This window comes from Cornus florida, unplaced genomic scaffold, assembly GCF_030987335.1.
Source record: "Cornus florida cultivar Cherokee Brave unplaced genomic scaffold, ASM3098733v1 CherokeeBrave_3.0.0_Hap2_Chr05, whole genome shotgun sequence".
In the NCBI taxonomy this organism is placed as follows: domain Eukaryota; kingdom Viridiplantae; phylum Streptophyta; class Magnoliopsida; order Cornales; family Cornaceae; genus Cornus; species Cornus florida.
The window spans coordinates 14681243-14825421 of NW_026775575.1; the positions used below are offsets into that span (position 1 = coordinate 14681243).

Below are 144179 nucleotides of genomic sequence, written 5' to 3' on the forward strand. Positions count from 1 at the left end.
ATTATAAAAAGGTGACCTTCTAGGAAGAAAATGGAAGTACTTTCTGTTTTCAAGGAGACGTGCACATCGTTTCACCATTGTCTTCTTCCAAAATGTTTATGCTAAAGGGAAGGAGCCGAAATTTCCTTGGCCTTCTAGCTTCCATTTGTGAGAAGCTAAGTTCTTTGGCATAATCTATTCCAATGCTTATGGTAAGTGAATTTGAAGATGTTTTTCCATCCGGGTTGCCTGAATTACCACCCAAGCGGGAAGTAGACTTCTTCATTAAGTTATACCCCAGAACTGCTCCAATTTTTGTTTCTCCTTACCAAATGGCACCAACTGAGCTTTAAGAACTCAAGAAGCAAATACAAGAACTCAATTTGGAGTACTCCAGTTCTTTTTGCCAAAAAATATGACGGTTTTTTGTGGCTTTGCATTGATTACCAAACGCTCAATCGGTTAACAATAAAGAACAAGTACCCGTTGGCACGAATATACGAATTATTTTACCAACTTAAGGGCTCTAGTTTCTTCTCAAAAAATGATCTATGATCTGGGTACCACCAGCTACGAGTAAGAGAAGACGATATACAAAAAATAGCATTCCAAACTCGATATGGCCACTTTGAGTTCCTTATCATGCCCTTTGGATTGACCAATGCCCTAGATAACATTCATGGGTTTAATGAACCGTATCTTCCAACCATATTTAGATAGATTCGTCATTGTTTTTATAGATGACATATTGATCTATTCCAAAAACCAAGAAGAGCACAAAAAGAACTTGAGAGTGGTCTTGCAACTTCTTCAAGAATATCAGTTGTATGTTAAGCCAGAAAAGTGTGAATTCTAGATAACAAAAGTAAAATTTTTGGGGTATGTAGTGTCCAAAATGGCATCTCCGTAGATCCATCCAAAGTTGAGGCTGTTCTAAGTTGGGGAAGGCCAAAGAATGTCACAGAAATTCGAAGCTTCCTCGGACTAGCAAGGTACTACCATCGTTTTGTAGAAAATTTCTCCCAAATTGCAATGCCATTAACACAACTGATAAGAAAATAGGTCAAGTATGAGTGGATTGAGAAATGTGAAGCAACATTCCGAGATTTGCAACTCAGGTTGACAATGGAACCCATTCTCATCATCCCCAACGGTGAAGATAAGTATGTTATCTACAATTACACTTCCTCAATCGGCCTTGGGTGTGTTCTTATGCAACAAGGCAGAGTTGTGGCTTATGGTTCACACCAACTAAAGCCACATGAACGACGTTATTCGACCACGACTTAGAATTTGCTTAGGTCATTTTCGCACTCAAGTTGTGGTGATGCTATCTCCACAGCCCAAATTTGAGGTGTATTCTATTCACAAGAGCTTAAAGTATTGTTTATGTGATACCCCCTGATTTCGAAACACAAGTTGATCAAGTCCACGAACAAAACCAGGGGATATCAAAATAATTAAAGTATTTAAACAAGCAATGATTACAACAAGAACTAAAAAGAATATATAACTTGCTGAAGGAAAATCTATTAAATAAATAATCCATTAATAATTCTCCAAAAGTTACAACTCGGGAATCCTGTAAATCAAGGACCCCTAAAAACATAATTCAATAATCCAGTCAACTCTAAATAAAGTCTATCATCTAACAATGAATTAATATCCTACTTTGAAATAAGAAGAAAGAATAGATAAGTTCCCTAAGCTGAGGATCCTCAACCTTAAGACTTGAACCTCTATAACCTGAAAGATAAAAAAATAAATGGGCCAAACCCATGAGCAAATTCTTTCTACCAAGCCTCTGAAAACCAATAATTAGATCATCTCTGATCAAAACAAAACCTAATAAAGTTTTAACTTTAATATACCATGATATACAATATAACAGTCACACATCTATTACTAGATTCATAAATTCCAAAACCATTAACAATGATTAAATAATAATCATTCCTAGACCAATCCATCATTTCTTTTAAAGAAAAGTCTCTTAAACCTTAATTCCAACTTAAACAATTATTTAATCATTTAGATAATAACTTATAATTAAAGGAATAATATAATTAATCTAAAACCCAATAATGATTTAATTATTTAAATCACATATCCAATAACTATGCTTTGACAAATTTTCCAAGTTTCCATCAATATTATTTTATTAATATTATAAAATAAATAACTAACCTGTAAGTACCAGATTATTCTAATTTAAGAATATCTAATCTTAATCAAACCTATACATACAATAACCATAGATAAAATTTTAATTATCTAACAAATAGCAATTTAATTATGCATTGGCAATTCAACCATGCCATTATAAATATATTTATTTATATATTGGCGACTCAACCATGCCTCCCATGTATATATTTTATTCATATAAATAGTTAAGCAATATATTTATGCCTATGGCAACTTATCCATGCCTATAAGTCAACCATGTACCAACTTTAGACTCAACGATAGCAAATTCATACACAGATATCTCATGCAGATTATATGCATAAGATTAATTTAACAACCAGTCTATTATGATTTAATCAACCATATTATATACCAAATACGACTAATAATAATAATAATCTTAAATGATATATACATATACACCTATATTATTTAATATATCTATATATATATGTATAACACCTTCCTTAATAATCCTTGATTATTTAAATCATATATATATATATATATCAATATATATATATACACACACACACACACAACCTTCCATACTTATCCTAAATTAATTAAACCATATACACATAAATAAATAATTTTATATATGTGTATATATACTTCCTTCCATAATAAATTATTAATTAATTATTTTTACGCAAATTAAATTATACTAAATATGTCAGAATTAGTTTCCTATAAATACTCCATCTCGGTTTAAATAGTTCTCCGACACCGTCTCACTAAAACATAAATATCTCCCAGTGGAATGAAAATCTAAGAATGAAATTGGTACCATTGGAAAGAGAACGAAAAATTCTTAAATTTGAGCTCAAGAATGACCCATTTTCAATTTAAGATGACTGAGTTATGACCGTTTAAATTTCAAGTAACAAAACAGGCAGAATAATAGGTTGAGCTAAATCGCTACTGTGAGCGCGACCGCACAGAATCATTTCTATGTTGACCAGAACAAGTCAACGGTCTAGATCTGAGTATGCACCACTCTCCATGGTCTGCGCTACACCAGATCAATTCCTTGCTGACCAGATCACTTCTGTGGTCCAAATGACCATGCACACCACCACCCCCCCATGCGCCACACCACACTGAATCATTCATCCTTCATCAGCACTATCCAAGGGCCAAGATCCACGTGCACAGTATATATACATTATGCTACATCAGATTACTTCCCTATTGATGCGCCGATTGTACAGAAGCCTTCTATACACACACATACACACACATATATATATAAATAGTGTGTATATATATATATATATATATATATATATATATATATATATATTTCCAAACAAATAATAGGAAAATAAATATAATAAATTCCAGAAAAATATCAAAAAATTTCAAAAAATACCAGAAATTCCAGAACTAATTAACCTTCTTGGGTCATAGATCAACCTATAAATTGATTTTAAAACATATATACAGCATCTATATATACAATTAAAATCCAACAATCCAAAACTAAAAATATATAATAATTCATACTTTTAAATAATCTGATCTAAATATGATTTAATCAAATAAATTTAACCTAAAGCTTTTGATACTCAAGGTGAAATCCTTTTGAGTTCTAAGAGGAAAGTTAGAAAAGAACTCGCCTGAAGGTTTCGAAACGAAATCGACGTTTCAAGCTTTGATTGACTCTTCCAATTCCAACGTCGTCTTTCTCAGATCTAGCCTCCTCCTTGTCAGCCTTCTCCTCTTCTCTCTGTCTGCCTCTCATATTTTTCTAACGTGTAAACTTTTAACAATAAAACCTTTATGATCATTTAAATAATCTCATAACCATGGGCCTTTATTAATTAACCCAACAAGGCTTCGTCTAAGCGTCATACCATATCATTTGGTCCAACTTCCCTTAAGCCCAATCCAATTAATTTAAATAAATAAAATAATTAAATAAACACTTAAATTAAAAATAACTAATTACATGAATCAAATAAACAAAACAAGAATTTACACCAACTCAAACCATACCAATAAAATCAACACGCCAACAATTTAATCAATCATCAAGCACGCATACAAACAATCATCATATATAATCACGAAATAAATTTAATTAAAATAAGATAATTAACATAAGCACTCAATTAAATAAAAACAAATCATTTTAAAATAAAATAAAAGCAATTAAGTCCAATTAAATCAAACAAAACATTTTAATTAAAAATAAAATTAATTAAATCCCAATTATTAATTCCTTTAAAATATAGGGGTATTACAATTTATGCAAAAAGAATTAAACCAACGACAAAGAGGGTGGCTGGAGTATCTTGAAGAATACGACTTCACGCTTCATTACCATCTTGGAAAGGCCAATGTGGTTGCCGACGCTCTAAGCCAAAAAAGCCAAACTACAACAAACAATTGTGCCATCCAAGCATGGAGGACATGCAACATTTTAAAAGAGTACATTATGCAATTAGGCAAAAGGAATGAGAAAACTTATGTATTTGCTTTGGTAGCTCAACCCACACTCCTTCAATGTGTCGTTGAGGCACAATGACAAGACGTGGAGTTAGAGGCTATTCGAAAACAGATTTCCAGCAATAATGACATGCTGGAATGGTCTTTTTTCCCAGATGGAGGCCTACATTTCAATCAACGTCTTGTGGTACCAAATGAGTCTAACATTAGAAAAGAAGTCCTAGATGAAGTCCATCCCTCGAAATTCACGATTCACCCAGGAAGCACAAAAATGTATTGAGATTTACGTCAACATTTTTGGTGGAAGGGCATAAAGAATAATATGGCAGAACATGTGGCCAAGTGCCTAACTTGTCAATAAATCAATGTGGAGCATCAACGACCTACTGGTCTACTTTAGCCTCTTTACATTATTAGGTGAAAGTAGGACTGTATCACCATGGATTTGTGATCGGGCTGCCAAAGACTCGAGGTGGCTATGACTCGATATGGGTCATTGTGGACAGACTCGCCAAATCAGCCCATTTCATTCCGGTCCGTGCCACGGATTCATTTAAGCTTTAAGTGAGCTTTATGTCCAGAAGATCGTGTGTCTATATGGAATTCACTTTTCCATTGTATTCGACCGTGATCCCTATTTCACCTCCAAATTTTCGAAGGGATTGCAGCATGCTATGGGCACAAAATTAGACTTTCGCACCGTATTTCATCCTCAAATCGACGGGCAATCGGAAAGAGTTATTCAAATCCTTGAGGATATGTTAAGAGCATGTTCTTTGGACTTCAAAGGTAGCTGGAGTGAGCACTTACCCTTAGTGGAATTCACCTACAATAATAGCTACCAGTCGAGTATCGGTATGGCTCTGTACGAGGCTCTTTATGGTAGGCCTTGCCGATCTCCACTATGTTGGGCTAAAAAGGAAGAAGTTGTCCTTGTGGGCCCAGAGTTAGTGTAATAAACCAATGAAAAGATTAAAGTAATTTGGGAAAAGGCAACATGTAGCCCAAAGCTGGCAGAAAAGCTATGCCAATAAAATGAGGAGGGCACTAGAATTTGGAGTCGAGGACTTTGTTTTTCTAAAGGTCGATCCATATAAAGGAATTTTCAGACTTGGAAAGAAAGGCAAACTCGCTCTAAGATTCATAGGACCATTCAAGATTGTTCAAAGGGTAGGAGTGTAAGCATATCGATTGGCTCTACCACCTAAGTTCGCTAACGTTCACAACGGGGAACTTAGGAAGTACCATCCAGATCCCTCACATGTTGTCGAGTGGCATGATTTGCCTTTGCAAGGAGACGCTTCTTACCTTGAGTAACCTGTTCAAGTATTGGATTGGAAATCAAAGGTTTTCCATAACAAGACTATTCCATTTGTGAAAGTTTTGTGGTGACACCACGGAGTAGAAGAGGCAATGTGGGAGTTAAAGTCTGATATGTAAGATAAATTTCCTCATCTCTTTCACGAATCAGGTTTGCATTATGAAATTTCGAGGACGAATTTTTTTTAAGGGAATGAAAACGTGACATCTTGGGTTTTTATTAGGTTTTTAAAATTCTTAAGTAAATTATTTTTCTTTGCAATTATTATTTCTCTTGCTGTTACATGAATTTATTTTGCCTTATCTTTAATATTTAAAATGCATCAAGATTTATTTTCCTATTATATATGAGTTTAAGTTGTTTTATTTCTATTTTGCTGAATTTTTCTCTATAGTGGTATTATGCTATTATGCAATTAGCTCGCTAAGTTGTGCAACATTAGAGGATTTTGGAGAAATAATTGATGTTCTTGTGTAAATTAAATTAGTTGGTAGGAGAAAATTATATTTTTGTATAAGATGTATATTAGTGGTAAACACTTGTCTACATTTCGAGCATCCTAAGGACACGTTTGTGTTCTAAGGTTGACACCAAGACACCAAGTTTAGGTCATTCCATATATTTCTCTGCATATAAAACTATCTAAAAGAAACTACCAGAAAGGGGAAAGAGGGAGATCGAGCAAGAAAGAGAGGAAGAGTAAAGGAGGCCGAGAAAGGCTGGGGATTTACTCATCACTATTTCTTCATCTATGTAATTGGTAGGGATTCTCTAATTTTGTTTCTTTGAGAGACTATTCTCTGACTTTGCTAGTTTTCGTGTTGCTTGATAAAACTAATACCTTGAGCTATCTGTTCTAAATTTAAAGGTTGTTATTAGTTTTTTTTAATGGGTTAATTTCATTGACACCCCCTCAGGTTTGACCAAATATCACCCTCAAATATCTTTCGAAAATAACTATCACTTAGGTCAATTTCTAACTTTCCATTAAATATTCTGTTAAATGCATGGGAAAAAACAACTTTACCCCTTATTTTTTAATCTCTTTTATTCCAAAATATCAAATTAACTAAATGACCATTATACCCCACTCCCCCTACCAACCCACTTCCGGTTCTTAGATAGTTACTCGTGTCAATCCGAATGGAAACTGTCCCACTACACACTACGTAAGAAGGTAGAGCGCCCCTTACTCGGCCTATCACCCATGCACACTGTCTGTTTTCTCATCCTTGTCCCAATTCCAAAACGAATTGTACGGAAATTCTATGGGCTACAAATCTTTAGTTTTAAGGTAACTAGCTTCAGACATTGTAACAGATGGGTAAGATGGTGTTTTACGGTGATCAATGAATATGATGGAGTATAGTCTCTCAGCAAAGTTCAGTCTGATAAAGCAGAGAGAATTAAGTAGCTTTTTCATTGAATTTTCAATTCTTCTTCTTATCTTCTGTCACCAAATGATGACTAATGACTACAGCTTCTCTCCCATTTTTTAGGGTTGGCTTGGAGCTGTGATTTTAGAATTTTATATATATATATATATATATATATATTCGTAATTGTAAAACTTACCCCAATTAATGAATTTTTATGACTATATCCCAAGCACCCAAACAAGGCCAAAACGAGCTACCGAACGAATTTTTCTGGAAAAACACGAAAAAGAAACCCCTCCTAAAATCGAGTTTTCTACCCAAATTTGTGAAAGAAAATGAAAAAAAAAACTCATTGTAAGATGCCCAAAATGCCCCTCTAAGAAATCTGATCATGAGGGTCCAAAAAGCTACTAAATGAAAAACAGAAAGCTGAACTTTGCGATGGATTTCCGGCACCAAGACGACATTTTCTGAAAAAACACAAAAAAGAAATCCCCCCTAAAATCACGCTTTCTAAGTGACCATATGAAGACCGGAATTTATTTCCCAAAAGAAAACCCCAAAGTGCCCCTAAACCAGATTATGCAAAAAAATGTCAAAATGAATTCCTAGGAGGCTCAATTCACAAAGGAAAGGGTTTTTCTTGAAAACGATCATGCACGCAAACGTAACTTACCTATTTAGACATGCTACAATAGTCCACAGCTTAAAAATACCACCGATGCAAAATCCGAGCCCCCAACGGCCAAAAAGGCGAAAATGAACTTGAAATGGAAAATATGGAAACCAAAATTAGGAAATGGTTTCAAATGACCGTTTGGCCCTTGGTCACACTTCATACAAGATAAATGAGACCTAATAGAGGTGCCGGAACACACTTTGCACCACCCGATTTGAAAATGAACCCTTAAAGGCTCGGATTCTACTATTTTAGCCCAAAATGCAATATGTGAATTGAAACGCAAAAATGAAAACTAAATGGTGTTTGGCCCTTGGCCACACCTCACATATGGCAAATGAATGCTAAAGGATGAATCTCACACAAAATGCACACACCGGTGCGAGAATGACATATCAAAACCCTAGTTTTCATACTTTTCTTATTAAAGGCAAATTTCATCATTTTTCAATATACAAGGATTACAAATGAAGTTTGGCCCTTGGCCGCATATTATATTCATAGAATGAATACCAAAAAGTGTGCTTAAGCACATAATACAAGTTTTATACAAAAGGCTATAAAATGATATTCCATGCTAACATTTGCATGAAATAGAAACTGAAAAGCTATAAACCATCCCAACGGCCCAACGAATAGCAAGCATCACGAACCATGTCTTCATACCTGATCAAATCCCCCAGTAACTTCGGGGTGAGTAAACAAGTTTACTCGTAGAGAATGAGCATGCATTAACTCGATTTCTTTAGAGATTTTTAGGACTAACATGATATAATTCAAAAGGGATCATACTACCTAACGTCTATGTGAAAGATTAGACTCAAGAATCATCCTAAGCTATCATGGAGTATAAGCAACAAGAATATAAGCAAGTCAAAGTTGGGATCATCCAAGGAATACGACAAGTTTATAGTTAATATGAATCACATTATCAATGCAATTTAACCACATAAAAGCATGTTATACAAGGCAACAAAATACAAATTCTCAAGGCCATCAGCTTTAAATCTAAAGCACGAAATTAACAGAAGTGGGTCATGCCACCTAACGTCTATGTTCAAAATGTATCCATAAGATCATTCCTAAGCTATATTAGAACATCAAAACACAATTTACAATACTTATACAATTTAACCAACATTGGAACTTCTAATGCAACGCATGAAGCACAACTTCGCAAAGTTAACATCATATAACTTAAAATGGAAAGACAAATAAGGAATAACAAGTTACAACATCATCTAGTTATCAACTTGAAAATGAAATGCGAAATCAAACAAAGTGGATACTCGGATATCAGTCAGATCAGGCCGACACCTTGGTTACTTTAGGGTTACTAGCTCATGGTAAACCTCCCTATGTGCGCATTAGACTACATAGAGAGACTATCCCACGTACTAGAACCACGTCCTAGCCTTAGCTAAACAACAACATCCCCAAGTTTTCAAAATCAACAAGTTGTGCAACAACGTATATATCAGCATATATATACAAGATAATCAACTATCTACCATGCACAACCAAATTTGGAAACCTATACAATACATGCTCTATTTCCACAACTAATATAATATGATGAATGTCGAATCTCCAGTATGCGATTCGTTACACACTATGCATGAAAGATGTTAAATACGAAGTATGCAAATCAGTACATAAGGCAACAATATATTCAATAAGGAAAACATATTCTCATGAGTATAAACATAGCAACTATGTTATCCAATGCTCAAAACATAACCAAATGAATATACAACAAGTCCATGTCCAGGATTTTGATATAAAAACGACTTTCAAACACAATTAAATCCATGGCTCAATTAGATAGAATTTAATTAAATAAAAATAATTAAATTCCCTAAATTCTAATTCAATTCCAAATAACCTCAAATTAATATATATTAAAGAACATGGCATGGTCATCACCTATATCCATTCTAAAACTCAATTAGGTTATTGGAACAACAAAGTAAAACTCTAATTAAATCATGCTAATTTGATTACCAAGGTTTTAAAGTAACTTCAAATGGTCCACAAAAATATATATTAGTAAACAAGTCATGGCCAATACAAATATCAAGTTAAAATCTTAATTAAGCTAATGGGACCACAAAATAGATTTTAATTAGTTCTTTTAATTAAAATATCTAGATTTTCAAACTTAACCAAATGCTCTTAATTTAACATATCTTAAAGAATATGCCAAGGCCTATTGTAATATCACATTATAAGCTTATTTCATGCAAGTTACATCTGTTTAAATTAAACTTTCACTAAAGATAAATATTAAATAAAAGTTGTGATTCTCATGCAATTAGTCCCAATTTAATATATGTAAGCTACCATACCAAAACTTAATTTATCATCATGCCACAATCAAATTCCAAGTTGTATATCATCATGGGGATTAAATCTTAAACAAGAAATTAATCAAATGAAAGGTTCTAAAAACTTAACCAAATATTCTAAATCAAATATATGTAAAACTATATGGCATGTAAATCAAGAATATCAAGTCAGAATTCAAATAGAGTGAATAGTACACTCGGAGTAATTTAATTAAGCTAATTAATTAAATATTACTAGGTTTCAAAACTTCTCCGATTACTCTCAAATTAATCTATGTTGAAGAGCATGCTAGGGCCTAATATAGTATGCTATCACATGTTGATTTAAAGCTAGATAAGGCCACATGATTTAATATTTTATTCAAGATAAATATTAAATAAAATCTTCAATACTTGTCCAAATAATCTAAATTTAATATATGTCAATCTACATATCAAGGGGTAATATTCTATCATGCCACATGATTAAACAAAGTTATGGATAATCGAGAAAATTAAATCCTTCACAAGAAAAATAAATAATAAAATCTCTAAATTTTACATCCAAACATGTAATCAAGTTATATAAGCATCACAAGCATGTAATATAGCAAGAATTTAAATTATAGCACCCCTACCTCAATTTGAGATGAAAATCCCAAATCCCCACCGAATTGAAACGGCTCTAAACCCGACGAAACTCCTATGTTTTGTCGGGGACAACACAATCTATATGAATCCGAAGGAAGCCCCATGAAAATCCAAACTTGACTCTTAACCCAAAATCAAGAAATGGTCAAAAATGAATTCTAATAAGGGGGAATGGTAGAACACGTCGAGGGAAACAAAAACCGTGAAGGCCGAAGACTATTCACTTAGGAAAAGTAAATCAAAGGAGGAGAGAGAAGGTGGCAGCTCCATGGGCATCCATGGCTGCTTCAGGTCGTGCAAGGAGAGTGGTGAAAATAAAAAATAAAATATTTCACCCCCCCTTTTAAAGAAATCTCAAAAAGTGCCCCGAACAGGCCTCACCGGGTCCGGAAAAGTGAAATTTGAGCAAACGCGCTCAAATGGTAAAACTTCATGAACAAAAAAGATTTAAAATGGGAAAATATGAATAACGGAAGAAACTACGTCGAAAACCGAGTCCTGAGCAAAAAGTTTGCCTCGAACAAGTTCGGCGGCAACTAGGTCCAAAAACTTTGAAACTGGAGAAATATGACCAGAAGGAAATTTCAAGAGTCAACGATTCAACGAAATGTGAAAATGAATCCCGTACGAGGATTCAGGCTCCAGACGAGACATTTTGTAATAACTTTCGTTAATTGCACAATGGCCCTACAAAAAGGGTTAACTGCGAAACTGCCCTATAATGAAAATATCTTCTAAAAGATATTTTCTTAGATACCCCTAAAATAAAATATTTTCAAAAGATATTTATGAAAAACACCCCAAGAAATGAAAAAGATTCTGAAGAATTGTGCATCCATACCCCTATGGGCACCAGGAGCAAACAAAGTATTTTCTTGCAAAAGTAAAGATACATATTTCGAGGAAACCACTCAAGATGAAGGCACGTGAAGTCAAAAACTAACTCTGAGCACGAAAAGTGAGGTTGTGCCAAAAACTGACAAACGGAGAAAAGACAGAATAGGGAAAAAGACGAAATAGGGAAAAGGACGAAAGATGCATAGTGTTGAAAAACGAAAAATGTGAAAATAACTCGGTCCTTAAAGGAAGTTGTCAATCCACAGAAAAGAGTCTCAGGAACCAATTCCAAGCATTCGAGATGACACTAAGTGACAAGAAACAGAGCTTAGAAAGGAAAATTAAACGGAAAAAATTTATCCGTAAAATTTCAGGAAAAAGGAAAGGAAGGCAAATGACCGGGTTGTTACATATAAATGCATTAAATAAATCAAGGAATTAATAAAGATGAAAATTAAAAAAATTTTGAAGCACAGGAAACTCGGCCTGGGCCCGCATTGGACCTCCCGGACCTGAAAATCCCAAAATAACTAAATAGTCAAAAATACATTTATAAGAGTTCTAAAGTCGAAGAAATGTCCCAAACAAACTCCAGGATACACATAACACAAAAAACCGAGGTGCGAAAATAATAATTATAAAAATAAAGAAAAGAGGTCAAAAAATCCGAAACATTACAGGACTTTTCACGTCGAACGGTATCTCAATTAATTTGGACAGTATACAATTTACTGTTGGGGAGCCAAATCGGTCGACGTATTATTCCACGCGTCGACCGATTTACCAGAACCAGTCGACGTGTATGTCCCATATCGACCGATTCCTGAAGGCTGGGTCAATTTGTTTTAAAAAAAAAAGATTTTGTTGTTTTTTTTTACTCTTTCACGACCCCATTGAGTCTTGTGGACCTTGATACATTAGTGTAATGATGCCTCGCCAAAGGAAATGATTGTATTGTCCACGGGTTTAGGTAACGACCTTGCTAGCTATTTGAACTCTCGGATTTGGGTCGTTATAATCAACGTGTATTAAAGGCCCGAAGCGAGCAATCAAAATGTCAAGGAAGGATGCCCATGTAATTGTTGTATGCTTGGATTCCATCTAGTCCATCCAATGAGTTGCATCTCCCTCCAAATGGAAGGATGAAACCTCCACACGCTGATCTTCTGGAACATTGTGATTGTAAAAGTATCGTTCAGCTTGCAAAATCCAATCCAGGGGTTGTTTTCCGTCGAATGTCGAAAAATTCAACTTTAGAGGTCAAATTGTCATGGCACGGTTGGTGTCTTGAGGACGGGTTGCAAAATGAGAGGAAGATTCACCCACGATCGAGGGTTCCAACATGACTTTCTGGAACTCTACTTGCTCCTTGGTTAATTATTGGAGGGAATTCTAGTGCCTTGCTTGGATTGCATTTTAAAGAATAGTTCTAAAGAACAATTCTCAAAAACAGTTTTCAGAAAACAATTTTCAATTTTTTCAGATTTCAAACCTACTTGGTTAAAAGAATTTACAAAACAATTTTTAGAAAACAAAAACTCATAAAACTACTTGGTTGTATGGAGTTTTTAAAAATAGTTTTCTGAACTAAGAAAATATATAAAAATATTATTGTACTTCACTCTTTTATATTTTTAATTTATGATATTAACTATTAATGTATATCTATATATATATATATATATATATATTTTAAATAAGTGATGGAGGTGAATTCATTTTAGCTAGTATTCTTAACTTAATAAATGTTGCACAAATACAATTTATCAAGTTTAATTAAAATTTGACTAAACTAAAATACAATAAAAGAGTTACATGAATTACTTTAAGTGTCATATGCACTTTTAGTTGTACAAACATTAATTTTAGTGATACAAAACGAAAACCTAATATTAAGAATTAGACAAATAACTAATCAAAGGAAAGCATTGGAGAATTATAAAAGTAACTTCATCTAGCATTGCCTCTGAATGATCTAGCATTGCCTCAGTCCAAGCTCTTCAAACCAACTAGAAAGGAAAAGAAGTTACAGACAAAGTAATGGTACAAAGCTAATATTGTAACACAAACCAAGTAGTAAGGAAACAAAAGCTACTAAAATGAAAGAAAAAGCTCATTCCATATTATTGATTTTAATAAAGATGTTACAATGATTTTACAAGAAAAATTAAAGAGAAAATATCCGACGACTGTTGGTGACATTTTGATTTATCTGCCAAAGAAAATCCTCTCTTTAGAACATCAGCAGGCATATGCTTGATTTATAGCTTTCAAACCTGGATATTCAAGAAGTGAAAAGACCTGCATGTAAACCAAACAAGAATTCTAGAGTAAAACTTTAATTTGATTTAGCAGTAGAAAATTATATGGAAAACACAAGACAAAAGAGAAAGGGAGTTTGTAAAGAAGGTTGTCTGCTATGAAACAACGAACCCATCCCATGTGAGGAGGAGGTTCTAGATTGCACCATCAAGTTTGTCGCAAACTAGAAAAATAGCACTTGAAAAGAAAAAAAACACTAGTAAGAGGAAGGAGGAGAAGAGGAAAAAAGAAAACCCAATCAATCGCACTAAGCATTATAAAAGATCAAAAAAGATAAACTTAAACCTTAAAGGGGAATGTACTTGTTAATATCTAGATTCCTAAAATAAAACTTTAAATTAACAACAAAAAGGGCAATTTACCCAATATTTTTTCCAATTTTAGGTGTTTGTACAAACTTAAAAGCGACAAGCATTATGTGCTATAAGTGACCGACTTCAATCCCAAAACCATGTTCTTCTGCTTGAGAAAATGTATAGCACATTAAAACCATGAAGTGTTTCACAAAGTTGTTTTCTCACCTTATTTTAAATCCAACCCTTGGTTTTTCTTATCATTTTAGATTCCAGTACTTCAATAATATAAGTTAGGTCAGTGTATAAAACTAGGGGAAAATGTACATTGTAGAGGCCTTTAGATCCTGCCACATCTTAGGAAAATACTTTAAAACATTTTTCCTATCTAACTAGGAACTTACATGATCACTGATGAGCAGATGATCAAAGTGGCAAGCAATTTGCCACCACTTTTCACCAACTTCTGTACCAATCATTCTATTCAGGTCCAACTTTAAGTGGTTCTTTAAGACTTTAGATTCACAATATTGCTTCTTTTACTTGCTCATACTTTGATACTTCTATCTTACCAGAGTATTAATCAGAAGCAAATTTTGATTGTATTTATAGAACAGAACATCTAGATAACAGAATAGATAATACATAAAGAATTAAAGAACAGAATAGAATATTGAAACCCTAATTACATCAAAATCCATAATACTCAAACCTAGAAATTCCATTCCCTTCCTCCTGCACCAAAATAGAAAAATAAAAATAAAATAGACCCTTCAAAGAGAAAAACAAAAAAGCGTATAAAATTTTTCTAATAAAATTTTTACTCAAAACAAAGAAAAAATTAAAAGAAAATTTGGGAAAACCATAAAAAAAAAAAGAACATCCAAAGACATATATCAAATACATCTATACATATAATTATGTACAGACATATATCAAGTAAATTTATAGATATGATTATATACAAATTCATATAAAATACATTTATATAAAAACGTTCCTCTCTAAACCCTAAACCAGAACCACAATCAAATCCATCCAACCAACCAAATCCACAACCAACAATGAATCCACATAGGCTGGTGACAATACAGAATAAGGCCACATTTTTTAAGTAAAACCTGTTCTCCGTGTTTTCAAATAAGGCCACATTTTTTTACCAAATAGAAAACAAAAAGTTATGATCACAATTTTTTTGATATATGTATATATGTATATCTACATATATAAAATTACATCCGGAAGAAAAGCCCTAATAATGAAGAAATCGGGCAAAATGAATCTTAAAGAGTTTATTCTATTTTGAAGAAAAGCCCTAAAATTGAAGAAATCGGGCAAAGTAAATCTTAGAGAGTTTCTTCTATTTTGAAGAAAAGCCCTAAAAATCCTGGAGAGAGCAAGATGAGGGGAAGGATCGATGATTACCTGAAGAGTTCAACTCGATTCTCAATTGGACTAGAGTGGTGAGAGAAATTGTACTGAGAGATCAGAGAAGTCATAGAGATAGAGAGAGCAGAGGTTTTGTGAAATCTTGCTGGATTTCCCATAGGCTGGTGACGATACAGAATTTGATCAGCCAACAAAATTCGCCATAGCTTCTTGAGGAGATCTGCATAACGAGCTTCAAGAGAGAGAGACAGAGACAAAGGATGATAGCGTAAGAGGAGATTGATACAGCGTGAGGATGTACGGTAGAAGGAAGATGAGATAGAAAGAGCGTTGGATGTTGTAAACGAAAGAAATCAACATCACTTAAGTGACTGAAGCTGTTCTCCGTGTTTTCTCCCAAATGAAAACGATTCTCAGAAAACCCTCAAAACATTTTTTAGCCATTCTCTAAAAACGTGACCTCTCAGGGTCCGTTTGGATGGCGATAACGTTATATGTTATGGTTTGGTACGATATGAAAACAACTGTTTTGGTATTGGTATGTTTTTAGTAGAAATCGGATCCATGTTTGGTAACGATTGTTTTGTTTTTAATAATTGTATATCAGAAACATGATAACGCGTTTGGTATTGTCATGCGTTTTAAGAAATTCAAAAACAAAACACGTTTGAGAATAGTGTTTTGTTATTAAAAATTCTGAATCAATAACAGAATACCTGTTTGGTAAAGACTGTTTTGTTTTGTTTTGAAAAATTATATATATGAATACAATTATAAGTTTATATGTAAAATAGTCCATTTTTCTTTATGATTTGAAAAAAAAAAAAAAAATCTGCATTAGAGTTGGGAAATTTTTTTTTTGTTAAATTTACAAGTATAATGGCAACCAAACTACTTTGTAATAATGAATAAATCTGCATAAACATGATTAATGGCAACCAAATTACAAATCTAACTTTGTAATAATCTTTTAATGAGAGTAGATCTTTGCACTCCATTTATCTTTTTCTTTTGGCTTGCATTCCATTTAACTTTGTTTTGTTTCATATATATATATATATATATATATATATATATATATATATATATATATTCATGAAGAATGTGAGAGAGAGAGAGATCCTTGTAGTTAAAACTAACAAGAAACAAAGCCAAAACGTTAATCGTCTTGAATTGGTCAGAGTTGAAATTTGGTGAACATTGAAGCTTGTAAATAGTTTTACTTCACTTAGATTAGTTTGAAATTTTGCAGTGGAGGTCCTTCAAATTGGTAATATTTTTTTTTGTTTAGTCATAAGACCATTTCCCCTTTTGTTGAGTATTTATTTTGATAACGGACTTGTGAATATTTCATACAATATCCAACCATAAGCAGAATTGATAAATATGAATAAAGATTAAAAGTAAGCAATCAAGGAAGATCCCTCTTACAAGACTGAACGACATTCACATATATACTTCCACGTATAGTTTTGCTTTATACATCACAATCTTAAGAACTTGAGTGTTGCATCATTCACATATATACTTCCACATATAAGAAGCTAGACATTCCTTTAAAATATTTGAAAGTACACACACACTTCATTACACTTACAAAAAATATACACATAATTGGAGATCACTAATATTCATTCCATAAAATGTACACCCACTTTTTTATACTTGCATAGGCCTCCATTTGATTAACTTAGAGATCACTAGCTTTCTGGAGTTGCAGCAACTAGAGAATGCTTCCTATCAATCCCGCTGGTGCCACTGCCTACAACTTACTGCCATGTCCTTCAATGTAGTAGCAAAAAATGAATTTGAATGTAAAACAAGACATTACCTATAGTAGCAAAATATAAAGCAGAGTTAAATTAAATTTTTATTATTTTTTAAAAAAAAAATCCGGCATGACTTCCCCTTAAAAATGGACATTTCCAAAATTTCAAAACACAATAAACCCAAGGGACACCGCCCACAAAATTAATTCAATAAGGGACACCGCCCACAAAATTCATTTAACAAGGGACACCGCCCACAAAATTATTTCAATAAGGGACACCGCCCACAAAATTCATTTAATAAGGGACACCGCCCATAAAATTATTTCAATAAGGGACACCGCCCACAAAATTCAACTAACAAGGGACACCGTCCACAAATTTAATTCAAGCAAGATATATCTAACCTTCTTTCAGGCTAAGCTGCAAATTTGGAGTGTAAATGACCTCATGCAAAACAAAACACATGAAGAACATTAGAGAAAAACAAAATAACACACGGTAGGAATGAAATAATTAGAAGTAGTAAATAAGATATATCTAACCTTTTTTCAGGCTAAACTGCAAATTTGGAGTGTAAATGACCTCATGCAAAACAAACCACATGAACAACATTAGATAAAAACAAAATAACACACGGTAGGAATGAAATAATCAGAAGTAGTAAACAAATATATCTAACCTTTTTTCAGGCTTAGTTGTAAATTTAAAGTGTAAATGACATCATGCAAAACCAAACACATGAATAACATTAGAGAAAAACAAAATAACACACGGTAGGAATGAAATAATTAGAAGTAGTAAATAAGATATATCTAACCTTTTTTCAGGCTTAGTTGTAAATTTAAAGTGTAAATGACCTCATGCAAAACAAAAGACATGAACAACATTAGAGAAAAACAAAATAACACCCGGTAGGAATGAAATAATTAGAAGTAGTAAATAAGATATATCTAACCTTTTTTCAGGCTTAGTTGTAAATTTGAAGTGTAAATGACCTCATGCAAAACAAAAGACATGAACAACATTAGAGAAAAACAAAATAACACCCGGTAGGAATGAAATAATTAGAAGTAGTAAATAAGATATATCTAACCTTTTTTCAGGCTTAGTTGTAAATTTAAAGTGTAAATGACCTCATGCAAAACAAAAGACATGAACAACATTAGAGAAAAACAAAATAACACCCGGTAGGAATGAAATAATCAGAAGTAGTAAACAAATATATCTAACCTTTTTTCAGGCTTAGTTGTAAATTTAAAGTGTAAATGACATCATGCAAAACCAAACACATGAATAACATTAGAGAAAAACAAAATAACACACGGTAGGAATGAAATAATTAGAAGTAGTAAATAAGATATATCTAACCTTTTTTTTTCTCTAATGTCGCAAATAGAGTGTAAATAACCTCAGTAGCAAATTTTACAAATACCCTAAAGCTCACTCCCAAAATGACAGAGAAGATAACACAACAACAACTAATACGTAGTTCAAAATATACCATTTAAGTATATATTACATACCAAATGAAACACAGGAAATTAACTAAATACATATTACATGTCATATATTACAAAAGATGGAAGTTTATCTAACTTCATCTTTCAATAACAACGATAATGAGCAACAAGAGGACAATCACAATAAATATGATTGTGATAGCAAGACATCCACAACCTAGGAAGAGCATGTACTTCTGTCTACATTGTTCATTTTGAATCATTGCAATGACTCTGTCCAAGTCAGATTGAACCTGTTCTTCAACTTGTGCACCTTGGTGCAACTCATCCACCCACATAAATGCATTCATATGTGACTACAAGAAATATAAATTATACAATTAGGAAACAGTAACAGAAATAGCACCTAAAAGTAATTGACCATACCTCCCGAGCCGGACACCTATAGAATTGTCGACCATCATTTTTTGGAGTTCGAGCCCTATACAGATGCATAGGACCTCTACCACATGCACATTGTGGTCGCTCACCTTCAAGCCTATACATAAGTGCGCCTACAAGTACTAAAGCATTTAATATTTGATATCCTAATATAATTAGTTATTACAGTTATCCATAAATAAGGAGCATCTGAGTTTAATTTACGTAATATAATTAGTTATTACAGGCATCCATATTTTAATTCTACACACTATTAGACAGTTTTATAATTAGTGATTACAGTGCTCCCAAATTAGGTTGGCAATACCATCACGATAAATATCCATCTGTCGTATCTGTGTATTAGTAGCACTGACCACCTGAACATCGTCATCCACATCAAGTTCATTTTGTGAAGATTGAGGGGTTTCAGAATCAAAAATTTCATCAGATTCACCTTGGGATCTTACGAAATTATGCAATGTACAACAGGCAATGACAATAAGAACTTGAGTGTCAAAGTGATAAGGGGGCATTTGCTTCAATATAGCGAATCTCATCTTTACCAACCCAAAACATCGCTCTATGATATTCCTCAATGACGAGTGCCTAAAATTGTACACCTCTTCTCTACCATGTGGTCCTCTAGTATGTCTACGATATTCCTGCATATGGTAACGTTGACCTCGGTAAGGGGCCAAAAACCCCGGTTGATTGGCGTACCCAGAGTCGACTAAATAAAACTTACCTGTCATATTAAGTATGTTAAGTATTAAAGTTAACGTATTTGTAATGTAAAATGCACAAATATGAAAACTTAATATTTTTACCTTCGGGTGGTGATGGAAAATTGAAATCCTCATTCTGAATGCACTCATTTAAAATCTTTGAATCATTAGCAGACCCTTCCCACCCTGCTAGAATGTATGTGAATTTCATATCAAATGAACACACGGCCATGACATTTTGAGTCGTATCACCCTTTCGACCACGAAAGGGTATTTGTTGGTCAACTGGCACTACAGCATGGATATGAGTACCATCTATGGCTCCTACACAATTCTTAAAGTATGGGTAAAACTTTGGATTGTTCTTTATCTCTTTAGGAATTTCATTCAAATCCGGGGGAACAATAATCTTAGTCCCTAACTCACAAATTAACTTTAATACAGTATGAAAGTGATATGAAATTGTGGATGTAGAGTGTTGGAATCTTTCAGCAACGACACGATTCCTTTCATTGTGAGACACGGTAAGTAGGAAAATTGCAACTTGTTCTTCCACCGTTAGAAATGTTGAATCTTTCAATCCTAACAATTTCAACTCACGACACAATGCCCTAAAGGTGTTGGGGTACATCCGAAAATTTTCATAACACCTATCTTCATGTCCATTTAAGACCTCGAATATGTAATCTTCCCCTTGTAACATGGAATCCCTACAACGTTGTTTATCAAAATGTTTATAATAGTACTCATATACGGCTGCGATCAATACAAGAATTTCCTCCTCATCATCATCATCATAAATGGTTAATATTGTCCTTATATCCATAGCTACTATCCTATTTAAGAATAAACAGAAGCAGTTATTGTAACAAAAATGAAGCAAAATGGAAAAGACATACCAAATTATACAATTATCCAGCAACAATGTAAAAGCAATAGATGTAGAACATAAATAGTTTTCCAGCATTAATTTAAAAGCAGTAGATAGAGGAATTAAATATAGTCTTCCAACAATAATGTAAAAGCAGTAGATAAGAAAAATTCATTACAGTCATCCAACAGTAATGTAAAAGCAGTTATAAAACAGTCATCCAAAAGCACATAAAAGTAAGATACCGAAGAAATCATAGAGGCTGATTCATCACCCACCCAACCTTCCTTTCATCAGGAATGCGAAGAAATATATCCCTCCACACCTTGTCCTCACCAAACATCCTTATGATCTTAGCATAATGGGTATCATCAATCCCCACTAATGTGTTGACGATCTTGACGCACTCTTCAAGCTGGGGATCCATTTCTTTTTCTTTTTTACTGGGAGATGTCACTTCAGGCATTTCGGTAAATCGAGATGGTTGACAACTAGAAGATGATTCTGCTATGGCTTTTGCAATTTTTTCAGCTTTTGCGTTCCCAATATTAGTCAAACATTCCATCACTAAAGACATTGTTTCTGAAAAAGTTTCTTTCTTCTGTTTCTTAGCTATAGGTTTGGGAGTAGGACTGAGGTCAATAGGTCCTTCTACATTAGGTCGTTCTACATCAGTCATGCCCACATTGCCCTCAATGTTATGAATTTGAGCTTCATGTGTTGCCACTTGAGGCATTGTTAGCACTTGGTGAGGTCTGGGTGGCTTTGTAGAAGGATGAACATGCTTGCCAGTAGCATGTGTATTCCCAAAAATCCTTACCATCTGCTCATAATTCTTACACCCCTGTTTTTTTATTTTTTTTCCATGCTTGAGAACCTACACGTTATCAACTTACAATTATTGTTCATCAAACCATTTTAATACTAAATCACTAATTACTTACTGTATGTATGGTAAATAGACACGTATTGAAATACTAACCTTGCACAATCGAACCCATCTTTCAGCTTCCAAGTTAATCATTCCAGTTTCACTGTTGTACCCTACACCAGTCTCAGATAATATTTGTTTGCAATCTTTGTACAATGCTCTTATATTATTGAATTTTTGTCTACATTGGTCCTTCGTGTACTTCTTTCCAGTTTCTAATAACATTGCGTCCACAATATGTGTCCACCCATTTGGATTAAAAGTCGTGCCTGTACGATTTCCTTTTCCAACCTCTTCCTCCATCAAGAGCATGAATTTCTCTTGATGGGCATTACACCAAACAGCGGCATCGGCCTGTTCAACAACTACAACATCCTCACCATTGTCACCATCAAGAGAATGAATGTCTCTTGATGGGTATTGCTCAACATTGTCATTGTTCATGTCCATCTGATTATTATTAAGTAATTGAACATTTTAGTATATTGAATTGTGTTTTGACTCATAATTCAACACGTCAATGATAAGTAAAAAATGTACTGTCTATAAAACACTTCATCTCACGAAGAGCAAGGTGAAGGAAAGTGGTATATAGCAGTACAACACACAAGGTACTGTCTTTATCTCTTTACGAAATTTCAGGGAAATATTATTGCAAGTACATTTCACAGAAGTAATACCTCTGGATGGCAACAATCATATTTTTGTTTCAGATGTGTGCATAATATACTGAGAGAATATTCTAATCATTTAGTGCATGGTGAGTGTTCCAGTAAATAAATGTATAATAGTATTCTTTAGGCCATTCTTTAGAAACTTAATTGCAACCCTATGAATTTTTGTATAATATCAACAAATATGCGAATGTGAATTGACAAGATTTGACAAATTATCAGTGCATTTTTTTCAAAGAGATGTAAATGTTTATTCTTTTTCTTATATTACCAATGAATATTCAAATATTCAACAAGCGATTCGTTCTCTATTTAGTTATGTGAACAAAAGTTCGTGTTCCTCTTCTGTTGATTTAATTTCTTTTTTGGATTCTTTGGGGCCTTAGACCCCGGTTTATTTTATGTCTACGGGACGAGTTCCCCTATTGAACGCCTTTTTAAATATTATTACTTATAAAAAATATAAAATAATAAGGCTATTCTTTTTAATAAATTAAATTCAGTTTTAATGCATTTCTTGTGGAAGGGTAGTTCTTTAATGAATGCTGGTTCAAAAGTAGCTTCGGAGGATGTTTGTTACCCTAAAAAGGAAGGTGGTTTGAGTCTTTGGAGTTGAATGCTTGGAACAGGGCCGCTATGGCTAAGAACTTATGGGAAGTTATTCAACTGATGCCTCAATCTCTATGGACTGAATGGGTTAAAGTTCATCTCCTTAGAAATAGAGACTTTTGGTCTATTAAAATTCCTCAAAGTAGTTCTTGGAGCTGGAGGAAAATCTTACAAATTAGAACTAACTTTAGAATGTTTATTATGCATCAAGTGGGTAAAAGGACACACACTTGGTTATGGAATGACTATTGGCTCCCTATGAGCCCTATTGTGATGAGAATAGGTAATAGAGTCATCTTTGACTCAGGTTTACAATGAACAAACAACTGTGGCTGATATTATAGTTAATAACCACTGGCAGTGGCCTCAAACCAACACCCTTGAGCTTATTGAGCTAAGGAATGCCATACCTTCAGATTTCCAGCCTTTCTAAATAATGATCAAGTTATTTTGTTACCTAGTAAGGGGTAGTTTACCATTAAAACTGCTTGGGAAAATATTAGACCTAAGAAAAATGTTGTTGCTTGGAATGAGACTGTTTGGTTTAAAGGAGCTATTCACAAGCATTCTTTTATCTGTTCGAAAATATATATTGGCTGTAGATTTCATCATCCTAAGTTTGAGAATTTAAAAGTTGATGAATGTTTAAATTTTATCCTTTTGTCGAATCTTTTGTCCTCCCATTTGTCCTTAAATAATATAATACAACAAATTGATCATTCAAACAATTTAATAATTTACAAATATCAATTTTAATTTTGCTTTTTAATGTACGATCAAGCCTGATATGATATAAGAGCCTGTTAGGTTGATTTATACATAATACAGATCCTTTGCAAAATTGTAATTTGGACCAAGAACAGATCTTGAAAATATCGCTAAAATCGATAGTTATAATTAACTCAGTCAACATTCTAATTGCTTCCACATTGCAACACACACAATCGATGGATGACATATAAACCCTTATATCAGAACAATGGTTGATAGAAGAAACAACCCAGAAACAGGGCTAAAATCAAACCCTCTCATGAAACTTGTGATCTGGACACAAATGCCCTAAATTACAACACTCACAACATGATTCGAATAAAGATCAGAACTTGGAAACGCAATAAAGATTCTGATTGTCACAATATTAGAGAGAGAAAGTGAACACGAGGACCTCCCAAATGTAAATCTCAAAAGCGAAGATATATGTGATCTATAGATACAAACAGAGACACAAAATGACGTACCTGGTGGAGGAGCTCTGCCAGATCGGTGGTGGAGAAACTTGAGATCTGGACACAAATGCCCTAAATTACAACACTCACAACATGATTCGAATAAAGATCAGAACTTGGAAACGCAATATAGACTCTGATTGTCACAATATTAGAGAGAGAAAGTGAACACGAGGACCTCCCAAATGTAAATCTCGAAAGCGAAGATATATGTGATCTATAGATACAAACAGAGACACAAAATGACGTACCTGGTGGAGGAGCTCTGCCAGATCGGTGGTGGAAAAGGTTGGATCGCCACTGAAGTCGCCTTTCAGGGAGCTACGCGAAGAGAGAGAAACGATGCTGAAAAATGACCTAAAATCTGATATGCGACCTTATATACATGATATCACCGCTACAGTATAAACGAGGATTGGTTTGGTTTTGGTTTCAGAACAATTCACCGACAGTGCCATATATCACCAAAATGTTGATATGGGTTTTGGCCCAAAAATGATAATGTTTTGGCACTGTTAAATACCATATCAGCCCACTCCAAACATGATATTGGCCCAAAACTAAAATCAAAACACCAAAACAATATCAGATATGGGCCTCCGAACAGGCCCTCAGTTTTCAGTTTTTAAAAAACACTTCTCCAAAAACAAGTGCCAAGCAGACAAATGAATTGTTTTCTAAATTTTTGACACTCAAAACTGTTTTGAGAGTGTCATTCCGAGCAGGCCTATCTTTCCCAATTTTTTTCAATCCTTTAGTTTTTCCTCCAGTTTTTCCTCCACTAAAAACTACCGGAACACAGTTGACACCATCCTTTATTTTCTTTTTTTTTCAAATCCCTCCGTAAAAAAGGAAGCTATGTTGAGTAGAAGTATTGAGGACAAGTATTGTTTTGTTTAATTATGTTGCTCAAGTGTTGAAAAGAATTATAATATTATTTTGTTAGGTCTGATGAGGAATTAACGAATTGGTTTAGCCATGCTCATTGGTTATTATTATTATTATTATTATTTTAAATTTGGAGAGAGAAGCATAACTCATTTAGGGCCTTTGGGTCTTTGGGCCCTTGAATGATCAAAAAAAAAAAAAAAAAAAAAAAACGAAAGAAGAAGAAGAAGAAGATTAATACTACTATATAGTTTTTCTTTCCCTACTGTCATTTTAAGGTACTGCGTTCCATTGATAAAAAAGGAGAGGAAAAATGCGATTCCTCCTCACCAAACGCCTCTCTCCTTACCTTCACCATGCTACGGCTTCAGCATCACCGTCACCATCGTCTTTACCTCCTAGTCGTAGATATGCTTCTCTGATATCGGTGGCCCTCACTGATGATAGACGATCACAGCCGTCGGTTCACCACGCATTCCGACGCGTCCTCGCGGCTCCATGGTCCGCCATACAGTACCGTGGTCTCAAACTTCGCGGCTCCGATGTGAGCTCCCTTTCTTTATTAGTGATCCGTACATGTTTGTATTTATATATTTATGTGAATTTTCACTTACTCTTGCGTTGGGGTTTATGAAATGTTGAGGTTTCTCATTATCCAACCAAATTGGTCATAATTCAAATAGATCTACTCGCGCGCGCGCACACACACAAATATATATATCTGTGTGTGATGTTTAGGTGTGATGTATATAACCAAATGTCTAAGCGTGTTTGTTAGATTGTTAACATTTTCAATTTGTTGCAGGTGAAACCAGGACAGATCATCGAAAAACGAGGTTTGGGTTTTAATCTTGATTTTAAAATCAAAACTCACATTTGTAGTTTGTGCATAACTACTAACAACAGTTGATTATGATTTTTTTAATTGGGGATGAGGGGTTTCTCATACATCAGGCAAAGTTTACGAGGTAATTTGTCAGCCATTTTCACATTTGTACATTTGTTTGTGTTTTTTGTGTGATGAAAGGTTGTTGCAAGTTATGGTCTGATTGCATTCATGGATATAAACTTGTTTTAGGTTTTAAAAGCGCAGCATTCCTGCCAAGGAAGAGGAGGAGCTGTTATACAGGTCTAATTTTGATCCCACTATTTCACAATTTCTTTTTGGTTTTTAAATATTGATTCATCTCAAATGTGAATCTTAGAAGTAAAAATATGATTGCAAAAAAAATTTGATTGGTGATTACAGAACAGGGAGAAATTGTTTGTCAAGTTTCCAGTATGGTATGTATTTTAGAATTCCATTGCACAATGCATTGCCATGCTTTTTATAAGTACGTGCGATCATTTGTATGTGCTTAATATGTAAAATAAGCTAATATGCTATTTGAAATGGTAGACAGTTTGATATAGTAATACAAAAAAGGTTATTTTGTATAGTTATACACATAAGTGGCTGCAAAGTTTTGTGGTCTTTGAATGGTATGGATTTTGATAATATTAAGTTGCATATTCCATTTATGGGAATCAATTAAGTTTAATGTTTCGATTTCGAGTTAGTTCATCCATAAGTATTTCAGAGAACAGTAGATTATGTTTGAAAACTATATAAGTTTCTAGCTTAAGACCAAAAAAATTCTCAATTGTAGAACCAAGGGCGATGGTGTTGTCAGGCCTCTTGGAGAATCCCATTGTTCACCACTTGGCACATGTAGTTCCCCTATCTCACTTGCACCTGACAATTAATCTGAGGAAGGTTCCAAGGGGATTCAAATCCCTAACCTCCAAATACCTGAGGTGAGTGCATTGTCATGTTAGGCCCTCCCCGTGGGGTCGAGGAATCTTTTTTGTTGAAGACAACAATAGTACTTGTTAGAACTTCTGTAAGAAGCCCTATATAATCTTAAAAGCTCAGCTAACCTCAAATGGGTAACCTTCTTAAAGCTTATAATTAATAATTAACCATGTTCATACTTTAAAAGTAACTAGCATGACTAGATATTATCTTCACCTACTTGGAGCGACTAGAAACAAGAAATCTAAAAATTAAGTAACAAAGTTGTACTAAACCTGTTTGTTCCTTATGGTTATCTAATATGGATTATAGAGATAACTTGTTCTTGATCTGCCCATTTGCTAGACAGATCTGGTCTTGGTTCGATGACATCCTAAATTGGTTTATGCCTTTATTTTATAGGTTTGAATAAATAATAGAATGGTTTATTCTTTTTACAAAGGGTAATTCAATGAGATCAAAGTTGAACAAGATGGTTTTGCTGTTGTTTTATGGGCTATATGGGGTGAGAGGAATACTAGATATCATCAAGGAAATTGTCAATCTGCAGTTGGGTTGCTAAAAGGACATGGTTCCAAATCACTGCTGCTGTTATTGATTGGCAGGATGTTGTGTCCAATGTGTAAGATCTACATTGTGTTCTATTTTGTTTTCTTTTATACTGGAAGTGGTATTTTTCTATTTTTCCACTTTTGCTTGGAGCCCTCATTGTGATAATCTTGTACTGAACCATACTACCTCTGTCTCATATTAATAGCCCACCTTTCTTTTTAGGGATGTCCCAAATTAGTTGTCCCATTCCCTTTTCAAAACAAATGAAAGGCTATCTTTCCATAATTACCCTTTAACTTTTACAAAAATCTCTTAACTTAATAATACAAATATTTAAAGTGAAAAGGACTACTTGGTAATTTTAAAAGGGGACAATGCAATAATTGCATGTCCCCTTAGAAAGTTATATTCCCCAAAATGGACGACTATGGGATGGAGGGAGTTTATCTTTTGGTGATCCTCAATACATTGCCTGCTTATGAAAAAAAATAATTTTTTTATACAATTTTAGGATGAGAGATGTGAAAGATGTGAAATAGGATTGTAGATTGCGAGACGTGGAAGCAGTTTACAGAAGGGTAATATTGGTAAGTTAAGTATTTAATTACCAAATCCTCCCTCCTTCAATTTTCCTTGTATTTCTTATCTTCACAATTTTCCCTTTGAATCCCTTCAAATCCCATTTCTTTTAAAATTCCAGGTCCAAACAAGTGAAATTCCTTTTGAAATCCAATTACTATGAAATCCTGAGGTTCCAAGCACAGTGTAAGTTCCCCAACCTTACACACAATGACCCTCCTTCATGGTCTGTCCTCCACTCTGAACAAAGCATTGTTGAACAAAGCGCTCCTAACACCCAAACCACTTACCTGATAGGGCTACAAACTTTATCCCAATTCACTACCAGAGTAGGAATCTAAAACAGAGCAAGTAATATGTTGGAAGACTCAAAAGGGTGCTCTTCATCACACATGGATCGAAAGAAGCCACTCTCCCCGAAGAGGCCCCTAAGGGAAGGCCCAAATAAGTCACTTATCAAAAAAGAAGAAGGGAAGGCCCAAATAAGTCACCGGGAAAGTCCAAACACACATCCCAAAATATCCATCGAGGAAGAAATACCAATCACCTACTCGCACAATCCCACTCTTCCCAAGAATCTGTTTCAGTTCTCATTTCTTAATTGAATTACAAACATCTCTCAATTCTGTTTTTCACTCCAGAATCTCACCCTGTTATTCACTTCAGTTCTCACTCCAGAATCTGATTTTATATTTTATATGCTGATTTTCGGTTTTATATGCTCTCGAAATTGGCATGCTATGTAGTGCTTTGAAATTGACATACTATTCATTTGCATCTTTATGTTAGTATGTTGACTATTGAACTTGAGTATTTGGTTTATTTGACTTTTGCATCTATATATTAACTATTGCATCTTTATTGGGTGCCATTTTTTTTTTTTTTTCTTGCCTTGCACCTCTGGCTCAAGGAGGTCTTGGCGCCTTAGTGTGGCTTGAGCCTTTAACTATAGGTATTTGGTGCTTTTCAATAAGGCCCTTTTGGGAAAGTGTTTATAGATATTTGAGACGAAGAGCCATAGACTCTCGAGGAGGGTGATTGCGAGCAGATTTGGGGAGGCGAGAGGAGGATGGTGCTCGTTTGAGGTGTGAGAATTCTAGGTGGAGTTGAGGTTTGGAAATTCATTTGGTGGGATAAATTTCCAAACACATCAGATTTCGAGTTTGGGACGGGCAGGGGAATCTATTTTTGGGAAGACATTTGGTGGGGTGATCTTTCTCTTTCTCTCACTTTTCCGAGACTCTTTAGGATTGCCACAGATAGACATGCCTTGGTTTCTATCGGCTCGATGGCGGGGCAACGTCCTGGGATGTGGCTTTTTTTTTTTTTTTTTGAGGCATTTTTAGGATTGGGAGATTGAGGATGCCATTGGTTTTTGGAGCAGCTCTATTAGCATTTCACAAAAGCCGGTTTAACATGATAGAACAAAGCATATTTAGATTGACAGGTATCTCATCAAGGAGAAGTTGAACGATGGAGTGATCAGTATGCTCTTTGTGAAGTCAAAAGAACAACTAGTTGATGTATTCACTAAGGATTTGAATTGTAATTCCTTTCATTGTATTGTAGGTAAGTTGGGCATGAGAAATATCTATGCACCAACTTGAGGGGGAGTGTTGGAATATGTGGGAATATTCTTGTGGTAAGCATAATTAATGGGCTTAATCATTGGGATTTGACCAGAATAAGTAGTGGGCATAATCAGTGGTGTTTGACCACAATTATTGTAACTATATTTCTGACTAATAAAAATACATGGGTGTAGAGATGTCTACTCTTTACAACCCTTCCTTACATTCTCTTTTCTACTCCGTCTTCTTTTCTATTTCTTTCATCTTTCAATTAGTTTTAACCTGATCGCATTTTTGGGTCATAGCACATTTCAATTAGTTTTAACCTGATCGCATTTTTGGGTCATAGCACATTTAATGGTTGGTTCAAGATGAGCAGTAGGGAGCTGAGGTACCCTTGTTTCTCACCCTCAATGTTTCATTAAACGAAAACAAAAAGCGAAAGAGGCGAAAAAAAGAAACAAGAACAGTCTTCGGAGAAGGTCGCCCGAGTGGAAAACTCCGGTGCCAGAGGGAGAAGGAAGAAAGAAGCTAGTGAGAGAAAACATCATTGCCCATTGCTTGGACAGGAGTATAAAATGCGCCTATCTCTTTGACTGAGTTGGAGCTGAAACTTCATTTAAATGGAAATACAATGGAGGAAGATGACTCCTTTAATAGGCAAGAATAATAACTGAAAAATAGTATAGTAACAGCCAGAGCTAACGATTTCCAATTCTTCCCTAACTAGCTGCTTGTCTTTGCCAGTTGAAGTACTTCCTTTGCCTCCCCTTTCTATAGCATACCCCAGTGCCGTCCTTTCGACCAGCAAGCTTCATCTGGGAGTTAAAGAGTAGCAACTGGAAGCTGGATTTTGCTTTATCTATTCATGTTACCCCAATATCCTTACCAATTCCATTGGTTACTCAAAAATATCTAAGATGGTGTTCCCATGTTGGGTTTTATCCTGATCGCATTTTTGGGTCATAGCACAGTTGATGGATGGTTCATGATGAGCCCATGCCCGATTTTACATTTTATTCTTTTGTCTCTTAATGTTTTTGGGTATGCATAAAAATGCAGGCAAAATTTTATTTCTCTTGTTGCACTAGATGAAGGAGCGCTTTTGATTCTTATTGATGGATATTGGATGGCTGGTCTAAAGTGCCTTGAAAATTGTTGGAGCAATTTATTTTTGCAATGGACGATCATTCTTGACTGCATTCTTGACTGGACTTCTAAACTTTCTTGAGCCTTCTATTGTTGCACGATCCTTATTTTCTTCACAATATGGTGGCATCTTCATTTTCTTGTTTCATTTGTTTGAAAACTTTTGTTTTTATTTCAGGTGGAACTTCGTGATGTTGACAGTGGAAATAAAACAAATGAAAGGCTTCGTACAGATGAGGCTATTGAAAGTATGCATCTTGACTTGTTATCTTTTTGAAAATTATTTGTTCAAGGGGTCTGTATTGGTATTGCAACCCCATTTCTTAATGTTTTGTTGCAATTACTCTCACAGGCTGTATTTGATGTTGCTTAGGAGATATCCATCAGTTGCTTCACATTTCTATACTTCCCCTAGGTGTGACGAGTTAAAGCTGAAATCTACTCGAAAGGGGGTGTGAAGTCTTTAGATGTGTGGTGCTGAACCTAAGTTGAAGCATCATCTCCATTTTGGCTATATACTGACTATCTAGAGAAAGGAACTATTATCTTTTACAGATAACTCCCTTGAACTACCAATTGTGCAATAAACCCCTCAAACTTCTTAGAAGTCCATCGGATACGCCCTTTTCATCCATCTGTTGTGAAAAAAGGAACGGCAACTCAATCACATGCAACCTGTCTTTAATTTTTTGTTAATGACTATGATGCCTTTTATATTGACCATAGTGTCCTCGGATAGAATTTGATCTGATTAAGCCCTTATATTTTTCGATAGACAACTTCACCTGATCTGACACAGCAAAAAATTAGATTTTTAAATCTCTAGCTTTGCCTTTGAAACAACAAAAAATTAGATTTTTAAATCTCTAACTTTGCCTTTGAAACATCATCCTCTCACACTGATTTCTATTTTTTCTCTCAATTTCCCGGTGGCATCAATATCCGATCGAGTTTCCATCCTTTGTCATCTTTGTGCTTCTGCAAGATCAAAGAACCTTTTTTCGTAAGTCGCTTTGGTCCTATTAGTTATACAAGACCATTGTGACCATTACATTCTTCTTTGGCCCATGTTTGGTTTAACTTGAACAAATCGCAAATATAGCCTTATTGTTTGAAGATGGAGAACTACACAGGTCGGAGAGGTAATATATGCAGAATTAACACTGGGAAACTTTTGGGTTTTAAAATCGCCATATGGCAGTGACAGTAAATGCGAGAAAATTGCTGAGGTAAAAAGGGCTAGGAGAAGGAGGTGAAATTTGTAGAGTTCTTTTGGAAATTGTGTAATTCAATATTAAATTTTCTGGTTGAAGATTGGATGAGGACAATGCTTTCCATATCTACACTTGAAATGCAGAGATGGGCTTTCTAAGCCCTGTTTCTCAAACTCGTCAACTTAATAAGAACACAATAATCTCTAAACTTACGGTGAGAACATGAGTCATGTATTGGCAAATTCCTACTCAACTCTTTGGTTGTGGTGCGTCAAAGTGTTAGTTGCCTACAACCAAGAACCACAGGAACCGATGAGGTGGGTGCCTGTGCCAAGAAGGATCAACAACCTTAAAAAGCACATTGAAGACATCAGCAATAAAGTTTCGCGTAGAAAATGACGCAGAAATTGCAAGGTTCAATAACGTATCCAGGACATAGGTAATTGAAGTTGACCTAGATTGGATCTTCGTTTGGTTAGCTCAATGTTTTCTAAAAAGTTTTAAAGAAAATCAGAATTTGTGGATAGATGGGTCGATTGATCGATGGCTCTTCAGTAAGCCTTCGTTGATAGGTGGATCAAACAAAGTTTCTCCAGAAAAAATGTTTAAAATCCAATAAGCCTTGTTTAATGGAGAAATTCTCAATAGGTGTCGATCAATAGCTCAATTTATCAAAACCTGTTGACTTTTATTTTTGGTAACTCTATTAAATCAGACTTTCAGTTGGACTCTGCATTAATGTATCATGGGACTCCTATATTGGCTATATATAAGGTTATAGTCAGTCCAAGAGATAATTGAGTCTCTAAAGATTATAGAGAAACAATCCTTATTTAGAGAAAGAAACAATCCTTGTTCTATATTTGGATTTCCAATTGATTGTCAAATTTATGTGATTGAATATCCTACAACCAGGAGATCGGCATAATCAATCCTAAAAGTACAGAAGGATTTAACAAGCGATGGAGAAGTAGATTGCGTGAGGAGCGAATTTGTTGATGGAGTGGACAACCTAGAGACTTAAGTGGATACTTTGGTGTGTCCGTGTCAAGATGTAATTAGGGAATTCTAGGGTGCGGACCTGGTAACCTAGTTGTACTATTTCTTTCGTGTAGTACAATGTTCATGGCTATTGTGGTTTACCCTAATTAGAGAATTCTAGGGTGCGGATCGGGTAACCTAGTTGTACTATTTCTTTCTTGTAGTGCAGTGTTCATGACTATTGGGGTTTTCCATGCTATTTTTTGTTTGTCTTTGCTCTCCCTATTTATGATTGTGTGGAGGTCATTGTGTAACAATCCACTCCACCACATGATATGATATTGTCCGCTTTGGGCTCGAGCTCGCACGATTTTGCTCTTAGGTTTTACCCCAAAAGGCCTCATACCAATTGGAGTGACACACCTACATATATAGCACTTCCCCTTTCCACACCCAGGCGATGCGGGATTGTGCACCAGTTGTGGTAGCCTGCCAGTGCCTCTTGTACCTGCTCACGGCACACTCGCCCACAAGGTCGTCACAATCACCCCTCTTTGGGGCCAACGTCCTCGTTGGCCACACATTCGGCTGGTTAGGCTTTGACACCATTTGTAACGACCCACTCTACTACATGGTATGATATTGTTCGTTTCGGGCCCGAGCCCGCACGGTTTTGCTCTTGGGTTTTACCCAAAAGGCCTTATACCAGTTGGGGTGACACACCTACATGTATAGCATTTATCCTTTCCACACCCAGGAGATGTAGGACTGTGCACCTGTAGCTCGCTAGTGTGGTAGCCTGCCAGTGCCTCTTGCACCTGTCCACGACACACCTGCCCACAAGGTTACCACACATTGATTTCAGTTAATTAGTTTCAAACTAATTAACAAAATTTCAATTTATAATCAGAAGTATTTTAAAAGTTGGTTGAAAGTTTAAATTAATATTCATAAGACGCATTTACCGTCCTCTAGGTCTAATACACCGTGTGTACCTTGACTTATTAAAGCCTTCAGTTGTGGAAGAAAATCTTCTCTGCGCTTTTAATATTTGTCGTCAACCAGTTTTATCCTGTCACATAAGTAAAAGTGCTTTATTTTATTGGGTCCTATCACTACGTGGGAGTATCTAATTAGTTGGTGATGCCATGTCACTAATACAACCGGTGCAATTAGGTTTTTCTCTCGTTTCGGTCCTTATACTTTCCATTCTCTTTAATCCACTAAACTATGAACAGTAAAACCAGAACATGAAATTGCAAGGTTAAAATTGAGATTAATTTGGTTTGTTTGATAGATGTTGAGGAGAGATAAGAGAGACTTTGTTTATGTGGTGGTATTGGAGGAAGTTATATTGCACCAAGGGTAAATTGGTGCGCCTCCACTAGCTGGAAGTAGATGAAGGAGAGAAACTGCTATATTGTAGTGGTGGTTACTTGTGGTGTATGATATGGATTTGTAGATTTGTTGTTTTTAATTGCTTTTTTAAAAGATAAACAAATCAGAGGTAGGGTCTATGATACCGATGTTAACTTTTTTAGTTGTGATTTCCTATAAATTATATTGATGATCTTTTTACTTATTTGACTAATTAATAATTAAGTCGGTTCTTAGATTGAATTGTGTAGGTGTTATATTTCACTGCTCCACGTGACCCTTTTGAAAGTTAAACAAGTGTGGACTGTTGCGCCCACGTGGCACGTTGAAAAGTCAAATAAAGTTTGGACTGCTATAATTGTGTGACACATAACTGAGTACAAACAAAACCTTGATATTTCACCAGGTCACATACCTCGAGAGGGCAACCCTTAAGTCATAGGCACACAAAACCCTGGCATCTCACCGGGTCATCAAACTTGAAGAGAGAAACCCTAAAGTCATAACCAAAACCATGGCATCTCACCAGGACATCAAACCTCAATAGGGCAACCCTTGTGTCACAAGCAAAACCTTGGCATCTCACCAGGTCATCAAATCTCGAGAGGGCAACCTTCGAGTCACAAGCAAAACCATGGCATCTCACCACGTCATCAAATCTCGAGAGGGCAACCCTCAAGTCACAAAACCCTGTCATCTCCCCAGGTCGTCAAACCTCGAGACAGCAACCCCTAAGTCACAAGCAAAACCCTGGCATCTAACCAGGTCATCAAACCTTGAGAGGTCAACCTTCAGGTCATCACACTTGTTTGACTTTTCAAAGGGCCACGTGGAGTAGTGTAATATGATACCTACAAATTGTAGATTTGAGATTGAACAATTTATTAAATACAACAAAGAGATGATTCTTACAATTATTAGATGAAGTGATTTAAGATGCATGATTGATAATTACAAAGTAAAATTGAGTTTATATGTTGTTTAGTCTATTTGGTCAAGCATGCTATATAATAACTTAACCTGTTGAAAGAGAGAGAGAGAATATATGAAAACATATATTATTGAGTGAGTAATAGACTGATACAATGGTGTTTATATCGGAGAAGCTACGGGAGTAGGTGAGTGGAGAACAAGTAAACCTTATACATGGTAATTCTATATATGGTAATGAGGGTAGCTGAAGGCGGCTACAAAATACAGAAATCCCTAATATACAATGTAATCTAACTGTATACGTGTGACAACTCATATAATACTGTACAACACTCCTCCTCAAGCAGGAGAGTAAATGTCAATAACTCCTAGCTTGCTACATATGGAATCAAATAGAGTTCTTGGGAAGCGCCTTAGTGAAGATGTATGCCAGCTGTCTACCAGAAGGAACAAAAGGTGTAACAATGTCATTCAAGTCAACTTTAGATCGAATGAAATGGCAATAAACTTCAATGTGTTTAGTCCTCTCATGGTAGTCGGGATTGCTAGCAATATGAATAGCTGCTTGATTGTCACAATGGAGAGGAATTAGGTACTGGATTGAAATCCCAAGTTCCTATAAAAGAGTTTTCAACCAAGTAAGTTTACAGACAGTGTGCGTCATGGCACGATACTCTGCTTCAACACTGGAACGAGCCACAACTGTCTATTTCTTACTCCTCTAAGTTACTAGATTTTTTCCTATGAAGGCGCAGTAACCCGTGGTGGACCGTTTATCCAAAGGAGAACCGGCCTAATCTGCATTTGTGTATCCCATAATCCAAAGATGTCCAGAAGATCGATAAACCACGTCCCAGAGCACCCTTGAGATACTTTATGATGCATACAACTACCTTCATGTGAGGTTCCCGAAGACTGGTCATGAACTGGATCATAACACTGACTACATAGGAGATGTCTGGACGAGTGATTGTAAGGCAAATAAGTTTACTTACAAGTCTCCGATACATCTTTAGATCAGCGAGTGGGTCACCATCATCCACCTTAACTTTTACATTAGTCTCCATGGGTGTAGTTTCGAACCAAGATATCCAGTATCCTATAACAGATCAAGAGTATACTTCTGCTGAGAAAGACTAATGCCTTGCTTCGATGGAGCCACCTCAATTCCTAAAAAATAATGAAGTTTGCCCAAATCCTTAGGAAGGAAGCTAGAACTCAAGTGATGGATTAGAACTTGTATCCCATCTCTGTTACTGCGAGTGATAATGATATCATCTACATACTCCACACGAATCACAATACCACATTTCGTTTTCTTAAAAAAGGAGAGAGTGATCAGCTTGGCTTTTGGTCATACCATGAGCTACCACTGTTTTACTGAACTTATCAGACCATGCACGAGGGGACTAGATGACACACACACTCCCCCTTAGACTCAAACCCAAGTGGTTGAGCCATATAGACTGTCTGAGTAAGGTCATTGTGTATAAAGGCATTTTAAACATCAAGTTGATGAAGTGGCTAGTCTAGATTAGTTGTAAGAGAGATTATCACACGAACATAATTCAGTTTGGCCACTGGAGAGAACGTCTCAGTATAATCACGACCATAAGTCTAAGTGTAGCCGTTATCAACAAGTCGAGCTTTGAGATAGTCAACAATACCATCAGGCTTCCCAACGACAACCAACAACCTGAGTATCAGCAGGCTTAGGAACAAGGTCCCAAGTATGATTCAATTTTAAAGCCTTTATTTCTTCTTCCATAGCTTCCTCCACCCTGGATGAGAAAGTGCCTCCTTGTAGGACTTAGGAAGAGTAATAGAGGATAATGAAAAAGAAAAAGCTTGAAAGGAGGAGGACAATTTATTATGTGATACAAAATTAGAGATAGGGTGATTAATACAAGACTGTTTACCTTTCCGAACAACAATAGGTTAATCAAGATCAGAGTTCGGAGAGATGGAAGAATCTCCAAGTGTTGAAGCGACTGGTGGAAGTGGCAAGGCTGGGTTTACTACTTCAGTCATTGGAATATGATTAACTACTCTTTTTCGGCGACGAGCATAGACACGAAGAACTGGTGGGATGTCAGAATAAAAAACTGGAGTTGGAAGAACAGACTCTTAAAGAACGTAGTCCTCCAAACAAATGGGAATAATAAGGAAATCCTCAAAGAAAGTTACATCTGCTCACAAATTGTTTACGAAGAATTGGATTGTAACATTTATATCCCTTTTGAGTTTGAGAATAACCTAAGAAAATACATTTGTATGCATGAGGATCAAGTTTGTCTCGTCCCGGGCTTAGATTATGAACAAAACACACACACCCAAACATCTTTGGAGGAATGGAAAAAGGGTTTTTGTCAAAAAACATCATTTGGAAGGGTGATTTTCCTTGAAGGACCCTAGAAGGTATGCAGTTTATAAGATAAGTAGCAACCAGAATTGCATATGCCCAAAAATGTTTTGGAACATGCATTTAAATTATTAAGGCACGAGCGATGGCCTCTGGTACATGGACTCTTCAAAAGTAATGAAATACCTGTGTCGGACACGTATCCCTCAGACATGGGTATGGGATATGTGTCCGGCATTTTTGGTTGGACATGTACTTAAAAAACATATCCAATCATTCAATTACATTATGTTATTACTTTAAAATGAGTTAAATGCCCGGTTTAGGATTGTGCTTTTTCAGCGATCTTTTCCGGATTGGGAGATGGATGATGTTCTTGGTTTTTTAGAGGTGCTGTATAGCTAGGTGATCCAGGGAGGAGGTAGGAATTCTCTTGTTTGGACTTCTTATGCTGGAGGATTGTTTAGTGTGAGATATTTCTTCGGATGCCTTCTGGACTTGGACGGGGTGATCTTCCCTTGGAAGGCAGTGTGGCGTACTAAGGCACTATTGAAAGTGGCTTTTTTCACTTGGACGATTGTGTGGGGTAAAATTTTGACGCTGGATAATTTGAGAAGGAGAAAGCTTATTAAGGTGAATTGGTGTTGCATGTGCAAGTGCAATGACGAGTCCGTTGATCATCTTCTTTTGCATTGTCTAGTGGCGGTGGATTGTTGGAACCTTTTGCTAGGTTTATTTGGAGTTTGTTGGGTCATGCCTTGATCTACTAGAGGCTTGATTTACACATGGAGAGGGGGTTGGGTGGGAGCACAGGCTTGAGGGTTCTGGAGGATGGAGCCTTTGTGTCTTTGGTGGTGCTTGTGGAGGGAGCGGAATAGAAGATCATTTGAAGGAGAGGAATCTTCCATTAGTGTTCTGAAATCTTTTGTTATTAGCTTTCTTTGTTTTTGTGGTTCGGATAGATTCTGCTCTTCTGCTGAGGAGATTGTTGAGTTTTTGGCTTCCCTGGGCCTTAGGGGTTCTAGGTTTTTGTGTTTTTGTTTGGGACGCGTTCTCCTTCTGAACGCTTTTTATTGAATTGTTTACTTATAAAAAAAAAAAAAAAAAAAAAAGAATTAAATGCCTATATTGAACATTATATTTGATAAAAACATTACTTTACTCTAGAAAATAAAATAAAATAATTAATAAAATGAATATTTAGCCGTGTCAGTGTGTCCTTCTGTTTGGAGATTTGATATGTCTGACGCATAGATATATACTCGTGTCCGACACCCGTACCCGATTCCATGTAACATAGGCGATAGCTAGGAGTGGGCTAGTCTTCCGTTCAACAATTCCATTTTGTTAAGGGGTATCAAGACAAGATGTTTGATGGATAATGCTCCTTGACTCGAGAAACTTTTGAAAAATATTAAGTTTATATTCAAGGGCATTGTCAGTTCTAAGAACAAGTAATTTTGCATCAAACTGATTTTGAATTTCAAACATCCAAATGTACTAACTCAGAAGGTTTCAAACTTTTATTATCAAAACGACACTTAAAAGTAGTTCGACGATGTTTACTAAGTTCGCAAGTAGTACAATTAAACTTAGAAAAAATCAACTAAAGAAGGGACCAAGGCTTGAAGACTATTTGAAGAGCGATATCCAAGGCGGCAATGCCACTGGTAAGTTGAAGAGTAGGTGGAATGTAGAGCTGTTAGAGCAGTAATTGGATGGAAGTAGTAAAGACTATCCTTCTCAAACCCCCCACCAATCGTCTTCTTTGTCTTGAGATCCTAAAAGACACAACGGGTAGGAGAAAAAGTAACTGAGTAATTTAAATCTGATATGATTTTGCGAGCTGACAATAAATTGAATGAAAATTGAGGGATATATAAAACTGATGAAAAAAGTGAGGCTCGAAGTGCGGAAGGTAGCAATTCCAATAACAAGTGATTTGGCACCATTCGCTATAGTAACAACCGATGGTGAGAAAATATGAGAAATATCAAAAAGAAGAGATGGGTTACCTGTCATGTGATCGGATGCCCCTGAATCAATTATGTAGAAGATAAAGCATGGAGACATGTATTATCTGAAGTAACGATATTAGCGCTGGAGGATGGCTGATTTGCACGCTCATGCTTTACCAGAGAATCATACTCGGCTTTGGAGAGAACGACTTGTTCATTCGCAAGAATGGGAGTAGTCTCCTCCAAAACCGAAGCTTGATTAGCCCAAGTTGGCTTGCTCCAGCAGAAATCAACTAGAAGTCAACCGAGTGATTGTTTCGGCCACATTGAGTACACTTCTTGCTGCTGCCGCTACTCCCTCTGCTGCCACGAGTACCACGGCTTGGGTTGGAAGGACCTCTGCCCCCTCGTCCTCCACGGAAAGTATCATGTCGCTCAGTAGGAACAACAAGAGCAGAGTGGTTGTCCTTTTCAATCACAGGGGCATGAATAGATGCTCTTCGAACTCGAGCAAAAGTCTCACTTGCTGTGGGTATCTCCTGCCAGACAAAATCTGCGAACTGATCGGAGCGAGTTCGGGTTTAAGTCCAGATAAAAATTTTGCCACCCGAAACTCCTCCTTGTGTTGTTTTTGTTGTTCTATGTCTATAATCGATGGTTGGTAGACATTCAATTCTTCCCACATACCCTTTAATTCTGAGTAATAATCTTCAACGGAGATAGATCTCCCTGGAGATTAAAAATATCCTGGTACAACTAACAAATATGAGAAATATTCTTTTATGAAGAATACATGTCTTGAGATTTTACCATATCTTAGGCTCCAAGTTGTTCCATAACCAAGTCATACTCTGAGCATCTTCTTTCTCCCAAGTCTCAATAATCTTTTCATCACTGGTGGGTTTGGTTGATGATAGGACAGTTTTCCTCGAGTCTATAAGAACACCTCTACGGCTCGAGACCATTGAAGGTAGCTTGAGCCTTTCAGTTTGGTGCTGGTGATCGACCCAAGAAGATGAGATTTCCTAGTATCCATAAGAAGAGCTGCGGATCAAATGAGATATAGTAGAGAGAGGGAGCCGAGATAAGAGAACCAAGATCAAGCCGAGATGAACTCGAGAGAAATTACCGAGGTGGGATCCGAGAGAGATTGCCGAGACGAGAACTGAGATCACCAAGGAGAGAACGCTGAGATGGAATCAAGATTGGAGTACGAGCAAGACTGAAAAAAAAATTAAAGAGGGATCGATTTCCTCTTTGATACCATGTTGAGAGAGAGAGAGAGAGAGAGAGAGAGTGAGTATATGAAAACGTATAATATAGAGTAAGTAATATAAGAATACAATGGTGTTTATATAGGAGAAGCTACGGGAGTAGGTGAGTGGAGAACAAGTTAACCCTATACATGGTAATTCTATATATTGTAACGAGGGTAGGTGAAGGTTCTGATCTCCCGGTGACTGATTTTCAATGGGTTTAAATCTGATACCAAGTTAGAGTATAAAATCAGAGGAGAGAAGAAGAAGAGAAACTGATCAGAGATGAGGTTTAGGGTACGCTGCAAAATCACTCTATCCCTTCACCTTGCCTTATATTTATATTAGAATGGAGACAAATACAATAATACCCCTGGGGTAATATAACCAAAGAAAATAACAATTAACTCTAAAATAAAATAATTCTAACAAAATAATTATGAAACAAGTAAGGGAAAATAAGTAATTTACTTATCCAACTAATGAAGAGCTAATATCTTGTCCTTATTTGCTATTATAGCTCAGGGGTTTTCTTACACTGACAGGGTGGTATTTGTAAAATAATGATAGTCCGAGGTGATTTATTTTGTTATTATTAATAATATTATTTTTCAATTTACCCTAAAGTTCTGGAATGACACAAGTTTAAACTAAGTTGACTTCTAAAATTTCAAATTTACCTATGTGTGCATTTTTCTTTTCAGAATCCAATTCTTGAACTCATACATGTCTTCTTGTTGCAAGTAGAAATCCTGATCTATATAATGGCTAGATTTACTAAATTGTTACCTGGAACTTAAGTACACAAGAAAATTAATGGGTTTAATTTTATCCATTGACCTTAAATTGGACTATTTTAGTCAATCCATGTTCACCCACTAGATTTATTTTGATATTAATTTTTATTTTTATTTTTAATTTGTACCAATAGTAAGTTACGTAATTATTATTATTCGAAGTTAGAATAATCAGGTTATGGAGTCATGTACTTGATATTGCATTAGATTCTTCTTATTTATTTTTATCTAATTTGATTTGGTGTAGGGGTATTTGTTGTACAAAAGCCCTATAATTACCTGTATACTGAGGATGACATTATCGTGCTAATGGAGTAAGTTATACTTTTTCTTTCTTTTTTCTTCCATCACTTTTTTGCAAATTTAAATTTATTTTCAGGTTTAAGGAAAGATATATATATATAAATAAAAAAATATATGTATGTATATATATATATAGAGAGAGAGAGAGAGAGAGAGAGCAAATTTACTTCCTGTGTTTTCTCTTGGTAAATTTTTTCAGGCCTAATACATTTGAGCAAGTGGATTTGCCAAAGGACATGCTTGGTGAAGCAGTTGCATATTTAAAAGGTCAATTTCATTTTAAACACTATGTAGTGAGGCATTTGATTTTTGAATTTTGGAATTATTATTAATTTTTTGATAAATAAGATTGTATTAGAAAGCGTTCAAACCGGGAATGCATCTCGCAAAGCTACACAAGGCCAAATAGGGCCCCTAAACTCTCAAAGAGTCAAAAAAAATTCAACTTTAATTAATAATCATAAAGTTGTCTTCACAATGTATCAACCGACACATATAGGCATCAAGGAAAAACCCCAATAAAATCCTACTACCAAAAATAAAACCCTAAAATTTTAAATTACTAAAATACCCTAAAATTAAAACATTAGTAAAATACTAATAATAAATAAATAAAAATCCCTAATTCTATCTGTCTTTTCAATGTTTCCAACAGTAATGGCGAAACATGTGCAATTCAAACTCTCGGACCATATCTGGTTCTCCATCACCACCCCTCCTCATAACTCCTAACTTGCTCCCCAAATTAGGCTAGAGTGGGATCTAGATGGGCCTATCCATGTCTTGGCTCCAATATACCCAATTAAATGGCTTGTCAAAACTGTTGACCCATTAAATATGCCTATGAATTATTTTCAATCCCACTAAATGAAAATAGTTGCACTCCAAGTGACGAATAAAGAAGCCACTCATGTACTAAATATTGCAAATTAACCACTCCATTTTAATCAGTGTTTAGATACCATAAAGGTAATACCATAATCCAGCTACTAATTAATCCATATTTTGGCCACTTGATTTACGTTTGATCACATAAGATTTTATTTTCTATACCATTGGGTTCCATCTTGAGAAGTATGTTCTAGAGATCAATTTTTTTTTTGTTTGATAAATAAGAATGTATTAGAAAGTGATCAAAAGGGGATTGCATCCCAAGAGAACTACACAAGGCCAAATGGGGCCTCTAAACTCTCAAAGAGCCCATAATCAATAATTATCCAAAAATACTGGGCATATTGAACTTAAAAAGATCTCACACATTGGTAAATCAAAGCAACCACGACAAAAGACCAAGGTCCATACATCCCTCAAGATTAAGATTTTATTCGCCTTAGTATAAGGAAAATTACTTATGATGGCTATCGTAATTTTAATTTATCAGCGATCCAGTTCAACATGTCATACACACTAATGTGTGGTTTTGATTCTTCCACTCAGACGCCCGAGATAAGCCACCCTATTCTATAAAAACCAATGTGTTACATTTTATTTCGATAGAATGTCTAATTTTATCACTGAATGTGAATAATTTCTAATCATGAATACTGATGATTTATATATCTCCTATACACGAGACTCTCCTATGCGCCTAAATTATCCAATTATAATTAGTGGACGTGTAATTCAATCTTTGAATTAACCAACACAAGCATTCACCATATATATATATGTAAGACTACAAATAATAAAACCCAGATAAATGTCGATTACAATCCAAAGTTGGCTTTGTAGGGCATACAATCCCGAGACTTGAACATCATCTTCATTGCCAATCCCTTGCTTTCCCATTAAAGAAAAAGGGCAAAGAGCCAACAATTTGTGAGTTTGCGATGTCTTGATTTTGAATATTTACGACATACAAATTACTATTATTGACGTTTTTGGTAACTTTATGTTGGTCATATTTTCCTGTAAAGTACACTAGTTCTAAATCCTTAAAATGCAAATGGTTCATATATGCATCATGGATCATTCTGAAAATGCTTCCTGCTAGACCTCTGCTTCCTCTCTTGTAGTGTTCTTGACGCGTCTCGTCACAACCATCAAATTGGGAGTGTGGTTTAAGAAGCCTTTTCGGTCAAATTTAAATTTATAAAACCACCACCACTACTGCTACTAATGTAGCATAGCGAGTAGGGATCGTCCCAAGAGACCGCAAGCGTATTCGGAATTAAATTCGGATTAGTAGGTCGAATGATTAAGAGAGGGGTTTGGTTGGTTTAATTAAACTACTATTGAATTGAAAGCATGCAATGTAAAAACAAGCTAAAATTGATTAAGGTGAGAGAAGAGGAGAGAGGTCTTAGGGCATTGGAATCACCGCTAAGCTCTTCTTCTAAACCATTAGTCTTCACAGATTTGGGGAAATTCAATGTTGTAAACCAAGTGAGTGCCAACAATTGAAACAATGAGCATGGATGACTCAACAAGTGTGAATTGTCTACTTAGGCTAGTGTGTAGCACAACCCATCAAGTGAAGACATTGACCATTCAATAAACCCACAATTGTAGCACATACCAATCTAGAGAAATGTACATCTTGTAACAATAAGCATGGATCATCAAATACAAGCATGGATTCTATACCTATCTAGGAATTTAAATGCAATTACACTACAATTACACTAATGATAAGGAAATTAAACTAATTAACTAAGGTTGTAGAACAATCCATCAAGCACAAGCATAACCCATCAAATCAACCACAAGTGTATCTAATAAGCACTATGCATGACCATCACTAGATTCACAATTCAAACACACATAGACATGCATCAAATTTGTAGAATCTAGTGTAGAGACATAATCATCCATTTCATCACACAGACGTGTAAACAAATTGGAAGAATTGAATCATGTAAATCACAACATTTATTAAATCACAAGGTCAATACATTATTTACAACAAAAATCCCCAAAAATATCAAAGAGCTAGAGTTTTAGAAGGCAAGCCTAGGGGCTCTTCCAAGCCCCAAGAGGAGGATCTAGCCACTCATGGATGTTATCTTGCAACCCTCAAGGGCTATTTTCATGGTTGATTTCATCTTCTTCCTCCTTTTTTGCCTCGTCTCTTGCTTAAAAACCCTAATATCTAGAGAGAGAAACTATGTCTAGCTATGTAAAATGTAACAAAAATTGGAACAGAACTTGGAACAAAAAGAGTGGAACCCTATACAATTGGTTCAATTTGATTTAAATACAAGCTCCTTTGTGTAGGCAACAAGTCAGAAAATAGCTTTCTAATTGGTTCAATCCCGTAGCCAAAAGTTAGGTGGAGTTCGGGCGCGCTTGGGAATAAACAGCTCACTGCCAGCAAGGGGTGGCGATCGATCGCGGACTTCGGCGATCGATCGTCAACCTCGGCGATCAATCATTGATGACCTGGCAATCCTATCTTCACAACTGGAAACCTTTTCTGCTTAGTAGGTGTTGACGTGGCATTGCGAATGATCGCAGTTTGCTGCGATCGATCGCCACTTTGAACGAACGATGACGTGGCGCCTTATCCGCTGCTGACATGGCTGCAAAGGATCACAGCCTTGGCGATCGATTGCCACTGCTCCAGGGCACTTTTTTGAACTTTTTCCAGATTTTCTTCTTGATTCCAAAAAGGGCTTAATAGGCTGTCTTTAGCCTGTTTGAACCTTATTGACCTGAATAGATAAAGACAAGAATTAGAACTAAAACGAGAAAGTAAGATAGATGAATGGACTAAAATACCCTAGCTTAGGTGCTAAAATGTGCAACATTTGAGCACTTATAAGTTCTCAGAATGAAGCTTTTTGTTTATGGCTGTGTGTTTTGTTTTCCTTAACCTGTTTTCTTCTTGAATTTATGGCGCTATTACTTGCTATGCTTCCTTGTTTTTTTGTCATCATCTTATAAATCTGACTAGTCGTAATTAGTTTCCATGATTAACCTGTAATCACCAATCTAAGATGTCATATTTAATGGTAAACAGATGACATGAAAGTCAATGTGCAGCTGTATGATGGAAAACCGGTGTCTGCATCCATTCCTCAACGGGTGACATGCAAAGTTGTGGAAGCACAAGCTCCAATAAAGGGGATTGGAGCCACTCCTCAGTAAGTTTTATTGACCTGAAAATCTTCAGTTATGCATTTAAAACACAGACATGCACGCGCGCACACAGACATGCACGCGCGCACACAGACATGCAGCAGACACCTCATATATCGTTTTCTTCAAGACATTATATTTTATGATATGGAATTTAGTGAATTGTTAATGCACTTTGATAAATGTTAGTATAAAAGCTCATAATGATTATTGTTAGCATATATGATAGCCACGATTTATGGAATAACTTATCATAATAGCAAAGATTTGATTATGCATATGTTAGCATATATGATAGCCACAATTTATGGAATGACTTACTATATTAGCAGAGATTTGATTATGCTATAGAATATGCTTTAGAATATGTTGTGATTTGATTTAGATTTGATTTAGTTTCATTTCTTGTAATATGAGCATGTGCTTTTTTATCTATAAATACTAGAGTTGTGAATGGGTGATTAATCTCATTCAAACCTTTACACAATTCTCTCATTTTTTTTTTATATTTCTACTTGGTATCAGAGCCAACACCTTTCCACACCTTTCAACAGCCTTGCTACGTGTGTGACAGCCACCTTAGGCTGTTTGTAACATCGTGTGACGTTGCCTACACATGTTTTTTTGTACTGTTGTTTTGTTCTTGAAAACATGTATTTTTAAGTTTTACAATTTCTTTTTTACTCTTCTAGGGTTGGGTAAATTGGGATAGTTTGTCTCCAACACCTAGAAGGGCTTGGGTAAAAAAAAAAAAAAAAAATTTAGACTGCAAAGAGGTTCCGGATATTAAGGAGGAGGTTGTTTGGCTATATGTAAGCGGGCAGCGCTCCTTAAAAAAAATATGTGTTTGGATTTTTCGGGAATGATTTGAGGAGACATTGTTATTTTTTATGGTCTGAGGAGACCTTTTGATTTATTAACAAAATTTGTGCTGTGTATGGAGTTTTTTATTGTTGTGTGACAGATGGTCCTCGACTGTAAATTTTCTTGGCTCAAGTTCTGTGGGTTGTGGGACCCTTTTTTCCACCAACTCATTAGAAAATCTAGGACGTCAAATCACCACAGTGAAGTTGGATGGTTCCAACTATTTGATTTGGGCACAGTCTGTCAAGATGTTCATTGGTGGCAAATGCAAGATTGGTTATATTACTGGTTCTGAGAAAGAGCCAGCTGAGTCAGAGAAGGCATATCCACAATGGTTTGTAGATAATGCTATGGTTATGTCTTGGCTAGTCAATTCGATGCGACCAAACATAACTGTTGGTTATATGTTTATGAAGACTGCTAAGCAGATTTTGGATTCAGTTCAACGCACTTATTCTCAGAGGCAGAATAATGCACAGATTTTCCAGCTAGGGCGAGATATCACTAGGATTTCTCAGGGTGATTTGACAGTTTCAGGTTACATCGCCAAGCTTCGTGCTATTCGGGAGGAGATGTCATATTATGATTCCTTCCTCTCTTGGATGGATCCAAATGATGCGGTTTTATATGTAGGGATTGTGGAGAAGAATCGAGGGTTTCAGTTTCTTGTCGGGTTGAATGACGAGTTTGAGTATGCTCGTGTTATCTTCATTTCCTACTCTTGAGGATGCACACTCTTATGTGTTGTCAGATGAGAGCCGTCGGACTCATCCATTAGGTGTTGCTTCTGTTGATCATTCTGTTATGGTAGTTTGGGTTCCCAACCTTTCAGGAACTGTACCATCCCAGTCAATTCAGAGCTATACCACCAGTCCTCCTCCGGGACGACAACGTGGACAGTGTGACCATTGCGGAAAAATTGGTCACATCAGATCTCGTTGTGATGCTCTACATGGACGTCCACCGTAACAGAAACAATAGCTTGATCCTCTGCACATTCAGTTACATAACCAGTCTCGTTGTCAAATCCTGACAACTCTGCCTCTACATCTTCTGCCACTCAAGCTGATTTGGACAAGTTCAAACAATTCTTCAACCAAATGGTTGCATCATCTCATTTAACCTCTACTTATGCCCACTCGGGTATTATTACGTCTGCACATAGCGTATCTACATCTTCGACACCATGGATCATTGATTCTGGTGCTTCAGACAATACGACTAGTATGCCCTCATTCTTCTAATCTTATAGCATATGCTCTAACCATCGCAAGGTACGCCTTGCGGATGGTTCTCCATCTTCCATTACTTGGAAGGGTCACGTATCAGTTACTCCTTCATTAACTTTGTCAGATACACTTCATGTTCCACAGTTGACTACAAATCTTATTTCTGTTAGTAGCGTTACCAAACAATTAAATTGTAGTGTAACGTTTTTTCCCTCTCATTGTATTTTTCAGGATCTGGTGTCGAAACGGATGATTGGTAGTGGGCGTGAAGTGGACAATCTATACCTGCTAGATGTTCTTTTGTCACCTTAAGCACATTCAACTTCATTTTCTAATTTTGTTTCATATAATAAAGCCCAGCTTATGTGTTGGCACATGCGTTTAGGACATATTTCTTTCGGTTATTTAAAACATTTTCCTTCCTTATTTTGTAACGTGGCAGTGTCAGATTTATCCTGTGAGACATGTTATGTGGCTAAACATGTTCGTTCCAATTATCCTGCTAGTAGTAATAAATCTGCTTTAAGACTTTTTGATCTTGTTCATAAAGATGTGTGGGGTCTTTTGCCTAATTACTTCTAGTCCTGGATTTCGATATTTCGTGTTGTTTATTGATGATCATAGTCGTGTTACATGGGTTTATCTTATGAAAACAAAAAATGAGGTTGACACCATTTTTAAAAATTTCATGACAATGGTTCAGACTGAATATGGTCGTACCATTAAAAAAATTTAGATTTGACCAGGGTACGGAGTACATTTATGGGGAGGTACAACGGTTATGTACAGAATTTGGGATTGAGCATCAGATGGCTAATGTTAAAACTCCTCGATAGAATGGCCGTTCTGAGAGAAAGAATTGCCACATCCTTGACTTAGCCAGAGCAATCTGCATTGGCATGAATGTTCCTCAGTCATTTTAGGGAGATGCAGTTCTTACAGCTATTTACATCATTAATATGACTCCTAGGTTTGCAGCCCCACTCTCAATCTTACATCCTAATTCATCTCTTTTTTTGATTCCTTTGCAAGTCTTCAGGTGATTGTGCTTTGTTCAGCAGTTGGGGCAGACTCGTACAAAGCTTGACCCCAAGGCTTTGAAGTGTATGTTTTTGGGCTATTCTCACTCTCAAAAAGGTTATAGGTGTTGCCATCGTCCCAGTTGTCCGCGGTTTATATCCATGGATGTTTCTTTGAGCATACACCACACTATAGTGTTTCAGTTGGTTCTCAAGGTGAATGGTTCCCATTGAATATAATGGATGATCACCTTCTTCCGTCTTCAACTCCTCTACCGTTACCTGTTTCGTCTTCTATGATTCCTCCTTGTGATACCCCTCCAGCAGGGGAATTGTTTATTTTCCACAGGTTTATAGTTGGAGACAACAGTTCTACTCCCACAATCGACTGCCCTGTTCCTTCGGCACCAGCTCCACCTTCTCAAGCTATTGTTTTGCTTGATGATCGCCCCATTGCTCTTCGAAAGGGTAAACGTTCTTGTACATACCCTATTTCTAAGTTTGTTTCTGATTGTGCTCTCTCACCCTCCTATCGGAGTTTACTTGTTTCTGTTGCCTCGATTCCTCTTCCTTCTAGTGTTTTAGATGCACTAGCACAACCTTAATGGTGTGATGCTTTGACAGAAGAACTATAAGCACTTGAGAAAAATCAGACTTGGGACATTTTTCCGCTTTCTATTGGATGAAAGGCTGTGGGTTGTCGTTGGATGTTTACAGTTAAGCGTAATCCAGATGGGTCAGTTGCTCATTACAAGGCTGGTTGGTTGCCAAGGGTTATGCTCAGAGTTATGGCATAGATTAACAGGAGACTTTTGCCCCTGTTGCCAAGATGAATACCATTCGTATATCATTTTCCGTTGCTACGATTCGATCTTGGTCTCTATTTCAGTTAGATGTCAAGAATGCCTTTCTCAATGGTGATTTGCAGGAGGAGGTGTACATGATTCCTCTTCTGGGATTTTGTTCTCCTTCTCATTCTAGTATGGTCTGTCGTCTTCGTCATTCTCTGTATGGCCTCAAGCAGTCTCCTTGAGGTTGGTCTGATCTCTTTGGCACTGCCATGCTCAAGTTTGGTTTCCATCAAAGTGCAGCTAATCAAACCTTGTTTTTACGTCATTCAGGCGGTAAGACAGTTGCTCTCATTGTGTATGTTGATGATATTGTTCTTACTGGAGATGATATTACTGGAATTGCTGAGGTTAAGAGCTATCTTGGCCGTCAGTTTGAGATTAAGGATCTTAGTCCCCTACGGTACTTCTTGGGAATTGAGGTGGCTCGCTCCAAGGCCGACATTTTCATCTCTCAACGCAAGTATGTTCTTGACTTGCTTTCTGCTTTTTGTCAGCTTGGCACTCGTCTGCTGGTACTCTGATTGAGCAGAATCATCGGTTGGCTGATTCTGAGGGGGAGTTGTTGTGAGATGTTGGTTAGTATCAACGACATGTGGGGAAACTCATCTATTTATCCATGACTCGACCAGACATTGCTTATGCCGTGAGTGTCGTGAGTCAATTCATGCAGTCTCCTCGTACCCCATACCTTGATGCAGCTATTTGGATCCTTCGCTACTTAAAAGGGTGTCCGGGCCGTGGTATTTTGTTTGCCAATCATGGTTACTTAAGTAATGAGGCTTGTACATATGCTGATTATGCAGGATCAGTTTCAGATAGGAGGTCAACTTTGGGTTATTGTACCACTATTGATGGTAACTTGGTTACGCAGTAAGAAGCAGGATGTTGTCTCTCGATCTAGTGTAGAGGCAAAGTATGGGGCTATGGCTCTTGGGGTATGTGAGTTGCTATGGCTGAAAACTTTGGTGACAGACTTGTGCCTTCCAGTGTCGCTTCCATTCTCACTCTACTGCGACAAGAAGTCTGCCATTAGCATAGCAGCAACTTCCGTTCAGCATGATAGTACTAAGCATATAGAGGTGGACCGTCACTTCATTTGAAAGAAGATCATCATTAGTCAAATTTGCACTCCATTTGTCACTAGCTCTCAGCAGCTTGCAGACATTCTTACAAAGGGCGTCAACAAGATTGTGTTTGAGAATGCATTGTCTAAGTTGGGTGTTTTAGATATCCACGCACCAACTTAAGGGGAGTGTTAGCATATATGATAGCCACGATTTATGGAATGACTTACCATAATAGTAGAGATTTGATTATGCATATGTTAGCATATATGATAGCCACGATTTATGGAATGACTTATCATATTAGCAGAGATTTGATTATACTATAGAATATGCTTTAAAATATGCTGTGATTTGATTTATATTTGATTTAGTTTCCTTTCTTGTAATATGAGCATGTGCTCTTTTTATCTATAAATACTAGAGCTATGAATGAGTGATTAATCTCATTTAAGCCTTTTCACAATTATCTCCTTTTTATATTTCTACAATTATATATGCACAATGACTTTATTGCTATTGTCAATGTTACTTGAGTTATTTCATTGTGCTTTGCATGCGCAGTACCAAAAAGGTTTTGTTGGACAACGGTCTCACTGTTCAAGTAAGTTATTGTTGGAATATTCTTATTAATATATTCCTTGTTGGAATATTCTTATTAATATATTCCTTTTTTGCTACTATAATTGTTAATTCTTTCACTTTCATAACTATTTATTTTTCTTAGAGCCTTATATTTATATTATTGATGTAGGCATTTCAAATTTTGTTGTCATATTACCTATCAAATTTTGGCAGCCAAATTCGAAACTGAAAATTATTTTGTATACCAACATTGTGACAAAATAAAAAATGGCATTAGCATAATATTTGATACAAATGATTTGCATGAATTAAAAAGGTTTGAAGCACCATTTTCTGGACTATGGTATACCTTTTGTTAATATTTGCAGGTGCCCATGAAATTTGACCATTACAAGACTGTATTAGTCAGACCCCATTTTACATTTTGTATACAGTTACAATTAGATTCCCTTCAAGAAGAAAATGTTGAAAATTCAACATAAAACTGAAAAAATGGCAATAATACTTGCTCGGCAATATGAAGGTATAATACAAATTTGGTTAAAATTACAACGAAATTTGGTGAAATTTGATTTTGTTTCTTGAAAAGATGACAAAAACGAACAACTTCTACACTGGAACAATTTAGAGAAAAATAAATTGTTTAGCACAAAAGAGAAATTGTCAAAAATCGAAATTCTTGGAGTAGAACTGAAAATTTTCATTTACCTAAAATAAAAAATACTTTTCCAGTATAAGATCATAAATTAATGAGGACTAGGAAAGAAAACATTCAGCTTGGTAGTTGTGGCATAACAGTATAACAACAATGGTATTTTTGTAGATCTTCCATGATACTTACGATGTGGGGCATTTGGTTATTGGGATTGATTTCCATGAAAGTTTCAGAGGTCTGTTGCTGGCAGTGTGGTGGGTGGAATAAGAATTGTGGCTGACTTGAGTCGGAAAATGGTGACAGAAATGGGGTTGAGCGAAAATTGTAATTGCGGTCATGGGGTTTGGTAGATTCTGATGACTGTTGGGATTGTGGTCATAACCAGAGGAGATAAAAATAGATTAGACAAGTAGGAATATGTAGAAGAGAAAGGAGAAGAAAAGAGAGTTGGGATACACGATGTTTGCTGTAGTCAATGGTGGTCCTGATGGATGATTGAGGTATAGATAGAGGGTCAGCTAGAACAGAGGTGGATATGGGAGACTTTGAAGAGGATAGAATGTGGGTTATTTATATTTTAAGCCCTTATTTTTTTCAAATGATAGGTTAACCTACGTCACTGATAAAAAGTATTGTTAACCTAAAAAATATGTATTCTCCACGTTTCAGATCTAAAACTTTTTAAAGCTATGCTGGTGGAAGTAATTTTCTTTAATACATATATTTAGGTGTAAGTTTCTTGGGGTTGCCCCTGGGTGTCCCTTCGAGGTGTGTGGGAAGTTGGGATCCAGTTGTGGATTGATTCGAGAAGAGATTGGCGGGATGGAAGAAGCAATACCTCTCCAAGGGGGGTAGGGTCACTCTGATCAAGAGTACCCTTTCATGCCTTCCCACGTATTTCATCTCTATTTTCCAGATTCCTTCTTCTGTGGCTGAGAGAATCGAAAGATTGTAGCGTAATTTTCTTGTTGGGGGGGGGGGGGGGGGGGGGAGAGAGTTCAAGTATCATTTGGTTTGTTGGGAGCAAGTGTGTTGTCCAATTCGGAGTGGTGGTTTAGGGATTAAGAAGTTGTTGCCTTTCAGCAAGGCTCTCCTTGGGAAATGGCTTTGGAGGTTTGGGGTCAGAGGCGTTGGCTTTGGAGGAGGGTTATTGCAACCAAATTTGGGGAGAGCAGTGGAGGGTGGAGTTCTCTTGAGGTGCGTGGTCTTAGAGGGGTGGGGGTTTGGACTCTCATTCGGAAGGGGTGGGATGATTTCAGCAAACATGTTCGTTTTCGGATTCGTGATGGTAAGAGGATTGATTTTGGGAGTTCAAGTATCATTTTGGGGGGGGGGGGGGGGGAGTTCAAGTATCATTTGGTTTGTTGGGAGCAAGTGTGTTGTCCAATTCGGAGTGGTGGTTTAGGGATTAAGAAGTTGTTGCCTTTCAGCAAGGCTCTCCTTGGGAAATGGCTTTGGAGGTTTAGGGTCAGAGGCGTTGGCTTTGGAGGAGGGTTATTGCAACCAAATTTGGGGAGAACAGTGGAGGGTGGAGTTCTCTTGAGGTGCGTGGTCCTAGAGGGGTGGGGGTTTGGACTCTCATTCGGAAGGGGTGGGATGATTTCAGCAAACATGTTCGTTTTCGGATTCGTGATGGTAGGAGGATTGATTTTGGGAGGATGCTTGGTGTGGAGAGTGTCCTCTTGCTCTTGCTTTCCCTCGGCTCTACAGGATTGTTTCTCATAGGCAGGCCAAGGTGGTTGACTGTTATCATCTTGATAACGGGAGACTGACTTGGGATGTTTAGTTTAGGAGGACTGGGAAATTGAGGACGTCACTCGCTTTTTGGAGTTATTGTATCGACAGGCGATTACTGCTAGGGATTCGAATTGTTGGCATTGGAATCCTAACTCTCAGGGTCGTTTCGAGGTTCGGTCCTTTTTCAAATGTCTTTCAGTTAGCTCTGTAGGTCCTTTCCCTTGGAAGTGTATTTGGCGTTCTAAGGCCCCTCTCAAGGTTTCCTTTTTTGCTTGGACCTTTGTCGTGGGTAGGATTCTAACCCAAGATAATTGAGGAGACGGAATTAGGTGGTTGTGAATCGTCGTTATTTGTGTAGGAGCGATGAAGAGACTGTCGATCATTTTCTGTTGCATTGCAGCATGGCTAGGAACTGTTGGGATTTAATGCTTGGGTTGTTTGGGATCCCTTGGGTCTTGCCTTGTTCCTCTAGAGGGTTGATTGAGGCTTGGAGAGGTTTTTCAGTAGGGGCTCTCATTCAAGACGCTTGGAGGGCTATGCCTCTTTGTATTTGGTGGTGCATTCGGCTCGAGAGAAATCGGCGTTATTTCGACGGGATGGAGAAGCCTATTTCTATGCTTAAGTTCTCTATTATTTTCACTCTTTTTTGTTGGGTTTTAGGGAGAGATTATAGATCTGTAGAGGAGATTATTATTTTTTTTGGCCTCTTTGAAGGCTTAAGGCACTGGTCTTTTGTTTTGTTCTTGGGTTTCGCTCCCCTTCTGAGCGCTTTCTTTATAAATTTTTACTTATCAAAAAAAAAAAAAAAGAAAAAAAGAAGAAGAAGAGAGTGTAATGAAAACCAATTATTTAGTACACATACGAACCAAGGTTTTCATTGGAGGATATCTGAGCAGAAAATTTATGGGCCATCATTTAGGGCAATTTTGAAATTAATGGCTGTCGGGTGTGAGAATGCAAGTTTGAATATGAGGTGTTACACCTAGATCCCGAGTTCTGAAAATCCAATGCCCATCTGGGCATTTAGGTTGTGATCCATAAATAACTTAAAAACCTTTAATTAGTCAATCACAGTGGCTATCTGGGCATTTAGGTTGTGATCCATAAATAACTTAAAAACCTTTAATTAGTCAATCACACTGGCTAGCATTCTTGGGGAAAAAAAAACACCAATTACGAGTTCTTTTATGAAGTTATTTTTTTAATCATCATTTTATCAAAGTTTCAAGTGGTATTTACGAAATTACGATTGTATATCTATATCTATACTACTATTAAAAGTCTATAGATTTTCTATTTTTTATGTACACTTTAGTACCTTTTCAAATTAAAATAAATATTAATAATTTTTTCTTTTTAAATTACATAACGGTTCCCTCACAGTTACCTATTTAAAATAAATCATCTCTCAAAGACATTGCTTATCCCAAAAGTCATGTGGACAAAAACAGAAAAAAGTCTATTCTTGACTAATGACAAATGTCATTGAGTTTCCAAGAGTCACATTCTTTCGCTGCATACCAAGTCCGTCCAAGAAACAGCTAATAATGTCCATCGATTAGTTGCCAAAGAACACTCATTCCAAAAGTCATCGACTTTCCAATAGCCGCATTCTTTCTGTGTAACCATATTTACCCAATTCATTAGGAATTTAAAAACAATTAAAAAAAAAGAAAATAAAATAAAAGTTATTGGTTTTCAAAGTCTCTTTAAAACTACTATGGCCATTCTTAATCATTAGGTATATATATATATTTTTTTCTGCTTTCTCTTTCTAATATAGATAGATCTATTCTACTTTGGAATTGTTTTCTTATTTACTTCATAGATAAATTATTGTGAACTTCTAAGGGTTGTTTTTCTCTTTATGCAACTGATTATGCATTGCACGTGAATTTTACTAGTAAATCTATATCTTCTTAATCAAAATTTCTATTACATCAAATTGCTCACTAGTCAATATTCACAAGGTATTCTCCAAACGTTTAAAATTATTTCACTGAATTTAAGCATGATTTCAACAAAGTGTCTTTAGTGTGCATAAACTTGAAATGTGTGACATGTTAACTTCTTGTTCATAATAAAGCAAGTCTAGCCAATTCGATAATCTTTTGTTGAAGCAACTTTTATTTATTTATTTATGATAAGTAAATAATATGTATTAGAAAGCGTTTAAAAGGGGAACACATCCCCAGGAACTACACAACGGTTGAAGCCAAGAAAGGCCCTAAGAACCCAAGGAGCCCAAGTTTGCTTTCAATACTGTTGGGATTTGCGTCTCAAATTCCTATTCTAATTATGTTTTTATTTTAGAGTTGTCTATTTGGTAATTTCTTGTTCGGTATGGCCTCTAAGAAATTCTAATCCTTGTCCAACAAGGAATTGAGTTTCGTTAACTCTATAACTATACATAGGTTTTGTGTTGAGATTTGTGAGATTGAGATAGATGTAGTCTCACGAGGGAGTTGATGGGAGAGGTAGTATGCGGGTTGGTTGAGTAGGAAAAACACCGAGGGTCATTGGAGTTGAGACAGGCTCGTGGAGTGGTACGTGGTGAAAATACATTTTCTTGGTGTTGGTGCTATATTGTTGCAATATCGTTACGAATCATAGTGGAATTTCTTCTCATCTATGGACGTAGGCCGGTTTTGGCTGAACCATGCATATCTTGTGTTTGTATGTGATTGCTTTGTTGGCTGTCTTTGAATCTTTCTTATTCACGGGCTTCCGCTGCTCCCAACAAATTGGTATCAGAGCCAAAGGTGAAGGTGATCCAGAAACACAAGAAGTCTCAACATGTGCTGCAACGGGCTTCGGTTGCAGGTGGAGTCAATTAGTTTGGTTACATGGCATAGAGCTCGAATAGTCAAGGTGGAGCCTTGGAGGTTTGGCTGATCGAGCAACGTATAATGTGGACAATCAGAGACTTGTAGGAGCATCGTCAAGATTGAAGCTGCAAAAGAATTCTTGATCAACGCCATGGGAAGCGATGATTGTATGGATGGAATTTGCGCCAAGGTGGAGATTGTTGGAAATTGTGTCTCAAATTTCTATTCTAATTTGGATTCTATTTTAAAGTTATATTCTATTAGGTAATTTCTTATTTGGCAAGTCTTAGCCTCTAAGGAATTGTAATATTTGTCCAACAAGGAATTATGTTTGTAACTCTATAAATAGGTACATATGTTGTGGGTTAAGACTTATGAGATTGAGAGAGATGTAGTCTCGTGAGGGATTTGATGGGTAGAGGTAGTATACGGGTTGGTAGAGTACAAAAAACACCAGTGACGCTGTTAGCAAGGAAATAGGTTCGTGGAATGGTGGTAGTGGTACTCTATTGTTGTAATACCTTTACGAATCACAGTGGAATCTTTTCTCATCTATGGACGTAGGCCGGTTTTGGCCGAACCATGTATATCTTGTGTTTGTGTGATTGCTTTGTTGGCTTTTATTGGATCCTCATTGTTTGCGTGCTTCCACTGCCCAACAAATACCAATCCTTTATGTTCGTCAGTTATACAAATCAATCAATAACATTTCATTTGTCATTCATAAATGTTTGTGAGATGGTGCATTACAATACTTTAAAGTGCACTTTAAGTGTTTCAATCTTAAATTTTTTGTCACCCCATGTGCCTCACGGTGACATTACAGTTGCACTTTAGAGGCGTTGTTGAACTTTCACTTAATCGACATTCCGTAGCACGTGGCATTCCACCAATATGTCTTGTTTTATGAAAATTTCATTTTCAATTCGCATAAAAAGAGTGTAGTTTTCAAATATTTCTTCAAGATTCAATTTCAAATTTAATGTTTATAATTGACTCTTTTTTTTTTATGAGTAAAAATTTCGATACCTTTTTAAATGTTTATAATTGACTTAACTTTTCATATTATTCAACAAAGTGGCTGCTCTCGAGATTTGTCACTTGACAACCCAAACATTTTACCACTTGACCAGGTTATGGCCTTGCATCTCATATAGTACATTAATTACAATTTGCAAATCTAACATAGAAGTGATATATTTAATATAAAGCATTATGAATATAGTGCATATGTAAGGTGTGTTCAGATGATAAACAAGTTAAGTATAGCATGTGAATCACAATACAACATCAATTAGGCCTTATCAGCAGCTTTACAATGAAGAACTAGGGTGTTGGTAGGTCAAAACCAAAGTTGACCAAAGTTCTGTCCAAAAACCAACTTCAACAGCCTTGATTCATCAAAATAAACTTGCTAGCATGTAGATGAAACATTGTATAGCAAGATATTATCAATCTATATATGAATCACAAGACTAAACCAGAAAACAACTTGGATCACATGTTTGTGATACAAAAATCATTTGCAGCATAGTAAACCTGAAGAACAAGTGCTCTGCAAATGTAAATAGCCAAATTATACATGTGTCAACCTCGACTTAGCACCACAACAACCTCAGGCTCAAATTGAATCTTCAAACTAGCCCTTGCACTTGCAAAACTTGACAGCAAATGACCTCCATGATGAAACACAGCAACAAGGATCAATTTAGTGACATTTTTATGAAAATTTGAGGTTCAGATCATCATTTAGCACCTTAGAAATGTTAGTTCATATGAAGCTCTCGAGAAAGGTTAAATATAGGTTACTATTAGGGTTTTACAAGAGGCTCAATTCTGCAGTAATGCTATATCAGCATATATATACTCAAGCTCACTATATAAGTCCTACTATAAGAAGGATATACACATGACACCTGTAACCAATCATTGGTTAGAGAATATTATGACATTCTCCATGTGAATAGACCATAATGCCCTTGCCAACTCAGTTGTTTTGTCCTCTAGTATACCAGAAATTACAGCTTACAGTATCAAGGCTGTAATAACATTCTTATCCAAGACTTGGTGATTAAGAAATGCAATGTACTGTATACGCTCTCACTCTAGGACCACAGCACCGTGTCACACACCTGAGCTTCAAGTAGAAAGACCAAAATGCCCTTGTAACAGCCACTTGTCATTCTCAGCATCAAACTGTTGCTGAGACCGTGTAATTCACAATGCAGGATAGTTCACAGCTATTCAATGCAATGCAACTATCTGAATAAACGTATAAATATATAATACAACTGTGAAATGACCATAGTACCCTTGAAAATCCTTGTAGCTAATTTTCATATGCTGAACCTTAATAAACACACAGAATAGGCCTTAACAAGCTGAATAGCTGCAATGTATTATCTTAAACCATTGTGAAATTTTTTCACAAGATGGTAAAAGACTATACTATCCCTGAGAGATGATATAAGCCACTGTGCACAACAATGGTGATGATACAAGCCCTTGACAACTATGAAAAACCAAGTTTTAACATTAAAGAGGCAAACCCAAATTGGTACTAGGACTAACATTAACCCAAAACTTGGAGCTTGCTTGAGATACTGAATAATTCGAAGAAAAACATTCCAATGTGGTACTCTAGGAGCTCCCATGAACTAACTTACGAAACTAACTGCATATGAAATGTCAAGTTGGGTGATAGTGAGATACATTAATTTCCCAACTAGATGTTTATATCTTCCATGGTCGTTAAATAGATCCCCCTCAGCAGACAAGAGTTTTATATTTGGATCCATAGGAGCATCAAAAGGACGACCACCTAACATACTTGTTTCTTCTAATAAGTCCAACACATATATCCCTAGAGATAAACTTATACCTTCCTTGGATCTAGCAACCTCAATACCCAAGAAATATTTTAGTTTATCCAAGTCTTTGGTGTGGAACCAATTTTGCATAAACAACTTTAACTTAGCAATGCCGTTAGAATCAGCACCTGTGATAACAATATCATCTACATACACGACAAGAAATATAAAACCATCTCTAGTGTGCTGGTGAAATACAGAATGATCTGTCTGACATCTGTTAAGACCAAAGACAAGTGCTGCCTCGGAGAATTTCCTAAACCAAGCTCTTGGAGATTGTTTCAATCCATACAGAGCCTTCTTAAGACGACATAAAGCATGATGAGACTCCCCTGAGCAACAAAACCAAGTGGTTGCTCTATATAAACTTCTTCAAGTAAGTCACCATGCAAGAAGGAATTTTTCACATCTAATTGAAACAACGGCCAGTTACAATTGGCGGCAATGGAAATAAGGACTCAGATAGAAGAAATCTTTGCAACAGGGAAAAGATCTCATCATAATCAATACTATAAAGTCTGGGTGTACCCCTTTGCAACACGACGAGCCTTCAAACGCTATATAGACCTATCATGAAGGTATTTGATAGTGTAGACCCACTTACAACCAATCAGTTTGGAATCAGGAGGTAAGAGAACAAGGTCCCATGTCCCATTATGATGAAGAGCATCCATGTCATCTACCATGGCTTTGCGCCAATCTGGATTAGAAAGAGCGCATCTTGCACAGTCTTGGGAACAATAGTGGAAAACAATTTGGATAAAAAACAGGAAAAGGTGGGCAAAACATAATTATATGAGACAAAGTTAGAGATGGGATGTGCAGTGACACAAGAACGAGTACCTTTACGCAAGGCAATAGGAAGATCATTAGTAGGAGGAGGAGCCTCAATAGAAGTAGACAATTGGGGGGATGCTTCTTGTGGTCGTCTACTATACACTTGAAGTGTCAGTGGTGGGACAGACTCAGGTGAAGTAGACACAATAGGCAACAGAAGCAACAAATTAGAATTTAAAGATGAACCATGTGAAGAGAAGTACGGGGTGTCCTAAAAAAAGGTGACGTTCACACACAAAAACACTACAAGTGCTAGGATCCCAACATTTATAACCCTTTTGAATTTGAGAGTAACCAATAAAGACACATTTAATGGCGCGAGGAGACAATTTATCAGTGGCAAGATGTAATATATGAGCGAAGCGCACACAACGAAAAACACGAGGAGTTAATGCAAATAACGTACGAGTATGAAAAACAATAGAATAAGGGCATTTCCAGTTAAGAATGGAGATGGCATAAGATTAATTAAGTAGCAAGCAGTTAGAACAACACTCCCCAAAATGCTTTTGGAAGATGCATATAGATCATTAAAGTCCGAGTGATTTCAATTAAATGTCTATTTTTCCTTTCGGCGACTCCATTTTGTTGAGGAGTATACAAGAAGTTTGATGCAAAATACCACGAGAGTCACAAAATGTAGAAATAGCACATTTGACATGTTCCATAGCATTATCAGATTGTAAAGTTTGTATAACATAGCCAAATTGGACCTCAATATCTTTAAAAAATAATTGAAATCTGGAAAAAGTTCATATCGGTTTTTCATTAAAAACATCCATGTCATTCTCGAATGGTCATCGACAAAGGTAACAAAATATGAAAAACCAGAATTATTGACACGACAAGCAGTCTAAAGTTGACACCGACTCCAGAAAAGGTAAAGCAGACTTCAAGTACCTCAATGAGGGATGACCTAACCTATAATGCCACTAGTGTACAAAAACATGTGAATGGAGAGCCACAACACTAGTAGACGATTGGTAATCCACGTAATAGAGGCCATTATGTAATGACCCAAACCCGAGGATCCGGATCGCTACTCGGGTCCTTTCCCGAACCCGAGGTCACATAAGGGTACTATGGTCATATCTCATTAATATAGTGATTCTAGAGTCCTTAAGGGTAAAATAGTCATTTGGCATGGTCATATATGGCTTGGGGCTCAAAAAGGGTAAAATTGTCATTTACTAGGGTAATTCAATGATTAGGAACATGTCCAGTGGTAAATATGTAATTAAACTGAAGTTTGAGGTCAAAATGCAATTACAGGACCCATCTGTGCGCACGCTTTAGTCATCCTATTGTTTAGATCAACATTCCAGTGAAGACAACAAGCTGCAGGGGGCCATCTTGTGCGCACACACGAGGGAATTGTGCACATAATTGCCCATTTGTGCGCACACATAAGATGATCTGTGTGCACACTTCAAAGGATCTGTGTGCACAGTTGGGAGCTCTGGCCAAAAACGCCCACTGCCAGTCCATCTAACCGTCTAGATGGGGGCATCTAACCAGTTAGATGGTCCCCAGATCTGATCTAACGGTTTAGATCGTGCCCAAAGTCCATGTGATCGTTTAGATCACTTCTTGAGCCTATTCCAATGCAATCTCATGGCAACCGACATGAAAAGAAACCCCATAGACATCATTTAACATACAACGATTGCATTGAATCATCAAAATAACATCATTCATTCATCATTGATCATTAAATCCTTATTTAAATATTCATACATCCTTGAAATGATAGATGCATATCCAAAAGAATAAGATTACCATTCAAGGCCTCCGTGGCCACAAATACAACGACTTCTCTTAAAGCTGACAAAAGAATTAAGGTCATTACATGTTATCAATATCCAAAAGAATGCCTTTACAAAAGATACAAAAAGATAGCAAAATAAACGTCAAGTTACGTCTAAGCATGTGGGGGCTCATCATCTACCACATCCTTGCCATTTCCTAAAAATATTAAATATAGGGTGAGCACAACGGCTCAATAGAGTTGGCCTAAAATACACGTCTTGTAATTATGTGAATCACACCCAAAACATAGAATAACAAGAGAGAGGGATCATATAATGGGGGAAATCAATCATTCATCATAATCCAAATTCCATGCCTTTCAAACATGGAAATGGAATGCCATGAAATGCACTCTCTCCATTTCTGAAACCCTTTCCGTCACAACACAACCCACACCGAAAATGTTAACACAACCCAACTAGGCGTCATGAAGGGAATTGACCAGCTATCCCTGACCCAGGGCGTCTCCCTAGCATCTTTTGGGGCGTAGGTAGTTCAACTACACATGTCCAAATTGTCTCATGCCCCCTTTCAGATTGGCTAACCCCGGCGGCGTCTCCACGGTGTCTGTTTTCACAAAACCATTTTTCAAAACCTTTCGGCCCTGCTTGGATTGAAGTTCAAAGAATAGTTTTGAAAAACAGTTTTTAGAGAATGAAAACTGAAAATAGTTTTCAGATTTTCGAGTTTGAAATTCTACTTGGTTAGAAAAAGTCCAAAACAGTTTTCGGAAACCAAAAACTAAAAAAATTGTTTAATTGTCTAAAAATAATTTTTCGAACTTAAGAAGGTAAATTGATTCGGACTAATGCCTTCTCTCTGCATCTTAGTAAAGACATCCAATGCCATTTTAGATAACCCAATTCGAGTAAAACCAGAAATAAGAATCGTCTAAGACCGAACATCTCTACTAGGAATTTCATCAAACACCTTTTGTGCATGACCCAAGTTCTGGGATTTTACATACAGACTCAAAACATAGTTCCCCACTTGCAACTGTTGGATTAAACCGTTTTTTATAACTTTGGCATGAATGGTCTATACTGTCAATTCACTAGTCGAAGAAGTTAACAAATTGGGTTTTGGGTATTCAATTCGATAGGATGCTGAAGAGTAATTCAAGTGAGATTGGAATTGTTGAATTTCAAGTAAAGAGGTACCTACGATGTTTCTAGTGAGAGAAACTAGTGAGAGAAAGTGTGGACATCTCAAATTTACATTATTGGAAAAGCAAGTGGTGCCCAGATAGCTCCATCCCATAGATAAATTGAACACTGATCTCTATTGTCAATTCATTAGCTCTGTTATCACAACCATTTTTTTTCCATAGATAAATTGAACAACAAAGGAATCACAAGCTCCAAACAATCAATAATGTCCTCCAACTAGACCTGCAATGGGCAAAGCCTCTTACGATTCACAATTTGAGCCAGATTTAGCATTCATTTATACCTAAACCCAATTGATATTCCAACTCCATTTCTATCTGAACCCAAGTGGAATTCGAGCTTTGAAGAATCAGTAATGTCTTTCTGGAGCTTGATGATCAAGTAAATTGGAAGAGAAAAAGGTAGGTGTAGCAATCGTTGTTCTGCAATATAACAATTTTAATTGCAAACTTGGCCTAAATTGGAATCGGACAATTTCTAAAATTTCCTAAATTACTGTCGCACAATTCCTGCAATTTTACTTCTAATTCATCACATCGGTACTTCGAATTCATACCAATGACTCTGAATTTTCCCTGACCTCGTGTCAATCATCTTGGTAGTGTCGCAACCCTTCGCATCGCAACCTCAGACATCAGCTCCCAACTTCAGAAGGAACTGAAAAAAGAAAGGACTTGCGAAGTTCAGCCCGTATCCAACCACCCTCGTCTACTGCGTCACATCTGCCTTGAGTCAATCGTTCTACCCGATCTGCATAAAAGAGAAGAATCCGGCCACAACCAATGAAAAACCCATGAATTCGAAGAATCCATGATCCTTAAACCCAAATCGGGAGAACTTGATGATCTAAAGATTGGGCTCCATTCCCTGAAGGCGAATCCGAAGCCTGAGAGAAAAACTCACCAACATGGGACGAAAGACGGCAAAGCGCTAGAGTTTTACAGTAGAGATAGAAAGAACGAAGAAGGTATGGTTTAGGTTTAGAGAGAGAACGTACAGTTTGGGCTTAGTGAGAGAAGCTTTTAAACGACAACCCTTTAGCGTCTTTTTTTTTTAAGCGACCTTCCCATCTCCGTGTTTTCATTCTTTCTGATAACTCCCAAAACAACTTTGAGTTGTTTTCAAAAAACCCATACTCCCTTATCTCAGTTTTCTAAAAACAGGCACAAAGCAGTGCAAAAATGGGTTTTCTGAATTTTTGACACTCTAAAAACAGAAAACTGTTTTGAGAGTGTCAATCCAAGCAGGGCCTCAAAATCAACTTTTATAAATCGTTGGAAACCATTTAAAACATACTTTCCTACCCATGAACCCAACCAATATCCATGATATGCATGCTATGTATCAAGTAATCAACATTTCTCAAGAACCTGACCTCTAACAACATTCCAATCCTGAATAGAGATCGAAAGGCCATTCACACAATAAACCTGAGAAAATAAAGTCTCCCACAGAAACCTGCTATTTATAGTCAATATAGGTAACCCATACATTTTAGTGAGTTGAATCCTTGTAAAAGTATGTTTTAAGGGAGTTCCAAAAAACACAGGTTCAATTGAGTTTTCGGTCAAAGCTCTTAGGAGTTACTTTGATCAATTGGTCAATTCTTTAAACTTCGAAAAGTCATTTCGCAAAATTGCATTTAAAATAAAACTGGGACCAAAGATCAATCTAGGTCAATTAATGTCCAAGGTAGTTTTGCTTGTGCTCTAGATATGTGATTGAGGGTGCAGAGTTTTCACTGTGTTTTTTGCAATTCTATATCTGCCTTGTCTTCAACGATTGTAGTCAAATGACTCAAGACACATTGACACATTACAACCAAAGTTTTGATTTGGAAATTGCCAACACGACTCATATACCTAACATTATCAAAAGAAGCATAGCTTGGCAAATGTTTTTAATGTTGCTGAAACTACTGTTATCACTTACTCTTTCATTGTTGCCTTGCCTCTGTTGTTGTTGCTCCTGTTGATGCTTAAGCTCCACCTGATTTCCATCTCCAGAAAATCATCCTCTAAGTTCTGTTCGGTAAGGAAAGCTGGATGCAGATTTGTTGATCTTGTCTGAAGTCGTATCTTTTTCCTGTAATCTAGATTGAAAAACAGGGTTTTGTGAGAGGAGGCTCTCAGAAACGTATAGCAGAATTTTCATGTATGCTATAGAGCTATGTAAATGCCAGATTGTAAAGCTCTTAAGGTTTTCATTTATGTAGGAATCTTCATTTAGTTACAACCAGGAAAAAGAGTCCAGATCTTTTTTGGTATTACCTAAAATTGTGCCTAGTTGCTGGTCTGCATGATTCAGTTCTTACTACAATACAGAACACTGTCTATTTCACCTGCCATATTTTGTCGTGTTGCCTTATGTTTCAGTTCCATTCCTGCTACAAATGTATGAAATTGTAATAATTTCTTATCTACAAAATTTTCCCAGGTACCACCTTTCATATTAGCCGGTGAAGAAATAGTTATTAATACTTTGGACAACACTTACATGACCAGGTGATTTTTTTATGTGTCTATAGTCTTTTAGCATTGGTATTTTTGATTTTACATCATTTCTATTAATTCTTCCATGGTCATTTTATTTATAGCCTTCATATTATGTAAATATTCCTGAATGCATTTAATTTCATGAGAAGTTTCTTGTTTTCAAAACTAGTATGTTACGTTTGGTGTGCATGAATGAAATGGAATGCAAGTGGGAATGGAATGAGAATGAGAATGGAATGGAATGGTCATTCTCATTCTATTGTTTGATTGTAAATATGAAATGTATAGGAATGAAATGATAATAACCATTCTAGTGTTTGGTTGGACCAATTTAAAATTTAGAATGGAATAAATTTCTAATTGAATTCTCCAAAATATCCCTCTTACTAACAAATAAATTAAATTAAATTAACAAAATGATATTCTCTAATAATTTTTTAAAAATAAATGATGGTAGTGGCGGTGGTGGATGGTGGAAAGCGGGTAGTAGTGTAAGTGGTGGTGTTGGAAGGCGGCGGTGGTGGCAATGGTGGAAATTGGTGACAACAGTGGTGGTGGAAGGTGGCAGTGGTGTTGGTGGAAGGCGGTGGCAGTAGTGTAGTGGTTGTGGTGGAAGGCGGTGGCAGTAGTTTAGTGGTTGTGGTGGAAGGAGATAGTGGTATGACTATGGTGGTGGTGGAAGGTAGTGGAAGTGGCGGCGGTGGTAGTGGTGGTGGAAGGTGGTGACGATGGTGGTGGTGGTGGAAGGAGGCGGCGGTGTGGTAGTGGTGGCAGTGCTGGTGAAAGTGGTGGCGGTGGCGGTGGTGGAAGGTGGTGATGGAAGGTGATAGAAGGCGGCGACGGTGGTGGAAGGTGATGGCGGCGACGTTGGTGGTTGTGGAAGGCGGTGGCTCTGGCGGTGGTGGTGAAAGGTGGCGGTGGCGGTAGTGGTGTAGGGCTGTGCAGTGGCGGTGGTGGCAGCGGTGAAAGGCGATGGCAGCGGTGGTGGTGGAAGGTGGTGAAAGGCAATGGCAGTGGTGGTTGAAGGTGGTGGCGATAGCGGGGGTGAAAGGAAGCGGCGGTGGTTGCGGTAAATGGTGGCGGTACCGGTGGTAAAAGGCGGTGAGGGTGGTGGAGAGTGGTGGGCGATGGTGAAAGTCAGTGGTGGTGGAAGGCAGTGGTAGTGGTGGTGGTGGTGAAAGACAAAGATGATTGTGGTGGAAGGTAATGGTGGTTTTTGGACTTGGAATATGAGGGTGTTTTGGGAATTTGATTTTTTAAAATAAATTACTTGGGAATGGAATGACCATTCCATAGGTTTAGTTGTGGAATGGATTTTCATTCCAATGGAATGATCATTCGCACTTTAAGTTGCATACCAAACAAAGAAATGGTTGGAATGGACATTCCATTCCATTCCATTCCTGCACACTAAACGTAGCAGTAGCGGTTGGGGAATATATGTACCTGTCCATATTTGCATCCCTGCTTACGTTTCTGCCTTTCAGTCTTCAAATATTTTTTTTTTCCTATCATCGTTTATAGGAGGGGCTGGTTACTGAATATGTGGTTGGCTTGGATTCACCACATATTAAATTACATTTTTGAGGATTTGGTACATAATTTAATTTAATTAATTAATTTATAAAAATTAATATTCCGGACAAAAAATTGAAAGAGATGTAGAATATGAAACAAATCTCAATCAATTTATAACTCGTATGAGTGTTGTGTGCAACACCAATAATTTGTCACTTATATAGATGTGCCATTCATACGATAATTGACTTTATTAGTGATATAAAATATTTTTGTGGAAGTCAAAAGATGTGCTTGAAGCAAGATTTGTCTGTTTTCACCTGTAACAGATAATTGAGGTGCCATAGTATGGTTAATTTTTTTATTTTTATTTTTTGTATAGTATACATATTGTTTTAACTAGAGAGAGAAGTCATTATTGCGGTGGCATTGTCATAATATTGGCTTTTAAATTATATAAAGTGTAGAATTGAGATAAATGAATAATATATATTTGTCATATCCTTTTTTGTGGCCACATTCTTCGTTTTCATTTTTCTGTTTAATTTTGTCATAGGCCTGGAACTGTTGTTGCTCACTGTTGCTAATAATATTCACATTCCTTTTCTCAGGGCATAGGAGTAATTTTATACCCTGCCCCAGATTGAGACAGTTACGCGCCGTACTTGACCAGAGTTTTGCAGTTCTCTCTAATGGAATCACTACCTATACCCACTATTGTTTGTTTGTGCAAATGATTTGGAAGCTTACTATTATACATTTATAGGTTGAGATATATGAGTAATTTTTATACACTATCGTAATAGAATAATGAGGAGAGAAAAATCTCATTTTAGCAAGAAATTGCTGTTTCACTAGAAGTGATTAGCTCAAGTTGGTGGAAAAGCGTGGAAGATAGGCATGACAATTGTCTTTTCTAGTCATGTTTCTACATTTGTGGATGCCATACTGAATGAAATGACCGTTTTTTGGACTGGGTTTTATTGAGCATTGCATATTGTGTGCGCGCGCTATTGTTAACCATCAAGTGGATGACCTCACTGACACAGGGAGAAATTGGCAGCTTAAGGTAAAATGGAGGTCTATGTTGACCCTTAAAAATCATCGTTAACCTTTATAGGTCTGGTTTACATCTGTAATAGGGACATGATTGATTTGTAACTATAGAAACAGTTTTTTGATTACTGTTATCAGAAAGCTGAAAATAGAAAACAGTTAAAAAAGTCTGGTTAGTTCAGTTTTTTGAAAATTCAATTATAAAAATGTGTGTTTTCAGAGAATTATAAAAGATTGTTCTTGAGAACAGTTTTCTGAGTTCTTGAGAACTGTTTTCTAAGTTATAAACTAAACAAGCTTAAGTTCTTTAAGTCCATAATTTTTAAAGTTTCTGCTGTAATAGAATATAATGAGGAGAGAAAATTTTTATTTTACCAAGAAGTGTTTAGCTTAAGTTGGAGGAAAAACGTGAAAGAGAGGCGTCACAATGGTCCTTTTCTAGTCATGTTTCTATATTTGTGGATGCCATTCTGAATGGGGCTGAATCACTTGTAGTGAGGCTCCCTTGCAATTTCTTGCTGTAACTTTTAAGTGGTTCATATTTGGCCACGTCATTCTTCAGCTAACGGACACTAAGGCCGTGTTTGGCTAATTACACTGCTATTTATAAGTAATATTTTACTACCATTTACAAGTAAAATCACATAGTTTAAAAAGTAATGTCAAATATAAACATAATTCAATTCAACATACTATTTATGTTATTATTTGAAATTAAAAGTGGTGATATTTTTTTTTACAAATGGTGATGTTACTTTTTAGACTCTGTGATGTTATTTATAAATAGTGTTGAAATGTAAAAATAGTTTAAAAAGTAATATCACCACCATTTATAAGTAACATCACAGAAGTCTAAAAGTAATATCACATAGTCTAAAAAGTAACATCACCACGTTTTGAGGGTGAAAGATACTTATAAATGGTGGTGATGTTACTTTTTAAACTATGTGATATTACTTTTAAATTTCTGTGACGTTACTTAAAAATGGTGGTGAAATGTTACTTATAAATAGTGGTGCAATTGCCAAACACAGTGTTAGTGTCTATTAAGTGGAGTGAAATGTGGCTAAACTAAGGCCACTTACTGCTCACTGTAGGAAACAGCATGGGAATTGCACAGCAGGTGATTTGCGCCCGAATGAATGAAGCAACCCTTTTTTGGACTGGGTTTTATTTAGTCTTGCATATTGTGTGCGCGGGCTATTGTTAATCATCAAATCATCGATAACCATTACAATTAGACAAGGATTCTCTCTAGCGCTGGACCTTTCTTGCACAGAATTCAGTAGTTGAGATTGCATCATCACTAGTGAGTCTCCTTTATCAATTCGTTCTCACCTATTGGATTCTGTGCCGGAGTGGTCCAATGTGGGAGTGGTGTCAAACCGTACATGAGAAGAGCAAATTCCACAAAAACCTATTTGAACTATTATTATTATTATTTTTTCCCCTTAAAAATTTCTCACCTCTTTAGATAAACCTAACCCATTGAACCGATCTTTTGAATTAAAAAAAAAAAAAAAAAAAAAATCACCTTTACTATTGGATCATCATTAGGAAACTAACTGTAGTATGCTATGTGAATAGTATGCCATATGTAAAATGTATGGCCTAAAAGATCTTTCGGTTTACACCATTTTTTTTTTTCTCAAGCAATGTTTCAATCCTTCGGTTTACACCATTTTTCTTTTTTATCATGTTGGGTCTGTTGGGAAACGTGCTAGTTTTAAAAACTTTTCGAGGGATTTAAATTCATAGATCTTGATTCATCACATAGAGACAAGTTTTATGCAAAATAAAATAAAATATGATGTATTATTCAACTAAAAGATTGAATACTTACATCAAGGTTTGAGTAAACCTCAGATCTCTCCTCTAAAGTGAATGTTCTCACTTATTGTAGATCCCTTTTGCTAGATGCATTCTCCTTGGATCTCCATCTTCTTGGTAATTGTTTTGCCTTTAGGAATCACTCATATGCCTCCATGAATGACCTTGGAAAACTAGGCTTGTGGGAGCCTCTATTAGATGAGACCATAAACCCTAATTTTCTAGAGAGAGAAAATTTATTCCTTTTTCCTTCTCATAAAAATCACCCCCTAAAATATACATAAACCATGTATATTTATAGGCAACATAAAAATAAAGAAAAGGAAACAACAAATCCTTCTCCATCTCTAATTCATATGTCTCAAATCTAATATGATTCCAATATCAAGTTGGGTTATGAGTGAGAATCCATTGGGCCTATTATTTTATTGGCTACAATGAATTAATAATTGGCCCGGTCCATGGACCCAATTCAATTAATTCATAAATTAATTTCTACTCCACTAAAAGAAATTAATTGAACTCCAATTAAATAATAAATAACCTCTAAGTCAATATTGCACTTTGACCCCTCTATGCATAATTAGTTATCGGATAAATATAGCCATCAATCCGACTACTTAATTAATATATTTATTTTGGTACCTTTGATTATTTCTGGCTCGATCACAATAAAACATTTGTTTGACAAAAATAATAATTTAAATAAATAAATATATAATAAATCATTTTGTCTAAAAACACACGAAGGCCTTCGAATTTACTTTGTGATCAACCATAATCAATACAAAATAAATACAAGTAGCAATGATGCAAATATTGAAAATATAACCCTCTAACTATTAATTACATAACTACCCAAAGTGTCGGTCTAAGGATCCCGAAAAATCCGCCGAACAAATCAAAGTAATTATTAATTAATAAAAGAGTCTATAATTTTCTCATGCTTAAGAGTCAAATGCCATGACGGTGATAGGGAGTAATTGCATACGACGGCTCTCGCAATATATCTCAACCTAACGCGGATCCAGTTCAAGTCTTAATTAATTATGAGTCCATCCATAATTACCGACTATGAACAATTTATAATTACTATTTATATATCATGCATTGATTGCCATCACATACATATATATAAATATTTCTTGTAATTACATGGACACTATCAATTTCATAGTGAATCGAAACATAATACATTGAATTCACCAATTATATAAATCATAAATATTTCAGATATGTCAGGAACATATGTCACTATAATCCAGATAGGAATTTGCTATGCCAGGGCATATAAATCCCAACAGCTCCCACTTGCCCTCATAGCCAATTCAAATTACACCTAACTCCAATGTTATCCAGATGATGATCAAAATTATTGATCAATGACACCTTCGATAATGGATCAACAAAGTTGTGTTCCAATGCAATGTTCTAACTACAAGTGCATTTTCTTGTCGGACAATATCATGTAGAACATGATACTTCCTCTCAGTGTATCTTGTTCCTCTATGGAACTTTGGGTCATTGGTTTGGACTACTTCTGCACTATTGTCACAACATAGCTCAATAGGCAGGCTAGTATACTCCACAACCTCTAAATCAGTGAGATCAAACTAATAGGCTTCCTTTGCCGCCTTTAAGGCTGCAATATATTCCACCTACAGGTTTGAGTCAGCAATTGAAATCTGCTTAACAATCTACCAACTGATCTCCCTTCCATTAAGTGAACTTACACTGAGTCATGAACCTCATAGTATCTACTTCTGATTGAAAATCAGAACTAACATACCTGACTAGGACCATATCATCACATCCATAAATGAATATGATATCATTGGTTCTCCTTAGGTACTTAATGATATTTTTCACAATAGACAAGTTGTCAAGTCCAGTATTGGACTGATCTCTACTGACTATCCCTACTATGTAGCGGATGTCCTGTTTGGTATGGACCATGGCATATATGAGACTCTCATATGCCGAAACATATTGTTCCAGTCTCATTTGCTCAATCTCCTTTGATAGTCTTGAAAAACTACTTACTAGAGAGAGCCATCCATATAAATAAAGCAAGAACTTATTCTTTGAGTTATGCATACCAAACCTGGTCAAAACTTTATCAATGTAGGATTATTAAGATAAGCCTATTTTCCTTTTAACCTGATCTTGCAAAAGCTTGATCCTAGGAATATAGCTTACATCTTGAAATTCCTTCATTTAAAAGTAATTGAACAACTACCTTTTAATTGATGACAAAACTTCCACGTCATTATAAATGAGTAGGATGTCATCAATATATAGAATTAAGAAAAATAATGACATTCCCTTGTACACTCATGATTTATTCACTAAGAAATCTTCTGGTATCTTTTTGTAGATTAACTTGCCTTCCATAGGAATCACCCTACTAGAAAGTTCTACAAGATCCCAGAATTTATTAGAATACATAGATTCCAACTCTGATTTCATAGTAACTCACCAAAACGATCTGTATCCACATCGGTTCACGCTTCCGTGTAGCTTACTGGGTCCAACTCATGTTTAACAGGGATGTCCATAATGGTCTCACCTAAAAACATGATTCTGTCGAATTGGATGATAATCCTCCCACTACATCAATGTACCGATGCAAGAATCTGTGTAGTAGATGATGCTAACGCATCAATCGGGAATTCATATATTATTCTCAATCTCTATAATAAGTGTGTTCACATGTGGTACATCTGGTACTCATACCAAATTCTCTAACATTATGCTACTAGGTATGTGATTCATAATTTGATTTTCCTATAGATAAACAGTGAGTGAAAACAATCAACTTTTATCTTTGAGATCATAAAATAATCCATCCTAGTGACATTTAGAGTAGCTATCAAATCTAGCGTGCCTATGATCTGATTCCAACTTACTTGTCCATATCAAACGCACGTGTGCAAGACTACCCCATATGTGCATATGATTCAAACTAATATTTAGTCAAAAACACAGCTCAACGGTATCCTTGAGACAGACTAAGATGGAATGCAGTTCATAATGCGCATCGATGTCATTAACGCTAAACTCTTAAATGAAAGAGATAATGTGGCATTACTGATCATAGATCTAACCATGTTAAGTGGAATTCTGTCATTCCTATTTGACACCTAAATTAATTTAGCGTCAATTGCGGAAAACTGGTACACATCACCCTCATTGACCATATAGTCTTTGCACTATCCCAAGAAATACTCAAATACTCGATCAGATCGAAGTGTCTTGATAAGTTTACCTAATCTGAGCTCCACATCAGTCTTGACCCTCTCGGAATATACCAAAAGTATAAGACTTGTGTCGCAACAGGTAAATTTATCCAAAACGTGAGTAATCTTGATTGGATGTTCATAAGACTACACGTGTACGTGTGTACCGACTCCAATTGTTCTTTATGTCTATTTCATTTGGCTGATTAAGCCCTTAGAGTTATCTATCCTTCAAAACAAGATTCACAAGTTTGGTTTAGGCTCCTCTGCCTCACTAGGTAATAAACCTTCTTTAACCAATCTTAAATCTCATTTTGATTGATTACAACCCAAAAATAGACACCAAAAATACAATGAGTCAGGAATAACAAATTTTCTCTTAACATTCAATCTAGAAGATGCAACATTAGTTTCTACATCCTGCAAATCTTAAGAGCTTGTGATTATAGTATATTAACCATCTTTCAATACACCAGAAGCAATCACATATCTATTCAATTTTATAAAACCAGTTTTACAAAATAACGATCTAGTTTTTTTATAAGCCAAAAGTGAAATAAGAATGAGATTGCGTTTCACTTCTGTGCATAAAGATAGTTCTCTAATACTAATATCCTCATACTCTCTAATTTCAGATGTAATACTCCCACTGACTTAACTACAACCTTGGCATCAGGTCAAAAGATAAATATATATACCCATATCATCAAGGCTTCTGGATTCCTGAAATCCTTACAATAAATTGCAAACATGTTTAGTGGCTCCAGAATCTATCCATCAGGAATCAATAGATACAACCACATAACATGGCTCAATGATTAAATATATATTTTCCTATGCCACGTCATTGCTTAGACAGTTTGTCCTTCAGTGTCTTAGTTAACGGCAAAAGAAACAGTTTCATTCGCCCTCAACATACACTGCCTTATTCCCTTTAACCTTTTAGATACCTATGTTTTGTGCTAGCCTAGTCCTATTATCATCCTTCTTCTTTGCTTTGCCCATCCACTTGGGCCTAGAAGAAGATGGTATAGACTAGGTTAGATTGATAGGAACGCCCATACTCTTGATTATCCCTTCATCTGTTACCAATTCTATAAGAATATCAGCGAGTGTGAACTCAAACTGATTCTTTATTTAATTCACTCTAACAGAGTCGAACGAGTTTGGTAACAAGACAATAATCATGTTAACTTGAAACTTACCACCCAAGTCAGCCCTATTGATCTCCAGCTAATTTTAAATAATAAACAATCATTTTCCAAAATTCGATTTCATACTGGAGTTCCTTAGGCTATCTTGATGCTATTCAAGTCTGATATAGTACTTCAGCATACTCTCTATCTAATCTCACCAAAACATCTTATTGATATTTAACATGATGCTTAAAGAAAATAAAATAATGTAAATGTTAGCTTTGGAGCGTATTCGAGGTAAACTCTAGAATATTGCACCAAGTCATCTCATTTGCGTTATTTCACTTATTCAAAGCATTAATGTTCTCTTAGGTATCTTAAAGTAAAAGGATTAGGTTTAGGAGTAGTAAATACATTTGTACCCTTACGTTGTGAATAAAATATCTAAGCTCATTTTCCAGTCATTATAAATAAGGTCCAATATCATAGAATATGTAAGCAAGCAGATAAACTGGAGTAGACATAATTAATCTGAATATAAATGCATTCATACAACATGCAAGGTGAATTATTAATTCTGTCATGCATATTTAAAATTAAAATGAGTTTGTTAACCACATAATATAATAAATCTCAATCGAACAAGAGATCATTATCATTATTGGTGAACAATCCCTTTTAATTAATGCGGGTCCCTCAACTCTGTAGCATAATAAATCAACCAATCAATATGTCAATAACTTATCCTGTTGGAGGAGTTCATTATTACTATTGTTGAGATTCATTTACTATTAGGTGAGCACTTCCATTAAAATAATAATATGTGGGTCCCTTAACCACTGCATGAAAAATCGAATAACCAATACGCCAATAACTTATTTGGTTGGCGAAGTTCATTATTGCTATTGGCGGACAAATCCCATCATTTCCATATCTCTTAAGACAATGCCTTGTCTATCATATGAAATGATTCCCGATTTAATTTAGCCTTTCTAAAATCACCTAGTATAGACCACTTCGTTGGGAAGCTAATACTATTGATTTTAGATTGAGTGTATAACGTTATTAAAACTCTAACGAAAAATTAAACATTAAATATGTTGTCATTATAATCTAGACTCTTTAAATCATGCGTAGGGCCTTATTTTTAAAGATCTAATTACAATGAACATTTAATATTTGTATTTTCATGAGACAACCATTTTTGTAATATTAAGACTCTTCAAATCATGCGTGGGGCCTTATTTTTGAAGATCTAATTACAATGGTGTTAATAACAAAGGCCATGGGGCAATGTATAAAAATCCCCGCTCCCACTCAATTTTTAATCATTCATAATTAGGGTTTTCATTTTATTCATTTACATGATATAATGCATGCAAAACGTCTTGATTTTAATCCCATTAAATTTAGAAACTATTTGGACTTTAAACGATTCACTAATATTTAATTTGAAGCACACTTTAAAAATAATTTACAAAAATAATTTTTCGTTTCCCAATAAGTGCCCTCAAATTAATTAGTAATCTAATCCAATTAATTTTCATAATTTAATTAATATAAATCAAGCCATTTAAATAAATATCATGGATCCAATGCATGAACAATAATAATTAGCAATTAATTATTTCATGCATCACATACAACAATAAATGACAGATAAAGCAAATTAAATGGCCAATGGATTCAGCTTTTAACATTTAATTGCTCTAAATATTGCGCGAGGATCTTCCATCAGCTTGCAAACACCCGCAGGAGGTTGATACGCGCTAGAAGAAGCAAAACACTGCTTGGAACGCGACTGGAGGGCCCCACACGCGCTTACACGCGCCTGGGCATGCTGCAGGTGAAGCCACGCGCCCCCACGCTCTGGCACGCGCCTGGGGCGCGTGGGACGCGCCCCCAAGCGCTGGCACGCACGTGGGGCGCGTGGGACGCGCCTCCACGCGCCTGCACGCGCGTGGAGGCCATACCACCTTAGCTGGCGTGTGCAATGCACGCGCCAGCATATGTCTCCTCCTGGCGCGTGTTCCTCACGCGCCAGGCTCACCCCACCTGCACCACATCTGATCCGGGCCACCTCCGACGCCTCTTCTCGCCGCCGGCGAAGCTCTGGCCACCGGGAAAACGCCGAAAAAATTCCAAAAAATCCGGAAAAATCCCAGAAAATTAAATTAAGCCTCAAAAAATTCCAGAAAAATTCCAAAAAATTTGGAAAAATTCCAGAAAATTACTGAAGCCTAATTTAATCCTCTTGAACCTTCTTGAAGCTTCATAACATCCTTTGATGAAAATTACATGGCTTTAAAAATCTTTACAACTTGAAATACAATGGAAAAAATAAATTACATCATTGAACTTTCAAACGGCTAAATCAAAGCCTTAATTACATTCATCCAAAGATAAAATTACATTCATTTAACCTATAAGCTTCATCCATGGCCCATCCATACATCATCATTCATTCACAATTATTCATACATCATTATGTATCAATATATATCAACATATTAAATCATACATCAACATACATCAATAAAAATATATATGAATATAATTTTGGATCCATGAATGATGATTTTCATAAAATCATGATCTCTAGTAATGAATCAAACCATGCTCTGATACCACTGTTGGGAAACGTGCTAGTTTTAAAAACTTTTCGAGGGATTTAAATTCATAGATCTTGATTCATCACATAGAGACAAGTTTTATGCAAAATAAAATAAAATATGATGTATTATTCAACTAAAAGATTGAATACTTACATCAAGGTTTGAGTAAACCTCAGATCTCTCCTCTAAAGTGAATGTTCTCACTTATTGTAGATCCCTTTTGCTAGATGCATTCTCCTTGGATCTCCATCTTCTTGGTAATTGTTTTGCCTTTAGGAATCACTCATATGCCTCCATGAATGACCTTGGAAAACTAGGCTTGTGGGAGCCTCTATTAGATGAGACCATAAACCCTAATTTTCTAGAGAGAGAAAATTTATTCCTTTTTCCTTCTCATAAAAATCACCCCCTAAAATATACATAAACCATGTATATTTATAGGCAACATAAAAATAAAGAAAAGGAAACAACAAATCCTTCTCCATCTCTAATTCATATGTCTCAAATCTAATATGATTCCAATATCAAGTTGGGTTATGAGTGAGAATCCATTGGGCCTATTATTTTATTGGCTACAATGAATTAATAATTGGCCCGGTCCATGGACCCAATTCAATTAATTCATAAATTAATTTCTACTCCACTAAAAGAAATTAATTGAACTCCAATTAAATAATAAATAACCTCTAAGTCAATATTGCACTTTGACCCCTCTATGCATAATTAGTTATCGGATAAATATAGCCATCAATCCGACTACTTAATTAATATATTTATTTTGGTACCTTTGATTATTTCTGGCTCGATCACAATAAAACATTTGTTTGACAAAAATAATAATTTAAATAAATAAATATATAATAAATCATTTTGTCTAAAAACACACGAAGGCCTTCGAATTTACTTTGTGATCAACCATAATCAATACAAAATAAATACAAGTAGCAATGATGCAAATATTGAAAATATAACCCTCTAACTATTAATTACATAACTACCCAAAGTGTCGGTCTAAGGATCCCGAAAAATCCGCCGAACAAATCAAAGTAATTATTAATTAATAAAAGAGTCTATAATTTTCTCATGCTTAAGAGTCAAATGCCATGACGGTGATAGGGAGTAATTGCATACGACGGCTCTCGCAATATATCTCAACCTAACGCGGATCCAGTTCAAGTCTTAATTAATTATGAGTCCATCCATAATTACCGACTATGAACAATTTATAATTACTATTTATATATCATGCATTGATTGCCATCACATACATATATATAAATATTTCTTGTAATTACATGGACACTATCAATTTCATAGTGAATCGAAACATAATACATTGAATTCACCAATTATATAAATCATAAATATTTCAGATATGTCAGGAACATATGTCACTATAATCCAGATAGGAATTTGCTATGCCAGGGCATATAAATCCCAACAGGGTCATGTGTTAAAAGGAAACGAGTGATATCAAATTTGAAATCCTTCTAGTCGTAGCGGAAGACTACATTCGTTTGGAGTACTTTGGGCGCAAATCCTCTTACGTGATTATCCCTGCAGTCCCTCGCTGTTCATTGATTTGAGGCCTTGGTTTGGCCACGTTTTATTTCAATTAATAGACACTAAGACTGTGTTTGACAATTACATCACCATTTATAAGTAATATTTCACCACCATTTATAAGTAACATCACAAGAGTCTAAAAAGTAACATCGTAGGAGTCTAGAAAGTAACATCACCATTTGTAAGAGGGTAACATCACCACTTAAAAAGTAAAGGTTGTTGATAGCCAAATACCTCATAATCCCCTTCAAAATCCTCTTTAAATTAACATGTGACTATTTTTTTGAATGTTCTATTTTTTATGATAAAATTTAACTTAAAAAATATATAAATAATACGTTAAATTGAGTTACATTTATGTGTGACTATTAATTTTTCAGCACTATGTGAATATCTTTTTTTGATGGTGAAAGTGGTGAGTGTGGCAATTAATATTAAACTTTGCTAAATATTTTTCAAAGATATGTTAAATAATTTATACCTTAGTGTATGTTTTTTTTTAATATTTGGAAGAAAAAAAAAAAAAAAGATGTGGCTTTTTTCATTATTTTTGGAAACAACAAGTGTTTTGTTTGTTTTCTGAAGTTAATTCAAGTAATTTTAATTTTGGTTTAAATTCTTTAAATTGACATGTTAAAGTGTTTTTAAAATACTTTAATTTCAAATTATAACATAAATGATATGTTAAATTGAGTTACGTTTGTATGTGACATTACTTAGTTTGCATCATGTGCATACTTTATTTTGAGGGTAAAGATACTTATAAATGGTAGTGAAATGTTACTTATAAATGGTGGTGTAATTGCCAAACACAGTCTTAGTGTCTATTAATTGAAGTAAAACGTGGTCAAATATAGACCATTTAACACTCACTACAGGAGACAACATGGGAATCACACTACAGAGGATTTACGCCCACTTTACGATTTTATCCAATTACACTGGAGAATAAAAGGAATGGAATGGTCTTTTTCATTATACTGTTAGGTTGCAAGCAAGAAATGATATGTGTTTGGTTGTAATCATGAAAAGATTAGGAATATAATATCATAACCATTATAGTATTTGGGTCCATCTTAAATCGTCTCAACGACGCATTAATTTTCAAAAAATAAAGCTGAAAACTTTAAATAATACGTCTTCATATTTTAGGTACTCTAATAATTAAAATTAATTCATATTTTAGGTACTCTAATAATCAAAATTGATTATGAATAGTTACAATTTTTCATTCAAAAGCTTAATCAATAGTTACCGCCCCTCCCCCGGCGCCGCGCGGGTAATTAGCTTATAGTAGGTTGGTGTGCATGAATGGAATGAAATACAAGTGGGAATGGAATGAGAATGAGAATGGAATGGAATGACAATTCTTATTCTATTGTTTGGTTGTAAATATAAAATGTGTAGGAATGGAATGATAATAACCATTCTAGTGTTTGGTTTGACAAATTTAAAATTTAGAATGGAATAAATTTCAAATTGAATTCTCCAAAATATTCCTTTTAGTAACAAATTAATTAATTTAACAAAATGGCATTCTCTAAAAAAAATTAAAAATAAATGGTGGTAGTGGTGGTGGTGGATGGTGGTGACGATGGTGGTGGAGGTGGAAAGCAGTAGTGGTGTTGGAAAGCGGCGGCGGCAGCAATGTTGGAAGGCGGCAGTGGTGTTGGTGGAAGGAGATAGTGGTGTAGGTGGCGGTGGTGATGGAAGGCAGTAAAGGTTGCGGTGGTGGTGGTGGTAGTAGAAGGTGATGGCGATGGTGGTTGTGGAAGCTGGTGGGGGTGGTGTTGATGGAAGGTGGTGGAGGGCGTTGGCAATGGTAGTGGTGGTGGAAGCCGATGGCGGGGGCTATAGAAGGCGGTGGTTATGGAAGACGGTGACGGCAGCAGTGGTGGTGGTGTATGGCGGCGGTGGTGGTGATGGAAAGCGGTGGTGGAAGGTGGTAGTGGTGATGAAAGGCGGTGGTGGTGGCAGGTGGTGGCTATGGTGAAAGGTAGTGGTGGCGGTGGTGGTGGTGAAAGGCGATGGTGATGGTGGTGACGGTAGCAGTGGTGGTGGAAGGTGGAGGCGGTGATGAAAGGCGATGGTGGTAGTGGTGGTGGGGGTTGTGGCAGTGTCGGTGGTGAAAGGCGGTGGCGGTGGTGGAAAATGGTGGGCAATGGTGAAAGTTGGTGGTGGTGGTGGAAGGCGGTGTTAGTGGTGGTGGTGGTGAAAGGTGGAGGTGGTTGTGGTGGAGGGTAATGGTTGTTTTTTGGACTTAGAACACTTGGGTTTTTTAGGAAGTTGATTTTAAAAAAAAATTTACTTGGGAATGGAATGGCCATTCCATAGGTTTAGTTATGGAATGGATTTTTATTCCAATGGAATGGCCATTCCCACTTTAAATTGCATAACAAACAAAGGAAAGGTTAGAATGGGCATTCCATTCCATTCCATTCCTGCATACCAAATGCAACATAAGAGAATATGTTTCTCATAACATTTACAAGGATAATGGACTTGAAACACATATGAGCTTCTATTGGGAATTAACAAGCTAGCTGAATCAAAATGTAACATGTAGGACACTCTCAATGTAATATGTAAGATTCAATTTATAAAAATGACTTATCCCAGTCATTATAAATAGAATGAATATATGTGTTGATGTGTACGATACATTGCATATAAGTTGTAGAATTTACAATAGTTGTCATTTTAATTTTTTCTTATATATACTGAATATACTTGTAAAAGTGACGATTGGCGTGGTGCCAGTCGGGTATACTCCGACGGCCAAGTTAGTATTTGAACTATTATAAGTGAAAGGAAGACTTGGTATTTAATTGTTGGCATCCTTTTTTAGGTTGATTAACTCCTTTTATAAGAGCATTAATGGTGATAGAGTTTTAATGAACCAAAAGGGGGGGGGGGGGGGGTGTGTGTGAATTGGTTCTCTAATAAACTTTTCTTTTTTCTTTGATCAATACAGTGTGACAATGATGATGAAAGTTTCAAGAAGTATACATACATTTATAAGTACTCAGTATATTTACAAGAAAAACCCTCTCAATGGGAAAAAAATCTTGGTTCTTGGCCTTAGCCAATAAAATCTCCACTAGTTATATACAAGTAGTTACACACTCAATTGTATCACTCTCTGCATTCACCCTTGTACAAGATGAAACACTAGCTTTCACAACATCTACACATACACTAACACCACTAAGTGTACTCTACACTCCCCCTATCCTAAGCAACTCTACTTGGACCTTGCAAGTACTCACATCTCACCAAATACATATAAAAAGATATGTTACAACAATAGTTAAGCTATAACACAATATAAGAATGATACACAAGCTAAAAGTATCAAACACAATAATTGTTCTTCATTATGCAACAACTAGGGTTTGAAGGGTAAATATGGAATTTCGTGTAACTTCAAACTCAGAGATGAATTCCACAACCTTAAATCTTCAATACAAACACGCTCAGATGAAAATCATGATGAGTAAAGAATGTATAAACAATTACAACACTAATATACGTTGAAATTCTTCCTATTTACTTTCAAAGATAAGGCTAAGTATTGGTTTTCAAACTTGAGGCCTCTTTCCATAAATTCTTGGATGGAAATGCAACAAGAATTTTTGAAAAAGTATTATCTCGCTTCTAAAACCAACTCCATGCGAACTTTAATTCGCGAATTTACACATGGGGATGGGGAGCTTCTTCATGAGGCTTGGGAAAGATTAAATGACTTGCTTAGGAAGTGTCCTCATCACGACATTCCTAAGTGGCAAATTGTTCAACATTTTTATGAAAGTTTATCAGAGACCCACAAAGGCATGGTAGATGTTTCAATGGGAGGTCCTACTTGGATAAGCATGAGGATGATGTTTGGCGATTATTTGAAAGCATGAGTGAAAACTCTATGCATTGATCATTATCCTCTTGCAATGGTAGAAATTCCATAGGAGGGAAGAAGAGCTCTCACTTATGTCAAGTGTAGAGCTCTAATGACATAGTTGCCAAGGTAAAGACTTTAACTCAAAGATTTGACCAATTCTTGGCCAATCAAAATTCGGCTTATCAAGCGTCTTCCTCTCCTCATCATCATCATTCTAGTGAATCTTGCATGACATGTTCAAGTGTGCTTTATACTACTTCCAATTGTCCCCATGGACATGTGCAAAATGAGCAACATGAACAAGTCAATGCCACTTTTGTGAATCAAGGAAACAATCCATATAGTTATCATTATAATCCAGGGTGAGAAATCAACCCAACTTTTCTTGGAAAAGCCAAGGAGAAGGTGTAAACCCTCCCCAAGGTGGTTTTCAAGCTAAGTATGTTCTGTCCCACATGCAAAATCAAAATGTTCAAGACTTTCATCCATCTTACCCTTCAAATGTGAATCAATATTCAAATTCTCAAGGTTCCAATCAACTATCTTATTCTCAAGGTCCTCCTAGAAGTCTCGCTTTTTAGGAAAAAGTTTTACTGGCTTTAGGAAGTTTGGAGGCTAACACTCAATTGCTTCATTCTGATTCCCAATCAATTGCCAAACTAGAAACCCAAGTAGGGCAAATAGATAGTATATTGAATGCAAGAGAGAAAGGGAAAATGCCTTTTAATCCCGCACTTAAGCAACAATTTGTGGTGGAGACAACTCCCTCACCGGGATGTCCTCCCCAACATAAACAAGTTAATGGGGTGACCACTTTGAGAAGTGGAAGGGTGATTGATAATCAAGTGCATGTTCCAAGTGAAAAGAGTGAACCAGTGCAACCTAGCATTGACACCTGTCCCGTTTCTAATTCTACTCCATTTAGGCAAAAGGATCCCATTATGGAGAAACCATCAACAAATGTTTTTGAAAAATCTTTTGAGCCAAAGGCTCCATTTCGGGATGCTTTAAAAGCTTCCACATTTTTGGAAGACAACAAATTAAGGTGAATGAAATAATTGAAGTGTTTCGGCAAGTCAAAATCAATCTTCCTCTCTTAGATGCAATTAGACAAATTCCGGCCTATGTAAAGTTTTTGAAAGACTTGTGAACTCTTAAAAGGAAGAACAAGAGCCAAGCACCAAAGAAAGTTGTTCTCACCGAGCAAGTAAGCTCAATTTTGCAACACAACACTCTACCTAAGTTCAAAGACCTTAGTTCACCCACTACATCTTGCACCATAGGTGACCACACCATTAATTGGGCACTTTTGGATTTGAAGGCGAGCATAAATCTTCTTCTATACTCAATAAATGTCCAATTGGTTTGGGCGATTTAAAGCCAACGTCGGTAGTTTTACAACTAGCCGACTGATCTATCAAAAAGCTTCAGGGTATAATTGAAGATGTTTTGATAAAAATTGATAAATTATTCTTTCTGGTTGATTCATGGTAATTGACACGGAGCCGGTTGCCAATCCGAAAAGCTAAATCCCCGTTATCCTTGGCCATCCTTTCTTGGCTACCGCTAATGCCAACATTAATTGCAGGACGGGGGTAATGAAGATTTCATTTGGCCATATGAAGGTGAAGGTGAATATATTCAATCCAACCCCTAACTCAATTGAAAAGCATGAAGATGTTCTTGTTGTGGAGAAAAGTGTTGAAAGAAGTATTGAAAAAATTGAGTTGCCTTCTCTTGATGAAAAATCAATTTAATTGCCTACTAAGGAGTCTTCCAAAGGTGTTGTTTTAAAATCCAATGTTGAAATGGCATGGAAGCCCAAGAGTCCCTTTGACCAAAATCCATCAAACAAACTTGAATAAAATCCAACAATTTCCTTAAGGAATGATTTTTTGGGTGGGGTTCAAAGTTCATTTCACCCCATTGAGAAGGGGATGTCTAACAAAATCTTTGATCCGGGCTAAAGAACTTAACATTTTGCTAGAGACGTTAAACACTAGTCCTTCGTAGGGTTTCCAAACCCTATCCCTCCCTCATTTCTTTCTTTTGTTTTCTTTTGCATCGTCTAGATATGTTTTGAGGTGTTCATTTGAGTTTCCGGGCAGTTTTAAGCATTTTCTGCACTTTCAGTGTCATTCGCGATCGATAAAAAAATCAAAGACCCTTTTCGATCAATCGAATTCTACAGAGCCCTATTTTGCCTTGAAAATAGCTCTCGGGATCTCCATTTTTCGATCGATCGAAGTCCTTTTCGATAGCTCGAAGCACCTGTCGTTCGATCGAACCTGTGAATTAAAACTTTTCATCTCCCAGGTTCTCAATCGAAATCTTTTCAATCGATCGACATATTATTTCGATCGATCAAACTTGAGCCACAATTCTTGCAATTTTCACTCTCGATGGATCGTAAATAAGTCTCGATGGATTGAGGATGTTTTCGTTCGATTGAAATGATGTCTTTTCAAATTCCAAGAAAACTGCTTTTGCCATTTAACTTCTAACCTACTTTTATATTCTTTTATTCTCTCTCCTCTTTTCTTTTTCTTTTCTTTTTCTTCCTTCTCTTTCTCTCTCTTCCTCCTTCACTCTTTTTTGCTCTCTCCCTTACTCCAACCCTTCCCCTCTCAAGCTCTTGACCTTCCTACCTCTTCCCCCCACAAACCCACAACCATCAACCTTTTATCATCTTCTCCCTCCACCGGCGAGCAAATCCTAACCTAGCTACAGCCATCTCCTCTCGTCGCCTTTCATTTTCGGCGAAACCCAAGGCTCTCTCCGCCGCCACCGCTGTCTTCCTTGATTAATTTCGGCTGCGAAGCTCTTCGCCTTGAGGCCAAACTCTCCTCTTCATCTCTCGGGTTCTCTATCTCCTCTTAATCTCCGGCCGAAGGAAAAGGAGATTCTTCCCTCTATCTTCGGCGAATTTTCGGCGAGTCAAAACCTTCTTTTCTGACCGTGGTTGGTCGAAATCTGTTGGGAAAATCTTCAAATCTCTTTTTGTTCCTCTCCTCTCTATCTTGATTTGGGTATGTACATCATTTCATTTTTAATTTTGATTTTAATTTTTCATTTTATATTCATTGATTTTCATTTTAATTCCATGTATATTGATAAGCGCTGAAAAGTGCGCATTTAAACCCTTTAATCTTGAATGTTCTAGGACCTTATTCTATCTTATTTTTTTGTTTTAGTCTAATTTCATATTATTTCCCTTTTCAGGCACTTATCCCCAGAATAAGTCAATTCAGCTGAATTAGAGCATTAAAAGAAACAATCTTAAGCCTAGTGGAAGAAAGGAGTAAAGTGGAAGCAAAGTGATGAAAAAGTCCTTTACAATTGATCAACACCAAGCTATGATCAATCACACTGTGATCGTTCCAACCCTGTCATGATGGATCGAGCCTTTTGTCCTTATCATCAGGAAAATTTCCTATTCGATCGATCCAACCTTTCCTCCAATCGATCGAACACCTTGAGCTTATCTCACCAACCTCTTTTGTCCTTTTCCCAAAAATATCTTAGCTTTGTCCTTATCAAAAAAGTGCGCCACCATGGTTTAATCGATCCGAGCAACTATGTGATCGATCGAACTGCCTCAAATTATGTGAAAAATAGATTTCAAGACAAATTGAAGGTGTGCTCGTGGTGTAATCATTTGGAGGTCCTAGTGCATGAGGTCTGACCATTGGGTATGACATTTGAGCTACTTATATAAGGAATTTGGCCATTTTTAGTAAGGGTGGTTAGTTAGAGAGAGAGATTCGGATAGATATTAGAGAAAAAAACATAAATTTTTGGGAAAGTTCTTCCACTCATCTAGGTTTCTACCAAGAGCATAAGAAGAGTATGATGAATTCTACCATGGAGATAGCCCTTGAGGGATGGATGACAACATCAATAAGTGGCTAAACCATTCTCTTGGGGCTATAGATAGCCCTAAGCATGCCTCCTAGACTTTGATGTTTTGTAATTAATGGGGATTTGTGTTGTAATTCTTGTTTTGACCTTTTATATATATAAATCTTGTTTCTACATGATTTGTGTAGTTTAATACTTACAATTGATCATTTAACTCTATCCATATAGCTATGTATATAATGAATGTTTATATGTTTTACTTTAGATTTTGTAACATTGATGTATGTCTATGTGTGTTGATATTATGAGTCTAGTGATGGTCAAAGTATGGTGCTTCAATGGATTACTCTTTTGGTTTATTTGATGGTTCATACTTATTTCTTGATGGATTGTGCTACCTCCTTAGTTTAATTAGTTTGCTTTTCATGTAATTAACATAGTTGTAGCGAAATTGCTTTACTTTCTTAGATAGGTGGACAATCCATTCTTGTTGTTTGATGTTCCATGCTTATGAATGCAAGTAGTATATTTCTATAATTTATTGATTGTGCAATTATTGTGGGCTTATGGAAGGATTAATGGTTTAACTTAATATGTTGTGCAATTCACTAGATTGACTAGACAATATATGCTTACTTGGCCATCCATGTTTAATATCTCAATTAATGACACACACTTTCATTTACAACACATATTCCCCCTAATCAATCAAATATTGAATGTCTAGGTAAGCAATGCTTAGTGGTGAACTCTATGTCCCAAGACTCCTCTCTTATTCTCTACATCTCATTTACTTAGTTGTTTCAATTGCAATACTTTAGTTTAAATTTGTGACGGCCCAAGTTTTGCAACTCAGTGCATCAGTGATGACCCAAAGGTTGACCTGGTAAAGGATCTGAAATGCGAAAGTGAAAGATAAACCAAGGTCTCTAGAGATAGAAGTGATCCCTAAGATACCAATGTGACCTTCTATAAAGTCACGGAACATAAAGAAAGCGAAAGAGTAAACGAGAGTCAAAACGGGCAAAATTCGTTAGTCAAAGGGCAAAATGGATAATTTACAAATAAGAAGGGAAATTTAACTCCAAGAAAGTCAAATGAGGTCTATACAGCCTAAACAAATCATTTCACAACATTCCAAGAGGTTCTAAGGACTTTGGCCAAGAATCTCACAAGACGCCCATTCCCGATTTAAACAAAATCTGACACTATGTCACTAAAATATGAATAACTACCACTATGATTTGAATCTAAAAATGGCATTGGTACCTTTGGAAAACTGACTCAAAATCCTTGAGTTTAGGCTCAAGAGTCACCCCATTTGAATTAGAAATGAAGAAGTTAAAACCATTTGAAGTCGGAACAATAGTGCTATAACAAAATCAAAAGGCTAGTGTGTGTGAGCTATTTAGGTTGACAAAAATGGCATTTCGGCCGACCGAAATGAACTTAGAATCGCCTAAAAGCTGATTTTTGAGGGGAGGTCACTTCGGTAGGCCGAAATAAAGCATTGGTCGACCGAAATGAACCCAAACAGTGATTTTGGCAACTGAAAAGTGAGTTTTACTGTGCAATAAATTCCCAAAAGCTATTGGTCGACCGAAATGACATTTCGGTTGGCCGAAATGACTCAAAAAAATGTTGTAGGACCTGCTATACACCAAAAACATTGAGGTTTAACCCAAGCCTCAAATCCCATCATGAATTGGTCCAAAAACAAAGGTTAAACGCTGAATTTCAAAGAGATATGAGCATGTGAACATGTCAACAAATGTAATATGAATATTTGAATGTAATACAATGGCTCATGGCCTCATACATATCAATTACAAGAATTTCATATGCCAAACCTCCAAAGTTGGTTAAAATACATTTTTAAAGTAAAATGTGGTACCAAATGAATACAAGTGCTAAAGTAAACATGCTTGGCCCTTAGCCTCATTACATACATAATAATAGTGTCAAAAGTAAGTACTTAAGTACCATTACACATCAAGGAAGCCACATTAGCTTCTAAAATACCATACACCCATGGTAAACAAAATATATCATCAAAAGTAAAGCATGCCAAACATTTGCATGTTAATATACAAAAATGCTTCAAATTGCTCATAAGCCCCTAAGGATGATGACCATCTAAGAACATAGTCTCCTTACCTGTAAAATAACCCAAACCACTAGGGTGAGTAATTAAGTTACTCGTAGGAAGAAGCATATGCGTATACCCTAAAGTTTCAATATCATTGCAAGATTAATATAGACGAACATAAGGGACCATTCCACTTAACGTCTATGTTCAAGGAGTTCTAAATGATCATCTTAAGCTAACTTAAATGATTCTACCACATCACAATATCCATATCAATGTACTTAATGATATCAAATCGCTAATAACCAAAATTGCAAGTCATAATGTTGTCAACTTGGAATTGAAAGCGAAATTAAATAGTGAAAAACTTGGACATTAAATCCCGGAGTAAACCAAGACCTAAACAGTTATTCCGAGCACTAACCTACAAGGAATACCACCCTAGTGTGCACTATAAAATGGGGAGAACTCATACCTCCCGCACTAGAGCCAAACTCTAGCCATGTCTTTGTAACAATGTCCCAAGAGAATCCAAAATTATAATTAAGTTCAAAACTTATATACAATAATTAAGGCATGTAAACCACCTTCCACACACAAGTATTTTGAAACCAGACAAATCATATCTTAGGGTTCCAAGTCTAAAATGGCATACTAAATGACAAGTCCACATCATGATATAATGTACAATACAATACCACCAACTTATCAATTTAAATTATGCCTCAACAATAAGCTATATATACTAAATCTTAACATTATAGTAATAAGCTTCTAAAATAAATACCTATAGTAATCAACAAGAATATAGAATTATCACCACAATAAATATAGCAATTCAAGTTAATAAGAATTGTATATAACATTAATAATTGTACACAACATTAATAATTGTACACAAGATAAATGCATATCATATATGCTTAAATCAACAAATCCTAAGTCAAATGTTAGGATTTCCTATAATATACAAGACCACCATACTAAAAGCATGTACACAATATATATTAAACCCTAAAGGGGCATAAAACACTTAAAGTATAAACATACTACCACCCCTACCTCAATAGAGAATTGAATCTCTATAATCTAAAGCAACCAAGCTTAAAATGGAAAACTAAACTAGGGTTTTGTAGAGGAGAGTGAGAGGAAACTTTTACTTCCCAAGGTTTAAAGTCTAAGGTGAGTGGAAGGAGGCCAAAATAAAGCAATAAGCTCTAAACCAAGCTTTTCTTCAATGGTGGCTAGGCTAGGGTTTTGAGAGTAATGGGAGTGAGGAAGTTGAAATGAAATGTGGTGAGTGGAGGATCTAGTATTTCTCCACTCACTATTTGTTCTTACACTACCTCTCATTCACACACTAATGCAATACTAAATTTGGTGTCTACATTTGTTACCAATCCACGGCTCATTCCTAGGCTTAATCCTAAGCCTACACTTGTCAACCATCCAAGCTAACAAGTGCACCAATCCTAGGCCAACAAGTGGGTGAATCTCTACCCTCCACATGTCATAAGATTAGGCTTCCAAGTCACTCCACCCCAATGCCAACAAATGGCTCCATGAGAGTGTGACACTTTTCACACATTTTAAAAATTGCAAAAAAGTCATTTTCTAAAATATCTTCCAAATGAAATTATAAAATGGTCCCTAAGATGAAAAATAATTACTTTACATAATTACCCTAAAATCTCAAAAATTAAGAATGTTTCCAAGAAACTATGCATCCATGCCCTTTATGAAAAAAGTAAGCAACTAGCACGCTTTCCTATGAAAGTGAAAATACAAATATCTTGGAAATCAATTATTATGGCTGCATGCAAAGCTAGAATCAAATCCGAGCACAAAAGGTGAGGTTATGCAAAGGAAAATGATAAACGAGAAAAAGACGAAATAGGAAAAAGACGAAAAAAAGAAATTACCGAAAAAAGAAAGGAAGGAAAATGACCGGGTCATTACAACCTACCCTCCTTAAAAGGATTTCATCCCCGAAATCGAGTCGTACTTGAAAGATAGAAGAAATTGGGATATTAAGAGCGAACCTCCTGTTCGAGCTCCCAGGTAGCCTCCTCAACACCGTGATGTCTCCATAAGACCTTAACCAATGGAGTGGTTTTGGTTCGCAAGACCTGCTCCTGTGAATCAGGAATCTAGATTGGACCTTCCTTGTAAGTCATGTCCTCATTAACAACAACATTTATCCACCGTAAAACATGTGATGGATCCAGTTCATACTTTCTCAACATAGAGACATGAAAGACGTTGTGAACCCTATCCAGGTCTGGCGGCAACGCCAAATAATAAGCAATGTCACCGACGTGCTCCAAAATATGAAATGGTCTAATGAACCTAGGAGACAACTTGCCCATTTGCCAAAATCTTAGAAGTCCATTTCATGGAGAAATCTTGAGAAAGACGTGGTCCCCTACCTCAAAAGACAAGGATCTCCTCCTCTGGTCAGCATAACTCTTCTGCCTGTTCTGAGCTGTAGCCAACCACTGCCGAATCAACTTAATTTTCTCTATAATCTCAAAGACAATATCGGGACCTAAGGCGACTGCATCACCTACCTCGGTCCAACAAACTGGAGATCTATAAGGTCTGCTATACAATGCCTCAAAAGGTGCCATGTTAATACTGGTCTGGTAACTGTTGTTGTAGGCAAACTCAACCAAGGGTAAGTAGTCTTTCTAATTACCCCCAAAATCCAAAATGCAAGCCCGTAGCATATCCTCCAATATCTGAATGGTACGCTCCGACTGACCATCAGCTGAGGATGGAATGTCGTACTAAAATGAAGCCCCGTATCAAGAGCCTTCTGAAAACTCTGCCAAAAGTGAGACGTGAACCTGGGATCCTTATCCGAAACAATGGATATTGGAACCCCGTGAAGCTTGACAATTTACCCCATATACAGTCCACTAAGTCTCTCTGTGTCATCTGTCACTACCATAGGCAAAAAGTGAGCCGTCTTAGTCAATATGTCAACAATGACCCAATCGACATCATTCCCTGCCTTGGATCTCGGAAGTCCCGTCATGAAGTCCATAGTTATGTGCTCCCACTTCCACTCTGCCACTGGTAGTGGTTATAATAAACCCGCCGGTCTCTAATGCTTTGTCTTCGTTTGTTGACAAGTAAGGTATTTAGCCATGAACTGAGAAACATCCCGTTTCATGCCTTTCCACCAAAACTGTCTTCGCAAATTATGATACATCTTCGTACCACCAGGATGAACTGCGAGTCGAGAATGGTGAAAATCCTGAAGAACAACGTCATGACAAGACAAAGGAACAAACATCTTCTTTCTGTACCTCAGACCACTATCTGAATACAAAGTCCAACCTTCTACATTCTCGCCGCCTGAAATCCGAACGTGGATGGACTTCATCTCCCCATCCTCCTGTTGTGCCTCAATAACGCTGCTAATAAGAGCCGGTTAAGCCACAAGGCTAAACAAGATAGCTTGTGAAACATCCTCATACAACTGTAAACCAAGATCTGCAAGCTCTTCTAGCATCTTCCATCTGTGGATGGAAATGCTAACAAGAGTACTCCGTGACTTCCTACTTAATGCATCGGCCACTATATTGGCCTTTCCCAGATGATACTACAATTTAAAGTCGTAGTCCTCCATGAACTCGATCCATCTGTGTTGTCTCAAATTCAAATCCTTCTAAGAGAAGAGATATGTGAGACTCTAGTGATCGGAGAAAATCTCAAACTTCTCCCTATACAAATAATGTCTTCACCCTTTTAAGGCAAAGATAACCACTGCCAACTCTAAATCATGTGTTGGATGGTTCAACTTGTGAGTCTTTAACTGTCGAGACCCATAAGCGACCGCCCGTTCAGTTTACATTAGAACACACCCTAAACTTTCTCGCGAATCATCACGATAGACCACGTAACCCAAACCACGTTCAGCTATTATCAAAATTGGAGTTGATGTCAACCTAAACTTCAACTCCTAAAAACCAAAATTACAAGCCTCATTCCATATGAACTTGACTCCCTTGTGTGATACCCCTCGGATCCGAGACACGGGTTGATCAGGCTCAGGCCCAAACTCGAGGGATATCAAACAATTAATATGTAACCGAACACAGAATACAAGACGAAATAAGGAATAAAAATAATAAGCTGAAAGATTGCTAATTGAAAATCCTTAAAATATAATTATTGAAATCTATTAAATCCAAACTCCAAAACTCGATAAGTTAGAACTCGGGAATCCATTTAGTGGACCCCTTATTAAAATCCCAAAAGAAACTAAAACATCTGAAATAAAAGCTAAAGGTAAACATAGCAAAGATTCCTACGTAGTCGGAGGAATGAATGTCTGTATCTGCTCTGTACGTCCAAGCTCTAACTCTGGAACTGACGAACACCTGAAAAATAAGAGAGTGGGTCAGGCTCACATGCAAGTCCTATTCTACTACGATCCAAACAGTAATCCGATACGCAGATACATCCTAGGAAGACCCAACAATATCTTGAGCAATCCATATGTATATATATAGTACACACTATAGGATGCTCGCTAGTCCAATAGGTCTGTCTCAGCCATAGAAGAGATACCATGCAAATCGCACATAATGTGGTTATGTGTACCTAGACCTACCAGGGAACAACACCTATGTCCAGTTATCCATCCTAGGCGATATACGCGCACTAACCATGGTCCTGAGATTCAAACTTATACCATGGAATCATATAATATGTATATAAAATCCTTGTACTCCTAATACAAAATATCAACCATCTGTATTGTGGTTTGATATATGTATAACCAATCCATCCTAAAACCACCAAAGGTCATTCAATCGTTTTAATGATATGACACAATTATGAGATGGACTTAACCTCTTGTTTTAGTTAATCCACCATTAAATCCAGATTAGGTAGAACACCATGTTCGATTTAGTTCATACCTAGTATGCCACCGTCCCATACCGGTGCAAACAGTCCTCCATCCAACACAGTTAACCGAAATAGCATAATAACCACTTATTAACTATACTCCAGAACCAACATACAACCAATCTAATATGTGTATGATTCAATTATACATTCAATATAAGATATAAAAATCCTATTCCAGTCCTCGAAATTTGTAAAGAAGGACTATGCATATAACTCCTCCAAAACAGTACAATAACTGATGAAATATACTATTTAATTATACTTCAATTAATTTCCATTTAAGCATACCTACATTATTTCCTAGAATATATAATAGATGCTTATAACCAGTTGAAGCACAAATAACAGTTTATAATCATGCTAAGAAACCAAGTTGTTTTATGGAAACTGTAAGCAATATCAAAATATACTACAACCTTCCACATGCAGTGTATTATTTAACTGTAGGTTATTTCATGCTCCAAAATTAATACTTACATGCTTCCCAATCTTTTACATCTCTAGAATAATTTATAAACCATCCACAGCCCTTGGAACCACTCAGAAACCTTCCTACCAGCCAAAAACAAACCCAGAACGTGGAAAAATAAAAAATACAAAAGAGGAGCCGGCTCCACAAAGAGTGGAGCTGCCTCCCCCCTTGGTGGAGCCGCCTCCACCACAAGTGGAGCTAGCTCTACCCCTTTTAGAGGTGGCTCCACCCTTGTGGTGAGCCGGCTTTACTCCCCTGTGACCCGTTTGCACGTAGTTTGATCATCTTCTTCGCCTCCGGTGGGGTTCAGAGGCTCTGTACAATTTTTATAACTTATTCTATAGTTCAATTGATGTCCTAAAATTAATTAAAATCATGCATTCATTCCATGACACATAAGGCTAACACGTTTAAAAAACCCATGCAAACAGATTCTTAATAGAGCAATTTCCTACACACAAAACAGATTCATACAACAATTTAACAGTCGTTTCAACCATGCTTCCAAGATTGATATTAACTTCAATTTAATCTATTTTAATGCTTGATTAATCCTTCGATCTAAATAGACATGCACAGAACACGAATTAAAGGGAAAGAGAAGAACAAGACTTGCCTGTAGTTTCAGATTTTGAAACTATAATCCACTGTCTCTAAAGTTTCCGACAACGTCCTAGATTGCCGACCCACTCCTCCGGTGCTCTTGGTTCAACCCAGAAGCAACCCCGTTCCTTTCTCCTTAAAGCTCCCTTTTAACTCTCAGAACTCTCTCTCTGTTGCTCTCTGTGTATCTCTCTGTTTCACAGTCGTAACTATGAGGACTAGGGTTTTGTTTCTAACCCTAAACCAACGTAGAATATGCATATATATGGACTTTTAAATCCTAAACCCTAATCCCTATACAACTTGGCCCATTGAACAACCTAGGTTTAAAACAGTGCCGGCTACATGAACTTACGTAAATTTATATGCACAAGAAATATAATAATAATGACTTAAATAAAGAAATAAAAGTAACCATTAACAACCAATTAATAATTAACAATTAATCAAATAATTAAAATAAATAAATAATTAACAATTAACAAATAATTAACAATTAACAAATAAAAACATGTAATTTAATCAACACAATAATAAAAACAATAATCAACACAATAATAAAAACAATTAATCCAATAAAAAGACAATTAAATCAATAATAAAATACCAAAAATATCCTTTTAAAATTAGGGGTATTACATTCTTCCTCCCTAACAAAAGGAATTCCGTCCTCGGAATTCGCTCTTACCTTCTTCCAATATTTCAGGAAACTACGAGCGAATGACATCCTCCCGTTCTGAAGTGGACTCAGCCTCATTGTGATGACTCCACTGAACACGTACTAAAGGAATAACCTTGTTACGAAGAATCTGATCTCATCGGTCTACAATACGACACGGTAGCTCTAAATAAGTTGCATCCGGCTGCAACTCAATCTCCCTAACATCGATATGCTGATACCGATCCTCATCTCGCAGAAATTTTCGCAACATGGAAACATGGAACACGTTGTGCACGCGATCCAAATGATCCGGAAGTGCTAATTGATAAGCCACAGCTCCAACTCGATTCGTAATCATGAAAGGACCGACAAACTGTGGAGATAACTTCCCTTTCTTCCCAAAGCGCATAACACCTTTTATAGGCAAGACTTTGAGAAAAACCTGATCCCCAACCTTAAACTCCAAAGCACGAGTGCGACGATCAGTATAACTTTTTTGCCTACTCTGGGCAGTACACATGCGATCTCGAATAAGAGCTATCTTCTCAGCGGTATCCTTGATAAACTCAGGACCCAAGAATCTACTTTCACCAACCTCCATCCAACAAACAGGCGATCGACACGATCGGCCGTATAACGCCTCAAATGGTGCCATCCCAATAGTCTTCTGGAAACTATCGTTATAAGCAAACTCCATAAGAGGTAAGTAATCCTCCCAATGGCCCTTGAAATCAAGAACACACGACCGAAGCATATCCTCCATAATCTAATTCACCCGCTCAGTCTGTCCATCAGTCTGAGGATGATAATCAGTGCTAAGATGCAACTCTGTACCCAAAGCCTACTGAAAACTCTTTCAGAATCCCGACACAAAGCATGAATCCCTGTCTGATATAATAGACAATGGAATGCCATGCAACTTTACAATCTCTGAAATGTAAAGCCTCGCCAACTGCTCCGAAGTGTAGTCAGTGCAAATAGGCAAGAAATGAGCTGACTTGGTCAACTTATCCACAATGACCCAAATGGAATTATGACCCTTGAAAGAAGTGGGCAATCCCTCCACAAAATCCATAGATATACTTCCCCATTTCCACTCTGGTATCGGTAGTGGCTATAGAGCTCCTGGCGGCCTCTGATGATTAATTTTGACCATCTGACAAGTACTACATTGCGAGACAAAAAGAGTAATGTCCCTCTTCATACCTGTCCACCAAAACTGCCGCTTCATATCTTGATACATCTTATCCCCTCTTGGATGAACAGAGAACTCAGAGCGGTGAGTCTCAGTCATCACATCCTTCCTCAAATCATCCGCAGAAGGTACCACTAACCGTCCCTTGTACCGCAAACCTCCATTAGCCCCAACATAGTAGAATGGAACCTCTTCGAAAGCTATCTCTGCGATCTTGTCAACACATTGCTGATCGGTGAGTTGTGCTTGTAAAACCTTGCGAATGATGGAAGGTGTAACCACCATGCAAGCCATAAAAGCGTCTGACAACTCATCTACATTCTTCCAAGCATTCCACTCAGTAGTGAATAGAGCAGAAAGACTACCGACAGGTCGGCGACTTAGTGCATCCGCCACCACATTCGCTTTCCCTGGATGATATTGTATGGAAAAATGATAGTCTTTCACAAACTCCAACCATCTGCGCTGTCTCATATTCAGTTCCTGCTGAGTGAACAAGTACTGCAGACTCTTGTGATCACTAAATAACCTGAAGGACTCACCCAACAGATAATGCCTCCAAATGCATAAGGCAAAGACCACAGCTGCCAATTCCAAATCATGTGTTGGATAATTAAGCTCATGAGGCTTAAGCTTCCGAGATCCATAAGAAATCGGTCGCTCCTCCTGCATCAAAACACATCCAAGACCCTACAACGAAGCATCCGTATAGACAAGATACTCTATCCCGCTCTGTGGAGTAGACAAAATCAGTGCAGAAGTCAACTTAATCTTCAGCTCATCAAAAACTTTCTGACAGTGCTCATCCCATACGAAATGTACACCCTTCTTGGTCAGATGAGTGAGTGGTCTTGCTATTTTGGAGAAACCCTGGATGAATCTCCTGTAATATCCTGCTAGACCGAGGAAACTCTGAATCTCAGTAGGTGATGTAGGCTGTCCCCACTCAACCACCGCTGAAACCTTGGCCGGATCCACTGTTATCCCCTTTTTTGACACCACGTGACCTAGAAATTTCACCTTCCGTTGCCAAAATTCACACTTCTCAAACTTGGCATATAGTTGGTGCTCACGAAGTGTCTACAAGACTATGCGAAGATGTCTAGCATGGTAGTCCTCAGACCTAGAATAGATCAAGATATCATCAATAAAGACAATGACAAACTGATCCAAATAAGCCCGAAAGACTCTGTTCATTAAATCCATGAACACTGTAGGTGCATTAGTCGTCCCAAACGGCATGACACGAAACTCATAAGAACCATATCTCGTGAGAAATGCTGTCTTAGGAACATCCTGCTCCCTAACCCTTAACTGATGATATCCAGAACGTAGATCAATCTTGGAGAAGTATGTGGCTCCCCTTAACTGATCAAATAGATCATCAATCTTAGGTAAAGGATACTTGTTACGAATTATAACCTTAGTCAACTCCCTGTAATCTTTACACAGGCGAAGAGAACCATCCTTCTTCTTCACAAACAGAACCGGTGCTCCCCAAGGTGATGTACTCCTACGAATAAAACCCTGGCTGAGTAACTGCTGAATTTGATCCCTCAGCTCTCTCATCTCCACCGGTGCCATCCTATAGGGTGCCCTAGCAATAGGCGCAGTCCCGGGAGCTAAGTCAATAACAAAGTCGATCTCGCAACTAGGCGGCAACCCTGGAATCTCCTGAAATACATCCGGGAAATCCTGTACAATCGGTATGTTATCCAATGATACAGTAGTCCCCTCTTCCATTTCCTCCTCCACATGAAACAAATAGGTGCTAGTAACTCTGCTAGTATGTGGCATAGCGACGACATACATGTCCTGACCAGGTATGGTAAACACAATAGACCTATCAAAACAATTAACTTGGGCATGGTAGTGAGACAACCAATCTATCCCAAGTATCACATCATAAGTGTGCATGTCCAGGACCAATAGGTTGGCTAGAAATCTGAGTCTGCCAATATCTAGTGTCACAGGCCCATCACTCTCATGTATAATAGCTGTATCACCCAATGGTGTAGAAATACCCTGAGGTCTAGTGCATACCCTCATCCTCATCCCAGATAAAACAACAAAAGTCCTAACTACAAATGAGTGTGTAGCACCCGTATCAAATAAAACACGTCCATGAAAACCATGTATAGGAAACTTACCCTCAATAGCCTGAGGTGCCTGCATATCCTGTGGCTTAGGGTTGTACACCCCTGCCATAATGTAACTGTTGCGGTGCTTGTCCCTGAGGCTGCGGCGGTGCCGGTAAAGCCGGATAAGTCTATCCCTAAATCCGTGAAACTTATGGAGCTGGTAAAGGCGCTGGCGCCCTCTGCCCCTGCTGCACATGCTGTCCCTGTCCCTGTCTCTGTCCTTGTCTTGTTGTAGGACACTGCTTGGAATTGTGACCATACTCTCTACAAGTATAACAACTACCCTGGAAAGTACCAAATGGCCTCCTTTGTCGGTTAGCCTGTGGCTGACTCTGTCTTGCCTGCGGTCTCCTATTCTGTTGACGCTGAATAGGTGCCACATCCTTGGGAGCATCTGAACCACCCTTGTGCTTCTTCCAAGGCTGCTGTCCCTGGAATCTGCCCTTGTCATTCTATTGGTGTCCGTTCCCATTCTCTTTCTCAGCTGACTGATTAGCAGAGTCTCTGTCACCCCGCTTCTCACCCTTGGCCTGTCTGATGTCCACGGTCAACTGATACTACTGTAGAGTGGCGTCTACCACCTGAGCATAGGTAGTATAAGCTGGGCTACCTATAATAGCTCTCTTGATAGACCACATTAGTCCCTTAACAAAACTGTTGCACTTCTTCTCTTCTATATCCACCTCCTCCGGTGCAAAAAGAGACAAGCGTGTTAACTGCTGCTCATACTCCGCCACTGTCATATTCCCCTGCTGTAGATTTAGAAACTCAGTTTTCATAGCTGCCCTGACTGCATAAGGAAAGTACTTTTCATCAAAGCATGCACTGAACTTATCATAAGTCAAAGCCATCCTCTCCTCTACGGTGGTAACTGACTCCCACCACTGTAGTGCATCCCCCATTAGCTTGAATGTAGCAAGCATTTGCTTCTGAACCTCCGTGCACTGAACTAAGTGAAGATGTCGCTCAATATCCTATTTCCACTGGTGAGCTGCTCTCGCATCGGTGGAGCCTGTGAACTCAGGTGGGCTCCCCTTTGTGAAAGAACTCCTGGCTTTTTCCCAAGTATTAACCTGAACAATTGGTGTTGGTACCGGTGCTGGTAACGGTACCGGTTGTACCTGAGGCTGATTCCGAAGTGCAGCTGTTACCCCTACTTCTATGGCTCAAGCAATGAGGTTATTGAGGTGAGGAGGATACTCTGGATCTCCTCCCTGATCCCGAGCCTGCGGAACCTCCTCCTGCTCCTCATAGTACTGACCTTCATCCTCCTGACGCTGCCTATGGGCTGTTTTCCTTCGTTGCCGATTGTTCCGTCTGGTTCTTGCGTTAGCCATTCTATTAACACAAAAAGACAAACATCATCACGATTAAACTGAATCGTAAAGAATACAATAAATCCTAAACTTAAGCTCTATACAATAGAGAACGCTACGCGGAAGTCTTATACGATAGAATCCTAGAGACACTTGAACCTGGAGTGCTCTGATACCAACTGTGATACCCCTCAGATCCGAGGCACGTGTTGATCAGGCCCAGGCCCAAACCTGAGGGATATTAAACAATTAATATGTAACCGAACACAAAATACAAGACGAAATAAGAAATAAAAATAATAAGCAGAAAGATTGCTAATTGAAAATCCTTAAAATATAATTATTGAAATCTATTAAATCCAAACTCCAAAACTCCATAAGTTATAACTCAGGAATCCATTTAGTGGACCCCTTATTAAAATCCCAAAAGAAACTAAAACATCTGAAATAAAAGCTAAAGGTAAACATAGCAAACATTCCTACGTAGTCGGAGGAATGAATGTCTGTATCTGCTCTGCACGTCCAAGCTTTAACCCTGGAACTGACGAACACCTGAAAAATAAGAGAGTGGGTTAGGCTCACATGCAAGTCCTATTCTACTATGATCCAAACAGTAATCCGATATGCAGATACATCCTAGGAAGACCCAACAATATCTTGAGCAATCCATATGTATATATATAGTACACACTATAGGATGCTCGCAGGTCCAGTAGGTCTGTCTCAGCCATAGTAGAGATACCATGCAAATCGCACATAATGTGGTCATGTGTACCTAGACCTACCAGGGAACAACACCTATGTCCAGTTATCCATCCTAGGCGATATACACGCCCTAACCATGGTCCTGAGATTCAAACTCATACCATGGCATTATATAATATGTATATAAAATCCTTGTACTCCTAATACAAAATATCAACCATCTGTATTGTGGTTTGATATATGTATAACCAATCCATCCTAAAACCACCAAAGGTCATTCAATCGTTTTAATGATATGACACAATTATGAGATGGACTTAACCTCTTATTTTAGTTAATCCACCATTAAATCCAGATTAGGTAGAACACCATGTTCGATTTAGTTCATACCTAGTATGCCACCGTCCCATATCGGTGCACACAGTCCTCCATCCAACACAGTTAACCGAAATAGCATAATAACCACTTATTAACTATACTCCAGAACCAACATACAACCAATCTAATATGTGTATGATTCAATTATACATTCAATATAAGATATAAAAATCCTATTCCAGTCCTCCAAATTTATAAAGAAGGATTATGCATATAACTCCTCCAAAACAGTACAATAACTGATGAAATATACTGTTTAATTATACTTCAATTAATTTCCATTTAAGCATACCTACATTATTTCCCAGAATATATAATAGCTGCTTATAACCAGTTGAAGCACAAATAACAGTTTATAATCATGCTAAGAAACCAAGTTGTTTTATGAAAACTGTAAGCAATATCAAAATATGCTCCAACCTTCCACATGTAGTGTATTATTTAATTGTAGGTTATTTCATGCTCCAAAATTAATACTTACATTCTTCCCAATCTTTTACATCTCTAGAATAATTTATAAACCATCCACAGCCCTTGGAACCACTCAGAAACCTTCCTACCGACCAAAAACAAACCTAGAACGTGGAAAAATAAAAAATACAAAAGAGGAGCTGCCTCCACAAAGAGTGGAGCCACCTCCCCCCTTGGTGGAGCCGCCTCCACCGCAAGTGGAGCCGACTCTACCCCTTGTAGAGGTGGCTCCACCCTTGTGGTGAGCCGGTTTTACTCCCCTGTGACCCCTGTGACCCGTTTGCGCGTAGTTTGATCATCTTCTTTGCCTCCGGTGGGGTTCAGAGGCTCTATACAATTTTTATAACTTTTGCTAGAGTTCAATTGATGTCCTATAATTAATTAAAATCATGCATTCATTCCAAGACACATAAGGCTAACAAGTTTAAAAAACCCATGCAAACAAATTCTTAACAGAGCAACTTCCTACACACAAAACAGATTCATACAACGATTTAACAGTCGATTCAACCATGCTTCCAAGATTAATATTAACTTCAATTTAATTTGTTTGAATGCTTGATTAATCCCTGGAGTCTAAATAGACATGCATAGAACACAATTTAAAGGGAAAGAGAAGAACAAGACTTGCCTGTAGTTTCAGATTTTGAAACTGTAATCCACTGTCTCTAAAGTTTCCGACAATGTCCTAGATTACCGTCCCACTCCTCTGGTGCTCTTGGTTCAACCCAGAAGCAACCCCGTTCCTTTCTCCTTAAAGCTCCCTTTGAACTCTCAGAACTCTCTCTCTGTTGCTCTTTGTGTATCTCTCTGTTTCACAGTCGTAACTATGAGACTAGGGTATTGTTTCTAACCCTAAACCAACATAGAATATGCATATGTATAGACTTTTAAATCCTAAACCCTAATCCCTATACAACTCGGCCCATTGAACAACCTAGGTTTAAAACAGTGCCGGCTATATGAACTTACGTAAATTTATATGCACAAGAAATAAAATAACAATGACTTAAATAAAGAAATAAAAACAACCATTAACAACCAATTAATAATCAATTAATAATTAACAATTAATCAAATAATTAAAAAAAATAAATAATTAACAATTAACAAATAATTAACAATTAACAAATAAAAACATGGAATTTAATCAACACAATAATAAAAATAATAATCAACACAATAATAAAAACAATTAATCCAATAAAAAGACAATTAAATCAAAAATAAAATACCAAAAATATTCTTTTAAAATTAGGGGTATTACACCTTGCGAGTAAGTCGACTCATAGGTGCCGCTAGACGAGAAAAATCCCGAACAAATCTCCTGTAGTAGCCGGCTAAGCCAAGAAAGCTCTGAACCTTAAACACTATCTTCGGACGATCCCAATCTATCACAGACTCAATCTTCGATGGATCCACTGTAACATCGCCCCTTGACACGACATGTCCAAGGCGCTTCACCTACGGTAGCCAAAATTCGCATTTCTCGAACTTGGCATACAATCGGTTATCCCTAAGAATCTGCAAGACTGTCCTCAAATGATACTCATGCTCCTCCTTTAAAGCTGAGTACACAAGAATGTCATCAACAAACACCACCAGAAATCTGCCAAGATAGTCAGTGAATACACGGTTCATCAAATCCATAAAAGCTGCTGGAGCATTGGTCAAACCAAATGGCATCACCAGAAACTCATAATGGACATACTGTGTACAGAAAGGGGTCTTAGATATATCCTCATCCTTAACCCTCAACTGATAGTAACCCGATCTCAAATCATTCTTCGAAAAGCATGTCGCTCCCTTCAACTGATCAAACAAGTCATCAATCCTAGGCAAAGGATACTTGTTCTTGATCGTAGCGTTATTCAACTTGATAATCGATGCAAAGTCTCAAAGACCCATCATTCTTCTTAGCAAAAAGAACCGGTGCTCCCCATGGTGAAGCACTAGGACGAATAAAGCCCTTAGCTTTCAAATCATCCAGCTGACCTTTCAGCTCATCTAACTTTGCCAGTGCCATACGGTACAGTACCATAAAGATTGGTGTTGTACCAAGAATGACATCAATGGCAAAAACAACTTCCCTTAAAAAAGGTAACTCTATCAGTTCCTCTGGAAAGACATCAACAAAATCCTCAACAACTGTCAGAAGAACACGACCCATACTACTGTCCTCGTCAATTAGTAAACTAGCCAAGTAGGATCTGTGGCAACTCCAATTACTAGTGCTGAAAACCATTGCCGGGTGAGAATCACTCCGATCTCCCATAAAATGGAAACAATCTCCATTGAGTGTGTAAACGGACACCCTCCCGCGGAAGCAATCGATCGTAGTCCGAAAGAAAGATAACCAATCCATCCTGAGAATAACGTCAAAGCCCGTCATGTTGAGAACAATAAAATCAAACTCTAAGGTCTGCCCAGTTATCTCAATAGTGCAACCCTGACAAACACGATCCAAAGATACTGGACCCCCAATTGGCGTGTCAACATAGAAAAAACTGTCCCAAAGTATGACCTCCAGACCTAATGAATGTGCAAATGATGTAGAAATGAAAGAATATGATGCACCCATGTCAACAAGAACTCATGCCCAAGAACTGAAAACTGGAAAGATACCTCGAACTGAAGAGGTTCTTGTGGAAGCATCCGCCTGTGGAAGAGCGTAGACTCTTCCCTGAGCCCCTAAGCCTTGCTGTGAACTGCCATGATAGCCTGACTGATGTGTAGAAGCAGTAGGTGTAGAGCCCCTAGCTGAATAAGTGCCTACTGGTGCCACTAGTTGTGGTGCCTGAGGAACTTTGAAACCAGACTGAACCACTGCAGACTGTGCCGGTACAACCTGTGAATCTGTGCCACTACGTGACTTATTCAACAACTTTGGAAAATTCTTCTTGAGATGACCTAGTTGCCTGTAATAAAAGTAAGCTCCCTGCCCTTCTCTAGTAGAAACTGATGTCTGACTGGCCTGTGGTATGGGCAGTGAGGCTTGATGTGCCCCGGTTGCTGACAATGGTGACAAATCACACCCCGGGTTGATCCTGAAGAGACAGGGACTATGGGTGCAGAACGAATCTACTGTGGTGCCCCATGTGAATACGTACTGTTCCCTGCCTTGGCCTTCTTCCACTGACTTTCGGAAGATGATGGAGTGTCTCCACGAGGCTGCTTATGTGAACCCCTGATCCGTGACTGATCCTGATCCTCTACTTCAACTAGCATATCCTTCTAGACCACCTCTCTATGAGTCCTTAAATCAAGAACTGAGACCCGTGGTCTGATGTCAAGATGTAGCCCATTCTGAAACTTTAGCCCTGGCCTCATCTGTAGCCACCATATCCTTGGCATAATGAGAGAGAGAAGTAAATCACGTTTCGTACTCAATGACACTCATAGTGCCCTGATAAAGACCTGTGAACTGTATCCTAATCTCCCGCTTCATAGCCCTAGGAAAGAATCGCTCGAAAAACAAATCTCTGAACTCATTCCATGTCATCAACTGAACATTGTGGATATTGGTCATAGACCTTCACCAGATATCTGCATCTCCCATGGACATACGGGTAGTCAAAGAAATCCTCAACCTGTCCGTGGGTACCGCCATACTATCCAACTTGCAAACCATAAGGTCCAACCAAGCCTCTAAGACAAGCGGATCTGAACTCCCCGCAAATCGATCAATCTTAACCCTCTGTAGTCGCATGAAGTACTCCATTGCCTTATTGACTATCAGTGTCGGTGTTAGAATCTATATCCCTACCACCTGCCTGTGTATCAATTCTTATAGGGATTCAACAATCCCCTAATTGATTCCCTGAGCTACCCACTCCTTGTAAGTCAGTGCCCGCGGCGGATTAGCATCCACGCCACGAACTGGAATCCTGGGCCTCCCCGGACCCCTTGAAAACTCTGTGTCATCCACCTGCTCCTCAATGCCCTGATGTGAAGACTTTCCACACGTGATAACCATGATGCTAAATGTACAAAAGGAAAGAGGTTAACAATAACATAAGCTATTATGACCGAATGTAACTCACACTATGAATGCATGAAACACGAAGCAAGACAAGGTATGCAATATACAGTCATGCAAAAGCAATCAAAGAAAGCCCTTTAAATGATTAAGCACTTCAACAAATAAGTATACATGTTAAACAAAGATGCTTTTAAACACATAAGCATATAAGCATAGAGACATGTCATAATACCAAGCGTGTTATCTAGAAACATGTAAACATGTTACAAAGCCAAAACATGTTATCAAAAGCATGTGAATATATCAAAGTAGATCAACAAAAGCATGATATGCACTCAAAACCTATCGTCTTAAGGTATTCAAACCTAGGAGCTCTGATGCCACTTGTGAGCCCAAGTTTTACAACCCGGTGCGACAGTGATGACACAAAGGTTAACCCTGTAATGGATCTGAAATGTAGAAATAAAAGATAAACCAAGGTTTCTAGAGATAGAAGTCATCCCTAAGACACCAATGTGACCTTCCATAAAGTCACGAAACTTAAAGAGAGCGAAAGAGCAAACGAGAGTCAAAACGGGCAAAATTTGTTAGTCAAAGGGAAAAATGGTAAATTTACAAATAAGAAGGGAAATTTGACTCCAATCAAGTCAAATGAGGTCTATAAAACCTAAACTAATCATTTCACAATATTCCAAGAGGTTCTAAGGACTTTGGCCAAGAATCCCACAAGACGCCCATTCCCGGTTTAAACAAAATCTGACACTGTGTCACTAAAATAAGAATAACTCCCACTATGATTTGAATCTGAAAATGGCATTGGTACCATTGGAAATCTAACTCAAAATCCTTGAGTTTAGGCTCAAGAATCACCCTATTTGAATTAGAAATGAAGAAGTTATGACCATTTGAAGTCGGAACAATAGTGCTGTCACAAAATTTGAAAAGCTAGTGTGTGTGAGCTATTTAGGTCGACCGAAATGACATTTCGGTCGACTGAAATGAATAAAAAATCACCCAAAAGCTGATTTTTGAGGGGAGGTCACTTCGGTAGGCCAAAATAAATCATCGGTTGACCGAATGAACCCAAACAATGATTTTGGCTATTGGAAAGTGAGTTTTATTGTGCAATAAATTCCCAAAAGCTATCGGTCGATCGAAATGTTGAAATGACTTGAAAAAGTGCTGTAGGACCTGCTATACACCAAAAACATTGAGGTTTAACCCAAGCCTCAAATCCCATCATGAATTGGTTCAAAAACAAAGGTTAAAAGCTGAATTACAAAGAGATATGCGTATGTGAACATGTCAACAAACATAATATGAATATTTGAATGTAATACAACGGCTCACGGCCTCATACATGTCAATTACAAGAATTTCATATGCCAAACCTCCAAAGTTGGTTAAAATACATTTTTAAAGCAAAATGTGGTACCAAATGAATATTAGTGCTAAAGTAAACATGCTTGGCCCTTAGCCTCATTACATACATGATAATAGTGTCAAAAGTAAGTACTTAAGTACCATTACACATCAAGGAAGCCACATTAGCTTCTAAAATACCATACACCCGTGGTATACAAAATATATCATCAAAAGTAAAGCATACTAAACATTTGCATGCCAATATACAAAAATGCTTCAAATTGCTCATAAGCCCCTAAGGATGATGACCATCCAAGAACATAGTCTCCTTACTTGTAAAATAACCCAAACTACTAGGGTGAGTAATCAAGTTGCTCGTATGGAAGAAACATATGTGTATACCCTAAAGTTTTAATATCATTGCAAGATTAATAGAGACGAATACAAGGGATCATTCCACTTAACATCTATCTTCAAGGTATTCTAAAGGATCATCTTAAGCTAACTTAAATGATTCTACCACATCATAATATCCATATTAATGTACTTAACAATATCAAATCGTTAATAACCAAAATTACAAGTCACAATTAAGCAATGGTTGTCAACTTGGAATTGAATGCGAAATCAAATAGTGGAAACTTGGACATTAAATCCCGGAGTAAACCAAGACCTAAACGGTTATTCCGGGCATAACCCATTGGGAATACCACCCTATGGCGCACTATAAAATGGAGAGAACTCATACCTTCAGCACTAGAGCCAAACTCTAGCCATGTCTTTGTAACAATGTCACAAGAGAATCCAAAATCATAATTAAGTTCAAAACTTATATACAATAATTAAGACATGTAAACCACCTTCCATACACAAGTATTTTGAAACCATACAAACCATGTCTTAGAGTTCCAAGTCTAAAATGGCATACCAAATGACAAGTCCTCATTATGATATAATGTACAATATAATACCAACAACTTATCAATTTAAATCATGCCTCAACAATAAGCTTTATATACTAAATCTTAACATTATAGTAATAAGCTTCTAAAATAATTACCAATAGTAATCAACAAGAATATAGAATTATCACCGTAATAAATATAACAATTCAAGTCAAAAAGAATTGTGTATACCATTAATAATTCTATATAAGATAAATACATATCCTACATGCTTAAATCAATAAATCCTAAGTCAAATGTGAGGATTTCCTGTAATATACAAGACCATCATACTAAAAGCATGTACATAATATATATTAAACCCCAAAGGGATATAGAACACTTTAAGTATAAACATACTACCACCCCTACCTCAATAGAGAATTGAATCTCTATAATTTAAAGCAACCAAGCTTAAAATGGAAAACTAAACTAGGGTTTTTTGTAGAGGAGAGTGAGATGAAACTTTTACTTCCAAGGTTTAAACTTTAAGGTGAGTGGAAGGAGGCCAAAATAAAGTAATAAGCTTTAAACCAAGCTTTTCTTCAATGGTGGCTAGGCTAGGGTTTTGAGAGTAATGGGAGTGAGGGAGATGAAATGAAATGTGGTGAGTGGAGGATCTAGTATTCTTCCACTCACTATGTGTTCTTACACTAATGCAAGACTAAATTTGGTGCCTACACTTGTTACCAATCCATGACTCCTTCCTAGTCTTAATCCTAAGCCTACACTTGTCAACCATCCAAGCTAACAAGTGTACTAATCCTAGGCCAACAAGTGGGTGAATCTCCACCCTCCACATGTCATAAGATTAGGCTTCCAAGTTACTCCACCCCAATGCCAACAAGTGGCTACATGAAAGTGTGACACTTGTCACATTTTCTAAAATTGCAAATAAGTCCTTTTCCAAAATATCTTCTAAATTAAATTACAAAATGGTCCCTAAGACGAAAAATAATTACTTTACATAATTACACTAAAATCCCAAAAATCAAGCAACTAGCATGCGTTCCTATGAAAGTGAAAATACAAATATCTTGGAAATCAATTATTATGGTTGCATGCAAAGCTAGAATCAAATCTGAGCACAAAAAGGTGAGGTTATGCAAAGGAAAATACAAATATCTTGGAAATCAATTATTATGGTTGCATGCAAAGCTAGAATCAAATCTGAGCACAAAAAGGTGAGGTTATGCAAAGGAAAATAATAAATGGGAAAAGATGAAATAGGAAAAAGTCGAAAAAAAGAAATTACCGAAAAAAGAAAGGAAGGAAAATGATCGGGGTCATTAAAAAATTGTAGTGTAATTCAACCAACAAATTCTCTTTTGATCATTCGACCTACTAATCCAACATCGATTCCAAAGTACCGTTCATTTCCCTTGGGATGATCCCTACTCGCTCTTGCTACATTAGTAGTTAGTAGTGGTAGTGGCATTCTATAAATTCAAACTTGGCCACACTTTACCACAATTGTGCTTTGGTACTTGACACGCACCAAGTTTTGGCGCCGTTATCGGGGATTTGGCAATGCTGTATGTTGGGATTAATTAGGAATTAGTTTTCCTTTGATCTTGTTTTTATTTTACTTTACTTTGTTTACTTATTGTGCTTGTTCTTGATTGGCTAGGTACATTGAGCCAAGGAAAGTGAAGCAAGGAAATTCTAAGCAAAGAAACAAGCTAAGCTAAGCAAAAATATAAAAAGCTAAAAATAAAAAAATTTGCAAGGCAAAGCAAGGCAAAAATTAAAAACAATTTGAAGTTGCTTAAGGACTGTTTGTGAGCTTTGCTAACTCTCTTACTTAGTTAAATCGTCAGCCCACGTGGTGACAAGTTTTATTTTCTTAAATAGATTGTCGGCCCGCAAGGAGGCAATTTATTTTCTTGCATATTGTTAAAAGCATGGGAGTATGGGATCAATGTATGTGGAGGTTTGTTGTTGATTGCTTTGTGTTGCGAAGGAGGAGTGCTTGTTTTTGTTGATTTTGTTGTTGTGTTGCTTGAAGTGTTGTGCGGTCCTTTCCCCACCTTTCATCTTAGCCACTCCAATGGAAAATCTAGAGGGTAATCTTGGTTACTTAGACTAGAATTTCATGGAACATCCTCCTTTCGACCAATTTCCTCCTAGAGTTCAAGCTCCAATTCCTCTAATGATCCTTCGTGATCATTACAATTTCTGTGAATACCATGCACCGAATTGTATCATGCTTCCTAATTTTAGGGCCGATCAATATGAAATTAAGCCCCGAGACTATTCAAATGTGTCCACTTTTCTATGGCTTAGATGATGAGGAACCATATAAACATCTTGATGAATTTCTTGAAATATGCTCCACTGTGAAATACATGAATGTCCCGAAAGAAGTCCTTAGGTTACTCGTCTTTCCTTTCACTTTTAAAAATAAGGCGAAACATTGGTTCAATAATTTGGGGGTAAATTTAATAACTTCTTGGATGCAAATGCAAAATGAATTTTTGAAAATTTTTTACCCCATGAGCTTGACCAATTCAATGAGAACCGCCATTAGAGAATTTTCTCATGGAGAGGGAGAACTTTTGCAAGAGGCTTGGGAAAGATTGAATGACTTGCTACGGAAATGTCTACACCATGGCATTCCAAAATGGCAAGTGGTTCAATATTTTTATGAAAGCCTATTCGAAACTCACAAGGACTAGTTGATACTTCATGTGGAGGTTCATATTTTGGAAAACATAAAGATAATGTTTGGCATCTTTTTGAAAAAATGAGTGAAAATTCATTGCATAAATCTCACGTTTCTCGAGTAAGTCATGATTCTATTGAAAAAAAGAAAAATTTGAAGGTGTGTCAAATTGAAAGTCCAATGGAGATTGTAACCAAGGTCAAAACTCTCACTAAAAGACTTGATCAATTTCTATTGAGTCAAAAACCGGCTACCCAATCATCTCTTTTCATAATCATCACCCTTATCATTCTTGTGAACCTTGCATGATATGTTTAAGTGTGTTGCATACTACTTCTAATTGTCCCCATGGACATGCGCTTAATAAATGCTATGAACAAGTCAATGCTAAATTTGCTCACCCTCATTTAAATGCTTATGTTCTGGTGTGGAGTGAAAATTCAAGTCCTTTTTAAGCTAAAAAAATTCAAAGTCCGGTGTGGAGTGAAAATTCAAGTCTTTTTCAAGCTAAAAATTTTCAAAGTTGGTATATTCCTCCTCATCAAAGAAATGAAGGTTCTTAAGGATTTGTTCCTTTCTTTTATTATCAAAGAATGAATCACTATTCTCATCTTCAAGTTTATAATTCTTAAATTTGCTATCATCATCCTCATGCACTTTCTAGTAATTCCACATTTAAAGATAAGGTTTTGGTGGATTTGGGTAGTTTAGAAGTGAATACTAAATTGTTACATTCTCATTGTTAATCGATATCAAAGCTTGAATCCTAAATTGAGATGATAGCTAATTCTTTGAATGAAAAGAGAGATTCGTAAACTACTTAGCCACCCTGAAAGAAACCCAAAAGCCCAATACTTTGTGGAAGCAAATCCTACATCGGGGTGCCCTTCCCAAGAGTAAGTGCAAGCAATTACTACTTTGAGAAGTGGTAGGCAAATTGATAATAGGGTTGAAAAACCAAGTGAAAATAGTGAACCGGTGCAACCCAATGTTAGCACCCATTCCGTTTTTAATCCTATTCCTACTTCCTTGGATGAAAATGGTCCTACTAAGAATTCTCAATCTTCTTCATCACTTCCTTAAGTTGCAAAATCTTATGAGCCAAAAGCTCTATTTCCATACGCTTTGAGAGAGACTTCACCTTTTGGAAGGTAAGAGGGAAAAATCCATGATATGATGGAAGTGTTTAAACAAGTTAACATAAATCTTCCTCTCTTGGATGCAATTAGGCAAATTCCACCTTATGCAAAATTCTTGAAAGACCTTTGCACACAAAAGAGAAAGAACAAGGGACAAGGCCCTAAAAAAGTGTTTCTCATGGAGCAAATGAGTTCCATTATTTAACATAACACCCCACCTAAGTTCAAAGATCTTGGTGCTCCGACCATGTCATGTGTTATTGGAAACCATGAAGTTTGTAGAGCTCTTCTTGACTTAGGAGCGAGTGTTAATTTGATTCTATACTCTGTGTATGTCCAACTAGGTTTGAATGATTTGAGGCCAACCTCGGTGGTATGTCAATTAGCCGATAAATCCATCAAAACACCTAGGAGCATGGTTGAGGACATACTCATCAAGGTTGACAAGTTCTATTTCCTAGTTTATTTTGTGGTCTATGATACCGAACCGGTTGCCAACCCTACCAACCATATCCCAATTATCTTAGGAAGGCCATTCCTTACCACTGCAAATGCAACCATTAATTGTAGATCCAGGGTTATGAACCTTTCTTTTGGTAACATAATGGTTAAGCTTAATGTTTTCAATGCAAGTTGACATCCTATCGATGAAGATGAGTGTTACCTCATAGATGTTTTGGATGAAGTTGTTGAGGAGTCCATTCCCTTTATGATTATGAAAAAACCAACCGAGGATAATCTTTCATCTCTTCTTTCCGATGACCCTCTTGCATCTTGTCTCCTTGAAATATATAGGAATTGTGGGTTCGACAATGAGGGATCAATGAGTGAGGTAAGAAATTTAATGGAATCCATTACAATTTTGTATTTTTCACCTTGGAAAGCTCCAAAAAAACCTCTTCCTCCACTCTCTAGCACTCCACCGGTTCCATCTTTAATCTCCCCACCCACTCTTGAGCTTAAAACTCTTCCTTCCAATCTTAAGTATGCCTTCTTAGGCCCAAAGGAGACTCTTCCGGTCATCATTTCTTCAAGTCTTGAGAATGACCAAGAGAATGATCTTTTGAATGTGCTTAAAGAAAATAAGGAAGCTATTGGATGGAGTGTAGCCGATCTAAAGTGAATTGACCCTTCCATTTGTATGCATCGCATTCTTATGGAAGAGGATGAGAAACCTTTTAGAGATGCCCAAAGGAGATTGAATCCAAACATAAAAGAGGTGGTTAAGAGGGAAGTTGTAAAGCTTCTAGATGCCAGGATCATTTATCCAGTCTCTGATAGTAAATGGGTGAGTCTAACCTAAGTAGTTCCCAAGAAATTGGGAATTACGGTGATTGAAAATTCAAAAGGTGAGGCAATTTCTAAGCGTACCACCAATTCACGGTGTGTATGCATTGGTTATCGAAAATTAAATACTGCCACTAGAAAAGATCACTTTCCTTTGCCATTCATTGATCAAATTCTTGAGAGATTAGTCGAGTAACAATATTATTGCTTTCTTGATGGCTATTCGAGTTATAATTAGGTAGCCCTTGACCCCTTAGACCAAGAGAAAATCACCTTTACTTGTCCTTTTGGCACATTTGCCTACAGACGGATGCCATTTGGTTTGTACAATGTCCCTGCCACATTCCAAAGGTGTATGATGTCAATTTTCTCGGACATGGTGGAAGAGTATCTGGAAGTTTTCATAGATGATTTTTCAATCTTTGGTCTTCTTTTGATGCATGCCTTAAAAATCTATTTTTGGTGCTTAAAAGATGTCGCAAAACAAACCTCGTTCTAAGTTGGGAAAAGAACCATTTCATGGTTCAAGAGGGGATTGTTTTGGGGCATGTTATTTCGAATAGGGGTATTGAGGTTGATAAAACAAAAGTTGAGCTTATTTATGAGTTGCCTTCACATTCTACGGTGAGAGAAATCCGTTCCTTTCTAGGTCATGCCGGCTTCTATAGCCGTTTCATCAAAGATTTTAACAAAATTGCTAAACCCTTGTGCAATCTTCTTGCCAGGGAGACATCCTTTATCTTTGATCAAGTATGCCTTGATGCTTTTCATACACTCTGTGGCTTATTGTCATCTGCTCCCATAATGCAACCTCCCAATTAGTCATTACCGTTTGAAATCATGTATGATGCTTCTGATTATGCAATGGGAGCTGTTTTAGGACAAAGGGTAGGAAAACTTCCATACGCTATATACTATGCAAGCAAGATTTTCTCGGGAGCCCAATTGAATTACTCCATTACCAAGAAAGAATTACTTGCCGTAGTGTATAATCTTGATAAATTCCAGTCCTACCTCTTAGGGTCAAAAGTCATTGTTTATTCTAATCATGCTGCCCTGAGACATCTTTTAACCAAGAAAGAAACCAAACCTCGCTTAATAAGATGGATTTTGCTTCTTCAAGAATTTGATTTCGAAATCAAGGATAAGAAAGACATCGAAAATGTGGCTGCCGATCATCTTTCAAGGTTAATGGTAGAATATTCCCTAAGCCCACCAATTCATGATTCATTTCTAGATGAACAACTCTTCTAAATTTCTAATGGACAAATGCTTTGGTTCACTGACATTGTAAGCTTTCTTGTAATTGGCAAGCTTCCAACTAATTCGTCAAGGCAAGAAAAGAACCATTTCTTTGCTAACATCCGAAAATACTATTGGGAAGATCCTATCTTGTTTCAATATTGTCTGGATCAAATAGTGAGAAGATGCATTCTAGAGAGTGAAATTCCAAGTGTTCTTGTGTTTTACCATACCCTTGCATGTGGTGGACATTTTAGTGCAAAGAAGACTGCCTTGAAGGTTCTTCAAAGTGGGTTATTTTGGCCCACCATCCATAGAGACGCCTATAATTTTTGCAAGGAGTGTGAGCATTATCAAAAGATGGGATCGATGTCTAGAAGAGACATGATGCCCTTGACAAATATTCTTGTTGTAGAAATCTTTGATGTTTGGGGCATTGATTTCATGGGTCCTTTTCCTATGCCCTATGGGTTCCAGTACATTTTACTTGCCATTGATTATGTTTCTAAGTGGGTGGAGGCTTGCACTACTAAAACAAATGACCACTCCGTGGTTGTTCAATTCATTAAATCGAATATTTTAACTCATTTTAGTATGCCAAGAGCAATGATTAGTGATGGAGGAAAGCATTTTTGCAATCAATTCTTGAAGCAATTATTTCTTAAGTACTCTGTTACTCATAAAGTCGCCACCCTTTACCATCCTCAAATGAGTGGGCAAGTAGAAGTTTCAAACCGGGAAATTAAACAAATTCTTAAGAAAACAGTAAACACAACCCAAAAAGATTGGTCATGTAAATTGAATGATGCTTTGTGGGCTTATCGGATGGCATATAAGACTACCATTGGCATGTCTCCTTATAGACTTGTGTATGGAAAGCTTTGCCAACTTCTGGTTGAGCTAGAATATAAGGCTATGTGGGCAGTTAAAAAGCTTAATTTTGACTTTGATAAAGCCGGAGAGAATCATTTACTTCAATTGAAAGAGTTGAAAGAGTTGAGACACAATGCTTATGATAATGCCAAACTTTGCAAAGAAAGAACCAAAGTTTTTCATGCTAAACATATTGTAAAGAAAACTTTTGAACCTGGACAAAAAGCATGGCTCTTCAAATCTAGACTTAAACTCTTCCCCGGAAAGTTGCGTACCGAATGGGAAGGTCCATATGAAATCATTTCTGTTACGCCTCAAGGGGCAGTTGAGATAAAAAGCTTAGAAGATGGCAACACATTCAAAGTAAATGGGCAAAGGTTGAAGCCCTACATTGAAGGTCAAGTCTTTTAAAGACATATGGAAACCGCCCTCTTGGTGGATCCTATCTATGAAGAAGTTTAGTGATGCATCCGGCTTCAACTAGGAATGTTAAACTATTTTTCCTAGAGTCTCACTCATTCTTTTTGTTGTCATTAAAGGCTTGCTTGGATTAGTTGTGCTCTCATCTCAAAAAGAAGGGTTTCTTGCCTGTTCGATCGATCGCAAAGCTCTTATGATCGATCGAACCTCTCTGTAGGAAAAAATCAGGCCTTTGTCCCATTGTTTGAACTTTTTCTGCAGAAATTCATTTATCTATCCCATCGTTCAAGATTGTCTGCAGATTTTCAGTTCTTTGTCCACCGTTCAAACTTTATGTCCGATCAATCCAAGCTGGTTATCCTTTTGATCGATCTCAATTCTATACTTAGAAAATTTTTGAAGCTCTGAAAATTTCATCTTTCTATTCAATCGTTCGAATGTGTCTGCAGATTTTCAGGTCTTGGATTGATCGAGGTCTGATCGATCATTCTCCGATCGTTCTGAGTTCTTTCTTTTTACTTTAACTTTTCAAAATTCAAAATTCAAAATTTCAAAAAAAAAAATTCAATCTTTGAAAGCAGTATTCAGTCTTGCTAGAGACGTTAAACTTAACAATCTTTGTGCATCTTTCCTGCATTTTTGTTTCTTTACTTGTTTCTAAAAATAAAAAAAACTTTTCATTTATCTCGTTCATCTTGGGCTATAATTAATTTTTGATGCCTTAGAATGCTTGATTTCCTTATCTTCTCCCATTTGTTATTTGATGTGAGTCTGCTAGTGTGATTATTCAAGTAGGTTGTTAATTCCAAGTTTGGTGGTGCACTTTTTCCCACTGGATCATCACCGCGCTTCATAACTTTGCCACCAAGGTATATTCTTTCCATTTTTTCCATTGCTCTCATTGCACATTGAGGACAATGTGCGATTTAAGTTTGGGGGTGAGGCGCCTTTATTGCATGCTACTTAACATTGAGTTTTAAATGCATGACTATGATTGGTCCATGTTAGCTATGAATTTGATCTTTTGAGGACTATATTGCTTAGAATTTAAAAATTGCTTGACTTGAGAGTCCAATACTCTTTGTATGCTTTGTGGATGCCATTTAGGAGTAATTTTTTTCGAAAGATTGATATCTTGCTTACATTTGTGGTCCACATCATCTTGATTTTGTGATTGTTTTAAGTTTCACTCTAGGATTCTACACTAACACAGGCGCACACTAGCATTCATTTGTGGGGTACATGTTTTGTTGATTATTGATTTGGTTATATCCCAATTAAGCTAGTAGTGCATTGAAAGCTTTCATTCTTGATAAAGGTGGATAAAAAACCCTTTTCACGAAGTAGCCAGGATTCTAGCCTCATCAAGCACTGAATTTCTCGCGCTGAAAGGTGGAGGGCCCAAGCTCTAGGTTAAAAAAAAAAAGAAGTTGCAAAAGCAAATAAAAAAGTAAGGACTTCTTCCAAAAGGTGAGAAGTGGGAAATAATGAGATAGAGGTTGTTTTGATTTGTAGCCTAGTCGATTTGAGCTTGTAAGTTCTTAGGGGTGTTTAAACACCTAATGCCCTAAAGCCGTCCGGTTTGGGAGTCATTGGCCTAACGCTCGACCTCATGAATCGCTAGAAAGCTTAATAGATTAATACAATTGCACTCTGCTTCCATCTTTGATCCTTAGGGTGAAAAAAAAAAAATTTCGAGTGAAAAGAATAAGCTCACCTAGTTGAATAAAGCTTTAATAAAAGGTCCATTGTTTGTCTTGATCATCGGTACTAGATTTGTGTGCTAGTTTGAGGCCGGATGTGATAATTTCTTTAGTTGGCTTAGATAACAACATATTTGATGCCGGTTCACTTAAAAATGATTCTAGAGTTGATTTGATTTGCATGATCATCGTCTTGATGTGTGGAGGACCATACTTGCTTACTTGATGTTGAAATTTTGGGAGATTGCTTGGAAATGGTTGAAAAATTGCATACTTAAGGTAGCTTTCTTCCGATGCTTGTTTGGAATATTGGTGCCTCTTTAGTGAGAAAGAGCTTAATGTTTATGGGAATCATTTTTGGAAACCGTCACGAGATTTCACTCATCCACTAGGGGTAACCTAGGGGTTCAAAAGGCTTGTTGCATGCGCTAAATGCAATCGTGTTCCCTACAAAAGTGGCGTTATCCATTTATTGCTTTCTAGTTCATTTTTGTATAGTTGTCGGTTTATTATTTTTCTTTGTAGTTCAATGCTAGGGACTAGCAATATTTAAGTTTGGGGGTGTGACAAGCGCTGAAAAATGCGCATTTAAACCCCTTAATCTTGAATGTTCTAGGACCTTATTTTTTCTTATTTTTCCGTTTTAGTTGAATTTCATGTTATTTTCCTTTTCAGGCATTTATCCCCAAAATAAGTCAATTCAGCTGAATTAGAGCATTAAAAGAAGTAATCTCAAGCCTAGTGGAAGAGAGGAGCAAAGTGGAAGCAAATTGGTGAAAAAGTCCTCTACGATCGATCAGAACCAAGCTATGTTCGATCACACTGTGATTGTTCCAACCCAACCATGATGGATCGAGCCTTTTGTCCTTATCATCAGGAAAATTTCCTATTCGATCGATCCAACCTTTCCTCCGATCGATCGAACGCCTTGATCTTATCCTCACCAACTATTTTTGTCCTTTTCTAAAAAATATCTCAGCCTTGTCCTTATCCAAAAAGTGCGCCGCCATGGTTCGATCGATCCGAGCAACCATGTGATCGATCAAACTACCTCAAATTGCGTACAAAACAGATTTTAAGCCAAATTCAAGATGTACTCGTGATGTAATCATTTGGAGGTCCTAGTGCACGAGGTCTGACCATTGTGTGTGACATTTGAGCTACGTATATAAGGAATTTGGCCATTTTTAGTAAGGGTGGTTAGGTAAAGAGAGAGATTTGGTTAGGGATTAGAGAGAGAAATATACATTTTTGGGAAAGTTCTTCCACTCATCTAGGGTTTCTACCAAGAGCATAAGAAGAAGAGGATGAATTTTATCATGGAGATAGCCCTTGAGGGTTGGATGACAACATCAATTAGTGGCTAAACCATTCTCTTGGGGCTAGAGATAGCCCTAAGTGTAATACCCATAAATTTTGAAAGGATAGTCTCGGTATTTATTTATTTATTTTAATTGCATTTTTAATTGTTTAATTGATTATTTGGCTTATTGCTTATGTGTTTAATTGAATTAATTGTTACTTGATTAATTGGTTATTTGTCTATTTGTTATTTGTATTATTTGTTTAATTAGATTGTGTGCTTAAATGATGTGTTTGATTAATTATAGATGAAATGATTAAATATTTTATTTTATTTTATGGTTATGGTTATTAGCAATGGCCAACCAATTAGATCCCATAGACTATTTGGATTGGAGGTTTAATGAGTATGGATAATTACCCATGGATAGTTGTCTATATATATGTATATATATATAAAAGGACATTAATTTATTAATTAATACTATGGTAACATTAGTATTAACAAATAATCTGATGTATATATTTTATATATTTATATAATAAGGATATATAGATATTATATACGTAATATATTTTAAGTTACCTTTTGAAAAGAAAAGTAGTTTATTAATTAATATTATGGTAACATTAGTATTAATAAATAATCTAATATATAGTTTATTAATTAATATATAAATATAGGTTAGTAAAAGGGGGCTAGAAATTAAATCACGTATTATATTTTGGAGGAGGAAAAGGCAGAGAGTTTAGAAAGAGAAAGAAGGAAAGGAAAGAGGAAGAAGGAGGTTAGGGTTTTTATCAAATCCTTAAAGGCAAGTTCTTTTCTTCACTTCCCCTTTGATTCATATTCTGTACAAACCTAGATTAATTCCAGGATATGTAATTAAATTAATTGAACCTTTTTTCATGATAAAATCTGAAATTTTAGTATATAGTTTATGCAATGGGTTTGTGTTTATATTTTATGTTTGATAAATTAATGCATGAATTGAGTTCTACTGTACTGAAATTATATTTATGAACTGTATTGTTGTTGTTGGGATGTTCTGGGAAGGAGAATCAAAACTTTGAATCTCCATCAATAGAGGTTCGTAGGAGGATTTATTTTTATTTGTTTAAAATTATTAAGATAGACTTGTGGAGGATTTTAAAAGTATGATTTAAATTCATATTAGGGACGGATTAACTAAAAACGTTAAGTCCTACCTATTCATGTATAACGGAATGGATTAACTAAAATGTTAAATCCTACATATTTTCATGTCAGGTCAATTGAATTAGTTGGATGACATATCGGATATTTATTTTATGTTTGGATAAGATGGATTATATATATATATATATATATATAGTTATATGCCATGATATGAGCTTGAGTCTCAGGATCATGGTTAGGGTGCGTATATTGCTAGGGATGTGTAGCTAGATATAGTGTGGTTGTGTACCCTGGTAGGTCTAAGTACTTATGCCCATAATATGTGCGTTTTGCATATTGCCTACTATTCATGTTGAGACAACTCTATACTCTAGTGAGGTTCCTTTAGTGTGTATCTATATATATATGGACTATGTAGTCATTGTTGGATTGACTAGGATGTATATAAGTTCTGAATCTCTGTTTGGGATGTAGTAGATTAGAACTTGTTTGTGGGCTTGACCTATGATGAGTGTTGAAAAGTGCACATTTAAACCCTTTAAGCTTAGGTATTCTAGGACCTTTATCTATCTTATTTTCCCGCCTTAGATTGATTTCGTGTTATTTCCATTTTCAGGTACTTATCCCCTAAATAAGCTAACTAAGCCAAATAAGAGCATAAATGAAGCAATTCTGGGATAAATCAAAGAAAGGAGCAAAGTAGAGCAAAATGAAACACAAATGTGGAATTTCAGCATGTTCGATTGATCCAACATCAGTCTTCAATCGATCGAACTTCCATCGATTTTAGCACTTCAAGATAGATCCAAGCCATGATATCATTCTCAGAGATCCCAAAAGTTTGATCGATCCAACATCATTCTTCGATCGATGGAACCTTCTTGTCCTTATCCAAATGCCAGATCTTATCCATCTGTACCACCCTACCAACCGCTTTTGTCCTTTTCCTAAAAATATCTTCAAAATATCTCAGATTTGTTTTTATCCCAAAAGGCGCCGCCGTTGAGGATTGATCCAGCCTAAGTTCGATAGATCTCAACCATGTTCGATCGATTCAACCTCAAGTTTGATCAATCAAACTTCCCAAATCCCGAGAAAATCTAAATTCCAGCTTACCAAAAGTTGTCTCATATCCAATCATTGGGGAATATTTACTGTACGAGCCTAGCTCATTTTGGGTGATTTTTGACCTACCTATATAAGGAATATGAGCCACTTTTAGAGGGGAGACACATATTGATTATTCACTTTCATTTCTTGGAGACTTAGAGGAGGAGGAGGCTAGAGACACCATTGGAGACTCTTCATCAACCAAGGAGCAAATCTCTACCATGGAGTTAGCCCTTGAGGGTTGGAGGACACCATCCATGAGTGGCTAGACATCCTCTTGGGGCTAGAGTTAGCCCTAAGCATGCTTTCTATATCTTGATTTATGTATTTTTGAGGGAATTTGTATTGTGATACTTGTTTTGACATATTTATATATATAGATCTTGTTTATTCAATGATTTGTATGGTTTAATGCTTCCAATTGATCATTTCATTCTATCCATATGTCTATGTATGCTAGAATAGATGTTCATGTGTTTGCCTCTATTTCTTGTATTGTTGATGCATGTCTATGTGTATTGATGCTATAGATCTAGAGATTGTCAAGACATAGTGCTTAATGAAATGCCCTTGTGGTTTATTTGATGGTTCATAGTTATTTCTTGATGGATTGTGCTTCTCTCTTGGTTTAATTAGCTTAATTTCATGTCATTAGCTTAGTTGTAGTGTAGTGGTAGTTAAATGTTAAATGGGAGGACAATCTATGCTTGTTTTTTGATGTTCCATACTCATGAATACAAGAGGCATATTTCTCTAATCTTACGTTGTGTTTGGTTGTGAGCTTAAAGAAAGAATTAATGGCTTACTTTGATATGTTGTGCTATTCACTATGTTGCTTAGACAATATATGGTTAATTTGTCATCCATGCTTGTTGAAATAACCACACACACACACCATTGTTACAATACATGCCTTTCCTCTCATTAATCATTCATTAAAGGTCTAGAAAAGTTATGCTTAGTGGTGATCTCTAAACCCCAAGATCTTTCTCTCTCTTATTTTACGTCTATTACATTCAATTGTTTACTTTAGTTTAATTACATCTTAGCTTAATTTAACCACCAACCAATCATTTGATCACTCGACCTACTAACCCTAATCTTGATTCCACAACCTCTTGCGACCCTCACAATCCCTTGGCACGATCCCTACTCGTCCTAACTATATTTTTAGTGAAATGTAGTAGTGGCAATTTATAAATGTAAAACTTGGCCCTTGCCTTAATGCACACTCTTAAGCTTATGGAGGACGACAAACCACCAACCTACCATTATTTTTCAGGTGTTAGTCAGTTCCAGGCTTAGGAATTATTGGTGTTGAGTAGAGACGATCTATTCACTCCTCTGACTTAGCGTAGGATTTCCTTATTATTGTTTTAGTCAGATATTATTTTATTTCAGTTGGATTTTGGATTAGGGGTCCACATGATGGATTTCCAAGTTGTAATTTTAATTAATTATTGGTTTCAGAGGATTTTGTTATTGGAGGTTTATTATTAGATTAATTAATGAGGATTTATTATTTAGTGTTCTTTCAACTTTATTCTTTAGTCTTATTTCATTTTGTATTCTGTGTTCGTTTAAATACTTTAATTATTTGATATTCCCTCGGGTTTGGGCTTTGGCCTGATCAACCCATGTATCGGAGTTGAGGGGTATCACAGTTGCTATCAGAGCACTCCAGGTTCAAGTGTCCTTAGGAGTGTCTTTCGTTTTGTGACTTCTGTATTGCGTCTCTTCAAACTTAGAACCCATATTAGGATTCGTTGTACTCTATTTACAGTTCGTTAGGAGGAGCTGAGGTCAATTATATTCTGTAGTCACAGAATGGTTGGCACTAGGAAGCGGATTGGGTCTAAGGTGAAAGTGATAAAGACCCAAAGAAGTAAGGGAGTACGTTATCTATTTCTTAGACCAGATGGCAGAATTAGGGATCGAAGGTTTAGTTTCGGTTGACGCTAATTTAAAGTATAAGCCAAGGAAGGTTTTAAGTGTGTGTGATAGGTTACCGCATCTTGGGGCCTACACGACTTTAGTTATTCTCAAAAAGGAGAAAAGCGAGGAGGAGAAACCTGAAGCGGATCTTAATAGAGGAGATTTCATAGTATCCAAGAAAGAGGGTACTAAATCTTAAAGATGAATGATCGCACGAGGGTGATCGTATTTCCTAGTAGTATAGTGAATATATTAGTAGAATTGGTGTTGACCAATCTACTTATAGTTAAACTTTCTTATCACCTCTGAAAAAAAAAAAGATATATAAGAAGTACTCTTCGGGAGTTTGGGGATCTGAAAGAGTTCTTATAAGAACAAAACATATATCACATTCAAGAGAACTTTGATATTACGTTGTGACGTTCTAATTTGCTTTATAACGCCACGTTAAACAATCTAAATTTCGCGTAGAAGGAGGATGAGGGTTAAGCCCTTGGTATTTGCTTAGGCAAACATATGTTACTTTTAAGCTAGGTTTAAAGGTTATGTTTTAAGGTTGGATGGTTACTTACGAAACTATAAAAGGAAATTATGTGAAATAATTTTGTAAGTTGACTTCAAAGGAGATTTTTCCTAGAAAAGAACGATGTCTTAAGTAGAAGTATATTTTGTGCTATTGTGTTTGTTATACGTGTTTTATTTTCGTTAGCTATTTAAGACTTTGGTATGTAGTTTAATTAGGGACACAAGTATGTGATAAGCCAACTACTATTTTTGCACCTTGGGGTAATAACACTATTTTTACGCTAAGATATGAGTATGGGGTCATAGGATTTGGTAGATATAAATAATTCTAGCCAATCTATTAGACCTGGACATGCGTCATTATGGCATGTTGTTTGGAATGGGATAGTAAAACCATCACTATGAGTCAAATAATAGTACGATTCGTTTGATATACTTTACGCTAGGTATAGATTTATATCATATTATAACACCATGATAAGAGGGTTGATAATGTTTCTGTATTCGTGAGGTTATGGTAAATAAAGATCACTGTAACGCCGCGATAATTTATCAGAGGTGCCAGATTTGCTAAACATCTTCTTGGAAATTCCAGAAGTTGTTACCAAGTCGGAAGGAGGATTTCGTGCTGGTTTAGGTACCTAGTAGAATGACAATAAGTGAGGACAGTATACTGAAAAAATCTTCATCAGTTAATTTTTAATCAATAATTTATTTAGGAGGGGGTGTCATTAAGAGGAGTTGCCAGTGTTGTATATGGAGGAAGAAGCCAAGTCTCTTCATTTACATAAATAATATGAAATTTTTCTAAAAGGTTACAATTTGTAACAATTAGTTGTTGCTAGGAAATTGATGACTTGTTAGATGGATAGAAAAGTTCCATATTCTTTTGGAAGTTAGATGAGAAATCGAATTGATACCTACTTTTGTTAAAGAAACAGGTTGTGTTAAAGACAAGATGGTGAGACTGATCACCTATATAACAAAAAGAGGTTCATGGTGTGTGTGGAAATGTTGTATCTAGTTGACTTTTGATGAATAGAATTATCAGTTGACTTCTAATATCGGTAAGTTTATCACAGATCAGTGGTGTATGGAATCAGTTGTAGAGTTAGCTTTTAAAGAGGCTCCATTTTAGGCAATGGGTGCATATGAAGGCTATTGGTATCAGATTAACGGTACTTTCTGTAGATAAATTGGAGGGTGGATGCAAGGACTGAGATTCACAACTCTTCATTTTTTATTCATCCAGGTAGAGATACGATGCATCACAATATAAATCATATGTTTGAAGGACAGGCAGGAGGAAGGACACAGTGATTTTTTTTTTTCTCCAAGTCTAATATTTATTAAATGGTCGAGATGGACCATCAGAGATCACCAGATCCCTGTAGCCATTTCCTATACTGAAGTGGAAATGATAGAGCATTTCACAGATTTAGTTGAGGGATTACTGATTTTACACAAGGGTCAGGATTCTGGATGGGATATTGGTTGATTGATACATTAGGTCAGCTTAATTCTTGTCTATTTTGAACTGTTAGGACTCCAGTTCATACAAATAGAACAGATCACAAGATGGTTTAGATGGATAGAAGTAGTGATTCACATTTTATATCAAGTTCCGTCTGGTGGAAGTAATTATGGAAGTGGATGCTCTCAACAGCTGATAAGATATTTAAATCTTTCGGTTAGTTAATGAGTTATCAGTTGAATTTATAGCATGTGTAATAATAACACTTGTTGTTACCATGGTAATTCAGGAGGTCAACTTTAAATATCGGAGCTGACCCTGGAGAAGGTGTTACCTTACTTAGATGGAGTTTAAGGCACTGGAAGAGGATTTAGTAGTTTCTGTAAATAGTGATATGACGATCGAGCGACTGAGATGGAAAACTTATAATTTTTCTCAGTGCACTCAAACGGTTAGAAGGTACATCACGCCATCAAATATCGGTTTTGGTGAACATGTATGGATAGGGACATGTATGTAATTACCCTAAGTATAACACCTGCTTGAAAGGTGGGAAAGTTGATTATCGGATATCATATGAATCTTTAGCCACTTCCTATAATGAATATGGAAGTAGGACTAAACAGGAGTGGATGATCGGTAAGGATTATAGACATTGAAATAGAATTTTAATTTTCATATGGGTTAAGAGTGGTGGACTGGGAAAGTTTGCTTGAGGACATTAATTAGAGTAATGTTCATTTTAGAGCATTATAGTAGTTCTATAGTACAGTGATAGTGGTGTTATAGCATGTGGATGTCCATTATAGTGGATGCAAAATGCTATTTCGAAAGAGCTTTATAAAGATTTTGGAGAAGCAACTTTGCTTCATATCTATAGATGGAGGAATTGATCGAGAGATCAAATTAGACCATAAAGGATATGCTTGAGGCTATATCCTAGGTCTTCATGGACAATTGGAAGCATTTATTTCACTTTTCAGTTTTTATCTGTGGTAATGTTGGCATAAGCAGGTTGGAGTGACAACGTTTGAGGTTTTGTATATTACATAGTGCAGACCTCTCATTTGTTGGTTTGAAATGGAAACAAGGGCTGTACAATCAGACCTTGACTTCATTTAAAAATACATCGGAGAGAAATACTCTCCTTTGTAATGGACTGCTTGCGATTTGCAGGCGGCAGTAAGATGTTGTAAATAATTGAATTCGTATACTAGAGTTTTCTATCATGAAGTAGTTTTCTTGTAATGTCTTTCATATAGGAAGCATGACAATTTTTGGTGGAAGGTCAGTTTTACTTATTAAATTGACTTTTCGCGGATTGTGTTTATAAATTGAGGCTATAACCTTTTGATTAGCGTTACCAAATTGTTAGCGCTAGATGCTTGGAAGTTTTGTGCATATATTCTATAGAACTTAGAGGAACATGGATCGTTACCCTTGTCATATTGGGTGGATTGCATTGTTATTAGATACAACCTAAGAGTCGTATGATTATTGTGTTTCTTAAATATAGGAACCATGTATACTACTTGATACATTGGGGTTAAGTGGAGCCATCGTGGTGAGTCTGCGTATACTTAGGAATAGGAGGATGTATTTCGCTCACAGTTTCCAGAAATAATGGAAGAAAGTAAGGGCGAATTCCGAAAACGAAATTCCTTTTGTTAGGGGAGAAGAATATAATACTCCTAAATTTTAAAAAGATAGTCTCAGTATTTATTTATTTGTTTTAATTGTATCTTTAATTATTTAATTGATTATTTAGCTAATTGCTTATGTGTTTAATTGAATTAAGTGTTACTTGATTAATTAGTTATTTGTCTATTTGTTATTTGTATAATTTATTTAATTAGCTTGAGTGCTTAAATGATGTGTTTGATTAATTATAATTAATTGTAGATTAATTGATTAAATATTTTATTTTGTTTTATGGTTATGGTTATTAGCAATGAGCCAACCAATTAGATCCCATGGACTACTTGGATAGGAGGTTTAATGGGTATGAATAATTACCCATGGATAGTTGTATATGTATATATATAGATATATATGTATATGCATATATAAAAGGACAGTAGTTTATTAATTAATACTAGGGTAACATTAGTATTGACAAATAATTTGATGTATATATTTTATATATTTATATAATAAGGATATATATAGATTATATACGTAACATATTTTAAGTTATCTTTTGAAAAGGAAAGTAGTTTATTAATTAATATTATGGTAACATTAGTATTAATAAATAATCCGATGTATATATTTTCATATTTGTATAATAAGGATATACATAGATTATATATGTAACATATTTTTAGTTACCTATGAATAGTTATATATATATATATATATAAAAGGAAAGTAATTAATTAATATTATTGTAACTTAGTATTAATAATCTGATGTATATATTTTTATATTTGTATAATAAGGATATACATAGATTATATACGTAACATATTTTTAGTTACCCATGGATAATTTTATATATATATATAAGAAAAGTAATTAATCAATTAATATTATTGTAACTTAGTATTAATAATCTGATGTATATATTTTATATATTTTTGTAATAAGAATATACATAGATTACGTACGTAATATATTTTTAGTTATCTTTTTAGTATTTTAATTTTAATATTTTCTTTTATTAAGTTGACTTGGATTGGGAAAATGATTTGGTTATTTTATTTAACCTATAAATATATAAATATATGTTAGTAAAAGGGCGCTAGAAATTAAATCACGTATTATATTTTGGAGGAGGAAAAGGTAGAGAGTTTAGAAAGAAAAAGAAGGAAAGGAAAGAGGAAGAAGGAGGTTAGGGTTTTTATCAAATCCTTAAAAGCAAGTTCTTTTCTTCACATCCCCTTTGATTCATAATCTGTAGAAACCTAGATTAATTCTAGAATATGCAATTAAATTAATTGAACCTATTTGCATGATAAAATCTGAAATTACAGTATATAGTTTATGCAATGGGTTTGTGTTTATGTTTCATGTTTGATGAATTAATGCATGAATTGAGTTTTACTGTATTGAAATTATATTTATGAACTGTATTGTTGTTGTTGGGACATTCTGGGAAGGAGAATCGAAATTTTGAATCTCCAACAATGGAGGTTCGTTGGAGGATTTGTTTTTATTTATTTAAAATTATTAAGATAGACTTGTGGAGGATTTTAAAAGTATGATTTAAATTTATATACTAAATATGGAATTTAATTAATTTAAAAGGTTAAATTAATTAAATACGGTTGGATTAAATTTTTTTAATCAATTATTTGGATTTAAATGTATTTAATCAGATTATAGAGTTGTACAATTTTAATTGAGATGCATGTTAAATTCCCATGATGTAAATTAAATGCGTTCTTTTTAAAATTGTTGTATTTTTATCATGCTATGTATGGATTTATTTGATGTGATATCATAATTGTAACATCATTTATGGATTGTATGCATTATATACACCAGTATGGGATGGTGAAATATTAGGGATGGATTAACTAAAAATGTTAAGTCTTACCTATTCATGTATAATGGAATGGATTAACTAAAATGTTCTATCCTATATATTTTCATGTCAGGTCAACTGAATTAGTTGGATGACATACCGAATATTTATTTTATATTTGGATAGGACGGATTATATATATATATAGTTATATGCCATGATATGAGCTTAAGTCTCAGGATCATGGTTAGGGTGCGTATATTGCTAGGTATGTGTAGTTAGATATAGTGTAGTTGTGTACCCTGGTAGGTCTAAGTACTCATGCCCACAATATGTGCGTTTTGCATGTTGCCTATTATTCAGGTTGAGACAACTCTATAGTCTAGTGAGGTTCCTTTCGTGTGTATCTATATATATATACGAACTATGTAGTTATTATTGGATTGACTAGGATGTATATGAGTTCTGAGTCTCCGTTTGGGATGTAGTAGATTAGAACTTGTTTGTGGACCTGACCCACCATTATTTTTCAGGTGTTCGTCAGTTCCAGGCTTAGGGATTGTTGGTGCTGAGTGAGACGATCTATTCACTCCTCCGTCTTAGCGTAGGATTTCCTTATTATTGTTTTAGTCAGATATTATTTTATTTCAGTTGGATTTTGGATTAGGGGTCCACATGATGGATTTCCAAGTTGTAATTTTAATTAATTAGTGGTATCAGAGGATTTTGTTATTGGAGGTTTATTATTGGATTAATTAATGAGGATTTATTATTTAGTGTTCTTTCAGCTTTATTCTTTATTATTATTATTTTATTTTGTATTCTGTGTTCATTTAAATACTTTAATTGTTTGATATTGCCTCGGGTTTGGGCTTGGGCCTGATCAACCCATGTCTCGGAGTCGAGGGGTATCACACTAAGCATGCCTCCTCGACTTTGATGTTTTGTAATTAATGGGGATTTGTTTTGTAATTCTTGTTTTAACCTTTTATATATATAAATTTTGTTTCTATATGATTCATGTAGTTTAATACTTCCAATTGATCATTTAACTCTATTCATAAGTCTGTGTATGCTAGAATGAATGTTCATGTGTTTAATTCTAGATTTTGTAACATTCATGCATGTCTATGTGTGTTGATATTGTGAGTCTAGTGATGGTCAAAGTATGGTGCTTTAATGGATTACTGTTGTGATTTATTTGATAGTTCATACTTATTTTTTGATGAATTGTGCCACCTACCTAGTATAATTAGTTTACTTTTCATGTCATTAGCATAGTTGTAGTGTAATTGCCTTACTTTCTTAGATAAGTGGACAATCCATTCTTATTGTTTGTTGTTCTATGCTTATGAATGCAAGTAGTATATTTCTATAATTTATTGGGTGTGTATTAATTGTGGGCTTATGGAAGGATTAATGGCTTAATTTGATATGTTGTGCTATTCATTAGATTAACTAGACAATGTATGCTTACTTGGCCATCCATGTTTAATATCTCAATTAATGGCACACACTTTCATTTACAGCACATAATCTCCCTAATCAATCAAATATTGAATGTCTAGGAAAATAATGTTTAGTGGTAAACTCTATGTCCCGAGACTCCTCTCTCATTCTCTACATCTCATTTACTTAGTTATTTTCATTGCATTACTTTAGTTTAAATTGTACTTTTGATCATTCGACCTATTAATCTAACATTGATTCCAAACTACCGTTCATTTCCCTTAGGAAGATCTCTACTCGTTCTTGCTACATTAGTAGTTAGTAGTGGTAGTGACATTCTATAAATTGAAACTTAGCCACACTTTACCACAATTGTCCTTTGGTACTTGACATACCATATATATTTACTTTAATTCTCATTCCATGTATATAATTGAAACAAAAAAATTGAAACCAAATTAAATACTGAAAGATAAAAAATTAAATACTGAAAATTGAAAAACATTTTGACTAAAATTGAAAATGGAAATTGGACTATTGGGACTTGTTTGTATTCACTGTGATTTTGTGATTAATGGAGAATGGGCTGTTGCTTATGAATTATGGGATTATGATGTTGATGTTGTTATGGCAGTGTTATTTGAATGGAGTTTGGGTAGAATTTATGGGCTGTGTCCCTATATTGTGTTGAATGGAGGATGGGTGGTGTGTGTCGAGGCAACAAGCTAAAAGTGTGTAGTGTGGCCAAGTTTGAATTTATAGAATGCCACTACTACCTCTAACTACTAATATAGCTAGGGTGAGTAGAGATCGTCCCAAGGGAAAAGAAGCAGTATTTGTATGGAAATAATGTTGGATTAGTAGGTTAAGTGATCAAAAGATGGTTTGTTGGTTGAGTTAAACTACAAATTAAACTAAACAAATGTAATATAAAACAACTAAATTAAGTAAGGTGTAGAGAATAGGAGAGAGGAATCTTGGGTCATAGAGTTCACCACTAAGCACCACCTTTATAGACATTCAATTTTTGATGGATTTAAGGGTAATTCATGTAGTAAATGAAAGTGTGTGCCATTGATTGAAACATTAGCATGGATGGCCAAGTAAGTATACATTGTCTAACCAATCTAGTGAATAACACAACATATCAAATTAAGCCAATAATCCTTACATAAGCCCATAATCAATGCACATCATCAAATTAGAGAAATATACCACTTACATTCATAAGTGGAACATCAAACAACAAGAATGGATTGTCCACCTATCTAAGAAAGTAAGGCAACTACAGTACAACTAAGCTAGTGACATGGAAATTAAACTAATTAAACTAAGGTTGTGGCACAATCCATCAAGAAATGAGTATGAACCATCAAATAAACCACAAGAGTATTCTATTTAAGCACCATGCCTTGACTATCACTAGATTCATAATATTAACACACATAAACATGCAACAATGTAACAAAATCTAGAGATAAACACATGAACATTCATTCTAGCATACATAGACATATGAATATAATTAAATGATCAATTAGAAGTATTAAACTACACAAATCATGGTAGAAACAAGATATATATATATATATATATATATATATATATATATATATATATATCAAAGGTTAAGACAAGAATTACAACACTAATCCCCATTAATTACAAAACATCAAGGTCTAGGAGGCATGCTTAGGGCTAATTCTAGCCCCAAGAAGATGTTTAGCCACTCATTGATGTTGTCATCCAACCCTCAAAGGCTATCTCCATGCTAGAAATGATCTTCTTCCTCCTTGGTGGAAACCCTAGAAAAGAGGAAAAACGTTCCCAATTTGTGTATTCTCTCTCTAATCTCTAGCCAAGTCTATCTAACTAACCACCCTCTTTTACTCAAAATAGCCAAAATCCTTATATAGGTAGCTCAAATGTCACACCCAATGGTTAGACCTCATGCACTAGGATCTCCTAATGATTGCATGTGACAACCCTAGTTTTTAGGCCAGCGTGTCCTGTGATGAACCGAAGATTGACCTGATAATGGATCCGAAATGCGGAAGCAAAAATAGAAAAACAAGACTCTAAAAAGTCAAAGTGACCTTCCATGAGGTCGTGGAACTCAATAAGAACTGATGTGTAAGCAAAAGACGAAAAATATGATAAATAAGCCCCCAGGGGCAAAATAGTCATTTCTAAAAATTGTGGACTCGGGTGCCACCAAGCACACTGCTGGAAGGATAACAAAAAACTAATCAAGATGGACTCAAGAATCACTTGATTCGGAGTCCAGATGAAGAAAATATGAAACTCCAAAGTTTCATAAAATCAAACTTTTGGGTTTGAAATCAATGCGGCAAGGGTATTTGACAAGGGGTAAAATGGTCTTTTTAGATAGAATTGGATGTAACCGTGTATACCGTTGGATAGACAAGTAAAAGTTAATAAACTTAGACTCAAAAATCACTTGATTTGGAGTCCGGATGATAAAGATATGAAGCCTCAAAGTTTCAAAAAAATAGACTCACTTTTCGGGTCAGAAATCTGGGCGTGAATAGTGTTTTAACAGTAAGCCACATTTGATTTTTTTCCCAGAACTGAGGCTATGAACGGACCCTTAAACGAGTTTTTCTAGAAAAACACGAAGAAGAAACCCCCCTTAAAATCACGTTTTCTACTCGACATTGCGGAAGAAACCAATAAAAACACGATGTAAAGTCCCTAAAATGCCCCTTGAACAGCATAGGTCAAGATGGACCCAAAAAGCTGCTACGTGAATTTTTTTCAGAAACTGCCCACAACTGAGAGTGAAAACGGGCTACCAAAAGAATTTTTTTGGAAAAAAATGAAAAATAAACCCCCTTTAAAATCGAGTTTTCTACCCGACCTCATAGGAGAAAATGAAAAAAAACTCACTGTAAGATGCCCAAAATGCCCCTAGATCAGTAAAGGGTCAAAAACTCATAAAATGCAACTTTGTACCAAGTATGCATTTGGCCCTAAATGCATTTCTAGGTTGAAACGAATATGCACGCAAGTGTAACTTACTTATTAGGACATGCTACAATGGTCCACGACTTAAAAATACCACCGATGCAAAATCCGACCCCCCAATGGCCGAAAAGGCAAAAATGAACTTGAAATGGAAAACATGGAAACCAAAATTAGGAAATGGTTTTAAATGACTGTTTAGCCCTTGGCCACACTTCATACAAGATAAATGAGACCTAGTGGAGGTGCCGGAACACACTTTGCACCACCCGATTTGAAAATGAACCCTTAAAGGCTCGGATCCTACTATTTTAGCCCAAATGCAATGTATGAGACTAAAATGCAAAAATGAAAACAAAATGATGATTTGCCCTTGGCGACACCTCATACATATTAAATGAATGATAGATAATGAATTTCATACATAAAGCACACTCCGGTGCAAAATAACATACTAAAACGCATGCTTTTTCATATATTCTCATTAAAGGCAAAATACAACCATTATGAATAAGCATGGACTTCAATGAAATTTGGCCCTTGGCCTTATATCATATACATAAAATGAGAATCAAAAAGTGTGCTTAGGCACACATTACAAGTTTAGAATCAAATATACACATTTGACAAATTGGCCACAAATGGCATTTCAAGCCAACTTTCACAAGAATGGAAATCTTCAAGTCCACAAATCATCCAAGCATAATGAAAATCTCAACATTGATTCCTGTACCTGAAAAATGTCCCCACTACGTGGGTGAGTAACATAAAGCTACTCGTAGGAGATGAGCATGCATCGACCTAAGATTTTACAATTTTATCACCTTATGGTTAAACATATTAAAGGGGCTCATGCCACCTAACGTCTATGTTAAAGTGAGACCCAGGGATCATCCTAAGCTACCATGGAGTATAAGCAACAAGAATCATGATATATATACATATATGAAATGAATCAAGGTTAGGATAATCCAAGAACAAGACAAGAAAGATGCTTGAACATAGATTTACATGAATTGCATTATCAATACAATTAAGCAAGGTTTGGAGCATTCCAATTAACACGATAAGAAAAACACATGTAGTCTAGGACAATGCATAATATCTATGCAAGTAAACAAGATTGGGGTATTCCAATGAACATGATAAGGATTATACATGAAACTAAGTACATGGCATAATGTCTATGAAATTAACAATGTTGGAGCATTTCAAATAACACGATAAGAGTAATACAAGAAATCAATGACAAGGCATAATATCTATGCAAGTTCATAAGGATGGAACATTCCATGAAACACGAAAAGAGTCATACGTGAAGTCAAGAACAAGGTATAATATCTATGCAATTAACAAGATTTGAACATTCCAATTAACACGATAGAAGTAATACAAGAAATCAAGATCAAGGCATAGTATCTATGCAATTAACAAGGTTGGTGCATTTCACATAGCATGACAAAGACAAGGTGTGAAATCAACCAATGTGGAAATTCGGATATCGCCTGGATTAAAACCGTACTCTTGAGATCACTTTAGGGCTACTAACCTATGGGTACCTTTCCCCTAGTGCGCACTATAGTTGCAGGAGGACATTCCCCCGTACTAGAACCAAGTCCTAGCCATGTTAATTCTTGATTGATATCCTAAGTCCCAAAATCAACAAGTTGTGCAAGTCAAGATTGTATCAAATACAATAATTACATTAACCACGTTTCATACACAGCCAAGATTTTGGAACATACAAGTCATGCCCTAAGTTCATCAATTATAATGGCATGTAAAATGTCAAGAAATCATTGTGTACAACCATATAAACAATAGCCAAGATATATAGCACATGGAGTTTATTGAAATAAATATACCACAAGTATAAGATACATGATTCAATCACTTTCTAAGTAACACATTTGTAATTAAACCATTCCAAGACAATTGTATATGTTCATTAAGTACATCAATGAAACCTAGATACAAGGGCTTATGATGCTTGATAAAAAGGCACAAGTTCATGAAGTACAAGTACAATTCACAAGTTTAACAAGAATTCATATCAAGGCATGATTAACTCGATGGAAGCATACAAGGGAATTTAATCTACTTAAGGATTAAATTATCAGGATTTCATGGTGAGTCAAAATGTTCTATGAACAAATTATTTCTAGGATCATGTCAAGGCCAAGTTCAATGTCAAGTTACTAGTTCCTTTCATGCAAGACACAACCATGTGAGATAAGTTCCATAAAAAGGAAGCAATTTAATATAAGTTTCAAAACTTATCCAATTATTCTCGATTTGACACACGTGAAGGAATTTGTCAAGGAAATCATGAAAACAAGTTAGGAACCTAGTCAAGTCCATGGAACCATTGAATGGATTTTAATTAATTCCATTAATTAAAATCTCTAGTTTTTGAAAGTCTTCCAAATGATCTCAATTTAATGTATATTATACAACATGTTAAAACTTGATTTAAAAGCACAATACAAGTGGATTCTAAGTAAGACACGGCCATGAGTATTAAACTTTAATACTAGAAAAATAATAAATGAAAGGTTTCAAAACCTAATCAAATATTCTAGATTTAATATATGTGAAACTACATAGCATGCACATCATGAATATCAAGTCGGAATTTCAATGGAGTGAATAGTACACTCAGGGCAATTTAATTAATCTAATTAATTAAATATTACTAGATTTCAAAGCTTCTCCGATTGCCCTCAATTTAATCTATGTTGAAGAGCATGCTATGGCCTAATATAATATGCTATCACATGTTGATTTAAAGCTAGATAAGGCCACATGATTTAATATTTTAGTCAAGATAAATATTAAATAAAATCTTCATTTCTTATCCAAATGCTCCAATTTTAATATATGTCAATGATCATATCAAGGGGTAATTTAATATCATGCTACATGTTCAAAACAAGCTATGAGCAACTGGGAAAATCAAATCCAATACAAGAAAAATAAATAATAAAATCTCTAGATTTCATATTTAAGCATGTAAACAAGTTGTATAAGAATCAATAGCATGCTATATAACAAGAATTAAACCTAAAACATCCCCTACCTTAATTTGAGATGAAAATCCCAAATCCCCACCGAATTGAAATGACTCTGAATCCGACGAAACTCCTAGGTTTTGTCGGGGACAACACGATCTACATGAATCTGAAGGAAGCCCATGAAAATCACAACTTGACCTCAAACCCAAACTCAAAATTTGGCCAAAAATGGATTCCAATAAGGGTGAAAGAAGTGCGTAGTCAACACGAACACAAAACATAAATGCACTTCAACCTTTTAACAAAGGAATGAAGTTCAAAAGAGGAGAGAGGTGGTGGCAGCCTCCCTTGGGTTGCCATGGGAGCTCTGGTCATGCAAGGTGAGTGGGGAAGATGAAAAATGAAATATTTCACCCCCCTTTTTAAAGAAATCTCAAAAAGTGCCCCAAACGGGCCCTATCGGTCCAGAAAAGTGGAATTTGAGTAAACAAGCTCAAACGGAAAAAATCCATGAACACAAAAGATTCAAAATGATAAAATATGTACAACAAAAGAAATGGCATAAAAAACTGAGTCCCGAGCAGAAAGTTATGCCCCGAACAAGTTCAGCAGCAACCAGATCCAGAAACTCTGAAACTGGAGAAAAACGACCAGAACGGAATTCTAAGAGTTCATGACTCAATGAAATGTGAAAATGAATCCCGTACGAGGATCCAGGTTCTAGACGAGACATTTTGCAATAACTTTCGTTAATTGCATAATGGCCCCTACAAAAAGGGTTAACTGCGAAACTGCCCTAGAATGAAAATATCTTCCAAAAGATATTTTCTTAGATACCCCTGAAATAAAATATCTTCAAAAGATATTTTCTTAGATACCCCTGAAATAAAATATCTTCAAAAGAGAAATGAAAAAGATTCTGAAGAATTGTGCATCTATGCCACTATGGGCACCGGGAGCAACCAGAGTACTTTCTTGCAAAAGTAAAGATACGTATTTCGAGGAAACCACTTAAGACGAAGGCACGTGAAGTCAAAAACCAACTCCGAGCATGAGAAGTAAGGTTGTGCCAAAAACTGACAAACGGAGATAAGACAAAATAGGGAAAAGGACGAAATAGTGCATAGTGTCCGAAAAGTGAAAATGCAGAAATGACTCGGTCCTCAAAGGAAGTTGTCAATCCACACGAAAGAGTCTTGGAAACCATTTCCGAGCACTTGAGATGACACTATGTGACAAGAAACAGAACTCAGAAAAGAAAATTAAATGGAAAGGAAAAAAAATTTATCCGTAAAATTTTAGGAAAAAGGAAAGGAAGGCAAATGACCGGGTCGTTACATTGCACCACGAGCACACATTTAATTTGGCTTGAAATTAACTTTTCACGCACTTCTAGAGGTTCGATCGATCTCAAGGTTGGTTCGATCGATCGAACCTTGGCGGTGCCTTTTTGGAATAAAGACAAGGCTGAGATATTTTTGGGATATTTTGGGAAAAAGGGCAAAAGTGGTAAGTGGGGATAAGATCAAAGATGTTCGATCGATCGAAGGAATGTTGGATTGATCGAATAAGGTATTTTGCTGAGGAAAATGACAAAAGGCTCGATCCATTTTGGCATTGTTGGAACGATCATGTGTGATCGATTTGATTTTTGTTCGATCAATCGAAGAGGGCCTCCTTTCACCAACTTGCTTCCACTTTGCTCTTTTCTTCCTTTTGAGCTTGAGATTGCATATTTTATGCTCTAATTTAGCTGAATTAACTTATTTTGGGGATAAGTGTCTGAAAAGGGAAATAACATGAAATTAGACTAAAACAGAAAAATAAGATAGGATAAGGTACTAGAACGTTCAAGCTTAAGGGGTTGAAATGCGCACTTTTCAACGCTCATCACACCCCCAAACTTAAATATTGCCAGTCCCTAACAATAAACTACAAAGTAAAGGAATGAAATGAAGTACTAAACAACTATGAACTAGAAAGCAATAAATGGATAACGCTATTTTCGTAGGGAACACGATTGCATTTAGTATATGCAACAAGCTTTTTAAACCCCTAGGTTACCCCAGTAGACGAGTGAAGTCTCATAGGGGTTTACAGAAATGATACCCACAAACATTAAGCTTATTCTCACAAAAGAGGCACCAATATTGCAAACAAGCATTGGGAGAAAACTACCTCAAGTATGCAATTTTTCAACCATTTCCAAGCAATCTCCCAAAATCTCAACATCAAGCAAGCAAGTATGGTCCTCCACACATCAAGAAAATGATCATGCAAATCAAAATAACTCTAGAATTCTTTTTAAGTGGACCGACATTAAGTATGTTGCTATCTAAGCCAACTAAAGAAATGATCACATCATTACCCTCAAACTAGCACACAAATCTAGTACCGATCATTAAGATAAAGAGTGGACCTTTTATTAAAACTTTAGTCATCTAGGTGGCTTATATTTTTTCACTCAAATTATTATTTTTTATTTATTTATTTATTTTTTTATCCTTAAGGATCAAAGATGGAAGCATGATGCAATGTATTGATCTATTAAGCTTTCTAGCGATCCATGAGGTCAAGTGTTAAATCAATGACTCCTAAACCGGACAGTTTGAGGGCATTAGGTGTTTAAACACCCCTAAGGACTTACAATCTCAAATCAATTAGGCTACAAATCAAAACAACCTCCATCTAGTCATTTCCCACTTCTCACCTTTTGGGAGAAGTCCTCACTTTTTTATTTGCTTTTGCAACTGTTAGCCTAAGGATTTTATCTAAAGGTCGATCTTATGTTTTGATGATTACAATCCATTAATGATGTTTATGTACTAATATTTTCATTGATTGAAGTATAGTTGTTCAATCATTCAATCCTTAATGATGAGCTAGAAGTTCCATTTCAAGCATTCCAAACACTCAAGCAATGATTTCAAAGAAGCATCAAAGTGCAAGAAAATAAAGAAGAACTCGGTCTTCAAAGATCATTCAAGCTTTTCAGCAAATCTTCATCAAGCCTAGACAATCATGATCAAGAAATGAAGAAAAGGGTAGACAGGATGGTGAGATACTAAGGTTCAATGTCAAAGTTTAGTTGAATATATTTTGAAGCTCAAAATTACAATTCATGCATATCATTCTCATCTCATCTCTCAAAGAACATAAAATTAGCTCATTAGGTTTTTAAACACATTCATATGAGCCTTTCATCATACTGGAATTCATTTTAACCCTCCTACTGAAAGTAGAGAAGGCTCTAAAAATCTAGAGAAGGCTCCACTTTTCTATTGAGCCATCTCCTTTTCAGAAAAAGAGCCTGCTCCACTTTTTTAATGGAACCGCCTCCATTTGAAATTGAGCCGCCTTCACTTTTGCAAAGAGCCGGCTCCTTCTAGGGTTTTGATCTACAACAGAAACTTTTTCATTTATTGTTGTCCAACCACCTGCAACAGCTATATCGACCATTGTTTATCTATAAGTACAGAGGTTGGTCTGCATAAAAAATTTACACAATTACAGAGAGCATTCTACCATTCCTAAAAAGCATTAAAGAAGCATTTGTTGAGCTTTCATTCCCTCTGCTTTCATTTCCTCTCTTACATTTCATTCTACTGTAGTAATTCTAGGCTTCAGATATATATTCATCTTTACTATAGTCGTGAGCAGAACTGTGTACTTCTATCTTTGAGAGATTTATTGTACAATTCATTTCTTTTCAAGTTATTGTAAAAGGGTTGGTGTGACCCAAAAGAAAGTCTAGGAGAAGGGTGTTCTCTTTGCAAGGAAGAGAAGTAAGGTCTTGCTTAAACTGAAGGTTTGCTCTCCACCATTAAGGAGAAGCTCTAGTGATTTTGGGAAGTCTCAAAGGGGACCTTAAGCCGAGGAGTAGGAGTTTCTGAACCTTGCTAAATCGCCGAGTCATTGTTTGCAATATCTCATCTCTATCTCTCTTATACTTGTGCCATACACTGCTTGAATATTTCAGTTTCTCTGTGTTTAATAGTCTGTTAGATTTAATATTTTTAAATTACAAAATTTGGCCCTTGACTCTATTCACCCCCCCTCTAGAGTCAATTAGTGACTAACAATTGCTATCAGAGCCTAATCTCTAGAAAAAGATCTAACCATCTTAGAGAACGACCATGGCCAATACAAATTTTCATCAAGAAGGTCAATCTAACAATAGACCTCCTTGGTTTGACGGAAATGACTACAACTATTGGAAGATCAAAATGAGAGCATTTCTAAGAGGTGTTGATATAGATGTCTGGAAAGCCACAGAAAAAGGGGACCACGTTCCAACCAAAATTTTAAATGGTGAAACTGTTCCAACACCTGATATTAGATGGACCCTAAATGAACGTAGGCTTGTACAATGTAATGTCAAGGCTATCACCAATCTCTATTGTGCTTTAAGCAAAGACGAATTCAATAGAATTTCGGATTGCGAAACAGCCAAAGAAATTTGGGATAAACTTGAAGTTACCTATGTAGGGACCAGTCATGTAAAGGAATCCAAAATGAATATGCTTGTCCATAAATATGAACTTTTCACTATGAACAACAGAGAAACTATTAGTGAAATGTATTCTCATTTTACTAACATTGTGAATCCTTTGAAGGCTCTTGGAAGATCATATACATCGTCCGACAATGTGAGAAAAATTCTTAGGTCTCTGCCTAAAAACTGGGAAGCCAAGAAGACCGCCATCCAAGAGGCCAAGGATCTCAATACACTCCCCATAGATGAACTTATTGGCTCATTAATGGCTTATGAGTTAGAGATGAATGATAGAGATGAAGACAAAGAAGCTCAAAAGAAGGATATAGCTCTTCAAGCCTCTGCGAAAGAAGTCACAATTGATAAAGCTCCTAATGATGAAGAAGAAGAAGAAGTTGCTTTCATTACCAAGACTGTGAGAAGAGTTCTTCAAATGAAAAAGAGTAACAACTTCAAAAGAAATGGTGCATCAAGTGAGCAAGGAAAAAGAGAAGCACCTACATGTTTTCATTGTGGAAAACCGGGACATTTCAAATCCGATTGCTTTGCCTACAAAAATGAAAAGGAAAGGAAAAAGAAAAGCAAAGCCATGCGAGCTACATGGGAAGATGATGATTCAAATGGATCCGAAAGTGACGATGAACTCAATGAATTGGTCAATCTTTGTCTCATGGCCGATGAAGATGAGGTAAATTCTAATCATGACTCATTTGATTTAGAAACTTCATATGATGAATTAGTTGACGCACACAATTATTTGCTAAATGCTTTTAAAGAATTACATGATGAATTAGGCAAAATGGTTCAAAAGTGTGCTAGCCTTAGAAGAGAAAAGCTTATCATCTCTCAAAACCTTGTAAAATCTCAACTTGAAAATGAAACCTTGAAAAAGGAAAAAGAATTAGCTAAAGAAGCAGCCTCAATTGAGTTAATTTCTGAAAATGAATCATTGAAAGTCATTATTGAGGATCAAGTTGAAACCTTAGCCAAATTCACAAAAGGCAGAGAGAATTTAAGCATCATTCTTGGAAAGCAACGAAATGCTTATGCTAAGGATGGGCTTGGATTTGATCCTCATAACAAAGATTCATGTTTATTAAAAAGGAAAAAGCCCTTGAACAATTACTTTGTTAAAAATTTCTCCTTTAGTCCAACATGCAATTATTGTAAAAAGATAGGACATAAGATCAATCATTGTCCTATTAGGCCATGTAGGACAAAAGAGGTTAGGGTTGTTAAAGGAACTTATGTGCTTCTTCCTAACTTTCATGGACCCAAAAGAATGTGGGTACCAAAAGAAGATTACTCAAATTCATTTTGTAGGTTTGCGTGAAGTCTTCATATTCATCCAAGGACAAATGGTTCCTTGATAGTGGATGCTCAAGACATATGACGGGAGATCAATCAAAATTTTGCTCTATAACCTCACAAAGGAGGAAATGTTACATTCGGCGACAACTCAAAAGGCAAGGTTATTGGCATTGGAACTATTGGTATCTCCTCTTCCTTAACTATTGATGACATTTTACTTGTTAAAGGCTTAAAACACAACTTATTTAGTATTAGCCAACTATGTGATAAAGGATATAATGTTTTGTTTAAATCGGATAAATGCATTGTCAAAAAGGATAATAATGAAGTTTTTCATGCTCTAAGAAATGGTAATGTGTATACTTTGCTTTTATGTGAATTACATGATCAAGATGTCAAGTGCTTTGTATCCTCAAATGAAAATTGTTGGTTGTGGCATAGAAGGTCAGGTCATGCTAGTATGGATTTGATTTCAAAGCTATCTGGAAATGAATTAGTCAAAGGCCTCCCAAAGACTAATTTTTCTAAAGATAAAACTTGTAGCGCATGCCAAATAGGTAAGCAAATTAAGACATCGTTTAAAAGGAAAAAGGACATAACAACTATAAGGCCACTTGAATTAATTCATATGGACTTATTCGGTCCAGAGAGAACTGCTAGTCTTGGTGGAAAACTCTATGCCTTTGTCATCGTTGATGATTACTCTAGATTCTCTTGGGTATTTTTCCTTACACACAAAAATGAGGCTCATGCAATCTTTGCTAAATTTTGTAAGAGAGTCGAGAACGAGAAAGAGTGTAAGATTAAGTCCATTAGAAGTGATAGAGGAAGAGAGTTCGATAACCAAGATGTAGAAAGATTTTGTGATGAAAATGGATACAATCATAATCTTTCTGCTCCTAGAACTCCTCAACAAAATGGAGTAGTTGAAAGGAAAAATAGGTCTCTCCAAGAAATTGCTAGGACTATGTTAAATGAACATAAATCTCCTAGAACTCTATGGGCCGAAGCCGTTAGTACCTCATGCTATTTCATAAATAGAGTAATCATTAGAAAAATTCTTAATAAGACTCCTTATGAACTTTGGAACAAAAGGAAGCCAAATATTGGATACTTTAAAGTTTTTGGGTGTAAATGCTTCGTGTTAAATGACAAAGATAGTCTAGGAAAATTTGATCCTAAATCGGATGAAGGTATTTTTCTAGGTTATTCAACTCGTAGCAAAGCATTTAGAGTGTTCAACAAAAGAACACTAGTGGTTGTGGAATCTATACACGTTGTATTTGATGAATCACCATTACCCCCTCTTAAGTGCTCATTGGATGATAATGAAGATGTGATTGAGATTGAAAAGAACATTGAAAATCTTGATTTAAATGGTTCGTCTATTGAAGATCACTCCAAAGATGTTCCAAAAGATTGTCACTCTCATGAAGATACTCTTCCTAAGGCTTGGAAGCAAGTGTCCAATCATCCAATAAATCAAATTATTGGCGATCCATCTAAAGGAGTAAGCACTAGATCTCAAATAAGTAATGTTTACAACTATGTGGCTTTTGTTTCCCAACTTGAACCAAAGAATATTCTTGAAGCCGAAAATGATGAATCTTGGCTCTTGGCCATGCAAGAAGAACTTAATCAATTTGAAAGAAATGATGTTTGGCATTTGGTTCCAAGACCTAAAGATAAAACTGTCATTGGCACAAAGTGGGTGTTTAGAAATAAAAAGGATGAATCGGGAACAATTGTGAGAAATAAGGCAAGGCTTGTTGCTCAAGGGTATAATCAAGAAGAAGGAATTGATTATGAGGAAACTTTTGCCCCCGTAGCTCGACTTGAAGCTATAAGAATGCTCCTTGCATTTGCATCTCATAAAAACTTTAAGTTATATCAAATGGATGTAAAAAGCGCTTTCTTAAATGGCTTCATTGAAGAAGAAGTGTATGTTGAGCAACCTCCTAGTTTTGAAAGCTATAGTTGTCCAAACCATGTTTTCAAATTGACAAAAGAATTGTATGGTTTGAAACAAGCTCCAAGAGCTTGGTATGAAAGACTAAGTGGTTTTTTACTTGCTAATGGGTTCATTCGAGGTAAAATTGACAATACTCTTATCACTAAAACCATTGACTGCAACTTGTTGGTCATTCAAATTTACATTGATGATATTATCTTTGGATCAACCAATAGTGTTTTATGTGAAATGTTTGCCTCTTGTATGCAAAATGAATTTGAAATGAGCATGATGGGTGAACTAACCTTCTTCTTAGGGTTGCAAATCAAACAAACACTTGATGGTATTTTTGTTTGCCAATCTAAGTATGTTAAGGATTTGCTAAAGA

At 36.3% G+C, this 144179-nt stretch overlaps 1 protein-coding gene and 1 long non-coding RNA gene across 8 annotated transcripts; one reads left to right on the top strand and one right to left on the bottom strand.

Annotated features, from left to right (window-relative positions):
• Window positions 1-13912: 13912 nt before the first annotated feature.
• Window positions 13913-16282, bottom strand: LOC132306137 (uncharacterized). The gene is made up of 2 exons (XR_009481831.1): window positions 15858-16282; window positions 13913-14118 (listed from the first exon to the last, which is right to left on the bottom strand). It is a non-coding gene; the product is annotated as an uncharacterized LOC132306137 (long non-coding RNA).
• Window positions 16283-25583: 9301 nt separating this feature from the next.
• On the top strand, window positions 25584-68811 carry LOC132306138 (uncharacterized). Of its 7 annotated transcripts, none has more exons than XM_059803383.1 (12): window positions 25589-25944; window positions 26206-26236; window positions 26337-26368; window positions 26479-26529; window positions 31225-31294; window positions 42172-42238; window positions 42427-42494; window positions 43959-44045; window positions 46189-46312; window positions 51899-51938; window positions 66261-66328; window positions 68449-68811. In XM_059803383.1, the coding sequence occupies exons 1-12, from the start codon at window positions 25714-25716 to the stop codon at window positions 68453-68455; spliced, it is 876 nt and encodes a 291-aa protein (XP_059659366.1). In that variant the 5' UTR covers window positions 25589-25713; the 3' UTR covers window positions 68456-68811. The 7 variants fall into 7 exon arrangements, with proteins under 7 accessions (XP_059659370.1, XP_059659371.1, XP_059659373.1 ...); XM_059803384.1 differs by having other exon boundaries at window positions 25590-25944; window positions 26355-26368; XM_059803388.1 differs by lacking the exon at window positions 51899-51938 and having other exon boundaries at window positions 25585-25944.
• The last annotated feature ends 75368 nt before the right edge of the window (window positions 68812-144179 follow it).

Bases quoted from the DNA above. Each gene is read 5' to 3' on its own strand.
- LOC132306138 (XM_059803383.1), top strand. From the start codon at position 25,714: ATGCGATTCCTCCTCACCAAACGCCTCTCTCCTTACCTTCACCATGCT. The intron at 25,945-26,205 runs GTGAGCTCCCTT...AATTTGTTGCAG, and splicing joins TCAAACTTCGCGGCTCCGAT to GTGAAACCAGGACAGATCAT. The intron at 44,046-46,188 runs GTGAGTTTGCGA...AATGGTAAACAG, and splicing joins GGGCAAAGAGCCAACAATTT to ATGACATGAAAGTCAATGTG.